Source organism: Lutra lutra, chromosome 12, assembly GCF_902655055.1.
Source record: "Lutra lutra chromosome 12, mLutLut1.2, whole genome shotgun sequence".
Classification (NCBI taxonomy): domain Eukaryota; kingdom Metazoa; phylum Chordata; class Mammalia; order Carnivora; family Mustelidae; genus Lutra; species Lutra lutra.
Window position 1 is genome coordinate 95,292,845 of NC_062289.1, and position 124,027 is coordinate 95,416,871.

At 45.0% G+C, this 124,027-nt stretch overlaps 2 protein-coding genes and 1 long non-coding RNA gene across 6 annotated transcripts; 2 read left to right on the forward strand and 1 right to left on the reverse strand.

Moving 5' to 3' along the window:
• Positions 1 to 12,277: 12,277 nt before the first annotated feature.
• Positions 12,278 to 31,064, forward strand: DAO (D-amino acid oxidase). 3 transcript variants are annotated; one of them, XM_047697819.1, is made up of 12 exons: positions 12,278 to 12,413; positions 15,992 to 16,263; positions 16,893 to 17,095; positions 20,329 to 20,443; positions 21,667 to 21,743; positions 22,400 to 22,465; positions 23,893 to 23,947; positions 25,206 to 25,310; positions 26,207 to 26,289; positions 27,756 to 27,873; positions 28,515 to 28,613; positions 29,824 to 31,064. In XM_047697819.1, the coding sequence occupies exons 3-12, from the start codon at positions 16,902 to 16,904 to the stop codon at positions 29,953 to 29,955; spliced, it is 1,044 nt and encodes a 347-aa protein (XP_047553775.1). In that variant the 5' UTR covers positions 12,278 to 12,413; positions 15,992 to 16,263; positions 16,893 to 16,901; the 3' UTR covers positions 29,956 to 31,064. The 3 variants fall into 3 exon arrangements, with proteins under 3 accessions (XP_047553775.1, XP_047553776.1, XP_047553774.1); XM_047697820.1 differs by having other exon boundaries at positions 15,995 to 16,263; XM_047697818.1 differs by lacking the exon at positions 15,992 to 16,263 and having other exon boundaries at positions 12,279 to 12,413.
• Positions 31,065 to 34,463: 3,399 nt separating this feature from the next.
• Positions 34,464 to 109,324, reverse strand: SVOP (SV2 related protein). The gene is made up of 16 exons (XM_047697816.1): positions 109,034 to 109,324; positions 86,033 to 86,193; positions 82,956 to 83,041; positions 81,593 to 81,691; positions 77,666 to 77,737; positions 68,350 to 68,474; positions 56,262 to 56,325; positions 54,253 to 54,378; positions 53,806 to 53,934; positions 52,093 to 52,166; positions 49,025 to 49,101; positions 45,937 to 46,044; positions 42,779 to 42,890; positions 41,800 to 41,881; positions 38,389 to 38,478; positions 34,464 to 37,034 (listed from the first exon to the last, which is right to left on the reverse strand). Exons 1-16 carry the CDS (start codon positions 109,066 to 109,068, stop codon positions 36,828 to 36,830), a joined length of 1,647 nt encoding a protein of 548 aa, XP_047553772.1. The 5' UTR covers positions 109,069 to 109,324; the 3' UTR covers positions 34,464 to 36,827.
• Positions 43,450 to 61,985, forward strand: LOC125082331 (uncharacterized). Of its 2 annotated transcripts, none has more exons than XR_007121948.1 (3): positions 43,450 to 43,551; positions 61,568 to 61,710; positions 61,825 to 61,985. It is a non-coding gene; the product is annotated as an uncharacterized LOC125082331 (long non-coding RNA). The 2 variants fall into 2 exon arrangements; XR_007121949.1 differs by lacking the exon at positions 43,450 to 43,551 and adding an exon at positions 54,369 to 54,468.
• Positions 109,325 to 124,027: the final 14,703 nt, after the last annotated feature.

Below are 124,027 nucleotides of genomic sequence, written 5' to 3' on the forward strand. Positions count from 1 at the left end.
CGGCTCAGCAACATTCATATTAATTAATTAATATTCATATTCAGCCCCTAAGAAAATTCTTCTTCTTCTTTTTTTAATCGTAGGGGTATTTTTGGTTGTCTTGCTGATGGGGACTGGAAGGCCACAGACATTTAGAGGGCGGGAGGCAGGAATACTAAATGTCCTGCAATGCACTGGAGAGTACACCCAGATAATTGCTCCATTCCCACCGACCTTGACCTTGTGTCGGTGAGAAACCCATTCACAATTCTGTGGAGCTAGAACCTAACTCCTTTAGATACCAACACAAAGTCTCTTTCATTGAATTTTCAGAAATGCAACTATGTTTAAATAGAGGGGAAAGTATACTTGGAGAGCTTTGTCTGGAGTTTTTTACCATCTGGGAAAAATTTATGGATGCCAGCACTACTCCCAATATTAGAGTAGTTGACCCAGCATGTTTGATTTTGTCGCTGTGATCTTGGCTGACCAATGGTCATACTTTTTAGGGTTTATTATAAAATATCAATTATAACACAAAGTTAGGGACAAAAGTCAGTTGAATGATGAATATCTTACTTCCCAATCCAAACATATTCATTAAAAACAGATGCACATGGCAGTGCCTGGGTGGCTCAGTGGGTTAAAGCCCCTGCCTTTGGCTCAGGTTGTGATCCTGGGGTCCTGGGATCGAACCCTGCATCCAGCTCTCTTTTCAGCGGGGAACCTGCTTCCTCCTCTCTCTCTCTCTCTGCCTGCCTCTCTGCCTACTTGTGATCTCTGTTTGTCAAATAAATAAATAAAATCTTAAAAAAAAAAAAAAAAGATGCAAGCTTCTGAGACTTTCCTGTGTTCTGGGAAGTTGTGCCCAAGTATTTACATACCAAAATATGAGTTTTGCTATGATTTTTCTTTTATGTCAACATTACAGTTGGTGGATTATGGATTTGGGGGGGTATTTTTTTATTTTTATTTTATTTATTTGAGAGAGAGACAGAGACAGCACAAGCCTGAGAGGGAGACGCAGACTCCCCGCTGAGCAGAGAGCCCAATACAAGACTAGACCCCAGGACCCTGGGATCATGACCTGAGCCAAAATCAAAAGCGATGTGGGGCATTAGGGTTCAGAGACTTTTGCCAACGTGTCGTGTTTTTTTGTTTTGTTTTGTTTCATTTTGTTTTTAAGATTTTACTTATTTACTTGACATAGAGAGAGAGATCTCAAGTAGGCAGAGAGGCAGGCAGGGGTGGGAGGGAAGAGCAGACTCCCCACCGAGCAGAGAGCCCCAGGAGCCTGAGATCAGGACCTACCTGACCCAGCAGCCTGAGATCACGACCTGAGCCAAAGGCAGAAGCTTAACCCACTGAGCCACCCAGGCGCCCCAACACTAGCATTTTTTTAAAGTCAAGTGTTTGAAAATTCCCTGGAGAAAACACAGACCCCCCCCCCCCCCAGGCCCCAACCTCTAGAGTTTCTGGTGCACTGTTTTCATGGGAGGCTGGAAATCTTGCATTTTTAAACAATTCCCTGAGGAAGCTAAAGATCCCGGTCTGGGGATTGCAGTTTGAGAACCACTACCTACACAAAGGTCAAGTCATCCCTCCGCTCTTCCTTCTACTCTCTTCCACCCAGTCTATCAAGACAGCCTCTGGTGCAGGTTCAGGGTCCCTTCCAGGATCCCATAACCCCATTCTATCCCTGAAGACAGAGCAAGTGCCACTGGGCATTGTCATAAGTACCCCTGTCTTGTCACATGGTCCCTAAAAAATACCTCAGGGGCAGGGCTGGGACCAAGGTGAGGGCACAAAATTTAAGGGGGCACCAAAAAACAAACAAACAAAAACCCACCTCAGTAAGTAACCTGAAAAATATTTTCATGCAACATATTTGGGAATCAAACTTGATGCCAAAATCCATGATGAACAAAATATCAACATTTTAAATAAAGACAGGGTCAGTACTGTATTACTGATTTTTCCTTTTGCCTCCAGACCCCAGTAAGGCACAGAGAGACACTTTTATGCTTTCTTTTTTTTTTTAAAGACTTTTATTTATTGGACACACAGAGAGAGAGAGCCTGCTTTGATTCTGTCTTGATTTCAAATTCTGGTCACTCTAACCTCCTGTGCAAACGGTCTGGGGGCTTGACTCAAGCTTGGCGCTAAGAGGGGTGATAGGGGAAAGAGGAAGTGAAAGCTATTTTCCGCTATTAAAAACAATACTTGTTGAGTTATTTGCTGTCTGCTAGGTGCTATGCAAAATGCTTTGTGTGTGTGCTGGGGACACAGTTTATTTACACGTGACTGCCCCCACTCAGGCTGCAGGCTCACGTCCTCCAGGAAGCCTTCCCAGAAGGAGGCTGGATTAGGTGCCCCTTCTTTGTGCTGCTATGGCCTCAGTATTCTTTCTGGGTTGGGCTGCTTTCTTTATTTCTTGCCACTCCTGTTGTGATCCTTATTTCATGGCTGAGGAAATTGATGCACAGAGTTGTCAAGTCACACACCCAAGGTCACATAGCTAGGGAGCCGTGAAGCTGGTATCCAAGATCATGTTTTCTGCTTTCGAGTTCAAGACAGAGGTCTTTCCAGAACTCTATGGACCATTCCCTTTTTAGTTTATAATTATTATTTTTATTTTTAATGATTTTATTTATTTATTTGCTAGAGGGAGAGAATGAGAGAACACAAGCTTGGGGGGTGGGGAAGGAGCAGAGGGAGAAGGAGAAGCAGCCTCCCTTGCTGAGCAGGAAGCCGGGCAGTGGTGGAGGGGCTCCATCCCAGGATCTTGAGATCATGACCTGAGCCAAAGGCCAAAGCTTACCCGACTGATCCTTCCAGGTGCCCCTTAGGGCAAACTAATTTGCAATTCCTCTTTAACTATTCGGAATTGAAATTCAGAGGTAATGAAGCTTTGGTAGGCTAAATAATGACCCTTCAAAAAAAAAAAATGTCTGTATCCCAATCCTTGGAACTTGTGGATATGTTACCTGACCCTGGTAAGAGGGAATATTGTAGGTGCGATTAAATTAAGGCTGTTGAGATGGGGAGAGTATCCTGGCTTATCCAAGTGGCCCTGATATAATCCCAAAGGTCTTTATAAGAAGGAGGTAGCATGGGGGGGGGGGGCGCCTGGGTGGCTCAGTGGGTTAAGCCGCTGCCTTTGGCTCAGGTCATGATCTCGGGGTCCTGGATCGAGCCCCGCATGGGGTTCTTTGCTCAGCAGGGAGCCTGCTTCCCCCACCCCCTCTCTGCCTGCCTCTCCATCTACTTGTGATCTCTGTCTGTCAAATAAATTAAAAAAAAAAAAAAGAAGGAGGTAGCAGGGGGCTCCTGGGTGGTTCAGTGGTTTAAAGCCTCTGCCTTCGGCTCAGGTCATGACCCCAGGGTCTTGGGATCAAGCCCTGCATCCGGGCTCTCTGCTCTGCGGGGAGCCTGCTTCCTTCTTTCTCTCTCTCTCTGACTGCCTCTCTGCCTACTTGTGATCTCTGTCTGTCAAAATAAATAAAAAATCTTTAAAACAAACAAACAAACAAAAGAGGTAGCAGGATCAGAGTGAGCTGAAAGAGACCTAACAACAAAAGGAAGAGGTTGGAGGGATGTAAGTAAGACCCTGAGCCAAGGCCTCTAGAAGCAGAAAAAGGCAAGCAAATGGATTCTTCACTCACTGTCTCCGGAAGAACTCAGCCCTACCTGATTTCAGAATTCTAGCCTCTGGAACTACAAGAGAAAAAAAACTCCTGTAGTTTTAAGCCACTATGTTTCTGGTAATCGGGGATAGCAGTCATAGACAATGAATATGAAAACCTACCTGCATATATACTGTAAGAAAAAAAAAATCATTATAATGTCATAATGCAGTATATACCAGACACTTTCTGGATATTGTATCACTTTCTCATTTACTCAGCTCATTCAACAGGTGTGTATGGAGTGTCTCTGCTGTCCATAGGAATTTGGGGTCCACAAGTGAATGGAACAGTCACTGTGTGTTGAGGGCGTTCAGTCAAGCTGGGGAGGGGGATAGAGCCAAACAACATATAAACAAATATATTTGCTATAATACATGGGAAATATCTCTTGCTTAAATAAGTATCGGCAAATTTCTTAGCCTAAGGTAGGTACAGATAAAGGTCAGATAAATGAAATAGGATGTCAAGTAGTGAAAAGGGTTTGAGAGAAAAAGAAAGCAGACCAAGGGGAGAAGGGTGATGAGGATGGTTGTTTAGGCGAGTGATCAGGGAAAGCTCTGGACAAGGTGACATTTGGGCAGAAGGAACACATGACAAGCCCACCGGGGAGGTATAGAGACGTTGGGATCTGCTGGGTTCAACCCAGCGTCCTGACTTAGGAGCTACAGATCTCCCGATCAGACGCGTCCATCATCGGAGGCTCACCCTCTTCCTCTGTAACATGGGGATAAGAATGACAGCACTCATTTATTTCACGGGTTGGTTGTGAGGACTGAACCCCACCAGGTGCGTCAAAGGAATAGGCAGCTGTTCCGTTTGTTCATGTTACCTCGTGTAGCGGGTTGAACTCTGTCCTCTCCAGGGAGACATCGAGGTCCTCCCCGTCAGGACCTGCGTAGGTGGCCTGATTTGGAAACAGGGTCTCTGCTGATGATCGAATGATGATGAGGTCCTTGGGGTGAGCCCTCATCCGATGTGACTGTGTCCTTATGGAAATGGGAAATCCGGACACAGACGGAGACACACAGGGAAATTGCCATGTTGGAGGTACGCTGCCACAAGCCAGGGAAACTCTGAGGTCCCCAGCAAACCACCAGAAACTAGGAAAGGAGCATAGAACAGATTCCCACGGTCCTGAGAGGGAGCCAAGCCTGGCAACAGCCTGATTGCAGACTTCTGGCAGCCAAAGCCACGAGGCAACAGATTTCTGTTACCTAAACCACGTGGCCTGTGGTTCTTTGTGGCAGCAGCTCGAGGAAATGAATACACCTAATATTGTCATTTCCCTGGTGCAGAAACTGAAACTCCAAGCAGAGCTGGTCTTCGAACCCAGGCCAACCAACCCCCAGGGGCCACGTACAGGTTGTCAGCCCTTTTAGCCCAAGAGGTAATGGTTTGGATGTGCTCCCCTGTGCAGGGAATGGTGTTCTGAGACCCAAAGCCTCAGTCACGGGGTGTGGTGTCCAGGGATGGATCTGGCAATGGGTGGTATCCAGCACTTCTGGTCAAGGTGTCTCGCTGGGCGGGTTGATGGGCACCGGCAGCCAGGCAGCCTCAGAGTCCAGTGCTCCTGGATGTTGGCTAGAGGCTCCCTTCCTCTACCTACTTCCTGCTTCAACCTATGGGTTTTCTCTGCTTGGTGGGGAGGCCCTGCCTGCCTCCAGGCATCCCTAAGGCTCCTCAGTGTGTCATTCACAGGCAGCACCCTCTATATCCACGCTGACCCTTCCTGGGCCTTGGAACCTCAGCTTGTGAGACAGAGGGAATAAATGTTCTCAGGAGGGGAATGCTCCCAATGGGGATATCTGCATATGACGGCCCTCCTAGAACTAGGCCCTCCATATCCCCATCTCCTGGTACCCCCCCTCTGTGGAACATTGTCCATAATGAATAGGGCTGACCTGTGTCATCACAGCTGTGACAGTGCGTGATTTCTGAGGCGAGGTCATACAAAATACCATGGCTTTCATCTAGCTGTCCCTTGGATCACTCCCTCTCAGGGAAGCCAGCTGCCACGTCATGAGGACACACTCCAGCAGCCCTATGGAGAGAGGTCCTCCAGGGCAGGGAACTGAGGTCAACGACCAACACCAACCTACCACCCACATGACCGAACCATCTTGAAAGTGGCCCCTCAGGCCCCATTCAAGCCCTCAGTGAGACTAGAGCCGTGGCCAACATCCCGGATGGGACTTGAGAGAGAGACGCAGCCAGAACCATCTGGCAGAACTGCTCCCAGATTCCAGACCCACCGAAAAGGTATGATAATACATGTTTATTGTTTTAAGCTGCTAAATTACAAGGTCATTTGTTATACAGCCACAGAAAATGAATATAGCAGCCATAGAAAAATACGTCATGGGGCACCTGGGTGGCTCAGTGGGTTAAGCTGCTGCCTTCTGCTCAGGTCGTGATCCCAGGGTCCTGGGATTGAGTCCTGCATCAGGCTCTCTGCTCAGCGGGGAGCCTGCTTCCTCCTCTCTCTCTCTCTGCCTGCCTCTTTGCCTACTTGTCATCTCTATCGGTCAAATAAATAAATAAATAAATCTTAAAAAAAAGAGAAAAATATGTCATAAAACAATGCACTACTGCAGAAAGATTTTCATAAAATATGAAGTCGGCAGTGGGGGAGAGGAAGTAGGTCACCGTATAGTATAAGACAGAATCCCAGTTTTGGAAGAAAAGTATGAGCAGTTAGAAAGCTACCAAAGAACAAAAAAGGAGACATACATGGAGAGATGGAAACATTTTCTTTAAAAAAAATAACTTTTAAAAAAGATTTTATTTACTTATTTGACAGAGGGAGAGAGATCACAAGTAGGCAGAGAGGCAGGCAGAGAGAAGGGGGAAGCAGGCTCCCTGCAGAGCAGAGAGCCCGACGCGGGACTCGATCCCAAGACCCTGAGATCATGACCTGAGCCGAAGGCAGAGGCTTAACCCACTGAGCCACCCAGGTGCCCCCCAAAATAATAATTTTTAAGTAATCTCTATGCCAGTGTGGGGCTTGAACACACAACCCCGAGATTAGGAGTCACGTGCTCCACTGACTGAGCCAGCCAGGCGCCCTGGAAAAAGTTGCCTGTTTTTGTTGAAAAGACTTATTATAGTAAGATTATCTGTCTCTCTCTCTCTATTAAATCAAATGCAATTCCAGTAAAAATCTCAGCCTGATTTTTTGGGGGTGGAAGGGGTCCTGACGAGAGAGAACAGAACAATCGAATGTTTGTTGGACACATACTGTGCACTGCGTCCTCTGACAATCACTATTTCATCTTAATTCCACAGTAGGAGAAAGGCCCTAGTTATGTAATTTTTCCAATAATAAGGAGCAGTTCCCAGGCCCCTCCCCTATTCCACACGAAACATGGCGGGGGAGGGGGGCACTGGCTGGAGATCGGGAGGACCATGAGGTGTGGAGCTGGGGGTTGACATGTCTGATATCGAAGCGTGTGCTCTTGGACCTCCTGCCATGTGCCTCCCAATTGTGCTCTGATTTCCTTTTTGCCTTCTTTTGAATAATTTCGTAGTTGGCATTTATGATGATGATTTTTTTTTTTTTTAAAGGAAGCTCTAGGCCCAACGTGGGGCTTGAACTCATGGCCCTAAGATTGAGAGTCCCATGCTCTATGGTGCTCTGGTTTCCTTAAACATCAGTGCAAGACCACACAGGTAAAGAGGGCAAAGCTGGGCTGCCAATTGAGTCTGCTTGTTCAATCCAGAGTCCATGACCTTAACCCCTCCCCGCACCTCCCCCCTCCCCGGAAAGGTAACTGTGGGAGAAGAGGGAGGGATAAACTCTGAGAAGGAAAAGTAAAGAGAAGGGGTCTGTTCTACCAGATATTAAAACACATGATGGGGCGCCTGGGTGGCTCAGTGGGTTAAGCTGCTGCCTTCGGCTCGGGTCATGATCTCAGGGTCCTGGGATCGAGTCCCGCATCGGGCTCTCTGCTCAGCAGGGAGCCTGCTTCCCTCCCTCTCTCTCTGCCTGCCTCTCTACTTGTGATCTCTGTCAAATAAATAAAAAAAAAATCTTAAAAAAAAAACACACATGATGAATCTGCAGAAATTGAAACAGAATGGACACTGGGTTAGAAAGCCACAGATAGCTCGATGGAGAGTTCAGGAATAGACCCAGCCATATGAGGAGTTTAGTGAATGATAAAATCAGGTAGGTATCCGTAGAGAAAATCTAAGTGACTTACCCAATGGTTTTTGTGCCATTAGCTAGCCAGTACAGCAAGATCCATACCCTGCTTCTAGTCTCCAAAATTAATTTCAAATAAATCAAATATCTAAGTGTAAAAAAACCAAAAAGGGCACCTGCGTGGCTCAGTTGGTTAAGTGCCTGCCTCTGCCAGAGGTCATGATCCCAGGGTCCTAGAATTGAGCCCCACATCAGGCTCCCTGCTCAGTGGGGAGCCTGCTTCTCCCTCTCACTCTCCCACTGCCATTCTCTCTCTCTCTCTCAAATAAATAAATAAAATCTTTAAAAGTAAATAAATAAATGTGAAAAAAAAGCCCTCAGAGGTTCTTAAAAGTCTGTGCAAGTAATTTTTTTAAAAGATTTTATTTATTTATTTGACAGACGGAGATCACAAGTAGGCAGAGAGGCAGGCAGAGAGAGAGAGGAGGAAGCAGGCTCCCTGCTGAGCAGAGAGCCCGATACAGGGCTCAATCCCAGGACCCTGAGATCATGACCTGAGCCGAAAGCAGAGGCTTTAACCCACTGAGCTACCCAGGCGCCCCTGGAGCAACATTCTAAACATGCAAACTCTTTGGCACAATGATTTCATTTTTAGGAATTGAGTCTAAGGAAATAATTAGACGAGTGTGCCAAGAAACATGTTCAGGATATTTCTTTGTAACATAAAAAAAAAAAAAAAGTATAGGGATAGCCCCCCATAGGGACTGACTTGAAAAACTGTTACATCCGTAGACACTTGTACCCTATGCAAGATGGATGCTGTTGTTCCCTAGTTGCTCAGAAGATATATTCCAGGACCTACCACACTGATAAGTAAACAGAACAGGAGACACGGCAACATATAACACAATCCCATTTTTTCACTCAGATGTTCATCCAACATTTTTTTTTAAAGATTTTATTTATTTATTTGACAGAGAGAGACATGGGGAAAGGGAGAGGGATAGGGAGAAGCAGGCTTTCCGACTGAGTGGGGGACCCAAAGTGGGGTTTGATCCCAGGACCCTGGGATCATGACCTGAGTAAGGCAGATGCTTAATGACTGAGCCACGCAAGTGCCCTTATTTTTTTTTAAAGATTTTATTTATTAATTTGACAGAGATCACAAATAGGCAGAGAGGTAGGCAGAGAGAGAGGAGGAAGCAGGCTCCCCACTGAGAAGAGAGCGCTATGCGGGGCTTGATCCCAGGACCCCAGGGTTATGACCTGAGTGGAAGGCAGAGGCTTTAACCCACTGAGCCACCCAGGCACCCTTATTCATCAGACATTAACAGCCCCTATTTACTAGTGGTGGGATTGGTGGCAGGTGATAAGCCCTTTCTTCTTTACCCCTCCAGTGTCATACACGTTTACAGAGGTTCTGATGATCTTCATACTTAGAAAAGTTAAAGTAAAACTTCAGTTTCTCTGAGGGAGAGCAGCTATGCGCTAACTTGTTCTACAGCTTCACCTGCCCCACCTCAAATTCCCTGTGGGATGCAGAATTCTGCCTCCCGCAGGGGATTCTCTTGGTGAATGATTCTTTCGCCTTAACCAAGAGTGGTTCAGAGCTGCTCCGAGGTCACGCTGTTTGTCAACCAGCCACTGGAACAGAAGGATCTTTGACTCCCAGAGCTCCACCCAAATGTACAGAAATTGCCTCCAGAGGTCCTTTTGGGGGCCTCTTTGGGAAGCTTCTACCAGCACAAGCAGCGAGCTTTGGGGATTTAGAGTAGATTCTTAAGGGCCTTAATGATCACTGAGATCACGTGAGCCCTATACCCAGTCTGTGGGACTTCTTTCCTTCTTTCTTTCACTCTCTCCCTCCCCGCCACTTCTAAAGATTTTATTTATTTATTTGTCAGAGAGAGAGAGAGCACAAGCAGGCAGAGTGTCAGGCAGAGGCAGAGAGAGAAGCAGGCTCCCTGCTGAGCAAGGAGCCCAATGCGGGACTCGATCCCAGGACCCTGGGACTATGACCGGAGCCAAAGACAGCGGACCAACCCACTGAGCCACCCAGATGTCCCACCCCCCTCTTCTAATTGATCTTAATTTTAAATGTGCAACCGTATGAATTTTTATGTATACATATTCCTGTAACCACCAACTTATTAAGGAGCACATTTCCAGCCTCTCAGAAGATGTCTTTGTGCCCCGTTCTCCTCAGTGCCTCCCCCAGAGGCAATCGATCTTCCTATATCCTCTATGACCATTAATTTGTTTTGCCTTTTTCTTGTATTTCACAAATACGGAAGCATGCTGTATGGGTTTCCTCCACTGTATGGCTTCTTCCACTCAACAGAGCAACTATGGCATTCCTCTGGGCTGTTGCATGTGGCAACATTTGACTTTTTTTTTTTTTTTAAGATTTTATTTATTTATTTGACAGAGAGAAATCACAAGTAGGCAGAGAGGCAGGCAGAGAGAGAGGAGGAAGCAGGCTCCCTGCTGAGCAGAAAGCCCGATGTGGGGCTCAAACCCAGGACCTGGGATCATGACCTGAGCTGAAGGCAGCGGCTTAACCCACTGAGCCACCCAGGCGCCCCAACATTTGACTTTTTCATCGCTGTGTAATATTCCATGGTGGGAATTGTGCGAAAACTCCACCACTGGTTTCATTCATTCTCCAGCTGATAGATAATTTGAGTTGTTTTCACTTTTGGGCTGTGAATGTTCTTGTACAAGCTTTTTGGTTGAGGCATGTTTTAATTTCTCTTAGGGATGTGTGTAAGACTCGGGGTTCCTGGGTATGGGGATAATTGTGTATCTAGCATGAGTGGACATGGGGAACAAGTTTTTTAACTGAAGGGAGGGCTGATCATAATAACCCCTAGTGTATAGGGCTGTTGTGAGATTAAATGAGATAATCCAGAACACCTGGGATGGCTCAGTCCATTAAGTGTTTGCTTTTGGCTTGGGTCATGGTCCTGGGGTCCTGGGATCGAGCCCAGTATCATGCTCCCTACTCAGTGAGGAGTCTGCCTCTCTGTCTTCCTCTTCCTCTGCTCCCGACCCCCAGCTCGTGCTCTTGCTTGTGAACACTCTCCTCAAATAAAAACATAAATAAACTTTTTTTTAATGAGATAATCCAGGCAAAGTATTTAAAACTGTCACATCATGGTGTTCCTGGCCGGCTCAGTTGGCGGAGAACAGGACTCTAGATCTCAGGGTTAGGAGTTCGAGCCCTGTGTAGAGATAACTTAAAAAGAAACCCTTTAAAAAAAATAATACATAAAACTGGCATACTGAAATTTATAAGATATACATCGTTGCTGGGTTAAGAGTTGGGGGGCACATGAAGCTATCTGATGAATTTCTGTTAACTTTAAATTAACTGTTAATTTTAAATATTCCCATGATGAACTAGGGGCACAAGGAATTAGGGACACAAGGTCATGTGATATGAAAGTGATACATGACTATTATTTTAAAAATTCAAATGAAATAGAAATATGTAGAGTAAAATGTAAAGTTCACTCCATCTTTTAAAAAATTATTATTAAAAAAGGGACACCTGGGTGGCTCCGTTGGTTGGGTGTCTGCCTTTGGCTCAGGTCATGGTCTTGGGGTCCTGGGATGGAGCCCCGCATCAGACTCCCTACTCAGTGGGGAGCCTGCTTCTCCCTCCCCTGCTCCCGCTGCTTGTGCTTGCTCTTTCTCTATCTCTGTCAAATAAAGAAAAAATCTAAAATTTAAAAATTAAAGTTATTATTGAAAAATACCATGCACTAAGTTTTTTCTATGCGTTTTCTTATTTTATCCTCACTTGTTTATTTGATGATGCTAAAGACAGGGAAGTGGAGGCTGGATCTTCAAAGCTGACCCAAAGGATGCCTGACTTGGGGCTGGTTAGTCTCTGTCTCCGGGCCTCAGTCTCCCCATCCACACAGTAGGCGCCTGGTAATCCTTTGGCTCCAATAATCACAACTCCACGTCTAGCCCTGGCAGAGGAGGGACCTGGAGTTCTGCCGCCCGTGTCTCTGGGATACGGCAGCAAAGAGCCACGCATCCTTATGGCCCAAACAGGCGTTGCCTTGAGTCTCTCCTTGGCCTCAGGCATCCAGCATCCAAGAATGGCATTAGGCTGGCTGCTGGAGGCCCTGTCCTGTATCTGTGGCCTCCCCACAGGGCTGCCAGGCTGCCAGGCCCATAGTGGCCCAGAGAACAACCCTCCCTTCCCCCAGGGTGGCAGCAGGAAGAGGGAAGAAAAGATCGTCTCCAGCTGGCTCGAGAGACAGACCTCCTTGTCCCCATCAGCCCTCTCGCCCTCCTTCCCCCGAGGGCTGTCCCCAGGGGCTTGGGATCAGCCAGAAAAGTCAGGCAACTTTTCAGGGACCAGAAGGAAGGGGGGGGAGGGGAGGTCTCCCAGCCTGTGAGCAGCACAGTGCCAAGCCCCGCCCCTTGCTGTGCCCTGTCCGTAACTCCAGATTTTGACCCTGAGCTCCAGTCCCAGTTGGCGGGCAGAGGGCTGAGGACAGGACGCCCCAGAATCAGGAGGCTCCCCTCAGGAGATAAGATCCTGCGTCTACAGCAGCTGTCTCTTCAGAAGTCTGGAAGTCCAGGTGAGTGGGGGTGGCGGTGCCCCGGGACTCAAAGTCCTCCCAGCGCCAAGGAGAAGGCTCCATGTCAGAGCCTAAGGCAGGCGACAGCTCTGTGGCTAGGCAGGTGCCTTCACCTCTCCAGATCTCCTTCTCCTCTGGAAGACAAGGATCATAATCACCTCTTATAGGGCTAGTCTGAATATCAAAAGAGGTGATGAACAGAAAGAGCTTAGCACAGAACTGGGCATGTAGCAAGTACTCAGTAAATGGTCATTATTATTTGGGGACAGGGGACCGGTAGCCTGCTTGTCAAGCATTTATTGAATCTGTTCCTTTTAAAGGTAAATTGTGAAAATATCAGCGGCAGAAGAAGTAGCCGTATGGGACAACCTGATTTAGTTCAGTCAAATATCTCGCCCGATTTTTTGGTAACAAGTCTCCTTTTTTTTTTTTTTTTTTTTTTTTTTTGCTATACGCAAATAGCAATCAAAGGCACAAGCTGCCCTAAATTCTTTTTGAGGGACAAGGGAGGTTATAAGCAAACAAATGCGAGACTAAAAAGCAAGCAGAAAGCGTCAGGTGCCCACTTACTGCCTGTTGGCTAATAGTTACCTAGCACGGTGTGGAAAGCCCAGAGCAGGGTCCAGGTCCCAGTGCTGTCCCGCACTGGCTGTGTGACTTTGGCAGAGTGACTTCCTCTCCCCGAATCTCAGCCCCACGTCTGTAAAACCTCCCAGAGCAGTTGAGAGGAGGAAGCAAGAGGACCATCTGTACTGAACCTACATGTGCGTGGTGAGGGGCAGACACCCAAAATTCCCCTCCCGCCCCACGCTGACGGAGACATTATAATGACACACACATGCAGATAAATGTGGGAACCTCGGCATCTTCCTGGACGTACCCCTTCCCCACCCTGAGCATGCTTGATTGAAGTAATGGCATAAGACACAGGAGAAGCCACACTAACAGGAACGCCAGCAACAGCGAGAAATGGCGGACCTAGCAGTCGAGCCGTGGGCATGCCAGTCCCCAAGTTCATGATCCACATGCATGAATGATTTTAACCGGAGGCTGGATCTGTCCGATCCTACAGCTCGGCTTCTGCTTCGTGGAAGAACGTCACGCGTTTATAGTGTGCTTTAATGCATACGCACAATTTGCTCTAATCAGCATCAGATTAGATTCGCGCAGCTGAAGATGATTGGCTTTTGGAAACACATTCCTCCTTCTCGAGTCTGTGCCTACTAGCAACACACTAAGAATTCGCACGCACGTTGTATGGTATGGGTTCTTTCAACGCAGGACCCTGAAATACTGTCTTTTTATGTTCACCTGCTTAGCTCTCGGATGTTTTTTCAAATAGTGTGATTTGCCAGCTTCTCTTGGTGGTGTTTAGGGACACGGGCTCTGCTGCTCGCGGGTGTCTGAGCCTCACTTGCTTCATCTGGAAAATGGGCATAATGATAACCCCGAGGTCTGTCAGAGGATGAAAGCAGATAAAAGCACGTAAAGTTCTTAGTGCAGTGACTGGAACGTGTTAGCAGGCTTACTGCCGTCTCTGTATGGCCCCTTCTTTTCCTGATTCAACCTATGGAGACTTTTTCATCCCAAGACTACACAAACCCTTTTATCACAAATGCATAATTTTGGTTGAGTCCCTCCGCTTTTCCGGACCTCAGTTTCACAGTCTGCATGACAATGTCTAACTCATCTTTAGAACTTTATGTGCTGGAGAAACTGAGTCCCACGCTGTGACTTGTCCCTGTTCGTATTGGCCATTTGGTTCCAGATGTTGTTCTGGGCGTCCCCCAAGCTCTTCTCTTCCGCACGTGCTCCTGCTCCTAACCAGAGGCTTTGACACACCTGACCAGCCTGGTTATTGAAAGACAGGCGGTGTGCCTGCTTTGCTTCGGTCCGAGGCCTCTTTCTCCCTGCCCAGAAACCTCTGGAGGGTTTTCACGCTTTCTTCATCCCTCACAACCTCCCCTATAGAAGCAGCTTCTTTTTCTCCATCCTTTGCTGGTTTTCTAGTGGCATGAGAATGGAAAACAACAACAACAACAACAACAAAAACTCGGGCCCTGGAAAAGGCAGAGTGGGGTTCACACCCCACTTTTCCTCCAACCCTTGTTATGACCTCAAATAACTTAGCTTTCTCTCTCTGCCCTTGGCTCCCTCACCTGTGAACTGGGATGGTGAAAATCAAGCGTGGTAATTTATGAGCTTCCCAGTGCTTAACCAGTATTTTCTCTTTTGAGCCTCATAAAACCTTGAATCATTCATTCATTCATTCATTCATCCCTGCTACAGGCAGGACACTATTCTAGGCCCTGGGGATAGGGCAGTACATAAAAAACCCCGCTCAGGGTCCAGTTGGTTAAGCGTCTGACTCTTGGTTTCAGCTCAGATCATGACCTCATGGGTTGTGAGATCGAGCCCCGTGTCAGGCCCTGGGCTCAGCAGGGCATCTGCTTGAGCTTCTCTCCCTCGGTACTCCCCCCGCCCCCACGAACTTGTGCACTCTCTCTCTCTCTCTCTCAAATAAATAAATAAACCTTAAAAAAGAAATGCCCTGTCCTCCTGGAGCTGATACTCTGGTAGGGAGACAATGGGCAGGAAGCTTTGTTAACCCTTAAAAGTCCTCAGTGAGGATGACCAACTCAGCCCTGTTTGCCCCAGGACTCCCCTGGTTTTCTCTCTCAGAGTTCACGTCCTGGGAACATCCTCAGTCCTGAGACATGGAGGAGATTGGTCACCCTCACTCAGTTGAGTTAAGTGACTTGCCCAGGGACACACAGCTGGTGTGGACCAGATGCCAGGCTATGAACCTGCGTATGTCTGACCCCCAGCCTGGGCTGTTACTACCGCCTCCGGGATTCATTCGGGGTATTTGGAAATTACAGGAAAGCCCTCTATTCTTGCCTTCTTACTGTTAATGCACAAAAGTGGTCAACTCTCCGGAGTTTCATAGAGAGAATCAGAAGGCCCAGAGAGGGGAAGTAACTTGGTCAAGGCCGCACAGAGAGTAAGAAGTGAAGCCGGTTTGATTCTCCCTTCTTCCTCTTCTCCTTCCCTCGGTGTTCTTTCCCTTGTTATCTTCAAGAGGCCGTGGGACAGAAGGAGGCCACTACATACTGAGGGCCTACTCTGTGCCAAGGGCCACACCAGAAACTTCCGCCAGGCTGGTGGATTCATTTTCAGGGTGACCCTGTGAGGTCAAGGTCACTCTTAGTTTACAGAAGAGGATATTGAATCTCTTAAGTCAAAGTAGTGGGGAGGAGGGATGGGAGGAGCCTAGGGGTCCTTGAGAGGGTCTGCCCCTGCAACCAAGCGTCGCAGCTGGAAGGACAATGAGCAATCCCTTTCCGTTTCCTGGTTTTATCTCCAACTTGGCTGCTGAAACCCCAACGGAGTCCAGTTCTTGTGGGCTGGAGCCGTTTTCCCCTTTTATAAAACTAGGCCATATTGAGAATGTCCTGCCGTTCAGGGCCACTGGGTTGCCAGGAGGCTCGGTCTGTGGGAAGAGGGCTGTGAGTGTAGAGGAGGGAAAGTTGAATTTGGCCCTTCCGGGCATAAAAAGTCCTCTTGTTCTGCCTCAGCAGGAGCCCACAGGGTATTTCCCTGCCGTGCAGGGCCCAAGCAGCTTCAAGGTCAAAAGCTGCTAGGCCTTTTCAACTTCTGAGGACCCAGCCAGCCCAGCCACCGAGGCGTTCCCTGAGTGGGTGTGCTGGAAGACCTGAGTTCTATAAGTCAGACCTGCACCCAATTGCTCCAAGCTTGGCACATAGTAGGTGTGCCCTACGTGGACATTGAGTTTTCTTGAATTGAAATGAAATCCCAGCAGCATCTCTTACTGGCTGTGTGACCTCAGGTAACTTACTTCACCTCTCTGAGCCTCTTTTTCCTCATCTGAACAATGGGGCCAATAACACCAGCCCCAGCCTCCTAAGGACGTGGGGAGAAGCACTCAGCACTGGGGTTGCACGCAGTAGGTGCTCCACAAATGTCAGTAAACATCTTCTTTTGCACTTGACACTATGTTGAGGTTTTCACACTGGCCATCTAGTTAAAAGTCCCATCTCTTCTCCAAGGCATGAGTCCTTTTTCCCACCGTTTCCCACAAGGTGAAGGCTCATGAGCATCCTGCCCAAAGCCAATGGCCAGTAGGTGGCAGAGTTGAGGCAGCGTTGAAGCTGGAGCTCATGGTCCTCGCTGCTACCCCTCAGTGGGCAGCTGGTCAGAAAACTCTCTCCGGTCCTAGTTACATTCCTGGCTTGGGGCAAGGTCTTTGGGCAAGGCTCCCCAACCACAGCTGCTTCACTTACCCACTGTGTGACCTTGGGCAAGTTGCTTTGCCTCTCTGTGATTCCATTTTTCTGTTTCTGAGGGTCAGTAGGAGGATCAGGTGTAGAAGCGCTTGGCGGTGTCTAGCACTTTCTAAGCTTTCAGGGGATGGCCGCGATGGTGGTGATGGCACACTGCAAACTTTCCTCCCTGCAGGCTGGCACGATGCGCGTGGTGGTGATTGGAGCAGGTGTCGTTGGGCTCTCCACTGCCCTGTGCATCCACGAGCATTACCATTCGGTCCTGCCGTCGCTGGATGTGAGGGTCTATGCGGACCGCTTCACCCCATTCACCAACAGCGACGTGGCTGCTGGCCTCTGTCAGGCCTACCTCTCAGACCCCAGCAACCCACAGGAAGTGTGAGTGAGGGTCCCAGAGGGCGGCCCGGGGAAGTGGAGGGGCTGAATTCGAAGAGGGGACGCTCCCTCTCAGGGTTCCCATCAGCAAGAACAAGCTCCTTGTTGGGAATGCAAGTTGGTGCAGCCACTTTGGAAAACAGTGTGGACATTCCTTGAGAAATTAAAAATAGAGCTTCCCCAAGGGGCGCCTGGGTGGCTCAGTGGGTTAAGCCGCTGCCTTCGGCTCAGGTCATGATCTCGGAGTCCTGGGATCGAGTCCCGCCTTGGGCTCTCTGCTCAGCAGGGAGCCTGCTTCCTCCTCTCTCTCTGCCTGCCTCTCTGCCTACTTGTGATTTCTCTCTGTCAAATAAATAAATAAAATCTTTAAAAAAAAATAAAAAAATAAAAATAAAAATAGAGCTTCCCTATGACCCTGCCATTGCGCTACTGGGTATTTAGATACAAAGATACAGATGTAGTGAAAAGAAGGGCCATCTGTACCCCAATATGCATAGCAGCAATGGCCACAGTCGCCAAACTGTGGAAAGAGCCAAGATGCCCTTCAACGGATGAATGGATAAGGAAGATGTGGTCCATATACACTATGGAGTATTATGGCTCCATCAGAAAGGATGAATACCCAACGTTTTTTTCAACGTGGACCGGACTGGAGGAGATTCTGCTGAGTGAAATAAGTCAAGCAGAGAGCGTCAATTATCATATGGTTTTGTTTATTTGTAGAGCATAAGGAATAACACAGAGAACATTGGGTGAAGGAGAGGAGAAGTGATTTGGGAGAAATCGGAGGGGGAGATGAACCAAGAAAGACAGTGGACTTCGAGAAATAAACTGAGGGTTTTGGAGGAAAGGTGGGTGGAAGGTTGGGTGAGCCTGGTGGTGGGTATTAAGGAGGGCACGTATTGCATGGAGTACTCGGTGTGGTGCATAAACAATGAATCTTGGAACACTGAAAAAAATAACATAAAAAAAAAAAAAGAAAAAGTGCCTTGTCAAGGCTTAGAAGAAAATACTACTAAATAGTAAGCCCTACTATGTGCTAGATGAATGGAGGCTTTCCTCCATGCCTCCCATAAACTGGGTGGCTGTGGATGCCATGTGCATGGATGGGTCAGGAATACTGGGATATTTTTTCCTAGTTTACTTATTTAAAGGTCATTTTCATCTGATTTCCCCAGGGGATAATAGGAAACAGAGCCCTTTGGGGGCACATGGGTGGCTCAGTCATTTAGGAAGCTGCCTTCAGCTCAGGGTCCTGGGCTCTCTGCTCAGTGGGGGGTCTGCTTCTCCCTCTCCCTCTGCCGCTGCCCCTCCTTGTTCTCTCTCTCATTTCTCTCTCAAATTAAAAAAAAAAATCTAAAAAAAAGAAAAAAAGGAGACAGAGCCCTTCGAATCCCAGCAATAATTACAAAGAAGGACAAAATGCACTAAAGTCCTTGATACTGGGTACAGTAGGGGGCAATTTTGCCCTTGGAGATGTATTTTTTTTCCATATATGAATTCGTAAAAAGATCTTTCGGTTTATTTGAACTCATTCCAATTGCCATTTCTAATAGTCTCTCGGCTGTATTTAACAGCTTAGAAATGTATCTCCCCTGAATTTGCCCATTGCGACAATCATTTTTTTTTTAAGATTTTTTATTTCTTTATTTAACAGAGAGAGAGATCACAAGTAGGCAGAGAGGCAGGCAGAGGGGAAGGGGGAAGCAGGCTCCCTGCTGAGCAGAGAGCCCGATGTGGGGCTTGATCCCAGGACTCTGAGATCATGACCTGAGCTGGAGGCAGAGGCTTAACCTACTAAGCCACCCAGACGCCTGTGACAATTTTTATTTAACAATTTTTAAATGTGTTTACTTTAGTTCCAGTTAGGTAACATACAGTGTTACATTAGTTTCAGGTGTGCACTACATGGATTGAATGCCTGGTGCTTGCCACGAGTGTTTTCCTTCATCCCCATCACCTATTTCCCTGCACCCCCCACCCACCTCCTCTCTGGGAACCATCACTTTGTTCTCTACAGTTGAGAGTCTCTCTTTTTCTCTTTTCCCCTTTGCTCAGTTGTTTTGTTTCTTTAATTCCACAGAGGAGTGAGATCATAGGGCATTTGTCTTTCCCTTATTTCACTTAGCATTGTCCTCTCTAGCTCTGTCCATGTCGTTGCACATGGCAAGATTTCATTCTCTTTTATGGCTGAGCAGTAGTCCATTGTATATATAGACCACATCTTTATCCATTCATCAATTGACGGATGCTTGGGCTGCTTCCGTATCTTGGCTATTGCCAATAATGCTGCTATGAACGGGATGCATGTATCCGTTTGAATTAGTGTTTTTGTATTCTTTAGGTAAATACCCAGTAGTGTGATTGCCGGATCATAGGGTAATGCTAGTTTTAACTTTCTGAGGATCCTCCAGGTGGATGTTTGGGTTGGTGGATGACCAGGTGTAGCAAAGGTTATTTTGTCTGTTTAGAAACTGCAAACTGCTGACTGCTTCAGGAAAGAATCCCCAAGTGTGTAAAGACTCAAACAGAAGTTACATTCTCCCATAAATTCTAGAACTGACGTTCCTGACCAGTGGGTGGCAATTCAGGGGCCCTGGTTCCTTGCATCTCACAGCTCTGCTGTCCTCCTCTGTGGCTTCTCATGTGGCCACAGTACCTGTGTCATCATACCTTCTGATGTCACTAGGCTTTGGTTTTGGAAGGAATACAGCATGAAGATGACGTGTGCAGTCTTAGGGTCCATTGGGTGGAGTGCAGTCACGTGACCACACCCGGCTGCCTGGGAGCCGAGGAGACGTAGCCAGGTTCTGTGCCCAGGAAGAGGAGGAGGAAAGTGTTCAGGAGCAGCAAGCTAAGGTCTCCTGCTGGCATTTATATGGAGAGGGGAGTGCTTGGAGTGAGCCTGAATTATGGGACAGATCTCAAAGCGGGCCCAAGCCATCATTTAAACTTGCAGCTACATAATCCCAAGGCTGAGGTGGGCTCCAAATGGTTGTGCTGGACCATCCCTTGCTTCCTACCTTCTCTTTCCTATCAATGGGGAAAACTACTAGAAAGTCTGGGGATAGGGAAGACCCTAAGCATTTGAGATATTGCAGAAGGGAACGTGGTGGGTTTCTGAATTTTGACCTATCCCCACCAGCCTGGTCACAATCCCAATGCAAGCCAACCCTAAGAGATTTCTCATCCAGCTCGGGGTATTAGGTGACCGAGAATCTGCGGGATCCTTCCAGGCATTGGAACCGGCAAACATTCGACTATCTCCTGAGCCACATCCATTCTCCCAACGCTGCAAACATGGGCCTGGCCCTAATCTCAGGCTACAACCTCTTCCGTGAAGCTTTTCCGGTGAGTGAGGCATCCTTGATCACAGACCAGAGCTGGAAGCCCAACTCTAGGGAGTACTTTGAGTCTTGTAGATGACAGCCTCTTACATTCAAATCAGTTTTCCTTTAAATTCTATTTCTGCTTTAAAATTATTTTTGGTTCTGATTTTGTCCTTAAATTGGCAGAGACCAAAGAATTTTCTGATGAACCAGGGGAACTAGCCTTTGGTTGAGGCAAATCCAGACACGTCGTATACTGGTGGTGATTTCATGCTGAAGTCACAAGGTTGCCTGGGCCCCTGGAGATGCCAGGACTTTCCACCAAAAGAGAATAAAACACTCATCATGGCACAGGAGCCTTACTTTGTACCAGGCCCTGTGCTAACTACTTTTCAACTAGTAACTTGTTTAATTCTCATAATTAATCAAAAGTGTTATCATTAGCCTCTTTGTACAATGAGGAAACAGAAGCTCAGAGAAATGGAGTAACTTCCTCAAGTCACGAATCTCTTACATGATCGACCTGGGATTTGAACCCAGGTTGTCTGGGACCCCATGGTGCCCAATGAGCTAAGAAGGACACAGCCTTGGGGGATGTTCTCAAGTTGCTTGGAGGAGATGGTTTTGGCTGGGCGTCCAGAAACCCAGGCCAGCTCTCTAAGGCTGAGTCAATGTTTAGCACTGGGCGACGGGCATCACCCATATTATCTGTTCTCTTCCGTGGGACCAAGAGTGATTATTAACTCCATGATACAGACAAGAAAAATGGAAGTCTCAGAGAATTCAAGGTGGTCTGTGGGGAGGCCCAAAACTCCACCAGGTTGTCTGATTCTATGCTCTGCTGCCTCCCACCCTCACCCTTGGTATAACCCTCACTGTCAGTGGTTTCTGTCCTATTTCTGACTCTTACCCTATCACTTGCCCTCAGCCTTATTCTCACCTTACCCTTCCTTCATATAGGATCATGGTTAAGACCATGGACTCTGAAGCCAGACTGTGTTGGTTCAGCTCCATTTTTTATTAACGGTGTGACTTTAGACAAGTTGCTTAACCTCTTTAAGTCTCAGCTGGCCCATCTGTGAAAATGGAGATAAGAATAGTATATATCTCAATGAATTGGTGGGGATATTAAATGGATAGGTATAAGTAACATACTTGGAAAGGCACCTTACACATGGTACACATTGGACAACTTTCAATTCACTCCCACTCATCTCTGTGCCTCCCCCTCTCTTCCCTTGGCAGGATCCTTCCTGGAAGGACACAGTTCTGGGATTTCGGAAGCTGACCGGCAGAGAGTTAGACATGTTCCCTGATTATAGGTGAGGTTGTTGTCAGGGGCAAAGGGGCTGTGGTCCCATGATTCAGACAGATCTGCCCAGAAAGCAGCAGAAGATGGAGGCACCAAGTTTTCTGTCCCATCCGAAGCCAAAAGCCACTGGTATATTGGACTCCTGCTGCTCTGTCCAGCTCCTTTGGAGAAGCTACCCACCCAACAGGGCCTGGGCTAAGATGGTGGGGGATATGGAGTCACAGATCTGAAGCCCAGAAGCTCCATGTCACTACCCTCTTTTGTAGATGAAGAAACTGAGCTACAGAGAAGCTGACATCCCAAGGTCACACAACCAAGCAACCAAAATGGGATTCCAACCCAGTCTGTGTGACTCCAGACACCTCTATTCTTTCTCTTGCAGCCTGATGTCTCTTTGGCCCTCCCCTCACCCCACCCCATACCTGAATCCCCTCTAAGAATGCATATCCAGTCTCCATGTGCACACCCCAATGTCAGAGATGGGTTTTCTGATAAAAAAAATTTTCTTTGCACTGAAAACCAGTCCTCATTTGAACTTCACTCAGTGGTCCTGGCTCTACACTTGGGGGTCCCCCAAAGTGAGACTCCTCCCACCTCCCTTTGAAAGTCTGAATATTGTTCTGATTCTGATTCTTTATCACCTCTCTTGCCTGGTTTTGACTCTAGCTATGGCTGGTTCAACACAAGCTTGATTGTGGAGGGGAGGAGGTATCTACCATGGCTGACTGAAAGGTGAGAATTTCAACTTTGGTTTAAGGAAAGCACCTCCCAAGGACCAGGGTGTCTACGGACAATTGTTCATGGGATTTGTTTTTGTTCTTATATTTACAAACCCCAAATGTTAAAGGAAAGCTCAGTCTTGGTGGGAGCTATCATTGATTCTGATCACCTCTGTGTACTAAACCATGGTTTCCATATCTGATTGGGCATCAGAACCACCTGGGCAGCTCTTGACGTGTAATATTTATTATTGACCTCACCAAAATCCATAGTGTTTGTGTAATTGTTTTAAATGGATTCTCTTAAGTTTTCCAGACATATTTAAATCATTTGCAAAACATAAGTTATCTTTTATTTTTTATACCTCTTTTTTTTTTTCTTATCTAACTGCTGTGGCCACTACCTCCAGAAAAATGTTAACTAATACAGGGGATAGTGGTTGTCTCTGTCTGGTTCATGATGTTAATAGAAATCCTGCAGTGTTCTAAATTAGCAAACACTATCTTGAGAGACATATTTATATTTACATTAGTATTAAGGAAGATTCCATATATTTCCTATGTTTTACTATTTTATTAAGATTTAAAAAAAAATCTAGAGTGGATTGCAGCTTTTGTCAAATGACCTGAGGAGAGTTTTAGAAATGCAGATTTCAGGACCCCACTTTATATCTATTGAATCAGATCCTCTGGGGTGGGGCTTAGAAAATTGTGTTTTAAGAAGTTCCCTTAGTGATTCTAATTATCAGCCAGGTTTGGGAATCATTGCACTAAATCATAGTTATTTCTCCTAACATTAGGGTACTTGTGACTCCTATCTAGCCTCTAACTAAACTAAAAACCTCACTTTTTCTATCTTTAGGAAATAGTCCTGGAGTTATGCTTCACCTTTCATAGGATTTACTTCCTGTTCTTTTCATGTTTCTCCTACATTTCTAAAAATGACAGTTATTTTTCCTCTGGGACATTTTGAGGGAGGGGTGGATGTCCCCAGCCCACCTTCCTCCTCATTCCTTGCTTCTGACAAAAGGGTTTTTAGCATTGGTCCAACTCTGCCCCTCCTCCACCCTGCATCTCATTCTCTTTGATGGTACAAAGAAGCAATGTGGTGGTAGTGAGAAGAGTTTTGAACTAAGCGGTCTGGGTCTAAGTCCCAATCCCACCATTAACTCACTGTACGACCTTCACCAAAGCTCTTCTCCCATCTCCATCTGCTTGACGAGGGTCTTGGGCCATCTCAGGGACATTTCATGGACCACTAGTCCATCAAGGTGCTTATGAATTGATCTGATCTGACTACACAGCCATTTTCTCAAGGAGTATCCTGTGGGACTAACATCCACAGAAGGTTCTTTGAGGGAACACCCACCATGCCATCTTCTTGGAGAGATGGGACAAAGAACTGAATACTGGGCTTTTTGATGTGTCTGATCCCCCCAGGTTAACTGAGAGGGGAGTGAAATTCTTCCACCGGAAGGTAGAGTCTTTTGAGGAGGTGAGTTGAAGGGCTGGAAGGGGCTGGATGTGGGAGAAAGGTGAAGAGGGGAGGCCTCTGCTTCCTGTTGCTGGGTTGGGGGCCCCCTGGTCAGACTCCCAGGGTCCCCTTGAGGCCTGTTCTTGTCTCCAGGCCTTTCTTCAACTCACAGAGACTCAAGCATTCTGTCTTGATGTTGGTGGCTAGAACAAAGGGATGGTAAGATAGTGGTGGACATTAGGGGCTAATCTACCTCTGAGCCTCCATGGGTTTTTGTGCTAGAGAGCTAGCTGCCTCTTACCAGTATCAGCTGCACTCCACTCTTGAGTTCCAGATACTTGGTTGCCTCCTACATAAATCAGAGTTAATGTTTCTGCAAAGTCAAGGCTCTTAGATGACTTGGTTCCAGAGTGACACCATCATCAATAACAATGATAGTAGCAGCTATCACCATCAGGCACTGGCTCAACACCAGGAGCTTTGTTGCAAGACTTCACTCAATCCTAGCACCTAGAATGTGCTTGGCATGTGAAGGTGTTGGTAAATACAGCTACTAGCATTATATATGACTATGTACTCCAGGTTGAGTCCTAATGGGCACTTGGGATACATGGTTGACTAAGACACAGCCCTTATTCCCAAGAAGCTCATAGTCCATTGTAGCAACTACTGTCTCTTGAATGACAATAGTGCCTTGTAATGTGTATGTCCCATGACTGCCCTGTGAGGGGAGTCCCTGGCACTGGTCTGGGGGGTTGGGTGCCCATCATGCTATATACCCTTGAACTGTCAAGTATCCTACACCTGCACAGAGCCTGGGGTTACCACATGCCTTCTGAAAATGCCTCAGCAGAGCAGAAGGCAAGAGAATGAAATAAAAAGGAGTCAGAAGGAGGAAGAGAACTATCTCTGCATCTGACTTCTTCTGGGAAGTCCCAAGAAGCTTTCCCCCACTCCACAGTCCTCCTTCCTGAACACTTTCACATCCAGGGTCACACTGGATCCTCACACAGCCTAAGAACAGATATTACCAGCCCTACTTAATAGGGAAGGCAGATGAGCCTTGAGGAGGTGATGGGACATTTCTGAGGTCACAGAGCAGGTAAGTGGGTGGAGTGGAGATCTGGAGTCTGTTCCTTATATTCCTCATTGAGTCCCCTCCCTGCTGTTCCATAGGGGGCAGAGAGCTGCAGGGTGAAGGGTGGAGGGAAGGAGGGGGCAGGGGATACCAGGGCCCTCCCCCCCCTCCCATGCCACCTGCTCTGTTCATTGCTGCCAGGTAGCAAGAGACGGTGCTGATGTGATTGTCAACTGTACCGGGGTGTGTGCTGGGGCATTGCAGCCAGACCCTCTACTGAAGCCAGGCCGGGGACAAATTATTAAGGTGAGTGTGAAGATGAGGGATGGAACCTGCTGATTTTCTTGACAGAAAGATTGTAGCTGCCTGTTTATTTCCTCTCTGAAAATAGAGGATGTGTTGGGGACATCTGTTAGAGGAGCCTCACAGATTTAGGGCAATTGACATATTAAAGAAATAAGAAGGACCAACATAACCCCTCCAAACATTCTCTTTTGGGTTTTTTTTTCTTCATAATATAGCAAAGCATGCATGTATGTGTTTGTATCTATGTAGGAGTTGCATATTCCTGTATTACAATAAAAAGAGCAAACAATTTTGGAGTGTTTATTAAGTGCCAGGTACAGGTGTGAGCACTTTATTGTGTTATTAATTTCATCCTTACCAGAACCCTTTGAGATGAGGTCTATCATATAGCCATTGCTATTTTACAGATGGGAAAACTGAGGTACAGAGGAATTAAGTAACATGCACAAGTTCTCATGGCAGTGGGTTGTGGAATTGGGGTTGATACCCTGGCAACCTGGTTTAAGAGCCTGTGTCTTATAAACATCATCCCACATTGCCCTTCACTGTGTATGTGTGCCTGTGTGTGAAGGATGCCCATTTGTGGACATGTGTGTATATGTGTGCCTGTGTGAGTGTTGGTGTGTTCCTGATGTGGGCTGATGTGTATGCATATTGTTCATGTGTGCTGGGCTTTTCTGTGGTTATGTAAGTGAGAATGTGTGATATTTCAGGGACCAGGGATGGCTCTTCCTGCAAGGGCAAGCAGTCAGTGCAGACTTGGAGCACAGGGGTCAGTGGAGTGCTGAGGAATGGGTTTTGCCACACTTGTCAGAACATCTAGGCAGACGGGAGCAGGGCAGGGAAGCCCAGTGATCCAACTCCTCTAATGTGACTTGTCTGCCCTCAATCAACAGGTGGATGCCCCTTGGATGAAGCACTTTATTCTCACCCATGACCCAGAGAAAGGCATCTACCAGTCCCCATACATCATCCCAGGGTAAGAATCTGACATCTTAGGGCAGAAGAAGGGACACCTTCATGCCCTCTCCATGCTGCCCACCCTAGGCCCTTTGCTTAGTCCCTTCAGGTTTTTTTCTTCCAATGTTTTCTAAGTGAGGTTGAGCCATTAAATCCCTGGAAAGGCAGGACTCAGCCTTAACTGGACTCCATCTTGAATACGCTTTTGGACAACAGGAGTGGTGATCCTGGAGACAATGGTAGTGGGTGTGAGGGCAATGACATTGGAAGATGTGAACAGAAATAACAGGAGTGTGGTGGGAATAGGGATCTGGGTTGTTGGTGATGATGGTATTAATGGGAGAGGGGATGTTAGTGAAGATGATGGCCATGTTGATGGGATGACAATGTCATCGAGATAGTGGTGATAGTGGAGATAGTACTGTCATTGTTGGGAAAGTTCACAGGGGTGGTGATTGGGACAAGGATGGTAGAATGCTAACATTAATGGGGTGGCGTGGTGTTGTTGAGGAGGTCGATGATGATGGCAGTGATTGGGAGTGGAGACAGTATCTGGTGCTGACTGAGAAGATGCCATCAATGATGATGTATAGTGGAGATGACAAACTCAAAGGCGATGTTAATTCATGTTGACTGGGACATTAATGTTAAGTGGGGCTGTGCTATCTTCATGGGAATGTTAGTGGTGTTGCAGAGGTGACATTATCAATGGCAACATGAATGCTGGTGGTGGAAATGGTGAATGGGGTTGATGGTGATGACATATTCATGGTAGCAAAGAAGGCAGTTGTGAAGATGATGTTGTTGACATAGATGACATTTTTTCCAGTTTCAGTAAGATATAATTGACAAATGGTGAACATTTACAACGTACGTGACAATTTGATATATGTATATATTGTGGGATGATTACCACAATAAGATTAGCTAAGACATCTATCATGTCACGTAATTATGATTTCCCTGTGTGCAGTGAGAACATTTGAGATTCACTCTCTTGGGGCGCTTGGGTGGCTCAGTGGGTTAAAGCCTCTGCCTTCTGCTCAGGTCATGGTCCGGGGTCCTGGAATCAAGACCTGCATCAGGTTCTCTGCTCAGCGGGGATCCTGAATCCCCCCCACCTCTGACTGCCTCTCTGCCTACTTATGATCTCTGTCAAGTAAATAATAAAATCTTAAAAAAAAATTCACTCTCTTAGCAATTTTCAAGTATGTAATACAGTATTGTTAACTATAGTCACCATGCTGTGCATTGGAAGAGATGATGAGGTTGACAGTGATATTAATGGTGACAGTGGAGATGGTGGCGGGTGCTGATGACAGTGGCAATTGCAATGGTGTTGATGGTGGTGTTAGCAAGGATGACAATGCAGATGGTCATGGGGATTTAGGTAGAGATGGCTGGAAGGGTGAACATAGCAATGGCCCCCATTCACCTCAAAGGCTACATGTCCCTTCGTCATTGACCCTCGTCACTTTTACCTAGGATGCAGGCAGTGACCCTGGGAGGCATCTTCCAGCTGGGGAATTGGAGTGAGGTAAACAACATCCAGGACCACAATACCATCTGGGAAGGCTGCTGCAGACTGGAGCCCACACTGAAGGTAAGGCGGGGAGGGGTATCAGTACCCTAGACCAGGGTCTTGGCAGCTTGATCATGAGGCCCCTTGAGGATGGGAAGACACTGCCCCTGGGATAACTGGGCAGATTTATTCCAGCAAGGGACTGTGAAATTTACTAGAATTTGATAATGCACAAGGAAGTCCTACTGTGAGCTGGTGACCCCTATCGATCCTTGACTAAGAGTTGCTGTCTTTTGAGGTGACATCCCTAAAAACACTTTTAGTTTGTCTGCACAAGGAGCAGATACATTTGTCCTAGAAATCTCAGTGTTTGCTATTAGTGTGTTTTGAAATCTCAGTTTTTTCCTTTGCCTGTTGGTGACAATGACCATGGTGGTTTTGATGGTGATGAACATGCTCATTCAGGCAGGACTGTTGACATCATGGTGGTGGCTAGTATTGGTGGTTGATGGAGATGGGGTCATTGATAGAACTGGTAGTGGTGTGGTAAGAGTGACAATAATGATGTTGGTGGCTGATAAAGGTGGTAATGGTAGTGATGGTTAATGAAAGTGATGGTGATGATAATGAGACTCCAAAGCTAACTCTATCACCCAAAAATGGCAGCAGCAAAAAAAAAAAAAAAAAATCCAGAGATGAATTCTTAACACCTTTTTTTCCAGGATGCCAAAATTGTTGCTGAATTTACTGGCCTCCGGCCAGTACGCCCCCAAATTCGGCTAGAAAGAGAACGGCTTCACTTTGGATCTTTAAACACAGAGGTATGCTCTCTTGGCAAGGAAAGCAAAGTCCTTTCCTACCCCTGATAGTCTCTGGCATTTCCAGTCTTGCCTGACATCCAGCTTCACATAGCCTACTGGCAGACCAGGAGAATGCTGGCTAACCTCCCCTCCTCTGTAAAGAAACTGAGGTTCAGTGATGGTAAGGGACTTGTTCAAGGTTACAGAGAGGACAGTGCACCTCGGTTTGTCAAAGCCTGTGGTCCAACGACCTCACTGAATCTTTCCTCCAGCTCTTTGGGGCAAGGACTGCTTCCCCACGCTTCAGGTGAGGATAATGGGATCTAAGACCCAAAATCATTTGGCTGAATCAGACAACTGGTGAAGGGCATGGCTGGGAGGTGGTTTGAACTTGACTCTAGAGCCATTTTGCAGATGTCCATTTTGTGGCTGCTCCATCAGCTCTCTGGAGTTCCTCTTTCATGTTCCTTCTTCTGGGGTAAGAAGGGGGCTTAATGAGATGGCAGAGGATGCCCTGGCTTAAGGAACTGACCTGACCAGGTGGTAGCTGGGGTTGCCACAAGAATGCCATCCTCCTTGTGTAGGTCCTCCTTCCTCCCTTATGCCGGGCATGTGGTGTGTGTGTGTGTGTCTGTGTGTGTAGGACAATTTTGTGTATGTGATATGTGTATATGGGATGTGTATGTGCTTGCATGCCTGTGTACACACATACAGAGCAAAGGGTCACATATGGACTCAGACTCCCTGCTGATGGTTTTAGCTTTAAAAAAGGCCCCAGGGGTCTTGCCTCTGTCCCTGGGACAAATTTGCATGCTAGCCAGAGTACCCACTGTAGGATGCCCTGGCTTTTCTTTCCTCCCGAGGTGGGTAGAAGAGTCTATCTATTAACACAAGAGGTTTGGCATTCCCGAGCAGGATGAAAACAAGAAAGGTGATTTAGGGAACTTCAAACAATTTGATTAGGGGAGGGAATCCCTGACCTCAAGTTCTAGGTGACTGTACTTTTCCCATGCTGAGTGTATAAAGCAGGTCCATCTTCTAAGCAAAAGAAAGCCTAGGGTGTTGATCTCTAGCTCCCCAAACAGTCCCCTTACTGGAGTTCTTGGGGCCCCACCATCCTGCCAGGGAACTCAAATGCCCTCTGGTGCCCTCTGGCTTTCCTCAGAACTCTTCAGGGAGCTCCTGAGTCTTCCAGGGCCCTCCTGGCTACCTTCTCTCTTGCCTTTCCCAGATCATCCACAACTATGGTCATGGAGGCTACGGGCTCACCATCCACTGGGGCTGTGCCATGGAGGCCACCAAGCTCTTTGGGAAGATCCTAGAAGAAAGGAAGTTGCTCAGGATGCCACCACCACACCTCTGAAAACACTGCCGCCCCAAGGAACCCCCTTCCCCTCAGCCAACCAATCAATGTTACCCCCCTCCCCAGCTGTCACTTACCCTCCACTTCTACCCTGGTTCCTTTCTGCAAGAAATAAGATGAGACGGAGGCAAGTTGGGCCCTACTTGGGACTCACTCTGATCACTGGGGTCTCTACCCACTCTGGGCTGCACAGAATAAAGAACAGCTGGGGGCTGTTACATTCTAAGTCCTCAGAAGAAAGGAAAGCTCAGAAAATCAAAGGGGCCAGCAGAAAATTGAGGACAGTTGAGGTTAGGTAACTTGAGGACAAATTACATTAACATATCAAAAAAGTTCTGAAAAGTCCTGCAACAAAGACATCTAACTGATGTTCTTTCATCCGGACCTAAACATTTAGCTATGGAACCCTTTTTGCCCAGAGCACTGATGCCACAGAGTGCACTTGAGGGAAGGCTGTGATAGATCTCATTGTAGGAAGTCACATGCAGAGCTGGAGTGCAGGGAGGCAGAAGAGGGAAGGAGTTGAACTAACAACATGATACCCATTTGACATCCGGGATTCCCAACAGCATCAGCGATCTGCTGAATGGTCCCATGGTAACCCCTAAGGAGGGGCCTCCAGAGGTTTCATCCCACAAGGAACTGAACTCACCAAGCATAATCCTTGTTTGGGGGCAGATTTAATGTCTCTCTTCTGTTCTGACTGGTACCCTCTGAGATGATAAACAGACTTCCAGATGTTTCTGAAAGCTTTAAGTGAACCTAGAGGGCACCTTAGCATCTTTATCTCTAATTAGCTGTATCAGGCTCTGGGGTGGAATTTGCATCTTTCTGGGTTTTTGAGAAAGACCAGAACCTGGAGGAAGCCTTCAAGCACCTGGGACCCGTGGCACCCTATGTGCTGTGACGAGGTCTTGATTGGCCCATGTCATGCCGTCTACATCCACGCCATCACTATCTGCTGCTTCCCACACTGTGTCACCTGGTGGGGTCTCCATGAAGCATCTGCCATGATTTTGACTGACGCTGAGCTAAGTAGAGTGAGGGAACCGAGATCTGTTAGAGTTCCCATCCTAATCATAAGAATAAGAATAAATTATTAATTATTATTATTATTATTATTATACCTAAAACATATTGCCTTCTCACTGGGCATCAGTACTCAACTCTTGCACACATTACTCGTGTAATGTGCAGTCACACACACACCCGCCCACAAAGTAGCTCCCATTCCCATTTCACTGGTGAACAAGGTACAGAGAGGCAGTTCTGGCCAACGGCTAGGAAGGAGTAGGAAGGAGATTGAGAGCCAGGCGTTGGGTGATTCAAGTGCCCCACTTCCAACCAGTGCACAACACTGAATCCCGGGCTGGGACGTGAAGATCCAGCTATGGAGGAAGCTGCTGAGTATTCCCTTGACTCCTTTAGAAGGAACTAGCTCCCTCCTCCTCAGAGCCTCATTGGGTCAAGTCTAAGGACTCGCCCAAGATTGGTTGGGGGCATCTCCCGGTGTCTGGAGTGGAACACAGCATTCAGTATCTGGCCAAAATGATGACTTTCCCCAATCTAAAATTCCCAAGGGAGAGAAACCCCTACTGGTCAAGGCTAGGTGGTCAAGCAGGAACCCCATCGAACTTAGAAGACAGAGAACCGACAAAAAAAATACAGGGGCCCGGAAGTCCACCCTACACCCTTCCTGTTTTCTTTGTAAATGGTTAAGAACCTCTTTGCAATGTGGTTTCCACTCCATTCTGCCTGAAATTCAGAGCAGAAGGAGCATGGGGAACATCCCCCAACCCACGTGACATTGGAGGAGGTTTAGCAAGGCTTGATTTCTCCACCTTCCCTTCACCTGCCATTCCTGCTCTCTCCCTGAAGGTGATCTATGACCATATTTTTCGATGAATTCTTGGCAGCTTGATGAATTTAGGGAGTATTATCGTTCCTTGTGGAAATGTCTCAGCGCTTTTGTCAAGAATCAATTGACCATAACTATATGGGTGTATTTTTTGGAATTTCAATTCTATTCCATTGATCTATGTCTATCCTTGCGCTAGTACCACACTATCTTGATTACTGTAGCTTTGTAAAAAGTCTTACAATTAGGAAGTGTGAGTCTTCCACGTTTATTCCTCTTTCTCAAGTGGGCTTTTTTTTTTTTTTTTGACTCTTCTGCATCCTTTGTAGCTCCGTATGAATTCTAGATCAATTTGGGGGGGGTGTATTGATGGACACCTCAACAATAGTAAGTCTTCTGATCCATGAACATGGACTATTTCTCCATTTATTCAAATCTTCAATTCCTTTAAGCGATGTTTCGCAGCTTATAAAAGGCTTGCCCTCCTTTTGTTAAACTTATCCCTAAGAATTTTACTCTTTCGGACAGTATTGTGAGTGGAATTGTTTTCTGATGAATTTAGAAAGTGTTCTGTTCTCTGGCATGGTGGGGGGAGGGGGATTTGAAGTGGTTCATCATCGAGTATTCTTGATTAATCGTGAGTATGTGACATGTCTGTATGTTTAAATGTCACGGAAGCAGAATACGACATCGTACCACCAATGACTAAAGTCTGATTGAAACCACTGAATCTTTGAAGAGTGAGAAAGGGCTTTCAAATTGGCATTCTGTACGCCTCCCACAACTCTGTGCATACTTCTGTTAGGGCTCACATTGTCCTGTATCGCAGTGATCTGTTTATACCTGTTCTCCCCACTGTACCATGAGTGCATGAAGATAAGGACCACGCCTTCTTTTTCTGGATTCTCAGGATTGAGTAGCATGCCTGATACACATGTGGTAGGTGCTCCATGCACACTGACCACATGCATGACCACATGCCCTGGTCCATGATGGAGTTATAATGAACAGACACAAGAGTTGACGTACATGTTGCTGTGGGTTCCAGAAAGGGCCGGCCAAAGCCACTTCTTTTTTATTTTTTATTTTTTTTATTTTTTTTTTAAGATTTTATTTATTTATTTGACAGAGAGAGATCACAAGTAGGCAGAGAGGCAGGCAGAGAGAGAGGAAGGGAAGCAGGCTCCCTGCTGAGCAGAGAGCCCGACGTGGGACTCGATCTCAGGACCCTGAGATCATGACCTGAGCCGAAGGCAGCGGCTTAACCCACTGAGCCACCCACGTGCCCCCAAAGCCACTTCTTGAATCCAACCCTTCCTGACTCAACTTCGTTGGACCAAGACTGGAACCAACATTCATCTGGTCCCATTAGCCGCCTCTCTTGCGAATTTGGAAGTGGTGCCCTGAACAACTGAGTCGGATATGTTTGCAGAGCTGAGTCAGGGTGAAGGGAAACCATACGCATGATTACGCATGTACAGTAGCCATGAGGAGGCAGAAGGAAGCCAGTCTGTAGAGGAGGGTGGAACCAGGCCACAGCTCCAGAGAAGGGGCTTCCTTGGGCTCTGGTGGTTCCCTGGTTCTGGTTTCATTTGTGAAGCCAGGCTGCACTTTATTTCTGAGATTTTTCTAATCTCTCAGAGGTGCAAACTGGCAACCCATCAGTGAAACTTGGCCTGCAGGTGAATTGTATGGGCTTACACGTCACATAAATGTTTTTGATCCAACATACTAAAATTGAGAGAGTTCATGTAAAAAGCCAGATTCCAGTCTTGAAAATTGGGAGCTCCCACCATGCAACAAAATCAGGTAGAGGTGAGCAATAGATGTCCCCTTTGGAGGGGGTCTGTGCTTCTCACTCTGCCACAATTCTTCCCTCTCCCTGTTGTTCCTTACACCTGTTCCACTCACTTATGTTCCCTGGCTGTCCCCTGGAGGAAATTCACTATTGATCCCAGCCTTATAATAAAGCTGTACTTCTTCATTTGAATGAACACGAGTCCAATTTTGATTCCTTGCAATTAAAGCAGCCTTGATGAGAGCTCTGTAGCAAGGCTCCTCTTGACCATGCCCTATCACAATCCTTCTTTCTTCATGCTAACAGAATCCCAATTTCGTGGTCAAGAAGTTGTGGGTATCCCTTGATCCTGTGGGAAGGAGGTCCTTCCTTCTCCAGCTCTGGGGGAAGACTCATGCTTTTAGACTCAGATCTTTTAGCAAGAAAACTTTTTGTGACTGTTCCTTTCCCTTTCTGCCTCCTTTGAAAAAATCGGATACCTGGTACCTTGGCAGCCATCTTGGAGTCATGAGGTTTCCTGCATAGGGTCAAATGGCCAACAGGCAGAGGAGGGCGGAGAAGAAAAACAAAAAGAAGCTGGGTTCCTGATGACATTCTTGAGCTGCTGAACCTTCCTTAGAACGGTCTTACCCAGTGCTTGTTGTTAAATGAGAAATTAATATTCAAATGGGTAAACTATTATTATCGACTGCTTTTATTGTCGTTTGCATCTCCCTGTTATCCCAAACTAATTTACTAGTAGCAACCAAGGGAGACTCTCGATCTCACCCTTCAAGGCTCTCTGTTACTTAACATTTGCCCAAAGTAATGAATATCTATATTCATTTCAAAGTCCGTACCAAGGTACTCTAATGTCATTGCCAACACATCTCACTTCTGTGTTGTAAGAATACTCGCAATAAGGGAAAGAAAGAAACCACATAGTCTTAGCTACATTGACCATCTTTTACATTTTCTGAAATCTTTCCTAACACTGAGAGAAACCGCTGACATTTCCATTAATGGAAACAGAAGCTTTTGTAAAGTTCGAAATTAGATACGAATGTCTTCAGCTAAAGACCTTGTGTAATTCAGAGCTTGGACAGTTTTGGTGGCAGCTTTTGTATCATTCAATAATACTAATTTTTTTCTAAGGGTAGGCAATCTAGAGGGCAAAGAGATTTAAACTTTCATTTTCTCAAGAAGAGAAAGCCCTCAACTGCAAGTCTCTTTACCCTGGGGCCTGGAAAACATTCCTTCCCATCAAGCATTTCTGTTCCACTCCAGCCCCCAGCTCTGCCAGGTTATTTGAGGGGGATGGGAGTGGACATACTCATCCAGCGTTGTCTGACTAGCTAGAATGTGAAAGAAGGAAGGAAGGAAGGCAAGCTAAGTTTCTATTACCCAGAAGAGCTCAACAGGCCAGAAAGAATTAGAGCTATAGCCACCATGGCTCAAGGAAATGGGGATGTTGGGGAGAGGTAGATCTGCTAAGCTGCTTCCTCTCTGGCTGCCTGGGCTGAGGGGGCTATAGTCTATATTTTGGGAATGTGGGATTGTTTGCCATTGACTTAAGACCTGAACCTGCAATAGTTACCCACCCACGCCATTGGAAGAAAGTATCTCCGACAGGTTCAAGGTCACAACATTGACAGCCAATGGTGCGACTTGCCCACCTTATTGGAAAGAATATCATATTAAGGCATTGAGATTACCTTGAATAGACAAAGTTGGCAAGTTGAACCGTCACTAAGACATCATGACACATGGACAAACTACAAACCTTACAATGTCCATCACCAACATGTTTTAATAAGAGATGAACGTACACGTTTGGCTTTCTCAAAATGTTGACTTCAAGCAGGCGTCTCCACGCAGAAGGTCAGTCTTCTCTGGCCTTTGATGGGATCCAGCAGCTTCCACCCTCCTGTTCTAGGTTCCCTGCCTTCAGGATGGGGAAAGGGCTCATGGAAACCAGATCCTGGAGGTGCATGTTGTCTGCTGAGACAATGGCATCAGCCCTTCCTCCCGAGGCCAACCCAAAACCCAACTAACTGCCCTCTCTTCCTTTGCAAATGTACACATGTCACACATGTGGGCCCTCCCGGTCCTCCCCACTGATGGCAGAGAACTATTGCTGGACCCCCAGGAGCTGCCTCTATGCAAAGACCAAGCCGGCCCTTGACAGCAAGGGGAAACAAGAAACCAAGGGGCGGGCAAGGATTCCTGGTTCCCTGACCCTGACGGGAGGGGGTGGTTGGTGTAGAATCTTTTCCATTTCTCTGCCCGAGTAGCCAGTTACCCACCCCCAACAACCACAGCACTGAAACCTGAGTTAACTATTTTCTTTCTCCAAGAGTCACCAACCAGCCTGACCAACGAGGGGGTCAGAAAAGAAGCCCCTGGCATTGGCCTTCTTTGTTTCCAAATGGGAGGCCCCAGCTTTGGCTTTGGACTTTATCCTCACCTCCTCTGGCCTCAGTCCCCAATTCCTGGGGGAGGGGGAGGATGACAGCTCTCTGAGGTGGTCATCTGGTAGAAGCCCAGCCGTCCCAGACCCGTAGATCTGCTGGATCCAGAGAGAGCAACTCCAGAGGGGACCAGGAGGGGACACGTGGCTCAAGTTCAAACACATGTCCATATGCCAGAGTCTCCACTAGTCAGGCCCTGGGGAGGCAGACCAAGGGACCCCTTCGGAGATAGCATCTTTCAGACCCAGGAAGAAGCTGTCCAGGCCACAGCCGGGTCACCTGCAATTTCAAAGAAGAAGACTCCGGGGCCGGGAATGGAGAAGAAACCTCCTGAACAGGTCCCGGTGGCAGGTGTTGAGTCCCTGGAGGCGGGTCTCTACCAGGCCCTGGGCCTGGACTGTATCTACAGAGATGTATGGGGGGGTTGTTCACCAAGGGTGTGACTGGCTGACTCTGGGCGGCATCTGGTTGGCGACCGGTGACACCGGCCACTCCTAATGTGGCAGTTTTCCCCATGCAGGTCCACAGGTTATTAACAAACCTCCCCCCACACCTCCAGAGAACCCCCCGGAGCAAATGCCTCCCCAGCCCCAGGGGGATCTCAGTGAATATGAGCAAACAGAGTCAAGACACAAAACCCTGTTGGTCCAGGTTGTCCTTCGGGGTGAGTTCTTGACGTGGGCTGTGAGGGTCGGAGCCCCAGCTGGGCTTCACCAGCTCCCTGCGTTCTACGGCCTCAAAGACCAGCTCAGCCCCACATTGGTCACTACTCCTGAGAGCCAGAGTTCGACCTGGTGACGCCTGTGCCATGCGTCCCTCGGCCGACCATCTCCTGGCCCCACTCCCGGTGGCTGGACTCCTGCAGTCCGCGGCCTTTGGTCTCAATGGGCAAGAAGCAGGAGGCCAGGGCAGCCAGGAGGCAGCAGCCGCTGTACACCGCCAGGGTCAGGTACACGGAAGATTCCAGCATGACCTGGGGGAGGGAGACATGGGCCCGTGAGAGGGGATATTCAGGAAGTATGGATAATGCCAGGCCGTCTTGTAAGCCCTCTGTGGGATTATCCCATTCAGTTCCTTCCCATCGACTAAGAGCAAGGGAATTGTCCCCATTTTCCAGACAGAAAAACTGAGCCTCAGAGAGAGCCAAGTAGCATACTCCAGCTCACACAGACACAAAGGATGGGCCTGGGGTTAGAGCTCACACCCCATCAGGCTCAAGGGTCTGTATTCCTTCAACTACACTCTCTCAGAGCAGTACCTCTGTTTACTTTCTAGCTTAACAGCAGAGCTAAACCCTGTTTTCTCACCTGCCAAATGGGTAGGGCAGTATCTACCTCCTGAGGATAGGATACCCGAGAGGACTTGGCACCATGCAGGCATGTGGCCGGCCCTCTGCAGGGGGTAATAGTGTCTCACAACGGCCATACACAGCGGCCCAGAACAGAGACACTTGGCTAAAACTTGTGGCGGAATTCTGTTTATGTGAAATACCCAGAACAAGTAAATTCATGCAAACGGAATGCACAGGGGGCGCCCACCTGGCTTGGTCAGTATGGCACAGGACTCTGGATCTCAGAGTTGTGAGTTCAAGCCCCACGTTGGGTGTACAGCTTATTTTTAAAAAAAACTCACATTGGTGGGCTGGGGGAGAGGAGACACGGGGAGTGGCTGCCTCATGGACGTGAAGTTTTATTTGATGGGAATGTTTGGAAACTAGACTATGAAACGTGCTAAACGCCACTGGATTGTTCACTTTAACATGGTTAATTTTACATTCTGTGACTTTTACCTTGGTAAAAAAAAAAAAATGATAAAGACAGGAAAAAAAATGAATTGGCTATCAAAAAAGCAAAATGACTTCAAAATAAGGTCCCTGGAAGTAGAGAGAAATGTTCCAAGACCTACCAGGGGCTACAAAATTCTGCAAATACACCTAATCATGCAACTTAGAAACCAGGGCCTGAGACATGTTTTCCATCAAATCATGTTGTTTTCAACAGTTTGTTTTCATCTTACTTGTTCTCATCCAATTAGTTTTTGGCCAAATCATATGGCACCCCCAGGGTCTTCTGGGGTCTTGGGTCTAAGTCCCAGCTTCTCTGCTTCCCAGCTGTGTGACCTTGGATGAGTCTCTTTACCTTTTTGAGCCTGTTTTCTCATTTGCAAGCGATATGACTCCTTTCATAGGATGGTTGTTAGGATAAGAAAAGGTGATGCACACCACCGCGGGCTCTGCAGAAGGCTCAGCATGGAGGAGGTGCTCGCCATGCTTTGGCTTTTGTCATGCCCCCCCTCACCCCCCCCCGGTATTTGAGGGTGACACCCACCTGAGCAATGAATGGAGTAATGAGAGCACCCACTCTTGCCATGCCGCTGCAGGTGCCCAGGCCCAGCGCTCGAGTCGCCGTGGGATAGACCTGAAACACAGGCATTCGTGTAGGGCTGAGAAAATGTAGGATCCTCCCTCCTCTCTAGCTCAGGAGTGATGGGACTGCCACCCGTGGGCAGGCCTGAGGTTAGCGTGAATCACACAGGTGTTGGTAACCACTTCAAGGGGTGGGAGACCAGGAGGGGAGTCTCATCTCAAGGGGGATAGGAAGTTCAACTGAGAAAGAAGGCAAGAGACCACGCTGTGGGTGGGAACCCAGTGAGGGGGTCCTCCCTGCCCTGGGAGGTCCCCCAAAGCTCCACCAGAACTGGTGCACATTCAGAATCCAGACCCTACCCCACCTGCCTCTTTTCATTCATTCACCTTGAAGGGTTGTGACCTGCATTTCATAAAGACAGATGTAGAAATGTTTACACGGTGTCTCAGTTTGTAACCGAGGGGGCCCCATGCCTAGCTCTCCCTTGGGCAAAGTGAGATGTCACTGCACATCTTCCAGGCCAAGAGAATTAAAAAGTAGGCACGTCTTCTCTACTCCCTTTCCCAGTCTGCTAGCTTGAAAGAGGACTCAAGGCCTCCAAGGCCCTGTGGCAAGATTTCTCAACCTTAGCACAAGGGACATTTGGGGATGGGTCCTTCTTCATGGTGGGGGCTGTCCTGTGCATTGTAGGATGTTTGGCAATAGCCCTGACCTCTACCCACTAGATGCCTGTAGCACCTTCTGCACTGCTCTCCCGAGTTGTGACAACCCAAAATACCCACAGGCATTGTAAATGTCCCCTGGGGGGGGGGCAAAATCACCCTTGATTAACAATTACTGGATGAGGAATTGGCAAGATGCAAAGAGCTTGGGTCCCTGAGTCACACTGCGGAAGTGAAAGCAGATCCATATTGGCCTGTTTCATTAGTGAGAAACTTCGCTGTGTCAATACATTGCACTTGGGGAATCTTCTGTTACAGCAGCTAGCATACCTCTAACAAGTACAGTGCTCGGTGTTGAAGCTCAGGAAGAATGAATATACAGGGAAAAGCAAAGCTCGTGCAGGATCCCAACACTCAGAAGTAACCATTGTCACATTTGCTTGTATATCCTTCTAGATTTTTCTATGACTGTATATACATTGACATTCATTCATTTATTTATTCACTCAACAAATACTTTTGAGTGCATACCATATGATATTTTAATTCACCCAATGATACAGCAATATATAAATAAATTCTCCTTAACAGAAATCAAGACACCTGAACTCCCTTTGACCCAGAACCTGTCCCAGGTTTTCCTATATTCCTCAGAGGTCCTGACTGTCATGAAGTTTGGAAGGTATCCATCCAGATGCATTAAACATATGTGTATACAAAATATAGCATTATTTTCAAAATATAAATGGTGTCATATCATACTCACCAGTCCAACTTGCTTTATCCATTCAGCATTATGTCTTAAAATCCTATGGACAGCAGTTTATAGACATTTACCTCATTCTCTTTCACTGCTGCAATTGTATTCCGTGATGGATATTCCACAGTTTACAGTTTAATACAGATTGATAGGCGTTGGATTAAATGAGGGACACAGGCACTGACCAGCAAAAGCAAGTCAGGGGAGAGGGAGATCTGGGAGGCCTCCTTAGAGGAGGCAGGATTGGTGATAGGCCTGAGGTGGGGTGGAGGGAGCAGGGTTCAGGATGATGACTCAGTGAGGGCTCTGGAGTGTTGTGGGAATGAGGGATAGACACCCTCCTTCCCCTGGCACAGCATCTGTTACATAATATTCTCCTCCTTCTTTTGCTCCTATCTAAAATAAGGTGAAATAAAATATAATAAGTATAAAACATTAACCCATAATCCCTGACTGTGGGAAATTAGAACTGCTCAGGCTCTGCTGTGTGGAGTGTAAATTCGTGCCACATTTTAGGGGGTGAGCTTTCAATTCCACTCAATGTTTATAGGCTTTAAACTCAGCAACTCCACATCTTGACATTTATTCTAAGGGAAGCACACACACGCACATGACTATATAAAGCTGTTCACCTTGGTATTGTTTGTGATAGTGAAAATTTGTAAAAAATCCAAATATCTGTTAGTAGGAGAATTATTATAAAATTATGATTTGCCCACACTATACTATATAGTATAGTAAAAAATATAATATATATGCATATATGTGCCATATAGTATAATATAGTATACAATATAAAGTATATATACTGTTTAGTGAAGTACATATACATAATACATATAAAGTATATACCCATAGTATATACTATGAGTATATACTATGTGTAACATATATACATATATACACATATATAGTGAAGTGTATAAACATAGTATATATAAAATATAGCATAATAAAATAGAGTATATAATATACACTTATATATTATATAGGAGTAAAGGGATAGCATAAAATATATAATATATATATATATACTATATAGTGTACTGTATAGTATGTAGTATACATTAGTATATTATATGTAGGATATACTATATATAGTATATACTGTTTACTACATAGCATAGTAGAGCAAGGGTTGGAAACAACAAAGTAGATCCACGTGTCTTGTACTCACTGTCTTCAATCTTCTCCTCCAAAATTCCCCACCTCGTTCCCTGCCCTGGGCCTGGCCTATGTGGACCATTAAGGGCTCCTGGCCCTCTGGCTTCTGGTTGGGAAGATGGGAGCCCCAGTGGGAGATGGGAAGGAGGTAGAAGAGAGAGAGGTCTGGGTATTTATTCTCCTACTCCTTCCCTTCCGGGTTGCCTCAGGCCACATGTGTCCCTCAACTAAGGGCCACAACTTCTCTCTACATCTCTCTCCTGGGACTCTGGAACACTCCCCTCTCCTCATCCCACTGGCCTCAGGTGACAGCTGTGTTCCCAGCCACCTCCACCCCCATTGCAAACTCTGGGGCACTGCTTTATTGTTTTCTTGTTTCCCTAAGTCTTGTCCCACACAATTATAATTAGTTTCTTTATTGAGAAATAGCTGTTCACTTCCCCAGTTCGGTACCTGCACTAACATAAATCAGTAGGTGCCTAGAAAACACTATTCAGAAAAGTGATGTCTAGGAAGGGGGACCGTGGGGCCCTTTAATTTTTGGTTTCATGCAGTTCGATACCATTTGGAACTTTTACGCTGAACATCAGCTTTTATAAGAAGCAAAAAAATGAAAAAAACAAAAAACAAAACAATTGGAAGATAGCCTACAGGAATGAAGAACTTCACAGTCACTACTCAGACAGGCCCCTGGACAAATCCCATTCTGAGGAGCCCAGGCTGGGTGTTTCTGGAGGCAGAGCTCACTCCTTCCCCTTCCCAGCTGTTCCCAGGCACCCCTCTTACCTCAGGTGTGTAAACATAGGCTGCCTGGAAACCTCCAGAAATAAACGCTCTTGCAATGAAGAGTAACAGAGTGAGCATGTTTCTAGAGAGAAATAAAAAAAGAAGATGAGCACTTTTTTTTTTTTTTTTTCTGTCAGCTTGTTCCAGCAAAGTCCTATCTGCCCAGGCAGAATTTAGAACCTAGAAATTGGCACAGCCCGCCCCCACCCAACACATCCACACAGGCACACAATCCTGGTGCTTTCTCCAAAGGCCTGCCTTTATAAGTTTATTGTTCTCCAAAGTTCTGGGCTAAGAGCTGCAAACATCTGTGGTGCCCAGGTTGGTCGCAAGGTCAGAGAGAAGTGATACAAATCATTGAAAACCCAGACGGGACCTGATAGAGTCAGGAGCCAGCTGAGCCAGGGACAGTAAACTTCTATGCAGTATTTTTAGGATAATCCTGTCCCCAACCCCCTGTTCCATGGTTCCCCAAAATGCCTAAGAACACCAACACGTCAGGGTCTAAGCTACCTCTCCAGACCTTCCACACAGTCCTCATCAGCTTTGGTCTGGGGCTTCTCCGAGGTCAAGAGAGACATAAGCCCTTTCCATATTTTGAGGTCCTTGATAGATGGAAAAATGGAGAAATGCCAGAAAAGGGATTATACAATAGGACCTTAAAGTATTTCCATTGAACAGAGGAATGCTTTTAAACCATACATGAACAGTTGCACGCATGATTTCACTGGAAGACAATGTCAACAGTCTAAATGTGACAGTGTTGGAGCAAAACCTCCCAGCCCTACCCCCTTCAGAGGCCCCAAATTGAGTCCGATCTTGTGGTCAAGAGTCTCAGTCCCAGTGAGGGGCTGGGGCAGGCGGTGAGCTCTCAGATCACCGACAAGAGTGCAGCCCACAGCTTACAGGCCCAAAGAGCCACCGACCGTGACCTGAGACGTGAGCCTGCTGGTCGGAGAGAGCTGGTCTCTTGACCCACCTTCCAACACAGATGAACAGCAGGAGGCTGCAGAGGGAGAAGATGACGAAGCACAGGGCCATGGTCTTCTTGCGGCCCAGGCGATCAATGATCCACAGAGTCACAAGGACACCTGGGAGAGAGCAGGGACACCATAGCAGGCAGCTTCCAATATGGCTCCCAGCACCCCCCACCTCCTGGTATTCACACCCCATAGAATTCCCTTCCCCTGGGGTTCCTGGCTGGCTCAGTGTTGGTGAAGCCTCTGCCTTCGGCTCAGGTCATGGTCTCAGGGTCCTGGGATCGAGCCCTGCATGGGGCTCTCTGCTCAGCAGGGAGCCTGCTTCCCCCTGCCCCGCCGCCTGCCTCTCTGCCTACTTGTGATCTCTCTCCGTAAAATAAATAAATAAAATCCTAAAAAAAAAAAAAAAGAATTCCCTGCCCCTGAGAGCAGGCTGGACCTAGGGAGTCTCTTCTAAAGACTAGAATACAGAAAAACACTAGAGGTCACTTCTGAGATGAAGTTATAAAAGAATGTGGCTTCTGTTTTCCTAGCATTCTCTGTCCCCCTGACTCTTCTTAGGCAGTGGCCTATAAGTGGCCTCTGGCCAACAGCCAGTGAGGAACTGAGGTCCTCAGGCCAACAGCCCTTGGAGGCATTGAATCTTGCCAGCAAGCACGTGAGCGAGCGTGGAAACAGACCCTGCTCCTGCTGAACTTCCAGATGTGACTACGGATGTTGGGCCAACACCGCCATTGTCATCTTGTCGGTTACGCCAAAGCAGAGGACCCAGGTAGGCCACGCCCAGCTTCCTGACCCACAGAAACTGTGAGTAATAAATATGTTATTTGAAGCCACTAAAATATGGGATAATTTGTTGCATGGCAATGGATAACGAAATAGGCACCAAGGGATGTGGGGTTCACTGGATCCAGGCAATGGACACCAGGGATGGGAGTCAGACCTGTCTCTGACTTGTCCTGTGTTCTTGGGTTTGTCCCTTGCCTTTTCAGAGCCTTAGTTACTTCACTGGTAAAATGGGGCTCAATAAAATAAGACTCCCTACTTCAGTAGAGGCAGTATAGCATGGTGGTTTTTATTAATAATAAACTCTGGGCTCAACACTTTTGCATCTATTATCTTGCTTAATCAACAAAAACAACCCCCTAAAATAAATGCTGTCAATTTCCCACACTTCTTCAGTCAAAAAATTAAGTGGAACTAATTTTTAAATTAAATTAAACTTTTTAATAAATTAAAAAGGAACTATTCTAGGAGCCTCGGCGTCCCGAGGCTGTCAGGGAACAGACACAACAAATCATAAATGTAATAAATAAGAATTATCTGAGTTTCAGAAAGACAACATCATGGAGATTGTTGGAAAATCATGGTGAGTGCCCAAAGTCATGGAAATGGTTATTGGCGACGTGATGTCTAATTCCATGTCCCTAGTCTTACCCACTGAGCCATATAGGGGAAGGGTTTTAAGAAAAAGATAGACAGGATCATACAGGAATGAAGACTGTGGGCTCTGGGGTGGGACCCCAACTCTTAGCTCTGCCAGGTGTAGGACACTGAGTGTTTTAGCTGAGCTCTCCCAGAAGCAGGCCCTGGGACAAGGGTCCAAGTACAAGTGTTTACTTGAGAGGTAACCCAAAGAAGCGCCAGTGGGAGGGTGGGAAAGCAAGATAGGGAAGGGAAGGCAAGAGAGCCTGTCAAGACAGTTACCACTGTGGGCAGTTACTCTCAGATTCCGCTGGGGAGTTCTGGGAGCCAGTGTGGAGAATGCATCTTAGCATTCTGCTGCCTAAGGAGTGAGGAAGCTGGGGTATTTGTACACCACCAACTCCTGCATTTATCGTTCAAAGGCAGCTCCCAGGTTTTAACTCCTTGGCACTCTCAGCTCCCTGGGGTGCTTTTAGATCCTGAGGATTTCCATTCCTCTTGAGTTAGCCCTCAGGCACAAAGATACAGAGACTGGCACCTGAAAGTTTAGGAACAGTTTTTGCTACCCCTTTCTATGCCTTAGTTTTTTCAGTTGTAAAATGGGGGATAATTATGTACTTCACAAGACGAAATGAGATATATCTATAAAACACTGAGCATAGAACCAAATATACACTCATTGTATACAGCATAAAATCAAATATGTACTCATTTATTGAGTAAGCACTCAATAAATACTAAATACTACTATTGTTATAATAATTATTCAGTTTTTTAAAGGAAAAAGATAGATCACCTTCACTCTATGTGCAACTTTGGATTTTTTTGATGCCCCACTGATCCTTCCAGTGTGAGTGCTGATGGGGGACAATTCTCCATGGGTCTCTTGTATTTCTTGCATGCAGAAGCAATTTGTTCCAGGAAGCCTTTGTTCCAGGCTGTCCTTTCACTTGGATACTCAACAACCTTGGAAGAGAGAGATACTGTCTCCTTCCAGAGCAAGGGCAGGTATATTATATCAATATAATATAATATAATTATATCAATATAATAAAGATGATGTCTCTCTCTGGACAAAAGCTGGGCAGATTTCTGGGAACCCACTACAGAAGATTTGATCTCCCTAAGCCTGGGATTCCTCAGGGAAGCAAAGGGATTGAGGAAGATATTGGGAAGGCAAGGAAAACTGGAATACAGGGTCAAGAATATAGGGCATAATAGATCAACTGGGTACCTGGAAGGGAACACTCAGGTAATTCCTCAGGGAGCGACCATCATCCATTATCAGCATTTGCATGCATTTGGGTGAGCTAGTTCTTGTCATAGGACAAGAGTTAGAGCCCAACAGTTGTACCCACTACATCATTGCATATGCAGCATCCACCTGGACCCTTCGTCATCATCCCTGTGAGATTTGGGAGCAAGGGGAGCTGACACTAATATACTATTCCTATTGCTTTCTGTGCCATGCATAGTAGTCTTTGTTTGTGACCCAGGAGTCTCATGTCTTCTGCCAGTGAATGTGACAAGGGACGGCTTAATTTGCTAGCCTTCAAGGAGAGGAGGCTTCACAGTTCTTGTCAACTTGCAGCTAAGGGTTGAAAAAAAAGAATCTCCAGCTTCCTTGGAAAGGGGATTTGCTTCCAAACAGCACCAGCTGGAACCACCACAGGACCAGCTGCCACGTTCACAGGCTTGGCTGCCCCGGCCCCACCTCACACAGGTTCCTCACCTGGAAACTCAGAGAGGGTCGTCCACAGCAGGTCCATGTAATCCTCCTCACTCAGGTACTCACAGGCCAGGCTGCATTTTGCTTCCACTGCCTTCTTCTGGCTGGAGACTGGGAGGTGGGAGATGGGAGAAAGAAGAGCCATGTACAGAACCTTGAATCATACCCTCCTGCTCCTACACCTCCTTCCCTGGGTATGTTTCAGCTGGGATACCGTGGAAAGATCCCAGGCTCTGAAGTCAGACAGATTCAGGTCCGAACCCCAAACAGCAGAGCTCAGCTTTTTTTTTTTTTTTTTTAATTTATTTATTTGAGAGAGAGACAGTGAGAGAGAGAGAGAGCATGAGAAGGGAGAAGGTTGGAGGGAGAAGCAGACTCCCCATGGAGCTGGGAGCCTGATGTGGGACTCGATCCTGGAAGTCCGGGATCATGACCTGAGCCGAAGGCAGTCGCTCAACCAACTGAGCCACCCAGGTGTCCCAGAGCTCAGATTTAATCTCTCTGAGTCTCAGTTTCTTCATAAACCTGGAGCTAATAAAACCACTGGGCAAGGTAGTTGGGAGCCTGAACTCAGCCTGTGCATATGAATGTACTTAGCCCAGAATTGGCACATACCAGGTGTTTTTGTGGCAGACAGACTCTAGGTGGCAGACAAACTCCAGGGAGGCCTCTATGATCCCTACCTATATTATCTGGCCATTCCTTGATCCCACCTTCCATCTCTCTCCTTTGCTCTGCTCTCTCCATCTCTCTCCCTTGACCAGCTACACTGGTCTTATTGCTGTTCCTGAACTATCTTTTCAAGGATCTTGGTTCAACCAACAACTTTGACAGGAAGTGTCTACCTTTGGAGCAAGGGGTAGGTTTGCTTATAGCCTTCGATGACATAGTGTCTTCCCGCAGGGCAAGAGCAGGCTTTACCTGCTTTAAACCTTTACCATCCAGTAGAAGAGAGCGATGTGCCCTAAGGTCTGAGATGCTCTCTTGTAACATAACTCACAACTTCTGCAGCTGTGGTCTCCCCTCTTCACATCACCCTGTGGGAACGGGAGCTCCTTGCTGGTGTAAGGAAGTACTGACACTTCAGCCACTGCTATTATTATGAGTAACAAAGTCCTTTGTCTCTAACCCAGGAGTGTTGTGTCTTTTGCAGGCATCTGTGGAAGCTATGGAAGGCTAACTTGTTAGCTTATAAAGAGATATATCCTCGGACTTTTCACAGTTCTTAACTGGTTCATTCAGTAACTGAGGAGTTAAATAAAATAAAATCTTTGACATCTGTTCATTGCATATTTGAAGGAGAGGCAGGAGTTTACCTTTTCTTAATTTTTTTCTTTGAGGCAACTATCACCTTCCAACACACTACGTTATTTACTTATTATGTTACTTTCCCTCTTTTTCTGTCTCCCCACCAAAACATGAGCTTACACGGTAGGGATATGTGTCCTTTGTGTTCACTGATACAGCCTAACACCTAGATCAGTATCTGGCATATAGAAAATATCAAATGAATGACTTGTCCAATGACTTGACCTTGGACAAGTCTCACAACTAGTCTCACAACTAGTTGGTGCTAGAACCTATGCTTTCTGATTTTCAGCTACGAGCTCATTCATTTTCTCACTCAGGTATAAGAGAGAGCTTTAAACAGGAGTTGGTAAACTATCACCTGCAGATTTGACATCTAGTCTCCTGCCTGTTTCTTCCTGGCCTGCATGCTAAGAATGGGTTTTATATTCTAAAATGATTTTTCAAAATCAAAGAGGAGGGGCACCTGGGTGGCTCAGCCATTAAGTGTCTGCCTTCGGCTCAGGTCAAGATCCCAGGGTCCTGGGATCGAGCCCTGCTTCAGGCTGGCTGCTCAGCAGATAGCCTGCTTCTCCCCCTCCCACTCTCCCTGCTTGTCTTCTTGTGTTCCCTCTCTTGCTGTGTCTTTCTGTCAAATAAATTTAAAAAACTAAAAAAAATCAAAGAGGAAATAGCACTTCATGACATGGAAATGATATGACATCCAAATTTGTATTCACAAAAAAGGTTTTGTCAGAACACTAGCAATGTTTGTTCACTAACCTGCTATCCACAGCTACTTTCCTGCTCCAACGGCAGAGGTGTATGGCTCCCAAAGCCTAAAATATTAACTATCCGGCCCTTTATAGAAAAAGTTTGCCAATCCCTGCTTTGTAACATTCTCCTGGATCCTCTGCTTTGCTTCAGTGGGTCCCCTGTTAGGGACATGCGATTTATACTCTCTCAATACCAAACCCCAAATCTGCAACCGAGTCACCAGCTCATTAAATCTTTATACCAATAAACCAAACTATTAACTAAGATTACAGAGGCTTATGAAAAAGATAACTGGGCAAATCCCGCACACAAGTAGGAACTTGATCCCTTTATCCTCCACCCCAGGTTCAATGCTAAAAACCTGTTCTTGGAGATAGAATGTTTTGAAAGCCCAGACATCCACATAGAGACTTTGCTTTCTGTTTTGTTCCTTTTGTCCAGCGGTTCCCACCTCTAGCTGTACAAGAGAATCTGCCTTCAGCTCAGGTCATGATCCCGGATTCCTGGGATTTAGCCCCGAATGGGGTTCCCTGCTCAGCAGGGAGTCTGCTTCTTCCTCGCTCTCTGCCTCCCTCTTCCCTTGCTCATGTGCTCCCTCACATGCATGCTCATGCTCTCAAATAAATAAATAAAATCTTTAAAAAATAAAAAAATAATAGCTCCTCCAGGTGATCCTGTTGTGCAGCTAGGGTTGAGATCCAATCTGGTTTTCAGACTTCATATGCATGTGAGAACAGCTGCATAGGGTCATGGCCATCAAACACAGTGCTGTACTTCACCGCACCCTTTAGGTGACATAAGATTTGACTCTGCTGCAATGTCACTTCAGGATTATTTTGTTTTCCACAGAGTTTCTTGGGGACCACAGTCCAGGTCTTCTATGCTCAGATTGGCAGAGAATTTCTCCAGGGAGTCAGCAGGGTAAAGTCCCGGGCATCTGTGCATGGCCAAGCTCAGGAGTGGTGGAATATGGGGTGGGCATGCGTATCTGACTGTGTAGGGGGGAGGAGGGTGGTCTGATACTCACTGCTGCAGACATCTCCTGCCTGAAAGAGCTCAGTGGTGAGCAGAACTAATCCGTAGTAAGAAAACGCATTGGAAAACCTGCCAGGAAGGAAGCAAGAAGATATCAAGAAATGATGGGAGACATGCAAGTCCCCTTTCCCCAACCCCTCAGGAAGGACTTGCTTCTATAGCAGTGAGGACCAGTCTTTGGGCATGGGTGACAGTGGACCTTTGGGGGCTTTCTTGGGACCCTTGAGAAGGAAAATGGCAGGTACAAAGCATAGCGATGTGATGAAGGGACATGGTCTTGTGTCCTTTGAAAGACTAAAAACTGTATTGTATCACAGAAAACACCCAAGGCTGTTTATTCAACTGGCAATAGGGAGAACAACTTTGGGGTACCAATATTTGGAAGAACACAGTCATGAATGACATCAATCAGGACTTCTGGGCCAATTTGGTCAACATGAAGAGAGAAGAGGGGAAAGCTTTGATAATAACAAGAAGTGGGCTCCAGCTCTTCCCTTGAACTCCTGAGAGCTGAATCAACTCACCAAGCATTTATTAAACACCTGCTGTTGTGGCCCGTACAAGTGCAAATTCTGCAGACTTCCCTAAAATTTCAGATCAGAATGAAACAGTTGATTAATTCCCAATTGTCCTAGGAACTAGAACACTCAAGTGTGTAGGACCAGAACATTCTTATCCTGTAGTACAGTTACGTGGGAACTGTCATAACCAGACAGCAGCAATTAATTTCCTTGCATTGCAATATGTGCTAGCAAGTTTAGCAATTTCTATAGTGTGCAAAAATTGGTCTCCACAATTAATCACTTCAGTATTTGGGTAGTGTTGGCCCAACTGAATCACCTGCCTGCAAAGACAGAGACTCTCAACTCTCATCTCCACTATCTTTTAAAAAAAACCCTATAGACTCTATGCTTGTGTTGGGCACACAGCAGGTGTTTAATAAGTGCCTGGTTCAGCTCTTAGGAATGCAGGAACAGAGCTAAAGCCCAGTTCTAGCTATTTTCAAAGCTTTCCCTTCCACTTCCTACAACTGACCACTTTTCAGGACAATCCCCTGCTAATTAGCCCTTCTACTCAAAGGTGCATGGGAAAAGTTAGCACTGGTTAAACCAGAATGCAGAGTGTTAGCCAGGCTCCTTCTGCACACTGTTCATGGTGTGTACATGATTTGATAGAAAAAGGTTCAAAGAATAGCTGAGATTTAACTAGTTGTGGATTTTCAGGGGGTTACTCAGTACAAATCCTTCCCTTCCATCCTGCCCACATCCACACATCGCCAATGGCTGTTATTTAAGGAAGACGGACCAGGATCAGGACTGAAAGTTCTAAGGATGCCTGTGTTGACCAAATTAATGGTTCCCCAAATATGGCAGGCCCCATGCCACTGCTGATATCCAAGGCAATATGGCAATATTAAATCTCAATTATGACAAAAATCCCATTTTACATTTCCTTTCAATCACAGTCAACTCTGGGACAGCATGGGTTTGAACCACACAGTCCACTTATAAAGGGATTTTTTCCAACAAATACAGTACACCACTGCAAGTGCATTTTCTCTTCCAGGTGATTTTAATAACATTTTTTTTTCTCTAGCCTACTTTAAGATATAATATATAATACATATAGCATACAAAATATGTGTTCGTTGACTGTTTATGTTGCCAGCAAGGCTTCTAGTCAATAGGAGGTTATTAGTTAAGTTTTGGGGGAGTCAAAGATTTTCGACTGCTCAGGGGTCTATGCCTTTAACCCCCTTTCTGCACTGTTCAAGGTCAACTGTATTTTGATGGTTTCCTCTCACTTACTTGCTAATGAATGTGTCCTTGACACCTACCCTCTCTCTGCATCTCTCTATTAAATATAGCAGCTCAGTGCCTTGGCAGATCATCAATCTATAATTCTAATCTCAGACTGATTTCATGGGTGATCAGAGTTCTTTGGTAGGTAATCAGCTCACTTTAGGGGACAGGTTGAAACAGCGCCTCCTACTTCTCTGCCATCTTGTCTCCTCCCTCGGCAGATCATCAATCTAGCTACGTTTTACTGTATATCTCTTAAAAATATATGGCCTGAGGTTAAGGTTTTTTCCCTTTAAAGCTGACATATAAAATTGCCTCTTGAAAGATATTTATCTGAAGCCTTGTGCACTAATGGTGGGAATGCAGATTGGTACAGCCACTCTGGAAAACAGTATGGAGGGTCCTCAAAAAATTAAAAATACAACTACCCTATGATCCAGTAAGTGCATTACTGGGTATTTACCCAAAGGGTACAAAAACACTAATTCAAAAGGATATATGTGCCCCTGTGTTTATTAAAGCATTATTTATAATAGCCAAGTTATGGAAGTAGCCCATGTCCATTGATAGATGAATGGAAAAGAAGATGTGATACATACACACATTTATATACACACATAGACACACAATGGAATATTATTCTGCCATAAAAAGAATGAAATCTTGCCATTTGTAATGATGTGGATGGAGCTAGAGTATATTATGCTAAGTGAAATAAGTCAGTCAGAGAAAGACAAATACCATATGATTTCACTCATATGTGGAATTTAAGGAACAAAACAAAGGGAAAGAAAAAGGGACAAACCAAAAAACAGGCCCTTAACTATTAGAACAAACTGATGGTTACCAGAGGGGAGCTGGGGGGGGGGGGACGGATTAAACAGGTGATGGGGATTAAGGATACACTGATCATGATGAGCACCGAGTAACGTATAAACTTGCTGAATCACTGTATTGTATACCTGAAACTAACATAACATTGTATGTGATCTATATTGGAAATAAAATTAATAACTTAATTAAAAATAAGACAGTTATCTGAGTTGGAAGTGAGTCCAATTAAAGAAAAAGACTAAGAAAATAATAGTACAGGTTATACCTGGATAAGGCAGAGATCAGGAAAGTGATGTTCAAACCACCAAATTTGGTAAATGTTGCCTAAGTTCAAAGATTCTCCGTGCATTACATAAAAACAGAACCCAAAACAGGGCCTGGTGAAGGGGATCAAAGTGTCAAGAGGTCAAGAAGCAGCTCTTACCATATAAACCACAGCAACAAGGTTGTCCATCTAAAATGGGGCGTGAAAAGGTCCCTCATTCTGCCTCGGTCTTCCTGTTTCAAGACAAGGACATGCTGTTTGCTCTTGTCTCCTCCAACAGCGCTGACCTTGGCCTGGGACTGGTGAACACCCACGGCTGGGAGGGAGGCTGCTGGTGGGCTGCACGCTCACGATCCGAGAGCCCAGCACTCAATCCCATAGCACAAAGTCCCCCAGCCCGGTGAGGCCTTCTAGCCAGGACCCAGCAACGTCTGCAGGCTTGATTCCCCAAGGATGGAGACATCCTGCAACCCCCAACCCCAGCCTGAAATCCTGGAGCCAGGAAGCAGACTCCCTGCCCTGAGGACTCTCAGGTAGTCCCATGGACCTGGGGAGCAGACAGTCTGTCCAAGCTGTGTCTAACCATTTCATGCCCTGCCGAAGTCAGCTCTAGGTTAAGATTGCAAACACTCATGTATTGAAAATCAATTCACCAGAAGCCAATGTGCCGAAAGATTGATTAGTTGAATGACCCACTTGCCAATTTCATATAATTTGCTAATTTATCAAATTTTTGCTCTATAATTTTTTTAAAGATTTTATTTATTTGTTTGAGAGACAGAGAGAGAGCCTGAACAGGGGGAGGGACAATGGGAGAGAGGAAGAGGGCGAGGTAGGCTCCCCACTGAGTTGAGCTGAAGGCAGACACTTAACAGACTGAGCTATGCTACAATATTCTTTTTAAGAGTATATTCTATGGGGGATGCCACATAGAGCCTGGGTGGCTTATTGGTTAAGCATCTGCCTTTGGCTCCAGTCATAATCCCAGGGTTCTGGAATTGAGTCCCACTTCGGTTTCCTGCTCAGCGGGGAGCCTGCTTCTCCCTCTGCCTGCTGCTCCCCCTGCTCTCTCTCTCTCTCTCTCTCTCTCTCTCTCTGACAAATAAATAAATAAATAAAATCTTAAAAAAGTATTTCCTTTTTTTTTTTATGAGAGTTTTTTTTAAAATTTTGTTTATTTATTTGACACAGAGAGAGATCACAAGTAGGCAGAGAGGCAGGCAGAGAGATCCCAGGACCCTGGGACCATGACCTGAGCCGAAGGCAGAGGCTTTAACCCACTGAGCCACCCAGGCGCCCTAGTATTTTCTTTTTTTTAAGTGTATTCTTTGACTGTGATTATATTCTCCTTAGATATATTTAACAAATATATTTTTCTTAGTTTGAGAAATGCTTGCTTATTTAAACATATAAAAACAGATTATGGACTATAGGTGGTTTAATCTACCTGTGAATATTGCTTTCATGAATAAAAGTGTATTTTTTAGTATATTCTTGAATGAAAAGATAACACTCTTCAAATGTTAATTGAATATATTTGAAAATGTTTGTTTTTGTTGAATATATTTTAAAATAGGCTCATCAATATATTTAGAAAGAGAACATATTGAGGAAATAAATATATTAATATATATTAGGAAAAATACATTTCTATTTACTACATATATTCAAAAAGAAGGATCCCTGAAACATGTTTTTGGTAAAAAGATACATTCCCAAGTAAATTCAGGAAAATTGGCTTTTGGAGAATTGGTCTGCTTTCTGCTTCTGCTCTTTTTGTGTGTCTCAGGATTTACCCCACTCCACCCACGTACACACTCCAAATGCAGGTGCACAAACACACACGCCACAGACAGTGGGCCAGTCACGGACCTGTCTGGAGATGATCAGTTTCCCCAGTGGCATGGGGGCTCCATTTTCAGTTGCTATCCTCTTTAAGGTGGCGATGGCCTTTTCCTGATTCCCGGACAACACATCGTACCTTGCGCTCTCTGGCAGCCACTGTGGGGACAGGAGTGACAGGTTAGGGTGGCACAGAACACTGGGTCCCAGCCACATACTCTCATCTAGATGTGGAATCTTTAAGGGTGGGGTCTCTGGACCCAGAGGAATGGAACGGGATGGGTTCTTGTAGTTATGATTGCTGCTGTTGTTATAATTATTATTAATTGGTGTTTCTGTCAAAGTCCCCCCCCCCAAAAAAAATCTTAAAAATACTCCTTACAGGACGGTGTCCTCCTCCACCCCCTCCCCACCGAAATACAGTGAACAGCAGGAGGCCAAGAGGGCAAAGGTTGAGATGTCTTAAAGGATACCTACAAAACACAAGACTGCAAAGAGGAGCAGCGGGACAGCCGAGAGGATGAGTAGCCAGCGCCAGCCCAGGCTGGGCATCACAAACACAGCCAGGATGACCTCGAACACTGTCCCGATGGCCCAGAAGACCTGGGATGGGAAAACAGGATCAGTGATGGGAGCAGCATGGTCAACGCATGAGCAATGTCAGCATCATGACAGACGACACTCTCAATATGGGTAAGAGGTCCTTGGGGTCTGCAAAGTTGGAATGACCACCACTTTTCTGTGGTCCATATGGTTGGGCCAGGTCCACTATGTTGTCCATCTCCCGATGGTGCCATGCACATGGTCTAATATTGGTGTGGTACCCACTGGAGTGTACAGTGTGGCAGCTCCAGTTAAGGAGACCAATACCACCTTGTGTGAGGTCAATATGGTAATGGACACATTGGTTTTTATCTACTGACATCCACCTCTCTTGCCCACAAGGGCCCTAGTATTCTTGTCACAATTGCTTCTTCCCTGCAGAGCTGAGTATCTTCTGTGCCTCTCCCAGTCACTCCCCATCTTTCCCCACCTTGCTCTTTGTCATGTCAGCTGCCATAGGCTCTCTGTCTTCTGGCTTCCCATTGGGCACAGCCAATGGGGAGCCCTACAGGAAAGGGGAGGGAGGAAGGTGAGAGAGATGGGACTCTGGCTCCCTCTCTGCAGGATGCTCATGGGCTTGCTGCATCTCTCAGCAGAAGGGCACAGCTCCTGTCCAACAGCCCTTGACATATAACTCTTTCTCTGAACTGCTAACTACTTCCTGCCTTTGCCTGGCAACTGGAACTTCTAGCCTGGGGCTACTTAGAAGTAGTCCCTTTACCAAACCCTCTTCAGATTACTCTAATTTGAGTATGCTGGTTCCTGCTGGGAACCTACAACCATTGACCATGGACAAACCTGGTCCTTCAACTTGCCCATCAGTTCTGGGAGCCTGTAAGAGCCTTCCTAAATCCCCTTTTGCTTAAATTAACCACAGTCTATTTCTGTTGCTTACAACCAGGGATGATGGCTAAGATGTCTAACAAACTGATACAGTACAGACCAACCAGAATGGATACCAGACACTGGTCATACACACCCTGCTCCCAACACACACACACACACACACACACACACACACACACACACACACACTCCATGACTGTGCCAGGAGTTAACTCTTTAGTTGCTATATCGTGGGAAGTTCTAGGGGGTCCTCTGAGAGGAGAGGGTGTGTCAGGTGATGAGGGGTAATCAGTGACCAGATACACAGATATAATCTCAATATTTAAACAGTTGGTTCATCCATGACAGTGTGGACCAGCTGACTACCATCCTTACTGGTCAAGGGAGATGCAATCAGGGTGGTAAATTGGGCTGTGGGGTTAATATAATGAATATTGTCAGTGTGGTCATGGTGACTAGAGAGTGGCATCATAGTCATCACTGTGGACACTGGTGTCCGGAAAGGACAAATAAACACTACTGCTACTGCATGGTGTCATGGGGGCAGTTACATAGTTGCCCCGTGAGATTCCAAGATCATGATTGGAAAATGGGTCATAAGACACTGGCAGAAAGAGGGCTTGAGCGGGGCTAGGTGGACCAAGGGTCTTTTAAGGCAGCTACAGAGGTGACCATTCACACAAGACACAGGTGAGTCCAGATACACATAGGGGTGGAAGGGGATGCTATGGACAAGAAGCAGGAGTTTTGGTCCCCTAGTCTCTGTTGTTTGGCTGCAACTCTCAGATAAAAGCCATGTCCAGTCCAAGAATGACATACCACCTGCCTGCCACCAGTTTAAGAGACTGGATTTTTTTGGTCAGTTGAAGAATTTATCCATATAGCAAATAAAACCCCCAAACCCAAAACAACAACAACAAAGTTCAAATTAACAAACCCGACAAAATCCCATTTCCTTATCCTGAGGTTCAGGATGCCTGAGGATCTCTTGCTCAGAGACTGAGCTTTCTTGGGGGAACCCAGACCACCTTCCTTACCTCAATCAGCAAAATGCACTTAGCTCTGGCCTTCATGGGAAGGAACTCAGCGTATAGTGTCACCCTGGGAAAGCAGAGAGATAGGAAAGGAGTTAAGGTCAGGACTGAGAAGATTGCCTCAGCTTTCTGACTTCCTTTTCTTTTTCTTTTTTTAAAGATTTCATTTATTTATTTATTTGAGAGAGAGTGAGGACATGTGAGTGCATAGGGAGAGAGAGACAAGCAGACTCCACACTGAGCATGAAGCCTGGACATGGGGCTCAATCTTACAACTTTGAGATCACGACTGGAGCTGAAATCAAGAGTCTAATGCTTAACCAACTGAGACACCCAGGCACCCCACTTTCTGAATTTCTAGGTCAACATTCTTCTGAGGATGGTCTGTGGAACACTTAACTTCAGAATTTCTTGGGACAATGGCTGAGTGCTTAGATCCTCAGACCCTATCCCAGACCTCTGTCTGTCTGTCTTTCAATCTATCTAACTATTCATTCATTTAATCATTATGGACCTGTGAATTCCTATTTCATTCAGTGGGTTGTAAGCCACTACTACCATTATTCTTTCAATGCTCAGACTGTCCCAGTCTGGCCATTGGAAGATCTTTCAATCTAGTCCCTGTGTCTTTTTTTATATGCCTCCATCGTTCTTTACATTCTGGCACACCAATATGTCCGGGCTCATGGTGTACTTTTCTGGTCCCAACAATGAAGTCAGGCATTTGTCTAAGAGGTCCTGGTTCCTTGTGGTACTTGGTATTTAGAAACCAAGATCTGAGCACTCAGTGTGCTCATTACTACTGGTCTGCCATTGCTTCTAGGCCTTCTCAGAGGACACAGCTAAGAGATCTAGCTATCTATCTATCTTGGTCTGTCCCTTTCTTTCTTTCTCTCCACATGCACACCATACATTTATGTCTGTTTCTATATCTATCTGCGTATATGTATTTAAAAAAACATTGAGTTCACACTGATACTTTCAATTCTAGTACAACCAGAATGTTAGGGCCCTTTCTTTCTTTCTAAGTAATCTCTATACTCAATGTGGGCTTAAACACACAACCCTGAGATCAAGAGTTGCATGCTCCACTGACCGAGCCAGCCAGGCACTCCAAGTTTAGGGTTCTTTCTAACCTGCCCCAGTTTCCATGATTGTAATTCCCTTCTCCAACATTGAGACACCCAGGCCTCATTATTCTCTGTATATTTCTTATTTGCCTAATCCATTTATTAGCTTGCTGAATGTAACCAATGCTCTGACTACCTAACTATACTGGCTGCCTCTTCCATCTACTACATTCATGCCCCCCTCCCCTATCTTTCACTTCCTCAGCCACTGGCCATGCCAGAAAGTGAAGGAAACCTCTAAACTTCTTCTCCATGCTGCTTCCCATTTTGCTAGGAAGAGGGCTTCTTTTTTCTCACATCTCCCACCTAAGTCAAGCATCTGAGCAACTAGATGGCTTCATGTTACTCTCCTGGCTCCTCATAAGGGAGACGGGGTAGAGAGAGGTTCATTTTCATTGGCCATTTTGAGGCAGATGTTGCTGATGACCTATCAAGATCTCCTGGGATCATTTTACTAGTTCAGTGTGCCTGATTTCCAGCTGCTGCTACTAATGGCTCATACCCACAACCTTCTCCTAGCATTGCTTTTGAACAATTGGAGCTGCCTCACCAGAAAGATGTCTTTCCCTGCATAACATCTAACATTTGAAAAGTTGGTCTTAGTAATACCACTGAGATTTAGGAAGCGTTCTATCTCCAGTAGAAGTCCTTCTTAGGGTTATGATAAAAGATATCTCTGTCCAAAGAAGGAAGACTTCTTAGGAGCCTCAGTGAAAAGGCCAGGACTTTAGTAGTTCAGATATATTCTATTTAGAGAAAAACATGAACAGAAAGTCGATATCACCTAGTTTAATTAATGGGATAAGTATTTTAATATATTCTCTCTTCCTGTCTTGATCTTTTGTCTTTATCTCTCCCCCATTCTCTTTCTCAATCTCTCTCTGTAGCTGAGCTCATACTTAAGAATTTTGAACCCTACTTTTTGATTTATAAATAGCATTTCCATGCCATTTAAAATCCTCTTACACACATATATTCTTTTTTTCCCCACACATATATTCTATCCTATGAATGAACCATACTTTTCTTAATAATAGATACTTTTAATTGAGGACCTACTATGTGCCAAACATTCTTTGAGATGTTTTACATGGATAATCTCACTCAAACATTTCTTTTTTAAAAAAATATTTGATTTATTCATTTGACAGACAGAGATCACAAGTAGTCAGAGAGGTAAACAGGCAGAGAGGGGGAAGCAGGCTTCCCACTGAACAGAGAGCCCTATGCGGGGCTCGATCCCAGGACCCTGAGATCATGACCTGAGCTAAAGGCAAAGGCTTAACCCACTGAGCCACCCAGGTTTCCCTCACTCAAACATTTCAAATCAAGGGGAGTAGATACTTATTTATAATCCTCTGTGTGTGTGCATGTGTGTGTGTTTGATTCTCATTTTCATCTCTAGATCTATGTCAGATAAATTGTTAGTTGACCAGGAACCTTCAGCTAGTAAGTTAGAATCAGAAGAGCCAAAATTCTAACCCAGATCTGTCTACATTTTGTAGACCACCAACCACTTCCCTATTTGGATGGTTTCACAATTATAAATAGATATTTATATCTATTATATTGTAAATAAATATTTATTTATTTATAAATAAATAAACATCTTTAGGCTGAAGACATTTTTGCTTCATGTGGTTTCCTGTTAAGTAGAATTTGTATCAAAGAGCATGCACAGTTTTAAGGCTTTTGATATATAATACCATAGTTGTTCCCAAAAATCTTGTTCTAGTTCATATGCCTACAAGTAGCTCTCTCAACAAAAACCATTAGGAATGTCACTAACTTGGCTCTGAGAAGGAGCATCAAGATTATAGTGGTTACAGAGATTACAGCAATTACCATGGAGGACTTCTTTGACATTGTTATGCTATTCTCCAAATGGTGTGCTTATATTATTTAAAAAATCAATAATAATAATAATGATGATGATGATGATAAAATGAGAAGCATGTTTACCTTTCCTCCACCAAATTAAACTACTAACCATGCAAAAACATGCAACAGCATATTCTAAGGACAAAGTTATGCCTGTCCTTAGACAGCAAGGATTTCTTTTTATAACGAAGCTATAACATGCAGTCTTCTTTTCTTTTTTCTTTTTTAGTTACAGAAGTAGTACCTGAATACATTTGCACTGTAAAACAATTAAGCAGTATACAAGTATACAGAGTATCTGATCATTCTTCCTCTTCTCCATTGCCCCTACCTCCATTCCACTCCCCCAAAGCCATAACAATCAGGAATTTGCTTTGCAAACTTCCAGGCCTTTCTCTATATAAATAAATAAATTTAAGCAACATATCTTTCTTTTTTATTCCCTTCCCTTTCCCTTTCTCTTGTTCCTTTCATCTTTCCCTCCTGTCCTCCCTCTTTCCCTCCCTCCCACCCTTCCCTCTTGCCTCCCTCCCCTCTTTCCTTCCTCCTTCCTTCCCTCTTCCTTCCTTCCTTCCTCCCTAGTCCCTCCTTCCCTCCCTTCCTCCCTCCCTCCCTCCCTTCCTTTCCTCCTTGCTAACACATGCAGCACACTGTTCATTTTCTACCCATACAAATGCCCCAATTCTTGCCACTTCCATGCATGCCTGTCCAGTTTCCAATTGTCAGTACCTGCAACTCTCCCCTGAATGCATTCTCTGGTTATTAAAGATTACTCTGCCAACCTCTGTGGCAGACCAGGAGTGCCAAGGAATTTAAACTTTCCAGGAGCAGCTTTCTACAAATGACATTTCCCTCATCCCTTGAACAGGACAATCTGGAGATGCGAGCTACAGGATCTCCCAGACTAAACTACTTGCACTAGCATCTCTGTGTCAGGATCTGCTTTCAGTAAGGCAGTTTGGAGATCTTTCCATATTAACATATGTAAGCCAGTGGCATTATTTTAAAACTGCCACCACCCGATTGATTAATACTCAGATTGTTGGGGCGCCTGGGTGGCTCAGTGGGTTGGGCCGCTGCCTTCGGGTCGGGTCATGATCTCAGGGTCCTGGGATCGAGTCCCGCATCGGGCTCTCTGCTCAGCGGGGAGCCTGCTTCCCTCTCTCTCTCTGCCTGCCTCTCTGCCTACTTGTGATCTCTGTCTGTCAAATAAATAAATAAAATCTTTAAAAAAAAATACTCAGATTGTTTTCAATTTCTTACTTTTGCCACCTCTGCCACAAGAAAACTTTCCTTGTTGCTGTTGTTGTGCCCCCCACTTGGCCATCATTTATAGCAGTTCATTATGAAAACGAGCTGTTTGATTTTCATCCAAAGTATGGTGATTATGACAATCACACTGAAGAATAAAAGAATGAGCACTGAAAGTAGCAATGCCAGGAAGCCATTGATACTGGCATCAATAAGTTCCCGCTGAAGATAATCACATTTACAGCACTTGGCAGTTAGAGATTTGCCATCTGGATCACATGCTTGGAAAGAAGTGACCTGTGATCTCCATTTGGCACGTCTGCTTGGTCTGGAGGGGAAAGAGCAGTGCCAAGGGTGGGTCTGTGAGCAAGATCCACCTAGACGCCAATCAGGAGAATCTTCTGAGGAGGTTTCAAGGGGGAACAGGTGGGCAGCTACCTGGAGTCTTAGTCTTGAAGCATGGCTAGCACACAGGCAGGGTGCCAGTTAAGGTGGGGTTCCAGCTCATCCCTTAGCCAGGGGGCATTTTTGCTGAAATACGCAGTACCCTCTATTGGGAACAATAAACAAAATGCCTTGGTGCCACCATGTCTCTTTACACGTATTTTGTGTCTATTTTGCAACTAGAGGCAATGATCATTTTGTGATGCTTATCTGCATTTTCTATATTTTCTTTCTTTTTAAAAAAGATTTTATTTATTTATCTGACACACAGAGAGAGAGATCACAAGTAGGCAGAGAGACAGGCAGAGAGAGAGGAGGAAACAGGCTCCCTGCTGAGCAGAGAGCCCAATGAGGAGCTCGATCCCAGGACCCTGAGATCATGACCTGAGCCGAAGGCAGAGACTTCACCCATTGAGCCACCCAGGCACCCCTCTACATTTTCTAAAACAAAAATGTATTACTTATAATGATAAAAATTAAATTACTTCCAATTTTTTTTGCTTGAGTTAAAGTCTCTTCCCTCTTGACGCTCCTTCATAGACAGAAAAAGTAATTATTTGGCATCCTAAATAAACGAGCTTCTCTTTCCTGTCTTAATTAAAGGGAATAGAAACCACTCAGAACCTCCAGTTCTACATCTCCAGAGTCATCTTCCAATCAGTACCAGGGACCCAGTGGACATTACCAATTTACTAGGACTTTCTGACTACATAAGCTCAGAATCTTTTCATGACATCTGTTCAAATGTAAGAGCTTTGGCATTAGATGGGTGTGGATTTGAATCTGGTTTCTCCACGTGGTAGGTGGTTTGCACTAAGTGCCCCACCTATTTTCCCTCCCTGTGTCTTGCTTCCTTGCAGGTCACTCCAGGCAAAGTCTATGAACGTATCCCTTGAATCTGGGCCTTGCGACTTGCCCTTGTTCAACAGAATGTTGCAGACATGATATCGTGCCCGTTCCAAGCTTGGGTCTCAAGATGTTCTTGGCTTTTGCTTGCTCACTTGGACCCTCTGCCCAGGTGACCAGGCTAGGCAGCTGGAGTTTGAAAGGCTTATGGAGCATAGATGAGTCAGCTGTGGCCATGCTAGCCCAGCCAGCCCCCATCCAATTCGCCAGTTGACTGGAGACACACAACCAAGCCCTGCTGAGCCCAGAACAACAAAACTGCCCAACTGCAGAATCAGGAGTTCAATAAATTGTTGTTAAGCCATAAATGTCGGGATGGTTTGTTACAAAGCAAGAGGTAATATCATGCTCCATTTTATAACCATCTGGCCTTAAGCAAGCCATTTAACAATCGTTGAGCCTCACTTTTCTCTTCTGTAAATTGGGGATGATAGGGTTGTCAGTGAACAAGATGAGGTAGTGGGAAGAGAGCACTTAGCATAGTGCCTGCCACTTGGTAAGCACTCCATGGACATGATTATCATCACTATTAATGTTACAGTCGTTATCACCAAGGACCAATATAAACACCCACTTCAGGGGAAGAAATAATGACTCCCACAAGAAGAAAAAGAGGAATGGGGCATCTGACTGGCTCAGTCAGTAGAGTACACGACTCTTGATCTCGGAGTTGTGAGTTCAAGCCCCCTATTGGGTGTAGAGATGACTTACAGGAAAATCTTCTTAAAAATTACAAAAAGAGAGATAGAAGGAAGCACATAGAAAAGCACAGATCAGGGCTGATGGATGGGCTCTTTATTAATCATATAGTTTATAGACAAGATGATGTGCATTAACTAAACTTATTGAGCTGATCATTTTGCAGGATAGGTAAGTCAAGTCATTATGCTCGATACCTTGAGTTCTGGATGTCAGTTACACATGGATAAAACTGGAATAAAAACAGTTTTTAATTTAATTTTAACAATTTTCAATTTTAAGTAACATAATTTGTATTTATACTAAAAACTCATCATAAGAACTTGCTTGTTTCATTTTTAAAAATTACACAGCAAAGTCTCACTCATTTGGTTTTATGAGGGGGTGCAAAGCCCTAATGAATGGAAACTCTCGGTTACATTTAATTACATAAAAATATCTTCAACTAAAAAAAAAAATCTTCAACTCAATGTTTCCAAATAATGAACTTAAGGGAGCCGTTTTTATAACTAGTTAAGAACATTGCATAACTAAACCACGATCATTTTTACATTAATGGCTGGAGTGGAAGTTCTGGGAAGCCAATGGCTCTCTTGGGTGGCTGAATATCTCTTCTGTAATTTTGTTTGTTTTTACTTGCTCTCTTCATGGACAAAAGAGCTATAGAGTGGAGTATTCAAGAGAAAATGTTTGTAGGATCAAGTAATGTTTGAAACTTAGCTCTGCCCTTTGTTAGCTGTGCGGACTTGGGCATGTTACATAATCTTCAAAACCCCCAGTTTTCTTATCTGTAAAATGGCGATGATAATACCTGTGTCTTGAGGTTTGGAGAGTTTTAAAATGGTCATGTGGACAATAGCTCCATAAACAAGCAGAAGGGCCGGGTTAGGGTTAAGTGAAGGAACAGCTAAGTGGGGAGGCATGGTGTTTGGGAGGTGGGGGTAGGGAGCAGGCAGGCAAGCTGAGGACCCTCATGACAGATGAGTAAGGGGCAAAGACCCTCCCAGCTGCTCTGTGTTCTTAATTTTATTCCCCTGGTGTCCTGTCCTCTCTCCCCGATGATCTCTCCCTTTTGCAGGTTTAGGGGGTGGGTGTTCTCTCTTCCGGTTACTCTGCCTTTGGAATCCCATCTGCCTACAATCTTCCAGAGGCTACTCAAAATTTCTGGTTGGCTGATGGCGCCGTTTTCTTGTTTCCCAGCACTGTCATAGATATATTCTATTTCTTAGACCTTTGATGACATTTTCAGACACTGTGGAGAAGAAGAAATGGAAAGCAGCTCTTCTCATTCCCCCCATTTCAGACAAGAATCGCTGGACATTCTGGATATGTAGTTCCTTTCCCTTCCCTTTTGTGGGAGGAAAATCCAGGTAGCTCTTTGGAGGCTGGTTCTGCTGTCATTTCCCTGGGAAAGGAATTTAATGGGTACTTCTGTGAGTGCCTTCCTTCCAGCCCCTAGAGGAAAACTGTTCTCTAGTCAATGAGTGGCCCATGAATGGGACAGTGGCTGTGTCCGCAGGAATTCCTGGAGTTGGTCCAGACGTGGAGGCCATTGGCCCCGAGCTCCTGCCAGCCCAGATTTATGGGCTTGGCTTAATGGCTTCTGCCTCAAGCTCCAGTGGTTTTTAAGCCCATCCTAGGTCCAGGAGTGTATGTCAGATGTCTACTCCACAGAGCCCTGGAGGGATCAATAATGAATAGGAGAGGAAGGACTGGGGAGAACTGAGAGCCACTCAGTGCCCTTCCAGCCTCTAAGTGGCAGAAAGAGTCTGGGGATTTCTTCCTGTGTTCACTCCATGTGGTTACATCTCCCGTTCCCATTTACTCTTTCCATAATTACCCACGGAGTCCAACATCCATCACACTGACACCTGAGTTTCACGGCCTTCGGCAGACCCGACACGTGCTAACATTCCCTGAGCACTCTGCCGGGCAGTGTCGTGGGCACTTCACATGTGTTGTCATGTAATATCCTAAGTGACCCTATGACGCAGGTATGCTATTATCCCCATTTTAGAGATGAAGAAACTGAGGCACAGAAAGGTTTAGGGACTCCCCTAAGGGCATACAGCTGTTATGTGACAGAGTCAGGATTTGAATCTGGTAGTCATGACCAAGTCACATTACTTCAGTGTTAGCCTTACCCTTCTAGATGCCCTTTCCTGGTCTTCCCCACCCATGACACTCAACAGGCTCAAGAAGCCAGCCAGTGAACTGTTAACCCTCGAGAGGCAATTGGGCCAGATCCTCATACACCAAAGCCCATCTTCCACCGACAGAGGCCAACGCAGACCCCCCAGGATGGAGCCATCCCATGTCACGTGGTGGCGAATCATTTATACTGAACATCTTTCCATTGTGGAAGGAATAGTGATTCATCTCGAAGGAACTGGCACATATCCTGGGTATTGGTTTGCCTTTCCTGCCCCTGGGGGCCCCATCCAGCACCACTATCTGAGGGCTTTTCGGTGTTTGACTCACTGACACAGAATCCCACATTTCAGTGCTTGGGACCAAGGGAGCTGATACATAACAAAGGAGATGCAGCAGTGGGTATAGGACCATGGAATCCACTGGTCCTATCATATCTTATGGTACCTTGCAGCTGCTGGCTGGACAGGGGAATGGAACAGACTCTTGGAGGTGGTACGGAGGCATCAGCTTGGAGATGATGCTCTGTGAGGATGAGATACTGTCTTCCAGGACATAACACACCCTTAAATCAATGCCTATCATATTGCGCAATGTAGAAGGAATACATAGTTCAGAAGTCAAAGGGTTGAAGGAGGAATTTGTACTTCTACCACCTGTGGACTTAGAGGTCCCGGTTCCCAGAGAGGGCATTCTTCCCTCAGGGGATGCTTCCCTTGCAAGAATCCCATTAGACCGGGTGCTTGGGTGGCTCAGTGGGTTAAAGCCTCTGCCTTCGGCTCAGGTCATGATCCCAGGTTCCTGGGATTGAGTCCCACATCGGGCTCTCTGCTCAGCAGGGAGTCTGCTTCCTCCTCTCTCTCTGCCTGTCTCTCTGCCTACTTGTGATCTATGTCTGTCAAATAAATAAATAAAATCTAAAAAAAAAAAAAAAGAATCCCATTAGACTTTAGGCAAAGTTTCCCACTTAGTAACTTTGGGTTCCTCTCAAGAAAGAGAGTCAGCATTCTGTCTGAAGAGTTGACCTTGAGCATCAGGAAGCAGTGGGGCTGCTGTATCTAATGGGACACCCAGGTGATGCAATGGACATCTCTCAGTAACCCCCTGCCCAATTTTAGTGTTAAAATGGACAAGCAGCAGCTACAGCCTGGGAAGGACACAGTGACTCAGGCATGGGGTCTGGATCATCCCACCAGGTAAACCATCTCAATTGCAGAAGTGCTGGCCAGAGGTCATGGGAACGTAGAATGAGTAGCAAGGGTGGGAGATACTGGGGCCAGCAGCAATAATAGGGACTTTAGTTTATTCCACTAGCCATCCTCTTTTAAATCTTTTCAGGGAAAAGATCAAGGGGAATCCTGGAGAAACTGTTCCCAGATGGGATGGATTTATTACATGAAGAAAGGGGATGAAGAGGTGCAGAGGGTAGACTGTGAAGGGTCCTTTGATATACCACCTGGACTCACCCTTCAAGACTGAAGCACACAGTCCCTCTGGAATGACCAGGAATGTTATCTGCTAAGAACTCAGAATTGGGTTCCTGGCCTTGACCAAAAGCAGCTGCCTTGCTCAAGGTCATGCTCGCTCTTAAAGGGCAGCCCATGTCTAATGGAGTTGATGTGAAGGTACAAAAGTCCAGCCCCCATGGCTCATTTTGGAACAACTCTAAAAAGCCATCCTAGCTCTGGAACTCCTACAGAGTCGGCTGTGCTCAACACCTCCCTCTGCCCATTCCAGCTTTACTCACTCCCTTGCCAGTGCTGATCTCAATAACCACTTGCACACTCATCTCCAACTCACATTCTGTTTTGCGAGGTCCCCATCTATAACAGGGACCATGTCTGTCTTGCTCACTGCTTGTTATATCCCCAGCATCTAGTACTAGGCCAGTGCCATAGTAGGCACTCAAGAAATATTGGCTGAATAAATGAATAAACTAGTCCTTATGGGAAATTTCCCTAAATTATTGCAAGAGGAATTATTATTCCTTATCTTCAACCCATCCTACCCACCATTGCCGGATGACTACTTCTAAAGTACTTCCCTTGCTCAAGAACTCTCAGTGGCTCCCCAGTGCCTGTGGACAATCCCTTTGGCCTGGCATTCAAGACTTCTAGGAAGCTTGCCCTGGTCTACCTGTCCAACCTCAGCTTTCAGTTCTCACATATCTCACCCCAACAAACTAACCAGAATGGACCCTTAGCCTTCCTTGGACTCAGCTATAGATCCCTCTTTTCATTCAGATCACTTCCTATGAAATATCCTACATCATTCCCAATCTGCCTTTGACTCTTTCCCAATCCTTAATAGAAAGGCAGTACATTGCAATGGTTAGAGCCTAGGCTCTGGAGTTAGAAGGTCTGAATTCAGATTCTGACTCTGCCTCTTCCTGGCAGTGTCACCTGGGCCAAGTCACTTTACCTTTCTGTGCTTCAGTTTCTGTATCTGTGAAATGGGATGAACAATGGAATTTACCTGGGAAATTTTGGGGGGATTAAAGGAAAGAGTCTGGTAAACTGTTTAGAAAAGTACCTGCTTCTTAGTAAACACTAAATATTGGCCATCATCATCCTCTAGGTTGGGGTCAATGCACCCTTTCTACAAGGGGCTGGATAGTAAATATTGTCTCTGTTGAGACTATTCAACTCTGTTGCTGTACATGATAATGAGCATAGTTCACATGATAATGAAGGATATGGCTATGTACCAATAAAACTTTGTAAAATGACTCAGCAGGTTGGATACAGCCCACATGACATTGTCTGCCAATCTCCCAGGACAGGGTAACTTCTTCCTGCAACAGTGACTTCTCTCAGTACCTTAAGAACAGCACCAACAAACTAACACTCAGTTTGCATATGGTTAGGCCCACCCCACCTTGAGCTTGGGTTAAAGGGCGGGGGGAAGGTGCCTTGTGCCCCTCATGATGGTTAAGAGCGTGGATGCTGTAGGCAGACAGACTCGGGTTCTTAGTTCCATTACGCACCCCACTGCGTTTTGATTTCAACTATAAAATGGAGATTGCGATCACTTGATAAACATGTACCTCCCAGAGCTGCTGCGATGTGTCCCAGAGAAATGCCTAGTCAATGCTAAATCTATCATTTTTACATTTATGGCCTTCCAGCTATTACTCTGCATTTTTTAAGATTTTTTTTAAAGATTTATGTATATATTTGAGGGGGGATGGAGAGAGAGAGCATGAGCAGGAGGAACAGAATGAGAAAGAATCCCAACAGAATCTATACCGAACGTGGAGCCCAATACGGGGCTCGATTCCAGGCCCCTGAGATCACAACCCTAGCCAAAACCAAGAGTCAGATGCCTAACAGACTGAGCCACCCAGGTCCCTCTTAGGATTTTATGTTTAAGTAATCTCTACACCCAACATGGGCTCAAACTTACAACCCCGAGATGGAGAGTCCCACGCTCCACTGACTGAGCCAGCCACATGTCCCTACTGTGTGGCTTTTGCATCAACAATCATTACAATACTGATAATGGTACTCCTCTCTGGCTACCTCCTTGACCCCAGAAGCCCTAGTGCACCATCTCTGCATCTGGTCCAAGGTCATGAACATAGCTGACTGGCTGTCTTGCTGGATGGCCAGAGCTGGGCATTTACTTACGACTGGGGAACCCCGCCGATCCCGAAGCCCACCAAGCCTCGGAGCACCAGGATCCAGCTGTACACAGGCGCAAAAGCACTGAGGATGCCATAGTACAGAGTCCAGAGCACGCTGATCTTCAGCCCCTGCAGAGGAGGAAGACACCGAGTCACAGGGCTTCTCAGCACCTCCAGACCACATGGCTCTGAACCTGTTGAAAACCTATCAATGGGGTCATGCTCAATAGCAGTCTACACAGCCAAGGGAATACCAGGGATTCTCTATGTGATGGTACCAACCCCTGGGGCTGGTGGTGTGGGAGAATTATGGGACATTCTTGGTTGTCCCCAATGACCAGCATTTAGTACCTAGGGCCCTGAGATGTTAGTTGCCCAACAGGGCACGAGACTCAACAAAGACTTGTCTTGCATCCTGTACCATCTCAAATGGAACATTCTACTTGACTGTCATGCAGGTGAAAACCAGGATTATCTGCACCTTGACCTTCACTCTGTTTTATACAGAAATAAGATTTGGAGGAGGGACATAGTTTGAATATGCACTTAATTTTGCAGGGGTGCAACTTGTAGGTAAATCAAAGGAAGTCCGTTGTGGTTTTACCTGGAACTTCACAAAATTGTTCATTATTCCAGAAATCCATACTATGAAATTCAACACTACATGTGGTATTTGAGTCACAGAGTATCTGTATACAGTCACTGGGTTTCCATGTGTTATCTATGAACTGACTGAACTAATCCTATTTCAAAATGTCAAATATAAAGAAAAAAATCAATAAAATTCAGTTAAATACAAGCTTATTTATAATCAGGGACAAACATTAACCACTTCCTTTGATTATCTAGGCAATTGTGCATGCACATTTGCATATTGAAAATAACCCTTATTTAATTAATTGCCTCCTTTAAAAAAAATCTTTCATCATATCATACTTGGGGCATTCTACCTGATTTATTTTATAATTTTTTTAATACCTGGATTCCTTTGGAGATTATGTGAGTGGCTACTTCAGTTTAGTTTTGAAATTACTCCTGGATAATTAAGGGGCATTATTAAGAGTTTTCATTACAATTTCTAAGTAAAAGGAACATTGCATTTGATGGGTTGAGAACCACCAGGGACATAATGCTGTAAGACAAAACACGCATATTCCTGCAGTGTTCATTAGAGACTGAGAAAAAATTAAGGGTGAATGCAATTTAAAATGTAATTTTGGGGGGTGCCTGGGTGGCTCAGTGGGTTAAGCCGCTGCCTTCGGTTCAGGTCATGATCTCAGGGTCCTGGGATCGAGTCCCACATCGGGCTCTCTGCTCAGCAAGAAGCCTGCTTCCCTCTCTCTCTCTCTCTGCCTTCCTCTCCGTCTACTTGTGATCTCTCTCTGTCAAATAAATAAATAAAATCTTTAAAAAAATGTAATTTTTGTATCAAAACCAACACCAAACATATTATGGAGTAGAACACAAACATTCATGGATTTTAGACCAGCAACATGGTGTCTGGGCAGATCTCTTTCTGCAGTAATTTTCCCAGATCCAACCTTGAGTTCACTCTCCTGTCCCCCTGGGGACAATTCAGAAGGAAAGTGTGAAGCACCCTGATTTTAGCTTTAAAATTAAAATGAACTGGGGCACCTGGCTGGCTCAGTTGGAAGAGCATGCAACTCTTCATCTCAGGGTTATGAGTTCAAGCCCCATGCTGGGTGTAGAGATTACTTAAGAAAGCTTTTAAAAAAATTTAAAATGAATTAAAAGGGACTAGAGAGGAAATGTGGAGGTCCCCAGTCTTCTGGAAAATGTTTTTTAAGTGGGAGAGGGAATATTTTAAATAACTTGCATTAGCTTGCAAGAAAGTGATTTCTTTTTTATTTCAATCATTATTCTAATTATCTCCAAGAAAGTATCCATGAGGAGCTAGTCTGTCTTTAACACCTTTTTAAACACCCACTGATCTTTCTTTTTAACAAACAGGGCAGGGGAGCAACCGTGACCTACTAGAATTAGTAACATTGTCTTATTTTCATTGTGTTTATTTTTGCAGATATTTTCTAATTAGGGCAATTGCTACTGATTTCCTGTTTAAAGCTCTATAAAGTTTCCTTTTTCAAAAACAAGCATTTGAGGTCTCTCTCTCTTTTTCTTTTTTTTTTTTAAGATTTTATTTATTTATTTGACAGAGAGAGATCACAAGTAGACAGAGAGGCAGGCAGAGAGAGAGAGGGAAGCAGGCTTCCCGCTGAGCAGAGAGCCCGATGCGGGACTCGATCCCAGGACCCTGAGATCATGACCCGAGCCGAAGGCAGCGGCTTAACCCACTGAGCCACCCAGGCGCCCCATCTCTTTTTCTTTTTTAAAGATTCTATTTATTTATTTCAGAGAGAGGGCTTGGGGGAGTGGGGGAAGGGGCAGAGGGAGAGGAAGAGAGAGGATCTCAAGCACACTCCACTTGTCAGTCGTGGGGCTTGATCTCAGGACTCTGAGATCATGACCTGAGCTGAAATCAAGATTTGGCTACTCAACCAACTGAGCCCCCCAGGTTCTCTGTGTTTGTTTTTTTTTTTTTTTAATGAAATGGGTATAAAGATAGATATTAAGTACATAACAAAACAGGTAGGATAGGAATTATTAAAGGCTAGGTAGCTCTGGATCTATTGCAACAATAATAAAGCAACATTTCTGCAACCCTAAAACACACAACTATGAAATTAGTAACTTGCCACACATATACTTACTTCTCTTCTTTTGGCTTAAGCTAACTTAGAGGAGTTTGCTTCCTTGGAAGGAGCCTTGAATCAGAAATAGGATATCATTGGGGTGGCACCTGGGGGGCTCAGTCAGTTAAGTATCTGCCTTTGGCTCCCGTCATGATCCTGGCGTCCCAGTATGGAGCCCCAGGTCAGGCTCTCTGCTCAGTGGGGAGTCTGCTTTTCCCTCTGGCCCTCCCACTGCTCCTTCTCTCTCTTGATCACTCTCTCTCTCAAAGAAATAAACACAATCTTAAAAAAAAAAAAGACATCATTAGCAGTAGAGAAAATGAAGAGAGGGAAAACAGAGCAGGAGAGGAGAGGCTAGAGAAGACGGCCCCCAGACCAGTGCCTGAGAGCTAAGCCTCCCTCCAGGGACTGCCTGGGAGCTGCGGTATCCCATTGGGGTTCTCACATGACCCTATGCCAGGCAGCAAAGACCTGCTTGTCACCTGTTCTGTAGGGTCACTGCAGGCTGCAGCTGGCTCTCCATTTGTCTGCTGATGCTGGGGCTTTCCCGTTGGCCAGGAAATGTGGACTCAGCAACCACTGGTGAGTATCATCATGGCTACTGCAAAGGCATGGGTACTACAGCAAGCCCCATCCAAGCACTGCTGGGGACTCTGCAGAAATGTCTCCTGGGTTTTTGAGCTTTTCATTAACCACCCTTGTCATTCTGCCTAACATCAGTCCTGCCTTTCAGACTGTTGGTCCCTTCTCCCTCCTACCTTTTCTTCCTTTCTCCTTTTCTTCCTTCCGTATTCATTTACTGAGCATTCCCTGTATGCCAGGCTCTAGACATTATGCACTCATTAAAAATTGCTCACTCAATTATTCATTTAATAGTAAACATATATCAAGTCCCTGCTGTATGTCAGACACTGGAAATAATATTATGTATTATTCATTCATTCAATATGCATGTATCAGACACCTGCTTAAACAAATGATAGGCATCACTCATTCAATCATTTGTTCAATATGCATGTATTGAGCACCTGTCACATGCCTGGCAGTCAAGATGCTATTATTCATTCATTCATCCCTTGGACATGCATACATTGAGTGCCTGCTGTTTGCTAAACACTGCACTTTGTCTTGGGCTATAGTAGGGAAGATGACAGTCATAGTCTCTGACTTCAGGAACCTTTCATTCCTGTTTTATAAATCACTGCCCCATCATTATACTGGGTTGTCACAGCCTCCTGTGGAAAGAAGCTTCTATTTCCATTCCTACTTCACAAATCAGCACAGTGAAGGTCAAAAGAGTTGAGTGATTTGTTTAGGATCAGCAGAGTCAAACCAGGAGTCAGAACTTCCAACCCTGAATGCCGTACTCTGAATGAGGCACTCCCCTCCTCCTAGGGCTTTGATGGCTCCAGTTGCCTCTGACAGAGAACATACATGACAGTGTCGTGCAGCAAGGACAGGTGGGCACAGGTGACTGCAAGAGAACTCGGCCTGTCTTGTCAGTCTCTACTCAGCTCTAGCCAAAAGTTGCCATCACAGAATGTGGACCACAGGTTGCCAGGTAGCCGAATTAAAAAAAAAAAAAAGCCACAAATGTTTATTTTTATGCAAAATGCATTTCTGAAGCAGAGGCAACTGATTCAAAATCCTGTACAACATAGCATGGGTTAAATAAAACACATCTGTAGACCATGTTCAGTTCATGGCTCACTGGTTCACAACCTGTAGGCTGGAAAGCCTTCAAGCTTCTGCTCCAAGAAGCTGAGGGTCTTGCCACCACTTGGGTACCAGGTCTGCAGCCTCCGAAAGGAGCTGATGATGTCATCATCATAAGCATCGCTCAGTTCTGGAAGGCTGAAGACTCATGCCTGGTGTCCTCCAGGCATGCCCAGGAAAAGGAAAACAGTCATGGGACAAGGAGGTCTGGGGATCTTCAAAATATTGAGAGGAAAGGCCTGTTGACTGCCAGCCACCCCCTTTTCCCTGGCAAAAGATAACAGGGACCTATAGCCTTTGGACTAGCTAGTGACTTGATCATATTCTGAAATGTTTCTTCTTTGAGTCGCAGCCAATAATAGTTACCATTGATCACGGGCTAACCACGCATCAGTAAATACTGCTCTAAGCACATTACCTCCATTTCTCATATAACCCTCCCTGCAACCCTCTGAACTATTATTGCTCTTGTCAACCCAATTTTACAGATGGAGAAACTGAGGCTCAGAGCAGTGAAACAACTTGCTTAAGTTTCCCTCGCTCAACATAGGGGATGGAGAATTTTCATCCCAGCAAGGCCACACACCCACAGTTGCCCTTCCTTTGTGAGGCTGCCATAGCCTTCAGGGTGCAGGAACTTCTGTAGGAATCAAAGTGACCCACAGCGTTCTAACCTCTTAGGTGAGTCCCTTGCAAAGTCATGCAGCGGACGCCCTCCCAGAAGCCTCCCAGCTGGGTGGAGGCAGATCAAGGAGCTAGGAGGAGATTCTTGGCACTTGCTAAAGCTCGCCAGCTGCCCGGCTCACCCTCTGTTTCTGGAGGAGTTCTACAGAAGCCATATAATTAGAACCGGATCCATCCTCCCTGCGGTTGGGCCAGAATTCCGTGCTGGGAGGAGGGGGCCCTGCAGTCTGGGGGCGCTTTCTCCTCTCTCCCGTCGGGAGAGCTAGAGGATCACTCTAGAGGCATCCTCTCAGGCTTCCTCTGTTGGGAATGGATGAATGTCGAACTGCTCAGCTGAGTTCTGGGGGACAATTCAGTTACATCTCTCAACAGCCACGGGAGCAGACGCGGTAGTCAGACACACCTGCATTTCAACACTGGCATTTCCAATTATTGTCATGAGCTTGGCAAATGATAGAAACAATGAGCATTTATGAATCGCTTCCTCTGGGCCAAGAGCTTTCTGTGCAAAGGCCCATTGACTCCAGAACACCCCTGTGGAAGGGAGAATATTATTATCCTACTGACAGATGAGGGAACTGAGGGACAGGGAGGTCGAGTAACTTGTTCAGGGTCATGCAGCCTGTCTGCGGAGGAACCTCAGCAGTCTGACCCCAGAGCTCATGCTTTCACAGGGATGGCATGTTAGTATTTGTCCAGATGAGCACCGGACGTAAATAGGGAATCAGGGTGGAGTGGTCCCAGGTGACACAATCAGATGCTACAGAATGCACTCTCCAAATAGTGCAAATTGGCATCACCTGTGCCTTCACTCTGCAGCCTGGTTTCTCAACCCTGGTGCCCTTCACAGTTTGGACAGTCCTGTGGACTTTTTGGAAGTTGAGCAGAAGCTGACTCACTAGATGCCAGGAGCACACCTCCCCTCCATTGTGACAACCAAAAAAAACATCTCCAGACATTGCTGAGTGTCCCCTTGGAGGAATGGGGAGACAAAAATCTGCCCACTCCCTCCTCCGGTGAGAATTACTGTTCTAGAAGTTGCCAAAATGTGTTCAGAACTCACAAGACTCAGTAAATGGCATTACTGAAAACCCGTCTAGGAATCTTTTTAGAAATCTGAGCTATAGTTTTCTCCTCCTCATCATAAAATGAAGACATCTACATTCTATAGGGCTCCCTGAGAACAGGGTAGGCATGACTGACCTTAGTGACAGAATGAGCACACTATTCTGAGGGATGTCAGAATCATAAGCTAGCTACCTTTGGGGGCTTCTCGGCAAACAGAAAACACTCAGCAGTAAAGTCCCTTGCTGGTCTGGAGAGGATGAGAGAGTAGCAGAAAGTGGCAACAAGGAGGTCTGATTTTCATCTATTGAGCTCAGCCACTCGAGAGGTATTTTTAGAGTGTCTGCTATAAGGTAGGTCCTCTGCCAGGAGTCCAGGGTCATCTCAGGGAGCAAAACAGGCACAGCCACCTTCCCTATGGGGTTTACGGCACTCACCTGGCCGCCCTCCTGCCCCTGGCACCATCCCACTGAGCCTTCCCACTCCTCCAATCCATGTGTCTGGCATCCCCTATGGAATGATTAGAACGACACAACGGACGACAAACCCATTTGCCCTTTAGTTTCAGGAACTCCATAAATGGTAGCTGTTACTATCAGCTATTACTAATCCAATCTCCCCCGACATAACTGAGGCCCCAAGAGGGGAGAGTAACTTGCTTTACTCACCCAGTGGCAGACCCAGGCTCCAAATGCAGGTGTTTTCACTGAATCCCCCCTGTATTCCTCACGGCTTCGTGATTCGGCAATGGGGTAAGAGGATTTGGGGCACAGTAAAGTTCCTTGTTACGGGCTCCTGCATATTTTGTGTGTGCAGATGGATGTTTGCCTCAAGAACAAGTAAATAAAAATTGTTTTTAGCCAGAGACGGAGGGACAAGTCGTCCACCCCGTGCCCAGTCTGAACAGGAAGAGACCACGTGAAGACTTCAGAAGAGTTTTCTCTTTCGATTATTTTAAAACTGCGAAGGCTAATGTTAGTTCCAGCCTCAGCCACATATTTACAGTTTTCAATGCTCAAGTCACCCAAGAATCGCTCTGCTTCATTTTAAGAGGGGTTTCCCCTCTCTCCCTCCCTCCCTTCCTTCCTCCCTCCCTCCCTTCTATCCATCCTTTCTTCTATCCCTCCCTCCCTTCCTTCCTCCCTCCCATCTTTCCTTCTTTCCTTCCTTTCTGTCTTCTTCCTTTCCTTCTATCCTCCCTCCCTATATCCTTCCCTCCCTTCCTCCCTCCCTCCAGCCTTGGCTCTGCTCTATCTTCCAGCCAGAAAATGGCTGAAGCAATGACTTACACCCTCCAGAAAAAGGAAGTGGGTGGGAGGAGGTGTATGGGCAGAGTTTAGAGAGCTACGGCCTGAAAACCAGAGTCATCCAGGTTCTAGTCTCCTTGGGAGGCCTGGAGAGGTCTTCCCAACTGACCTCCCCAGCCTCTAAAACCAACCGAGAGCCCCTGTGCTACAATGGTTGTAGCTGGTTTTCCAGCCTGGTCACCTCTGATCCTTGCCCCAGCCACTTCTGGGTGGTTTTGTAAGACAATGTCTCCCAGGTGCCTGCTGGCCCATGTGTTTCCTGTCCAGCCACAGTGGGAGGGGCTGCAGCAGGACTGCACTGTTCAACCATCCATCCATCCATCCATCCATTGAACCAACATACATTGGTTGAGCATCTATGGATTCAAGCCATTAGCATCATGGTTAAGGCAAGAGTTTAGACTTAGAAGGAGTGAGACCTGGCTCTGTGACATAAAAACGTGTGGCTTGGGCAAGGTGCCCACACCCTGTGCCTCAGTTTCCCCTTCTGTAGAACCAAATTGACAACAGTACCAGGGTTTGGGTGAGCTAATGCATGTATCACACTTGGTACAGGGCCTGCCATACAAGTCACTGTGTTATTATCAGTCCATGGCATGCTGGTTACAGTGGGCCCCACCTGTACCTGTTACCGCCTCAGCATCCATACCTTCTTTCTTCCTTCCTAACAAAATTCTAAGTTTCTTTAGATCTCTACACTAGACTAAGTCAGTTCTCAAAGTATGGCCCCAGACCAACAGCATCAGCATTCCCTGGGAACTTGTCAGAAATGCTATCATTGCAATGCCAGCTCACATGTGTCCTGTGTCTACACTGTGCCTGGCATTGTGCAAAGCCGTTCACACCTAGGCTCTCAATGAACCCTCCACTGTAGACTCTCTTATTTTTTTCTTTATACAGAAGAGGAAACTGATGCTCAGAGAGGTCAATTCACTTGCCCGAGGTCACACAGCCAGAGGTGGCAGGGTCGCAACTGTACCCAGACCCACCTGATTCCAGAGCCCCAGCATGTAAACAGCTACACCATCCTGCCTCAGAGAAACTACAGACAGAGGAGGGGAGTCCAGAAAAGAGAATAATAAAGCGGTCAGGGCATGTGATCACTCAGAATTGCACAATTAGTCCTGAGCAGGGTACTTAACCAAGTAGACCTTGCCTAGATCTCCAGAGATCTTTTTCCCATAAGGTCCAAGTTTATAGTTTGGAGGAGTGTAGCTTCACCAGCTGAAGCATTCAAAGAACCCAGGGGCAGCCTAGCAAAGCAAGAGCAGCGTAAAATACAAAGGGGACCACAAAGTTGCAAAGAAAACAGTAAGAGCTCAATGCGATGCCAGACCTGAAAGTTTCCCTCCTTCTTCCTGCTTTATGAATCCATTTCGTGTTGTCTCTGAGGCTGGGCTTCCCACAAAGCAGACCCTGACACAGGAACTCTAGTACAAACAGTTTATTTAGGTGGTGATCCCAGGAGGGGTGGGGAAGGCAGACAGGTTCCCACAGTGGGCCCTGAAGCTCAATGCTGCTGGGATTGAGAAATGATTCATTTAGGGCAAGAAAGTTGACATCTTTACCTACCAGCTCCTGACTGCCCCCAGTCTCCTGTAAGGGAATGTTGAGTGCCAAGGGGACTAGGAAGGGCCGATAGAATCTTCTGCATTCTGAAACATACATGCTTGGGCCCCACTAGGCACGTGTGATTTCAAGAGTCCACAGCCTCAGAGCAATGTCTTCTCATTGCATTTCGACAGAGCTAATCGGGGCTCCCAAATGCTAAGCAGCACCATTTTGCTGCATGAAGAGAACCCAGAGGACATGCACTTAGGTGAGATCGCCTTACCGTTTTCCTGCCATACTGGTCTGAGATGTTTCCCCAGAGCGTGGAGCTGGACATCATGCCGACAAAGACTACCTGTGGATGGAAAGACAGGGTGTGTTAGACAGTGACACGGAGCATCGCAGAAAAAAGGAACAATGACGTGAAACTGTGCTATCACAGCCCAGGAACACCTCAGAGCTGACACTGGCTGGGATCCCGTGAAGGCGCAAATGCTGTTCTGTGTGCTTCATGCTATTGGGTAAGCCTCACGATGATCCTGTAGGGGTGGGTGATATCATTATGCCCAGGGGACAGACAAGGAAATGGAGACTCACAGAGGGGACGTCCCTTGGCCAGGGTCACGCAGGTGTAAACGGTACAACCTGGGCTGGGATCGGGCAGGATAACCATAGAACTAGACTCTTACCAATTTCTCGTCATACCAAAGAAAGGTCTTGCCCTGTTGCTAAGACAAGATCAAAGGTAGAGTTTGGAGGGTGCGAGAAACAGAAGACAGAAAGGTTGGGATGAGAACCGTAAGTTATTTCTAAGAGGAAATACTCATGGTATGCCCCGCAATTCACTGTCACCTTCTTAATTATTAAACAGAGTCGATGAGGTTTGAATTATCATACCCATTTTATAGATGGGGAGCCTGAGGCTCAGAAGATTAAGAAATCTGCTCAGTACCCCAGGGGGGTGAGGGAAGAGCCAGGTCTAAATCCCAGGAAGGCTGAATGGAGCTTTCATCCCTGTGTCCTCTTCTTGTCCTCTCCAAGTGCAGGACAGTGCGCTAAATGATTTGTAATCATATCTTACCTAATGTTCACGGTGGCCCTATGAGGTAAGTGCCATTATCATCCCCATTTTGCAGATAAGGCAACTGAGGCCCAAAGAGGTGAAGGCACTGCCTGGTGCTGTCTGACCCCCCAAATCACAGGCACGTCGTGGGGCAGCTGGCTGCAAATGGGGGTGACACAGAGGCAGGTGCTCCAACCAGACATGGCTAATTTTAAAGGAATTAATTTCCAAGTCCTCAACTTCCATATAAACTCTTTCCTGAGGACAAGCTAGAGGTCTTGCCTATTTCCTGCCCTCTTCCTTTCTCAATCATCCCCTCCTGCTTCTCAGTGCCTCCACCTCCCAGGGCAATGCTTCGAGGTTAAACCTTCTAGGACACCTCCAAAGGGACACCAATGACAAGTTACAAATCATTGTGCGAGTCATCATGCTTCCAATTCCTTTTTAGTATTTTTAACTGAATTGAAAGAGAGCCTAATCAAGCTGTCAGCAAATTAGATCCCTAAAAATAATCTTTCATAAGCAGTTGCTGTGTGCTCTTCAGCATATAACTTGGAAGTTGGTGAAAAAAAAATTATAAGTGGCACTAGTTTTTTGAGTTATTACAAAACTCCTTCAGTTCCCCCTCATTTTTTACATGAAACGAAGTAAAAATGAGAAATAGGAAGGAATTGCTGCTAAGCTCTATCTCACTTTAATAGAAAGTCCTCATCCAAGAATATGGGATGTAATTGGGAGATGCTGCACGCCACTCATTACAAGGTAGGTTCCTGATAAAAATTCACTTGTGTTTAACCATTATCTATCAAAAGTACTTCTTTCTCATTTTGATCTATTGCATATTACTAAAAACTATCATGATAACTCAGTGCAAGAGAAAAATGTCAACATTTCTGAGCCTTATGAGCTCAGAAAATTAAAAGCAATAATTTAAAATTTATGTATTCTGTCCCGGAAAATTCTGACAGGTGATAAATTGGCGTGCTTTCGAGTAGAGTAAAACATTGCTATGATGAAACGTAGAGATGTGGAATGGAAATGCCAGTCCAAGAAGAAAACAAGACAAGGCAAAACTTCCAAATACTTCTGAAGACCTTATTCATGTTATTTTAAAATGAGACAGTGGGTATCAGATAAATATTTCAATTCCATTTGGTACATTTTAAAAAGTGACATGAAATTTTACTCAATTTTTAAAATATGTCAATATGCCAGAAATCTTTGAATCTGCAACATACAATTTAAAAACATTTAACATTAGGGCACCCAGCTGGCTCAGTCAGAGGAGTGTGTGACTCTTGATCTCGGGATTGTGAGTTTGAGTCCCACTTTGGGTGTTGAGATGACTTAAATAAATAAAACTTTAAAAAAATAAAATAATAAGAAAAATTAATGTCAAAAAAGTTATAAAAATAAAATAAAGACATTTAATGTCAATTTTGAATTCTATGAGAGTCCTGGCACCTGCATAGTTTTCATAAAATTCTTTTCTAGATAACTTAGAACAAAAATGTTTGAAGGCTGGTGTCTTTGGGTGCAGTTTTGACTTAATCATGTACTAAGGGATATCCCTGTACCCTGGAAGAATTAAGCATTCCCTGTAAGCACGCAGTCCCATTTTCCCTCCCTGGAGGGAGAGATTTAGGCACAGCAGAACACTAGTTTATACCACAGTCATTACGGTAATCGTGCACCGTATTTCCTATGACAATAGTGTTGGTCTCTCTTATCCTCTTTATGTACCTTATACAGGTAAAGCAACTCCTGCCGTGCTCTAACTTTTCCATAGAAGCTTGGCCATGAAACTTCATAACTTTACCCAGCCCATGAGTCCAAATTTTATGCCATAAAGAAGTAGTCCAGGGCAGTGGCTTGGAATGGGGACTCTGAGTCTTACAGACTTGGATTTCAATTCTGCCTCTGCCTCTTATGGGCTGTGTGAGCTTGGGCAAGTCATCACACCTCTCTGAAAATGGGAGTGATAAGAGCACCTCCTTCACAGGGTTGAGAAGGCTAAAAAGATATGTATGCCAAACCCTTAGCACAGAGTCTGGAACATAGTAAGTGCTCAGTAAATGGTTTGTTTGTTACAAACAAAATGGTTGTCAGAGCCAAGAAAGGTTCCACATTGCAAAAACATAGCCCTGTGGGTATACTTCGGGGGTATCAGTGAGAATCAGGAACACAGAGAGAAGTATCAAGCACACAACCCTACCACATGCTAGGCACTGTATATTTTCATAGCTCATTTGCAGAGAAACAGGTGTCATCACACCCATTTTGCAGGAGATGAAATAGAGACGTAAATCACCTTGCTCAAGGTCACACACACATCCAGGTGACTAAACCACAAAAGGCAGGACTATATGTTTGTAAAACTCCTCCCATGGGGCTGCACAGCTTTACTGCTAATACCAGGCCTGGTTGCTGAAGGCCATTCCAGAACAGTTACAGCATTCTGGGAGGAGCTCCTGGCTAGCAATTACTGTACTGTGCCAGTAGCTAGGCTGTGTGACCTTCGTGAGTGACTTAACCTCTCTGTGCCTCATTTTCCTCATTTAATAATAGTACCTACCTCCTAGGGTTGTAAGGATTAAAGAGCACAAGATATATTATACATAGATTGCATGCAATATATGTAAAGCCCTTTGCACAGAAAGAGCTCAAGAAATATTAGCTTTTGTACCATTATTATTACCCTCTTCTCCAGCCTGGCCATTCCTCTCCCTTTTAGAGGGTTGCCGCTGGACTTCCCTAACAAATATTGAGGGTTCTTCGTCACTCTCCATCGAGTCTTCATTCAGGGAGAAGCGCTCCCCACCATTTATTAAACATCTACTATGGGTCAGGAATGGAGTGGTTTCAATCCTCAGATCACGCTGGTGCTGGCGTCTCCATTTTGCTGTCAAGTGAGGTTATGAGATTTATGAGCAGGTGGATTCCAACTTCCCAGCAACTGCACAGAAGGTCTGGACCCCAGGTTGTGGGGCCCCACGGGGTGGGGGGTGCATGATTTCCAACCAGGGCTTCATTCTTTCCTGCTGAGCCCTTGGCAGCAGAAAGAGAGGGAGATACCCCCACAGAACGCCCCGGGGGAGGGCCTGACTGTGTGCGCGCACGCCAGGAGAGAGCTGCAGGGCTGCCTACCGAGGTCAGCAACGCCACCTGCCAACTGGGGAGTCTCCACTCGCAGTGCAGCTGCGGGGCAAGGATGCTGAGGATCATCATTTCCATGGCGTCGGCCATCTGCAGGGAGGAAGCAAACATCGTGAGGCCAGTATCTGCCCAGGGCTGGGGCAGGCTGCAACCAAGTCCATAACCCCTGAGAGGGCAAACAGAACCCTCCTCTTCTACTGGCTGCTGAGCGCCCTGCTGCACATCAAAACACTGAAAAGTTCAAACAGTATGAGTACCATGCGGGAACAGACAGATAGGCAATTAATATTCTGTGTGTGTCTCTGCATTTCAAACCATAGGGGCAGGGACGCCTGGGTGGCTCAGTGAGTTAAGCATCTGCCTTCAGCTCAGGTCATGATCCCAAAGGTCCTGGGATGGAGCCCTGAGTTGGGCTCCTTGCTCAGCAAGGAGTCTTCCTCCCAGTTCATGATCACACACACACACACTCTCTCTCTCTCAAATAAATAAATAAAATAAATAAACTTAAAAAAAAAAAAAGCAATAGGGGCATTCCCCAAATGAAGTGGGGGAGACATTCTATTTCTAAAATCTGAGAAAAACTTTTTGTAGAGGTAGAGAGAAAATGGTCTTTTCTCTTTAACTCAATGGAAGACAGGTTTATTTTTGGTTTATAAACCTCAGGCAGAACTGTCAGTGTATTTAATAAGTACAACCTTTTACTATATTAACACATGCCAGGAAGTCCCAGTAATTACACATCATGGTATCTTTATGAGACGAGACAGAAATGAGAGACCAGAAGCAGACCCACACGGCTGTGGGAATGTGATGGATAATGCTGGTGGTTTCTTAAATTAGGGGGGTGCTCAATGACGTGGGGAAACTGGAGATCCACTTGAAAAAAAGTGGGTCATCTGGTCACTGTCTTGCAGCTTTCATAAAAGTCAGTTTCAGTTGTATTAAAGGTCTAGCTGTGTTCCTTGCTAGAGGTAGATTAGGGGATTTTTAACAAGACATCATGAACCTCTTGAAGCAGGAGACACATTTTTATTGGCGCATGTTTATTGAGGGGGAGCTCCAAAAACGACATCATCATCCTATGGCAACCCTGAGTCCCAAATGGCTGAGAACTCCTTAATTAAGCCAGAAGCTTCAAATCCACCTTGAGGGCAATCGCCAATTACCCACAAACTCCCACCAAGGGCAGATCTTCATTGTCGCCAAGGATCATTCAACATAAACTTTTGTTGATTCAAGCAAAGGCTCCATGTGGAGGGAACTATGTCCTTCCTTGTGGCCCCCAGAAGCTAGTCAAGCAGCACGAGGTTTCCCGGGGACCGAATATGAGGTCACCGTTCCTGGGAATACTTGCCCAAGCTAAGCCGGTGAGAACAGACAGCTTCCATTGAAATTTTCCAAACCCAATGGCTTCCACCGCATCTTCCACCATGAAAGTATCTGGAAAGGAGAGAGGGAGAGCAGAGGAAGGAATGAGGGCATCCCCCAGCTATCTTCATGTGAGGGGGTCGGGGGGGGGCGTCTATAGCTAAGCTTAGTAAAGGCATCACACACTACTTCTAGAAATGTCATCCTAAAGAAACATTCCCGCAAATGCGAAGAGATGTCTTGCTTACAAAGTCCACGGCAACATTGTTTATAAAAAGGAAAACAGGAAAACCCCGAATGTCTGTCAACAGGGGTTGGTTAGATAAATTATTATATGTCTCATCATCATATATACACATGTATATATGCACATTATGAAATATGACCTGCCTGTTAAAAGGAATGTGCAGATATAGGAAGATGTACCCAACATATTGTTAATTAATTTTTTAAAATGAAGCAATCTGTGCAGCCTGTATGGTATGACTCTCTTCTCAGAAATGTACACGCCTATGTGTACGTGTATGCATATGGATGTATGTATGTGCTGATGCATGGAATGTATACCAAACTTCACCTTACGGTTTCATTTTTGTTGTCTTTGGAGAGAGGAAGGGAGAGCTCCTGTGAGATTTCAACTCTCTTCAACAATGTATTGCTTCCTTAGGAAAGAAAGAGACTTTTTAAAAGCTAAATGCCCCTGCACTCAGATGGAAAGCTGTCCATGTCATATTGTGAAGTCGAAAGGTAACTGGGGAGAGGTAGGCATCATTAAGAACGGTCTTCGTGATAAAAAGATGTGTGTGCATGTGTGCCATGCAGGGGAAGTAAGATTGAATGTCCACAAACTGTTAACAGAGTCATCTTTGAGGCTGGCACTCACTTTCTCACTGGGTAACTTTCTCTTGTGTTGAAATGCTTTCCAAAGGAACATTTGTTATTTGTGTGTTCAGAAAAAGTAGGATATAATTAATACACAAAGTGTTTTGGGAAAATATGGAAAGACCGAACACAATCTAGTAGGCTGGATGGTGTCCGGCAACAGCGCTGCTGGAAAAAACTGGCGAAGTCTGAATGAAGTCTGGGGTTTAGTCAACAGCATGGTACCAGTGTTCTTTCCTCCGTTTCGACAAACGCACGGTGGCCGAGTGAGGGGTACCAGCAGGGAAAGCTGCATGGAGGGTGTGCGGGAGCTATGTCTGCAACCTTTCTGAAATCTACAAGGGCTTCCAAAAAAACTTAATTACAAAATAAAAATACTAAAAGAGCACGCTGGGTGGCCCTTCTGTGGGCTGCTTCTGAGGCTCTCATCAGCCCCTGCTGGGAGCTGTCATCTTTGCAGAATTTCAATCATGGGCCTCTCCCATCAATCATCATTTTCTCCCGAAGTGTGAGCTAGTGTTTATCATATCAGCAGGGGCTGGTTTCCTCCAGCAAAAAAATACTGAGGAGAAAGCAGAGTGAGTCCTGGAGAGTCATCAGTAATAAGAAGGGGAATATGTAAACTAATGGTGTGTGTCTGATTGCTGACCATGGGCCAGGCACTGCACAAAAACCTTGATGTACCCTGTCCCATTTAGTCCCTGTCTCAGCTATTACTTCAGGACCAGTCCCAGCTTTGGGTTGCAGAGGAGGACATGGACTTGCCCAGTGTCACCCAGAGGCCACACTGTAGCTCTGGGAGCTAAGTCCAGATAAGCCTGAGAGTAAAGCTGCTGCTCCCACCCACTGTCTGCCCCCTCCCTGGCCACTGCCTCCTTAGAACTCCCTCCCACCCCAACCAGGCTTTGGGTTGAAGACATTAACCCTTTCTCATGGTGGGAATCTGGAACCTTTTGGAAATGCATGGAAAGTTTCCATCCACCAGCAGCATGTGTGAGGGTAGACCAGGTCCGATGGCCCCACCTCCGGCCTCTTGTTTGACTAGTTCTACTCGGAGGAACCCAAGGTCATGGGTTAGCATACGTGCTTGGAGGTCGGATGGCCTGGCTGGAGACTCAGCTTCGCTCATTTTTAGCTGTGTATCCCTGGGCAAGATGCTGAATCTTTCTGGGCTTTAGTTTGCTCTTCTGCAAAATGGGGAAGATGAGCGTACTTATTCCAACTGGAACCGGTGTGAAGATTAAATGGGTCCTATGTGTAAAGTGCTTCACACAGTACCTAGCCCAGGGTAAATCCTCAGCCAACGTCAGCTGTTCCTGTCACCATGGTCATCATCACTGTCATCACCACCATTATCATTACACTATCATCACCACCACCAGAGTTGTCATCAGCCTTGCCATCATCAGCATCGTCACCACTACCATCATCATCCTCACTATCATCCTCCTCCTCCTCATCATCATCACCACCACCACCACCATCAGCAGCAGCATCATCAACATTATCATCATCATCACCGTCATCACCACCACCACCATCATCACCATCACCACCATCCTCATCATCATCACTGTCATCACCACCACCACTACCACCAGCACCACCATCAGCACCATCACACCAACATTATCATCATCATCACTGTCATCACACCACCATTACCACCATCATTACCACCATCATCACCATCAGCACCACCATCACCATCACCACCACCATCATCACCATCACCACCATCCTCATCATCATCACCATCATCACCACCACCACTACCACCACCATCAGCACCATCACCATCAACATTATCATCATCATCACTGTCATCATACCACCACTACCACCATCATTACCATCATCATCACCGTCATCACCATCACCAACATCATCAATATTATCACCATCATCACCATCACCACCATCACCATCATTGTTGCTGTGGTCCTCAGCTGTGTGTTATGCAATGAAGCTGACTGGTGGGGATTGTGATGTAACCTTATCTGCTGGAGGAAGCCATGTAGGGCCAGCCCACACTTCCAGCATCACCTCTGGGCCCTCTGGGCCCTCCTACCTGTCCCTTCCCTAGATGCCTCTGAGAGCACAATCTGGGGAGGTAACCCTGGCACCTCAGAGCCCCTGACGGTGGTCCAGGCTGATGTCCCAATTGCAGAGCCCTCTCACCGTCGGTGGGATTGGCAAACTCTTTGGGCACAGCTGCCCCATCGTCCAGCTCGACAGCCTCTAGGCCTGTGCGGACCCCTTCAATCTGGACCTCATGCTCTCCCGAAGCTGCGTCATCCTCTGACCTTGCACTCTCGCCCGTGCGACGGAATTTCACCACCCTAGAGGACAGAGAAAATCTGGTCATGATAGCTAGAACTTCCCTTTGATGGCCCTGCTGCACAGCTCTTGGGCCCAAGACAGGTGAAAGGCTTTTCCTCATGGTCCAGAGAATAGAGTGGACGTGGGGCAAGATGTGTTGGCATTTCTATTGAGTTGGACTGGTGGGGGGTGTGACAGCTTCCAGAGTTACATATCAGGGCTGCCACATACATTTGCATAGGTTGGGCACTGCACAACTCCAGGGGGACCCTACTTACATGTTAGGCAATATGAAAGAGGACATCATTGTTCTAGATGTAAATACTGTTTGGAATCACATTTTCAGAATTTAGATTTGTCTCTCTGTATGGAACAAAGGTAAAAATTTGGTCACCTAGGGGTTACATTATGCCCACAAAAAATTGCCCACACAGTTGGTTTTGTTTTTTTTTAACTTAATGTGGATGCCCATGTTTTTAAATTGGGAAAACTAATGTAAAAAGCCAGATTCCTCATATCTCTTTAAAAAGTAGAGTATCAAAAAGAAAGAAAGGATGAATCCCCAAGTTTTGTAGCAACATGGACGGGACTGGAAGAGATTATGCTGAGTGAAATAAGTCAAGCAGAGAGAGTCAATTATCATATGGTTTCACTTATTTGTGGAGCATAACAAATAGCATGGAGGACAAGGGGAGATGGAGAGGAGAAGGGAGTTGAGGGAAATTGGAAGGGGAGGTGAACCATGAGAGACTATGGACTCTGAAAAACGATCTGAGAATTTTGAAGGGGTGGGGGGTGGGAGGTTGGGGGCACCAGGTGGTGGGTATTGTAGAGGGCACGGATTGCATGGAGCACTGGGTGTGGTGCAAAAATAATGAATACTGTTATGCTGAAAAAAAATAAAAAAATTAAAAAAAAAAAAAGTAGAGTATCTGGAACACCAGGCTGGCTCAGTTGGTAGAGCATGTGACTCTTGATCTCGAGGTTGTGAGTTCAAATCCCACATTGTGTGGAGAGATAACTTAAAAAAAAAAAAAAGAGTAGAGTATCTGGTCATCTGGGGCCCACATTCCTGTAATGGAGCCATGTGGCTAGATCTGTCCTCCCTATAGACAGGACGTACCATGGTTGATCAGTCTCTTCCTCTCCAAATTACCTCTAGCCCTGAGGGTCTCTTGCCACTTAGCCTGATGTGCGCTCCTTGTTCCTCTTACTTGGCACTTAGCCATTTGTCTGACCTTGTAGGCTTTTGAGTTTGAGACCCACAGACTCCACTTTGCAATACAAATTATGCTGTTTCTTGTTACTCTGGACAAACCTTGGTTTCTCTGAGCAGCAATCTCTTCATCTAGGGCTCAACAGTGAAAGTACCTGTGTCCTTCCAACTCCCTCACTGCCAAAGACAGAACTCCTGCTGCCTGCCAGCCCTGTGCTGGGTTTTGGGGTTAAAGCAGAGACAAGATAGACCTGTTCCTACCATCACAGGAGAGAGTGATATTTTTTAAAAATACATTTTATTTATTTACTTGAGAGAGAGCAAGTGCTAGAGAGAGAGCAAGAGAGCACACACACAGAAGGAGAGGGAGAAGCAGGCTCCGGACTGAGCCAGGAGCCCCATGCCAGGCTTGATCCCAGGACCCTGAGATCACCACCTGAGCCAAAGGCAGACACTTAACTGACTGAGCCACTAAGCACCTCCAGAGAGTGATATCAAATGAGTAATGCCCATTCCTATCAAGGCTTTGACGAAAGAAATCTGGGAGGTCACAGGCATGAATGGCTAGGAGGCAAATTTGGCAATGTTTTAACAAGGTGAGAGAATGGGAGGGGCAAGATGGTGGAGGAGTAGGTGACCTGGGTATTGTTGGGTCCCAGGAGTTCAGCTAGACAGTTATCAAACCATTCTGAGCACCTACAAACTCAACAGGAGCTCGAAGAGAAGAAGAGCAGCAATTCTAGGAGCAGAAAAGCAACTGCTTTCTGGAAGGTAGGACGTGCGGAGAAGTGAGGCCATACACGGGAAGATAGACAGCGGGGGGAGGGGCCAGCTCCCGGGGCAAGCAGCGGAGCAGCTGACCACAAAACTGGAACTTCTAGAAGTCTGCTCCCCTGAGGAACGTCACTCCAGAGGCTAAGCGGGGGGTGGAGGGGTGCGGGGGTGGAGCCCTTGCGGGGACAATGTGGTATCAGGATTTGTGGGGTCACAGAAAGACCAGGGGTGCCTGAGTGTGGCAGAGCCCCCAGGTATCGGAGCGGGGTAGCTGGCTGCAGAGATGGAGCTGAGGAGGGGCTCTCAGATCGGGATTAACTTAAACCATGACCCAAGGCACAGTCGGGCAGCTGCTCTTTGAGCAGTGACCCCACAAAAGGCAGATCTGGGGAGACTCACCTTCCTTCTCTGGGAGGAGCGGTGTGGGAGTGCATGGCAGGAATCTGCTGGGTTTGGAGACTCTAAACAGGGCCGTGGGTGATAGAAAAGCTCAGTCACAGGCCAGGTGAGCTCGGAGTGTGGCTGGAATCCAGGGAGATGGGAAGGATTGACGGCTTTTCTCTGAGGCTGCACTGAGAAGTGGCACCCTGAGCTCTCCGCTGCTCCAGGCCTGATATTGGGAGGCCGCCATTTTCATTCCCAACCTCCAAAGCCATACCAAAAGCGTTCAGGGAACAAAAGCTCCCGAGAGAGTGAACACCATTGCTTAGCCTGGCCCCTGGCAAGGGCGGTACAATTCACTTGAGAATTCCTGCAACAGACCCTTCCCCCAGAAGATCAGCAAGAACATCCAACCAAGACCAAGTTCACGGATCAAGGAGAACTGCGGAAATCCAGAGTTAGGGGAAAGCAACATATAGAATTCATGGCTTTTCCTCCCATGATCATTTAGTTTTTCAAAATTAAGTTTTTTAAATTTTATTTTTTTCTTGGGGCACCTGGGTGGGCTCAGCGGGTTAAAACCTCTGCCTTCAGCTCAGGTCATGATCCCAGGGTCCTGGGATCGAGCCCCACATCGGGCTCTCTGGTCGGCAGGGAGCTTGCATCCCCCCCCCCCCCCCCCGCCTCTGTGCCTACTTGTGATTTCTGTCTGTCAAATAAACAAAAAAAATCTTTAAAAATTAAAAAAAAGTTTTTTCTTATTCTATTTTTAAAATTTTTCCTCTTTCCTATTTTAACCTTTTTAAAGTATTTTATCTTATCGATACCTTTAAAAAAAAATCTTTCACCAAAATTCTCATTGTTATAGTTATATTCTATCTTTTCATTATATTTAACCTTGTTTTTTGTATACATGTAGGTTTTTCTTTCTTTAAAATTTTGGGAGGCAGTTTCTTCTAACAGACCAGAATACACCCAGAATCAAGTCTATAGCTCTGTTTTATTCACCAGTCTAATATATATACATATGTATATATGTGTATCTTTCTTTCTTTCTTTCTTTCTTTCTTTCTTTCCTTCCTTCCTTCTCTTTTCCTCTCCCCCTGGTTTCATAGCTCTTCCAATTTGGTTAGTGTATATTTTTCTGGGGTCGTTGCTACCTTTTTAGTATTTTGTTCTCTTATTCATCTATTCTTAGCTGGATAAAACGACAAGGTGGAAAAACTCACCTCAAAAAAAAAAAAAAAAAAGAACAAGAGGCAGTACTGATGGCTAGGGACCTAATCAATATGGACATTGCTAATATGTCAGAACCAGAGTTCAGAATGACGATTATCAAGGTGCTAGCTGGGCTCAAAAAAAGCATGGAAGATACTAGAGAATCCCTTTCTGGAAAAATAAAAGAACTAAAATCCAACCAAGTGAAATTAAAAAACCTATTAATAAGGTGCAATAAAAAATGGAGGCTCCTACTGCTAGGATAAATGAGGCAGAAGAAAGAATTAGTGATATAGAAGACCAAATGATGGAAAATAAAGAAGCTGAGAATAAGACAGACAAACAACTACTGGACCATGAGGGGAGAATTTGAGAGATAAGTGATACCATAAGATGAAACAATATTAGAATAATTGGGATCCCAGAAGAAGAAAGAGAGGAGCAGAAGACAGCAAAAAAAGGCAAAAATGAACTATTGGGACTTCATCAAGATCAAAAACTTCTGCACAGCAAAGCAAACAGTCAACAGAACCAAAGACAACCGACAGAATGGGAGAAGATATTTGCAAATGACATAGTATCCAAAATCTATAAAGAACTTATCAAACTCAACACCCAAAGAACAAATAATCCAATCAAGAAATGGGCAGAAGACATGAACACACATTTCTGCAAAGAAGACATCCAAATGGCCAACAGACACGTGAAAAAGTGCTCCACAACACTCAGCATCAGGGATATACAGACCAAAACCACAGTGAGATACCACCTCACACCAGTCAGAATGGCCAAAATTAACAAGTCAGGCAATGACAGATGTTGGCGAGGATGCAGAAAAAGGGGAACCCTCCTGCATTGTTGGTGGGAATGCAAGCTGATGCAGTCATTCTCGAAAACAGTATGGAGGGTCCTCAAAAAGTTGAGAATAGAGCTACCCTATGACCCAGCAAACACACTACTGGGTATTTACCCTAAAGATACAAATGTACTGATCCGAAGGGACACGTGGACCCGAATGTTTATAGTAGCAATGTCCACAATAGCCAAACTATGGAAAGAACCTAGATGTCCATCAACAGATGAATGGGTAAAGAAGATGTGGTATATATATACACAATGGAATACTATGCAGCCATCAAAAACCCGAAATCTTGCCATTTGCAATGATGTGGGTAGGACTAAAGGGTATTATGCTAAGCAAAAAAAGTCGGTCAGAGAAAGAGAACTATCATATGATATCTCCAATAATGAGGGATTTGAGAGGCAGGGCGGGCTATAGTTGGGGGAAGGGAGGGAAAAAAATGAAACAAGATGGGACTGGGGAGGGAGACAAACCATAAGAGACTTTTAATCTCAGGAAACAAACTGAGGGTTGCTGGGAGGAGGGGGGTGAGGGATAGAGTGTTTGGATGATGGACATTGGGGAGAGTATGTGCTATGGTGAGTGCTGTGAATTGTGTAAGACTGATGATTCACAGACCTGTAGCCCTGAAGCAAATAATACATTATATGTTAATAAAAAAACAAGGTAAAAGAGGAGAAATATCTAAGTAAAACATAGTGCTATTATTATTTTTTATTTTTAAATTAATTTATTTTTTCAATTGTGTTATGTTAGTCACCATACAATACGTCATTAGTTTTTGATGTAGTGTTCCAAGACTCATTGTTTATGTATAACACCCAGTGCTCCATGAAATATGTGTCCTTAATACCCATCACCAGGCTCACCCATCCCCCCCACCCCCATCCCCTCTAAAATCCTCAGTTTGTTTCTCGGAGTCCGAGAAACAAGCTTCTCGTGGTTTGTCTCCCCGTCCGACTCCCCCCCCGCTGCCTTCTCTTTTCCTTTTCTTCTCCTAATGTCCTCCACGTTATTCCTTAATTCCACAAGTAAGCAAAACCATATGGAAATTGACTTTCTCTGCTTGACTTATTTCACTCAGCATAATCTCCTTCAGTCCCACCCATGTTGATGCAAAAGTTGGGTATTCATCCTTTCTGATGGCTGAGTAATATTCCATTATATATATGGACCACATCTTCTTTATCCATTTATCTGTTGAAGTATTATTATTATTATTATTATTATTATTAGTTAACTTGCATTCTTCCATATATTTCACCAAAGAATAACTGGGGTTCTGACATAGAAAGAGTAAACCAAATTGCAGAAGCATGGGAAACATAGCCTGCTGGTGCACTTGGAGAGGAGAAAAACAGAAGAAATCACAGCAATTTTGTAAATACCTGTACCCCCACTCACTAACAAGCCTGGGTCTGGAAAACTGGAGCCATCAAGCTCACCTTGGCTAGAATGATAGCATGGAGCACAGAGCCGGGAGTTTGTAGGTGGTGGGGTCCCACTGAATCCTGGAGCTAACATTCATCCCCTCGAGCATCAGCAACACAGTCCAGCAGCATCGAGCTCATGTTCCAGCTCTGTGTTAGCTGCTGTTTTCCATGCACTTGATTTGCTGAGGTTGGGATTATGACCACCCCTTTCCAGACAAGAAAACTGAGGCTCTAGACTCACCCTAGACATGGAACCAGGGTTCCACCTGATGCCTGTCAGATCAAACCCTTATATTCCCAGCCAAAGTCAGGATACTCCCCCTCCAAACCCTTCTGTTGCTCCCTACCTACTCCAATTTTTATTCCATAAAAATATCTTATTTTGTCAATCAGAGAAATACAATTATCATACGATCTCACCAATTTGAGGAATTCTAGAAACGAGACAGAGGATCATAGGGGAAGGGAGGGAAAAATGAAACGAGATGAAAACAGAAAGGGAGACAAACCATAAGAGACTCTTAATCTCAGGAAGCAAACTGAGGGTTTCTGGAGCGGAGGGAGGTGGGAAGGATGGGGTGGCTGGGTTATGGACATTGGGGAGGGTATGTGCTATGGTGAGTTTTGTGTATTGTGTAAGACAGATGATTCACAAACCTGTACCCCTGAAACAAATACTACATTATATGTTAATTTTAAAAAATGGCAAAAATGGAAAAAAAAAGAAATGTTTTATTTTGAGATATTTAAGGCATTGTCCCTAGCTGAAACCCTACCCACCCAGCACTAACTCCCCATTCCCCTTTCCCTCCAAGCCCTGCTAACCACCATTCGACTTTCTGTTTATGATTTTGCCTATTCTGGGTTCCTCAACGTAAGTGGAATCATACAGTACTGGTGCTTTTGTGACTGGTTTCTTTCACTTAGAAAAATGTCCTCAAGGCTCATTCATGTTGTACCAAGCGTCAGAATGCGCTTCCCTTTTCGAGATTAAATAATATTCCATTGTGTGGATATGCCATAATTTTTAAACCATTTATGCACCGGTGGACACCTGGGATGCTTCTGCCTTTTGGCTGTTGTGAATAATGTTATGAGCGTGGGTGTGCAAGTATCTATTGAGTCCCTGCTTCCACTTCTTCTGGTTCTATACCCAGAGTTGGAATTGCTGGATCATGTGATAATTCTGTGTTTAATTTTTTGAGGAGCCTGCATATTCTTGTCCTAGGCATCTGCACCAGTTTACATTTCCATCACCAGTGAAGGAAGGTCCCAATGCTTCTACATCCTTGCCGATATTACCATGTTTCATTTTTTTGATAAAATCCACTCTAATGGGTGTGGAAAAGGATCTCATTGTGGTATTGATTTGAATTTCCCTAAAACTGAGCATCTTTTCATGTGTTTACTGGCCATTTGTATATCTTCTTTGAACTAAATGTCTGTTCTCATATCCATTTTTATTTTTTTAATTTTTTTAAAAAGATTTTATTTAGTTATTTATTTGACAGACAGAGATCACAAGTAGGCAGAGAGGCAGACAGAGAGAGAGAGAGGAGGAAGCAGGCTCCCCGCTGAGCAGAGAGCCCGATGTGGGGCTCGATCCCAGGACCCTGGAATCATGACCTGAGCTGAAGGCAGAGGCTTTAACCCACTGAGCCACCCAGGCGCCCCTCATATCCATTTTTAAATCAGGATGTTTGGGGGTTTCCGTTGTCGGTTTATTCTGGATATTAATCCCTTGTCTGAGAATTGATTTGCAAATATTTTCTTCCATTCTGCCGGTGGCCTTTTAACCCTGTTGACTGTGTCCTTTGATGCACACAAGTTTTTGACTGTGATGTAATCCAGACAACTCCAATACCATGAGTCTTCTTCCTTGTATTTTCTTCTAAGAGCTTTTCATAGGGTTAGGTCTTTCTATTTTGAGTTGACTTTTGTATATGGTATAAGGTGAGGGTCCAACTTCATTATTTTGCAGGTGGATATTCCAGATTTCCCAGCACCAGTTGTCGAAAAGACTGTCCTTCACCCCCATCGAATGGTCTTGGCACGCTTGTCAGAAATCACTTCGCAGCATATGTGAGGATTTACTTCTGAGCTCACCATTCTCTCCATTGGTCTCTGTCTTTCTTGTGGCCACTGTAGTCAGTTGTAGTCAGGTTTGAAGTCACAAAGTGTGAGGCCTCTAGTTTTGTTCTTCTTTCTCAAGATTGCTTTGGCTATTCTGGGTCCCTTGAGATTCCAAATGAATTTTAGGATAAAGTCTTCCCTTTTGGCAAAAATGGGTTGGGCATTCTTGTGCAATGATTCGTTAAGGAGGTACTTCCCTTGGGAAGTGAGGGTGGCTGGACCAGGCGGGGACAAGGTGTAGGGGGGCAAGCTTAATAGGGAGATGGTTTCTGGGGGAATCTGATCCGATGTGGAGCTCTGAAATGTGAGTTATGCCACTGAGATGGTCCTACCCAGAGGTCTGGGGTCTGGGCTCCCATGGGTCAGGCCTTGGTATGTCCGCCCAGGGGTGGAGGGCATAACCTCCCAGGTTGTCCCCAGGTAAGGCAGTTCCTCTGGGCTAAGGACAATTTTCTAAAGCCAATGGCAGCTGTGAGCTATTAGCAGCCAACTCTGGAGGCACCTGGGAGATGCACCAGCCCAGTAAAGGGGATCTGGAACAGACACCAATGGCATCTGCTACAAACCAGCCCCTCCAGAGTGATTATGCAGACAAATCTTAAGCAGCATACAAACATTGAATTCCCCTTCCTCAAAGTCCTAAGTTAATAGCTCTCAAGCCATATCAATTTTTATTGAGCACTTGTTATATGCACAGAGCTATGCTATAAGCCTTTCACTTTCTCTCCTGTTACCCGGACAAGTCACCTATGAACTAGATACTGTTATTTGTCCTCATTTTGTAGATGAGGAAACAAGTGCTTAGAGAGGTTAAGGCACTCATCCAAGGTCACACAGCTTGAAGAGACTGAGGACCAATCTTGTTGGCTTTCCTATTAGAGCCCTGGTCCTAATCACCGGGCATCACTTTCTCTCCCCAGAATTCACCTGTGTCTGGGGAATGACTGTGAGGCCTGAACTGAGCTGGCCGAGGTAGGAGACTTTGCCAGACAGTGGGAAATGGTGTGTTCTGGAGCAGGAATCAAAAGGCACAGCTTCATCCCAGCCTGGCTGACAGCTCTGCAGGTCATCACACTGGTGCAGGGGCTTTGATCTGGATGCAGCCTTAGAACCCCCACAAGGCTGGTCACAGCACCGGTGTCTGGGCCCCACTCCCAGAAGGTCTGATTCAGAAGGTCCTAGCCAGGAACTGAGATTTTGCATTTCTGACACATTCCCAGGTGGTGCCACTCTTGCTCACCTGGGGACTGATTTAGGGCATGTCGATCATGAAGCTGTCATGCTGAGCAACGGAGGCCCTACTCTGTTGGCAGAGGTGGGTGCCAGCAGCTCATTTGCTTCATTTGACAGGCCCAGAACCCCTGTGATAGAGACCCAGACAAATGTCCCGGCCATCTGGAGTTGGGTCTCCCTGAGACCCTGGCAGCAGGTGTCACCTGGGAGCAAAGGTTAGAAGCTGGGGTCTTGGGCTTCACTTAAGCAGCACTTGCCAACAAGAACACGGTTTTATTCTGAGTATGTACTTATCCGAGGCAGCTTTAGGGGGCCTGCTGATGGAGATAATGGGCGTGTTCTCAAGCCAGTGGCATGCCTATAAATGGAATCTCAGTGAAAACCCCCCAAAACCATGAAGGTGTGTAACATAGGACAATATCCAGAGTGTATATGTGACCAATTTCAACCTGCCAGTGGTTAAATAATGGGCTCCAAAAATTCCAAACATTTAACAATCAATCAATCTGCTCTTAGAGCTGGTATGAATGGTCTGGAGCACACCACTGTACAGGAGTCCTCTAGCCGCTGACACCTGCTACAACACAGAGGGGTCTTGATATTGAGTGAAAGAAGCCAGACACAAAAGGTTGCATATTGTAGGATTCCATTTAGGTGGAATTTCCAGAACAGGCAAATGCACCGAGACAAGACAGGAAGCAGAGTTGTGGTTGCCAGGGCCTGGGAGAGTGGGGGTATGGAAAGTGTCTCCCTAATGGTGCAGGGTTTCCTTTAGGAGTGATGAAAATTCTCTGGAACCAGAGAGAGGTGATGGTCACACACCCTTGTGAATGTACGCCCCTGTTCACTGCAGTGTTACTCATGATAGCCCCAAAGATGGGAGCAATCCAGGGGGTTATCAGTAGCTGAATGGAAAGATAATCAAAATGTGGTCCATCCACACGAGGGGATACTCTTCTGTCTTAGACAGGAAGGAAGTAACGATGTGAGCTACAACAGGGACGAACCTTGAAAACGTCATGCTAAGTGAAATATGCCAGTCACAGAATGACAAATACTGTATGATTTCGTGTTTGAGATGCTCGGAGCTGTCAATTTCACAGGCACAAAATAGAACAGTGGGTGGCCAGGGGCTGGGGAAGGAGGAACAGGGGATTAGGGTTTAATGGGGCCAGGGCTTCAGTGTGAGAAGATGAAACGGTCCTGGAGAAGGATGGTGGTGCTGGTTCGCAACTGTGAACGTATTTCATGCAACAGAATTGCATGCTTGCAAATGATTAGGATGATAAATTTATGTTAGGTGTATTCACCATCCCCCCCCAAAAAAAATTCTCCACCCTTAATACTGCCACCGATGTTACTGGAACCCTCTGGTTCATTTATTCAACGAATACATATTGAGCTCCTGCCTCGCATAGCAAGTCCAAGGTACTGCTGGGATTTCCAAGGTGAGCCAAGCAGACTTAGGCTCCTTCCTGTGGTGCTCATAGTCTGCTGGAAAGTGGGGGGGGCAGTGTCAGACATACATTTATTTATTTATTTATTTATTTATTTATTTATTTGACAGAGAGAGAGAGAGAGAGATCACAAGTAGGCAGAGAGGCAGGCAGAGAGAGAGTGGGGGAAGCAGGCTCCCTGCTGAGCAGAGAGCCGGATGGGGGGCTGGATCCCAGGACCCTGAGATCATGACCTGAGCCGAAGGCAGAGGCTTAACCCACTGAGACACCCAGGTGCCCCAGGGGGGCAGACATTTAAAAAGGCGTGCGCACACAGATGTGTGTGTGTGTGTGTATGTGTGTGTGTATAACATAGCTGTCTTGCACATTGTGAGAAATGCTACAAATAACAAATGTCATGAAAGGCTAGCTGGGGGTGGGGGGTGACATGTCCACTCCGCTGCCCACTGAGTAAGGGGTGGTATTCAATGAGAAGGAATTGCAAATAAGTGGGACTCTCTATCCTCAAGAACCAACCCCCCAATCAGAAACATGAATAGCCCCCAAGGTATTCGTGGGAGATGGAAATACAGAGAAGTATCAGAGGAGGGAGGGAAAGGGACATTTACGTGCATTATCTTCCCACTTTCAGGGATGAGGGAAGGTCGATGGATCACCCTCGACTCTGAGGGGAACCTCACGGAAGAAAATGACTCTGCGGCCTGATAATCTTCCCTGAATCCTGTTTGCATCACATCCTCTCCTCAAGGACCATCCGGAGCTCCACACATCTTCCCCGTGACGGAATAGTGACCGCTGCGACTTTGGAGAAGGTACTCTGTGATAGCTTTCAAAATGTTAAGTCCTCTGTGCTCTCACTCAGAATTGTGCAGCTGGCAATTCATTGCAGGGACAGACATGAGTAGGCAATGACTTACCATTTGAACAATGGCTGATAGGCATTGTTAGCTGGCCGTGTGCCAAGTGCCATGTTTGTGCTCTGCATTGATTACCTTATATCATCTTTGCTGTGGCTAACCCCATTTTACAGATGAGGACAGTCACACCCAGAGTGGCCCAAGGTCACACAGCATGTGTCTAACCCAGATGCTGGCAAAACCACCTGCCTGCTGAGTCTCCACACCCAGCCATTTTGCTATAGTCCCTTCTGGTGCTGTTTGCAGCAAAACCAGAAACAATCATCAGAAGAGGAATGAGTATATAGATTGTGACACATCCACGTAGGAAAATGTGGGGAAAAAAATTTTGTCTGTTGATCCGTGTCACAGTATCACAACAGCCCGTGTCCATCGATGGATGAATGGATAAAGTGCGGTGTGTACATACAATGGAATATTAAGCAGCCTTGAAAAAAGAGGAGAGTCTCACACATGCCACAACGTGATGAATTTTGAAGATATTCTGCTTAACGAAATAAGCAGAATGAAAGCAGGTCTTTTCTGACCTGAAAAGACAAATACAGTGTGAGTCCACCTAGGTGAGGGGGACTAAAATAGTCACATTCACAGGGATAGAAAGAAGAAGGGCAAGTTGTCAGGGGCTCGGGAAAGGGAGAGTTGGTGTTTAATGGGGACAGAGATTCAGTTGGGGAAGACGAAAAGTTTTGGGGATGGATTGTGGTGCTGGTTGCACAAGAATGCGGACAGTGTGAATGTACTTAGAGAAAATTTATCATTTCGACAATTATGCTTAGAATTGTTGAAATAGCAAATTTTCTCATGTATATTTTACCACAATAAACACAGACACAGGCACACGCACACACTCCCTCTCTCACACACACACACACACACACACACACGATCTGATCTGTAAGAGCCAAAAGGAAAAGATTGTTGGGCTTATTATTTTATTTTTTTAGAGAGAGAGAGAGAGAGTGCAAGCGGGGACGTGAGGAGGGGCCGAGGGAGAAGAAGAGAATTCTAAGCAGGCTTCACGCTCAGCACAGAGCCTGATGTGGGGATCGATCTCATGACCCTGAGATCTTGACCAGAGCTGAAATCAAGAGTCAGATGCTTAACCAACTGAGCCACCCAGGTGTCCTGGGGTTTGTCATTAAATATGCTAGAATATGGTCCCATGATCTAAGTTCTTTGTTACTAAGATTTAAGTGTGGTCTTGAATCAGGTGCCCCAGCATCCCCCACAGGCCTGTTAGAAATTCAGAGTCCCAGACCTTGACCCAGACCTTCAGAGACAGCATCTGCATTTTAACACGGCCCCTAGACAATCTGTGTGCGTGTTCAAGTCTGAGAAGCACGGCTGCCGAGTACTTATGTTTCCACAGTCCTGGGCGTTCTGGAAGGATCCCTATGAAACCAAAGACTAGTTCCTTCTGGGGAGGAGAAGGACTGCATTGGGAATGGGGACTTTTTGCATGGGTAGGAAATTTTTTTTTTTTTTTTTTTTTTGCTTTTCATTTTGGACCTTTCTGCCATGTTTGCGATTTTTTAAAATTTTTTTAAAGATTTTATTTATTTATTTGACAGAGATCACAAGTAGGCAGAGAGGCAGGCAGAGAGAGAGGAAGGGAAGCAAGCTCCCTGCCGAGCAGAGAGCCCGATGTGGGGCTCGATCCCAGAACCCTGGGATCATGCACTGAGCTGAAGGCAGTGGTTTAACCCACTGAGCCACCCAGGTGCCCCTGTTTGTGATTTTTAACCTGCGCATCTATTCCTTTAGTAACCCATATAAATAATAATAACAACTATTTACAGAGCTCTTGTTGATCATGTGGCATCTGCTAAGCATGCTGGGGATGCTTTCATCTGTGGAATGGGAATGACAGTGGGATTGCAAGACTGCTATGAAGGTTAAAGGGAAGATGGTGGGCGTTCAGCTTCCCTTGACCTGGCCCAACTCAAGTCACCTTCCTGCCTGAGCTGGGAGTATACACGTTTGCACAATGTGACTCCGAGAAGGCAGCTTACCTCCCTGCAGTTGTAAACCAGGATCTGTTCATATTCCTTCCTACTCTGGTATATCACTAGAAGCCAGGGCACCTGTATTTAGGAAAACTTGTTTTGAGACAGAGGTACAGGGGCGCCTGCGTGGCTCAGTGGGTTAAAGCCTCTGCCTTCGGCTCAGGTCATGATCCCGGGGTTCTGGGATCGGGCCCCGCATCGGGCTCTCTGCTCGCTGGGGGGTCTGCTTCCTCCTCTCTCTCTGCCTGACTCTCTGCCTGCTTGTGATCTCTGTCAAAAAAAAAAAAGACAGAGGTACAAAGAGACCTTTGACACTAACTTATACTCGGAAATTGGCCAGACTACATTTTGATTCGGTCGGGTTCCTGAACGTATCTATCAACCACCAGAGCCAAGGTTTCCCAAGGTGGGGGATGGGGAATGTGATACAAAAGACAAAAATCGAAGGGACATCCGTTAAGTGTATGAGAGCTCTGAAACAAGTTGGCTCACAATTTCTTGGCATTTGTTGTGTATATACAGCATGTAATTTACCAAAATAGCAGAGAACATTTATTTCACATAATTTTGCTATTTAAAGAAGGGAAGAGCTTGAGGAGATGGCTGTCAACTTAAAGGTCTTATTTGTACCATCATGTAATTCTCTCCAGTACCTTAAATTAGGGTCTGAGGCTCGGTTAGGGTATTTTAGATAAGGAAGCTTCTTCTCTTTTCATCTGAGCTTCTGGACTTCGATCCTCTGAGTTGATGAATCTACCAGACAGAAAAGGAAGCTTACTCCTAACTGATTTTCACAGGGTGGTGTTTAGTGTCCTATCATGAAGGGAGGTGGTCTGTCCTAGGGGAGAAGAGGGTCCAGCTTTGACAAATGGACTGATTGGGGTTTGGATCCCTTCTCATGCCCCTCCATTGCTGTGTGACCCTGGGTGGGTTACTTTACTTCTCTGAGGCTTCATTTCCTCCCTGATTGGATGGAGATGATAATGCCCACCTCACAGGTTTGCCGTGGAGACAAAAGGAGTCGATATTGACAAATTGTCTCCAGAGCCTGGCATAATCGTTCAGTATTTCAGTGTTTACTGAGTGAGTGCTGACTATGTGCTGACTATGTGCTGACTGCTGGGATAGATACCAAAGGAGACAAAAATAATAGATGTGGTCCCTGCCCTCTTGGGGCCGGTGCTCTAGTTGGGGAGATGGTAAATGAAGAAATTATAATAGATTTGCACACGCTTTGATTTTGAGAAGGAAAAAAAGGGGTGCCAAGATAAAGAACAATTGGAGGAAGGAGTCGTCAGCGTAGACCTCCCTACAGAGGCTGAGATAAAGATGGCAAGGCCAGGAGGGTGGTGACAGATGGTGGGGAGACAGCTGGGAAAATGGCCGGTGCAAAGGCTCGGAGGCAGGACCAAGATGTGGAGGTCGGAGAGACAGGCCGGATCACACAGAGCTCTGGACACCACAGTGAGGGTTTTCCATATTCTCCTGAGACCAGGGAGATGCCACTGAAAGTTTTCAAGTAGGCGAGAGAGGATGGAAGATGATCAGAGTTGAGTTTGAGAAGATCACTCACCAGACACATGTGTCCACAAGAGGAGGAACTAGATAGTAGAGAGTGTTTTAAAATGCAGGTTTTAGGCGCACCTGAATGAGTCATTAAGTGTCTGCCTTCTGCTCGGGTCATGATCCCAAAGTCCTGGGATTGAGCCCCGCCTCAGGATTCCTGCTCAGCAGGAAGCCTGCTTCTCCCTCTCCTACTCCCCCTGCTTGTGCTCCCTCTCTCTCTCTCTGTCTCTCTCTGTCAAATAAATAAATAAAATCTTAATAAAATAAAATAAAATAAAATACAGGTTTTATTATTATTTGGGTAGAGTGAGGCCAACAGAATAGGAGATGACTGCCAGGGGGAAAAATATACCCTGTAATACTCCTAGATCACAAGTGCAAAAGCCTGTCACACCTCAGACACCCTATGGGGAAGCACCTGAGTTGGTAAAAAGGCAGAGGGAGTGGAGGGGGAAAGGCAGGTAAGAGCCCTTATCCTGGTTTCCACAGGAAGAGTCGAGGCAGGGTAACCAGGCTGGGGAACTGGCCAGTTTGAATAATGTCAGTGGGTTCTGGGGCATAGGGGCTGTCTGGTACTTGGCCCTGGGGTGTTGAGAACAGGTGGAGAGTGGCTCTGGATTGGTTACTTTGTGCACGGACACTGGCAGGTGAATCATTACAGTTATCTCGGGGAGGGTCAATCCCTTCAGGGTCAGCAAAGCCCCAAGGTGTCAAAACACTAGAGGATAGGAAATAAAAGGCATGCTTAACACAGAAGGATGGCAAGAAAGGAAGCAGGGAGACTAGGGAGGAGGCTGTGTGGTCAGCTGTGTGAGAGGGGACAGTGGCTTGGTAGAGCGACTAGAGTGAGGGAAGGATGGAGGGAGCTGAAGCTTTTGTCATTCGACCTCCCTCCCCACTGGCCCCCATTAGTGGCAGAAGACACCTTTCCTGGGAGACCCTTCTGCAGGGCATGACAAGTACCCACTTATCTGGGGAACACAGTCGGCAATGCTGATGACCAGCACCCCTCTGTTTTGTCCCAGGAGCTCAGCTGTCACACAGGGGCTTCTTTGGAATCTGAGGCCTATTGACAAATGGGATTAAAGGCTGTGGACCCGAAGCAGTGGAAATTGCCAAGGTCCCTTAAAATAGGACTTGCTTTTTGTCACCTTCAAGACAAGACGTGGGCACTCCCTGATCTGTGTGATTTGGGAAGTGCCTTTTCAGGGGCTGGACCTCTGTCCTCAAGTATTTGAGGTCTGGGCCAGTGAAGGATGGTGCTTGTTCAACTTGGACCCCGAGACCAGAGCTTGAGCTTCTGGGTTTAGAGAAGAGGGGAGCAGATTTCAACACAGTCGGGAGAGCCTTCTTGGGCAGAGAAGTCCAGAGGTGGAAAAGGCTGCTTTCAGAGGCAGAGAGCTCCCCTTCGTGAGAGATGGTCTAGGAGAGGAGGGTATCCATCTGAATGGACCCGGGGGTGAGGATATTTAACATGTAGCACTTCGATATGCCTACATGCTATATTTACTTACTCTCTTATATAATCTCTTCAACCCTGAGAGAGATGTGTTATTAAAATCCCCAAATTATAAACAAGTAAATGGAAGCTCAGATATTACACCAATTGGCCCGGGTTCCCCAGATTGTAAATAGGGTACTACAGTCACTGGCCTGGGTGGTCCCACAGCCTGTGGTCTCAGCCAATTAGCTGATGCTTCTCTGAGGCCAAGAATACCCCTAGGGAACTGATTAAAATGCCAATTCCTGGGTCATTGCCCTGACCTAATGCTAGTGCATCTCTGAAGAGTAGAGCCCAGGGATCTGAATTTTAATAAGCTATTAATGGTGGCCTCAGATGTTTGACAGGCACTCCTTGATGCCCTCCTGCTCTGGATTTGGGGAGATAAGGTGTGAGGGTTTGGATACAGTGACTTTAAGGTCCCTTCCATTCCTGAATGTCTAGAAGGCCAACATTAAAGGGGATTTTAATTTTCTGTGGATTTTATTTGTTTGTACTTTCCTGCCACCCCCATCGACTTGAATAGCATCGATCTTGTTCCCTGGGTAGTGGACCACTAGTTTATATTCTGGACAAAAGGTAACAATCACAAGTAAATAATAGTTAACATTTATTAAGCCCTTACCATGTGCTGCTAGCTCCACTAAGCACTTGAACCTGAGGCCTGGAGAAGAAAAGATTACCTTCCAATTTATCAGGAAAGGCAGGATTTGAATCCAGGTCTGCCTGAGTAGAGAGGCCTCTACACTTGATCATTCTATGCCATGGCTTCAGTGGAGAGAGGGATGGGGGACAGAGGTCTGTGTGACAAGTTTCTGGGTAGTTTGTAACTTATTCATTCAATAAGCATGCCATGAGGACCTTCTGTGTGTGAGACTGAGCTCTTGTCCTCATGGATCTTACAATCTTTTGCCAAAGGTATACGGAGGATGGAGGGAGGTGCACAAATTGCTGGTTAGAACACATACTAGGGTCCTGACATGACTAAGGTCAGAGAAATGAGGTTGAAAGAGAGACCCAAGGATGCTCTAGAAATAGAGAGACTGAATAATTCATTGCCTCCACTAAAATACTTTAAAGTTGTGGTTCCCAATGGGGTGTGATTTTTGTCTCCTAGGGAACATTGGCAATGTCAGGAGACATTTTTGATTGTCACAACTTGGGGGGACGGCTGTGATATCTAGTGGGTAAAGCATCCAGGGACGGTGCTAGACATCCCATAAAGCACAGCACAGCCCCCACCACTAAGTATTATCTGGTCTACAATGTGAAGAGGGTCAAAGTCGAGAAACCAGGTACTACAAGGTAAAAGAGATGTAATTAATAATTAGAGCAGGAAAATTTCCCTGAACCAGGATGGTACCAGGCACACCCATCTAGAGAGCTTAGAATCATAAAGTTAAAAATGCCCTTAAAGTTGGCCCAGGCACCCCTTAGGTCTCAGGAAAGCAAATACATTGCCTAAGATCACACAGTGACTTGCATGCAGATCTGCATAATTCTTTTAGACAGCCAGAGAGGAGTTTGACTGGGGCGGTAAAGCTACTCTCTGGGCCAGCAGACCCTTGGACGATCCTCCCTGAAACCTAAAATCACCCAAGCAATGGCTTCTTTGCAAGGGAGCTTCTTTATTTGGACTCCAGATTGATTGTTCCCCTTAAGTCACTAAAACACATACCCCTAGAGGTGAGGCTGGGTGGCATGTGTTGGAAATGATGGGGTATGAACAGCTTTGAACTTGAAGTTTTAAAAGGTTCTGGTGGGTTGACCTTGAGGATCCGGACCTAAGCTACTGAAATAACTCTTCTTTTCTTTTCGTTTCGTTTCTTTTCTTTTCTCTGCTCTTCTCTTCTTTTCTTTTCTTTTCTTTTTTGTCTGTGAAGTGAGTGATACTGAAACCCCTTCTCCTCCTTGGCCAGGAATCTCCCCCTTTGGGGAACATTTTCTTAGTGTTTGGAGAAGGAGGCCATGGCTTCTAGGTAATGTTGGAGGTTAAGGGAAACTAAGCTAGTGTGGAGGTACTGTGCTAAGAACTTCCCAATGATGACTATCTTGATCTTCACAACAGACCTGTCATGCAGAGACTGCCATCATCTTGACTTTAAGGAGGAACACACAGCCTTCAGGAGGTGAAGTCACTAGCCCAAGGCCACCCAGATGTTCGAACCCAGGTCTGCCTGCCTCGGAGGCCACAGTTTTATCCCGGCTGTTGATTAAGCCCAGGAGAAGTCAGTGAGAGATTCACTGAGACAATGGGCTTAAGTTTAATCTTGAAGACAAAGTTTGTAAGAAAGGAGGGAGAGAGAAAATTGGGCAAACAGAGGATAAAGTTCCAGCCCACTGTCACAGACTACAGGGTCTTGTATGGCCTGGTCTAGGTCGTCCTCTGCAGCCTCCCTTAAGTCCCTAGTTTTGTATGTTCCCTCCACTGGCCTGATTTTGAGATGCAACACTTTTTTCCTACTTCAGTGCTTTTATCTACACAGTTCCCTTTGTCCATAATACTCCTCATCCCATCTCTTTCCTTGGATGACTCCTACACATCTCTGGGGGCTCAACAGCAATGTCACTTCCTCAAGGAGACCTCCACTGATCCTCCCCTCCTTCCCCACCTAGTACTAGTCTCACCGTACCCTGCACATGTCCTTTGCAGCCCTTAAAACAATCTTCATAATTATTGGGCAATGATATGTGTTTGATGTCTGCCTCTCCCAGCATCAGTTCAGCGCTGTCCAATAGAATTTTCTGCCCTTGTGGAAATGTTTTAGGCCTGTGTGGTCCAATATGGTAGCCAGTAACCACATGTGGCTATTGAGCACCTGAAATGTAGTTAGTGCAATTGAGAAAGATGATTTTTTAAAATTTCACATATTTTATTTATAAATTACATTTTATGTTGTATATTATACTATAGAAATGATTTCATATCCAAATTATATAATTTAAGTTTAAATTTAAATAACCAGGGGCGCCTGGGTGGCTCAGTGGGTTAAAGCCTCTGCCTTTGGCTCAGGGTCCTGGGATTGAGCCCCGTGTCGGGCTCTCTGCTCAACAGGGAGCCTGCTTCCTCCTCTCTCTCTCTGCCTGCATCTCTGCCTACTTGTGATCTCTGTCTGTCAAATAAATAAATAAAATCTTAAAAAAAATAAATTTAAATAACCACATATGGCTAGTGACGACCATATTGGATATTGCAGCTCCCGACTGTGACTACCTTGAGGGCAAGGACCGTGTCTATATTATTCAGTTGCAGAATCCCTTGTACCATGTGCCCAAATGAATATAATGAATGAATCAATCAACCAATTAACCAATGCAGTCTGCAAAAGTTGCTTTCAAGAAATCATCCTAGGGGTGCCTGGGTGGCTCAGTGGGTTAAGCCTCTGCCTTCAGCTCAGGTCATGATCTCAGCGTCCTGGGATGGAGCCCACATCGGGCTCTCTGCTCAGCAGGGAGCCTGCTTCCCTCTCTCTCTGCCTGCCTCTCTGCCTACTTGTGATCTCCATCTGTCAAATAAATAAATAAAATCTTAAAAAAAAAAAAAAGAAATCATCCTAGAAAAGAAAGACCCAGAGAAGTCTGCCTTGTACAAGGTCACACAAAGGGCAGAACTAGGTACAAAATCTTAGCCTCTGAAGTCTCCTGTACATGGTACCGTGCCTGAAAGGACAACAGGTGAAAGACAGAGGTTGTTTGGGGCTTAAAATGAACCATCCTAGAGCTGTGTGAAGGAACTTCCAAGTGCAAGGAGGGACTGTTTTCTTAGGTACCTTCAACTCCTTTTCCCCTCCCCAAACCCTGTAAACTACTTAGCAGCTTATAATCTATTAACACTTGGATTCCCACAGGACTGAGGCTGTTCCAAAGTCCACTCTTGCCAACCCTCTCCAAGGCATTCTGATTTTTTTTTAAAAAACCATATTGCTCTCAGGAAATCTGTTGCCTGCAGTCTGTGCACAGTATACAGAGGGTGTGGTTTAAAAAAACATCTAAGTCGTGATTTGTAACCCACTCAGATTCACGTGGCTGTTCCTTTTACTTCACTCCCTTTTTATAAATAGATGTCAACACGTTTCAGGGCTAATTTTGACTTCATTCAAATTGCAGATTACAGTTTTGAAGACTCCAACATAGGGAGTCTATATCTATTTTCCTAAATGATTTTTAAAGATTTTTATAAATGATTTTTAAAGATAATAATAATATTAGTTAATATATGTTGAATGCTTTATGTCTACCAGGCATTCAGCAAACATTTTCTCACTTGGTCATTACAATAACTCTGTGAATCAAGGACGATTGTGAGGCCCATTTTATGGCGAGGGAAACTCAATCTCAGAAAGGTTAAATCACTTGCTCAAAGTCAAATAGCCAGAAAGTGGCAAAGCCAGGATCTGAACTCAAGTCTGTCTTACTCAAGAGCTAATGCTCTTAGCCAATACACAATTTGGCCTCGCTAATAGATATTACATGTATTTATGCATTAAAGTATCAATGAAAATAACCAAGAAACTTAACCTGTGGTTTGGTAAGAGAGAGACTAGTTTTTATTCTTGTATTTTTGAACTTTATTTACTCTATTCAGAGATTATATTAGCACATTATATTATATACATTAGTATAAAAAAACTAAATGATTTTTAAAATTTAAGTTAATAAAAGCCTCATCATTTTTACTTTCTTTTTAATTAAGGAAGGACTTGTCACAATAGTGTCATGTCTATAGCTGAATAGATTAAATATACATGGGCCCTGAGTAATCTGCAAAGTTCACATGCTCTGACATTATTTGAAAATTCATCTCAGTAGCGGTAGTTCCAATATGTATTGTATTCTTCTTCTGAGTACGAGATTTCATATTTCAGTTTCTGAATTATTTTTTTATTTTGAGATAATAGGCTGTTTTTTTTAACATGATATTATTTTCATTGAAAGTGGTATGTTTTCCTCGAGAGATTTACACTCAGATATGTGTATTTTTATTTATTCATACATCGACCTCTGGATATTATAACTGAGCATCTTTTGGCATTTGTGAAATAATGCTGATTACATAAGATATGCTATCTGTGGATCAATTAATAAAAACTTGAGAGTAAAATTTAATTAAAATTTTAAAATGAAAATTAATTTTTACACCAATTGAGAAGTAAACATTTACAATACCCTTCAGTATTCAGAGCCTCAGAGAGCTGTATCAATCACACTAAAAGTCTCTTGGGAGAATTCCTCTGTGGCTTAGAGAGGGGGAAAAAATTTTAAGTCAAGAAAATACACACACTAACAATGATGTATCTTTTACAACAACTCCAAACAGTGTCTACTTTTACCATCCAAATGGCTAGTGCGTCTGAAAATTAAAACAAAAATCCGCATTAATGCCCCATCTCATAGTCTTGGGATTTGCTTAACAAATTACCACTGGCTTGTAGTAGGAGAAATCTGTAAACCCCTTCACAAGGCCCCTGTCCTTTCCATTGCTTGGTTGTATTTCTCCAAGATTCTCAGAGCAAATCTGACATCCCCTAAAAATTCCTATCCTCTAGCTTTGAATTCCTGATGTTCTCAAGGATAGCCATAGACAGAGTCTCACTCTAGCCAGCTCTTACAAAAACCTTTCATTCAGAAGAAGGCAAGAGGTTTCAGCCCTCTCATTCATACACTTCATAAACAAGACTTTGTCCAAGCCTCCCCTCTAGGAAGGCATTCCAGCTTTTTAGAAACCACTTCGCAACAGCAGTACCATTCCCTTCCAAAAGACCTTGCAGAAAAATTGGGAATTTCACGGCATAGGAGAAAAGGCTGGGAAAAACCGATGTCATTGCATGGACTCATCAATTCAGTCCACATTTCAAAACAGCAGCTAATGCTTTCTTAAAACACAGACCTCAAAAATCCCTTTAGGACTGAGAGAAATTACAAGCGAAAACATAACACCCCTAGCTCCCCATAAGATTCTGACGGATCTGAAAAATAGAACTGAGTCAGAGATACAGAGGCTGGACTGCTGGAATAGGAAAATGGCTTGTCTCCTCGGGGCCTAATTCTTTCCTCTCCAACAGTTCCTTGTACATTCAAGAAACCATGCAGAGATGCCCCCCTGCAGGTTTTCATTTTTTAAAGGAAAGCCTGCCTTCCTCTCCCTCGCCCCCATGATACTCACGGCAGCTGCCTCAGCTGAAATAAGTCCTCCTCCATGTCCGCGCTGAGCCAGGACGAGCCCTTTTCATGGCCCTTACATGGTGTTGGTGGATGACGGGCGGTCGGGGTTTCAGCACCAGGGTGCTGGATAGCTCCCGCGCCGCTTCCTCCCTCGGCAGCAGCTGTTCGGGGGAGGGAGCCGCCAGGGACCAGCCCACGAGACAAAGCCGCCGCCGCCAGGAGAGTGGGCGGAGAGGAGGAGGCGGAGGGCAGAGCAAGCGGCGCGGGGAGAGGGGGTGGGGAAGAGCCCTTCTGGTTAGAGGAATTTACAGGCTCTCTGTGATTGGCGATGTTTTACTGGGTGCCTATAGGGCACAACAGCCTGTGAAATGGCTGTCGAGGTACCAATGAGCACTCTTTGGTTGACAACGCCTCTCTAAATGTTTATTTGTGGGGATTCATTAATGTTGTTACCGGTGTAATATTCTTGAAACCCAGGCTGGTATAGCAAATGAAGGGAATGAAAAATTCAAAGATGTGGGCATGCATTAAAACACCGTTTATTGAGCACCTACTGTATGCCAGGCACTGTAATAGGCACCAGGCATATGCAAGACAAGTTAGACATGTCATTGTCATCATGGAGCTGTCTAGTGAAATGAATCAAGGAAAAAATAAGATATAAATTAAGTATGAGAAAGCCAAAGGTCATTCATTCATTCATTCATTCCACAAACAAGCATTATTGAGTGATTTCTATAGCCACCCTGGGGAATCAAAGATTAATAAAACCAAATGCCCACCTTCAAAATCCTCCCTATCTGTTTTCCCCATCCTCCTAGAATGTCTAGAATGTCTGCCGTCTTAGAACTGAAGCTTGGTACCCCAAGGGCCTAGAACAATAAAACTTTATTTATGGACACTGAAATTGGAATTTAATATTCCCCACTAAACTCAACCCTAGGGCTTTGCATTGTGTACACTCAATACATGCTTGTTAAACTGAAAGCAAACTGATCTTTCATTCCAGGTGAGTAGGGATTCAGTATCTATTATAAGCTATGGAGAGGAAGGGTAATGATTTCTATTAGAGCTGGCAGGTTGGAGGTCTATCGGTAGTGTGTCCAATTCATCCTGGTTTGCCAAGGAACTTGAGTCTTTGCTCTGAAAGTTCCACGTCCTGGAAGCCCTGAGTTCCAGGCAAGCCTGACAGTTGGTTATTCGACAGTCATAAGTCAGATCCACAGAGAGATGTGTTTTGAGTAGCCTGAAGGGTTAACAAGAATACTTTTAAGTGTAAAGATTCAAAACTATGAAACTCTTAGAAGAAACCATAGGAATAGATCCTCATGACCTTAAATTAGGCAGTGGTTTCTTAGACACGACATCAAAAACACAAGTGACAAGAGAAAAAATTAGGTACATTGGGCTGGATCAAAGTTAAAAGCTTTTCTGTCTCAAAGGATACCATCAAGAAAGTGAAAAGACAACCCACAGCATGGGAGACAATATTTGCAAATTATATACCTGATAAGAGACTTACTTCAAACAATTTAAAGCACTCTTACAACTCAATAATAAAAAGACAGTGTAATTTAAAAATGGAAAAATAGGGGAGCCTGGGTGGCTCAGTTATTTAAGCAACTGCCTTCAGCTCAGGTCATGATCCCAGGGTCTTGGGACCCAGCCCCACATAGGGCTTCCGGCTCAACGGGGAGCCTGCTTCTCCCTCTCCCACTCTCTGCTTGTGTTCCCTCTCTCGCTCTGTCTCTCTCTCTCTGTGTGTCAAATAAATAAATAAAATCTTTAAAAAAAATAAAAATGGAAAAATAATATGAATAGATATTTCTGCAAAGAAGATGTGTGACCAGATGTGGCACCTGGATGGCTCAGTTGGTTAAGCGTCTGACTCTTGATTTCGTCTCAGGTCCTGATCTCAGGGTTGTGAGGTCCAGCCCCACGTAGGGCTCTGCGCTCAGCAGGAAGTGTGTTTGAGATTCTCTCCCTCTCCCTCTGCCCCTCCCCGCCCACTCGCACACATGCTCCGTCTCAAATAAATCAATACGTATTTTTAAAAAATGTGTGACTAGCCAATAAGCACTTGAAAAAAATTGCTTAACATCATTAGCCGTTAGGGAGATGCAAATCAAAATGACAACGAGATACCACTTCATACCCACTGGAATGGCTAGAATTAAAAAGACAGACAATAACTAGTGTTGCGAGGATATAGGTGGGACATTCCCCTCATTCACAGCTGCTGGGAATATAAAATGGTGCACCTGCTATAGAAAACAGCTGGATAGTTTCTCAAAAATTTAAACACAGAGTTACCTCATGACCCTGTAATACCACTTGTATTGCAGGTAAATACCCAAAAGAAATGAAAACACAGTGTGCACAAAGCTTGTACACAAATGTTTATATTATTCATAACATCAAAAAGTGGAAACACCCAAAAGTTCATCAGGTGGTCATCAAATTTTACACTTAAAAGGAGTGAATTGGGGACGTCTGGGTGGCTCAGTCAGCTGAACGTCCAACTCTTGTTTTTGGCTCAGGTCATGATCCCAGAGCTATGAGATTGATCTCCAGGTGAGGCTCTAAGCTCAGCACTGAGTCTACTTGAGATTCTCCCTCCCTTTCCCTCTGCTCCTCCCTCTGCTCATGCTCTCTCTTTCTGTCTCTCCCTCTCTCTCTCTCTCAAATAAATAAATAAATAAAATCTTTTAAAAAACCCAAAACAAACAAAAAGAGTGAATTGTGTGGCGTGTAATTAAACTTTAATAGAACCGTTTTTTAAAAAATGACTTTCAATAATTTTTAATAATAAATAATAAAATTGACTTCCGGTTTTGTCAACATTTAAACAGAGATTTCACGTAACAGGATCACCAGCTTTTTGGGGAAGAGGGAAGCAGTGTTCTTTCACCGGGTCTGCCTTTCTGTCTGGCCACTAGGAAGTGATGCTTCCAAGCAGCCTGCCGGGCTTTATCAAGGCTTCACACATTTAGCTTCCCTCACTGCCCTTTGGAGACTTGAGGCACTCACTGCTGAAAACTGGGGGAACAGTACTTAGTATGTAATAGGTATTTTAAAAATCCTAAAGAATTAATGTTTTTTCTTCTTTCTTAGAAATATGGTTACACTTTTCTAAAGCAGTGGTTTCCGCCTTTGAGTGTGAGTGAGCATCCGCCGGAGGGCTTGTGGCATGCATATGGTTGTGCACCACCCCCGGAGTTTCTGATTCAGCAGGTCTGGGGTGAGGCCTGAGAGCTTCCATTTCTAATGGGTTCTCAAATGATACTGATTCTGTTGGTCTGGGGACCACACTGAGAACCCCTGTTCTAAAGTTATGTCTGAATGAGATTATCAGCCAAGAAAAATATGACCCATGTTTGTTTATACCTCTGGTCTTTGAGACATCCTTGAATAGATATGAATATTATAAAGGCAGTTACTTCCAGCTAACCACATTATCCATCTGCCCGGGAGATGGGGACATGCCAAAAGCCAGATGGGTTTTATTTCACATCAGAGTGATGCATCATGATCTCTCCTCTCAGATTCTTAAAACAAAACCTATAGGGGCTGGAATAAAGACTGACAAGCCGTCCTGTAGCCTGAAATACTGAATATACAATTACATGCTATGAACAAGTAATTCTCCTATCGACTGTGTTCTGAATCCTATTGTTTATTATTGAGATTTTTTTTTCTTTAGAACTGAAATTGGATTTAAAAAAAAAACACAAAAGGGGCAAATAAGGCTTTGATGGTAGATCCCTGCTCTGCTAGCCATTGCTGGTAGGATGGCATTTCCACCTGGAGTCATTCCCAGGTCCCTGGCATTGTGCTGGGAGCTGTTAATTACTTACGGACTTTACCCAGGAGCCAGTAGAAAGGGGATGCTTGGCCAGGAGGGTAAGCCCTTGCTAAAAAATGTAAAGCATACAACTTCAAAGAGTCCCTTGCTCATATGTCTTATTCTTCAATGAAACACAAGATGTGTTCTCATCTACAATGAGAGAGGACTGGAGAGGGCAAAGAGAACTATTTTCCCCTTCAATTCTGTCCTCTTTTTCTTCCTGTATTTTGGGGCAGCTGGCTCAAAAAACAAACTCTAAAGTTCTCCTAATAAAACCGTGATCTCTTAGACATTGTATTTTCAGAAGGACATAAAATAAGGAAGAGATAAATGTGAATCAGAGGCCAGAACATCTATCCAGACCAAGGGAAGAGGTTATCAAGCAGAAGAAGTTCAAGATATCTGAGTCAACACTGAAGAAGCGATGTTCTTTTCTTTGCAGTCTTGTGACTTGTACTTTCAATTTCTTTACTTCAAAGTGTTTCTTAATTTCCCTTCTCATTTCCTTGTTTACCTGTTTATTATTTAGAAATGTGTTGTCTAATTTCCATGTATTTATTAGTTTCCCAAATTTCCTTCCATTACTGATTTCTAATTTCATTGCATTGTGGTTGGAGAGCATACTTTGTACGGTTGGTCTTAAAATCCATTGAGACTTGTTTTATGGTCTATCTTGGAGAATGCTCCATGTAAATTTGAGAAGAAAGTGTATTCTGGGAGCAACCTGGGTGGCTCAGTAGTTTAAGCCTCTGCTTTCGGCTCAGGTCATTATCTCATGGTCCTGGGATCGAGCCCCGCATCGGGCTCTCTGCTCAGTGGGGAGCCCGCTTCCCCCTCTCTCTCTGCCTGCTGCTCTGTCTGCTTGTGATCTCTCTCTCTGTCAAATAAATGAATAAAATCTTAAAAAAAAAAGAAAGTGTATTCTGCTATTGTGGGAAATGTTTTGTAGATGTCTGTTAGATCTAGTTGGTTTATCATGTTGCTCAAACTTCTCTTTCTTTGCTGATCTTCTGTCTGGTTGTTCTATCCATTATTGAAAGTGGGGTATTGGGGCACCTGGGTGGCTCAGTGGGTTAAGCCTCTGCCTTCAGCTCAGATCATTATCTCAGGGTCCTGGGATCGATCCCCACATTGGGCTCGATGCTCAGCAGAGAGCCTGCTTCCCCCCGCCCCACCTACTTGTAATCTCTCTCTGTCAAATAAGTAAATAAAATCTTTAAGAAAAAAAGAGAAAGTGGGGTATTGAAATCTCCAACTGTTATTCTTGAATTGTCTATATTCCCCTTAAATTCTGTCTTCTTTTACTTTATGTATTTTGGGTCTGTGTTGTTAAGTGCATGCATGCTTACAGTTGTTATCTCTTCGTGATGAATTGACCCTTTTATCGTCATAAAATGTCTTTCATTGTCTCTAGTAACATTTTTCTTGTCTTAAAGCCTATTTTGTCTCATATTTCATAATCACCTCATTCTCTTTTGGTTACCATTTTCATGGCAAGACTTCTTCCATTCTTTTACTTTCAACCTATTTATGCCTTTGAATCTAAAATGAATAAAAACTCTTGTAGACACCATATAGTTGGATCATGTTGTCTCATCCATTCTGCCAATCCCTGGATTTTAGAGAGTTTAATCCATTTAAATTTAATGTGATCATGGATCATGTAGAAAACAAATTATGTTTTATGTCTATTTTGTTCCTCCATTCTTCCATCCCTACCTTGTTTTGTGATAAATATGTTTTTTCTAGTGTACCACTTTAATTCCCTTGTCATTTCTTTTATTATATATATTTTTAGTTATTTTCTTAGTGGTTGCTCTGAGGATTACCATTAACTTCCCAATTTATAACAATCGAGTTTGGATTAATACCAATTTAATCTCATTATTCTGCAAAAACTTTGCTTCTGCATATCTTCATTTCTGCCACCTTTTAAATTGTTATGATTGGGGGTGCCTGGGTGGCTCAGTGGGTTGGAGCCTCTGCCTTCGGCTCAGGTCATGATCCTGGGGTCCTGGGAAAGAGCAGTGCATCGGGCTCACTGCTCAGTGGGGAGCCTGCTTCCTCCTCTCTGCCTGCCTCTCTGCCTACTTGTGATCTCTGTCTGCCAAATAAATAAATAAAATCTTTTAAAAAATTGTTATGATTGTAAGTTACATCTTTATGCACTGTAAATAAAGACAAAAATGAGTTATAAACAAAAACCACACTTCCCATTTTTTATATTTACCTTTATAATATCTTTCCTGGTGATCTTTATTTCTTCAGGTGGATTTGAATTACTAACTAGTGTCTTCACATTTTAGTCTAAAAAATTCATTTTAGTATTTGTTGCAGGGGAAGACTGCTGAAAACAAATCTCAGTTTTTGCTTATCTGGAATGTCTCAATTTCTCCTTCATTTTTTAAAAAATATTTTATTTATTTATTTGAGAGAGAGACAGAGAGAGAGCATGAGTGAGGAAAAGGTCAGAGGGAGAAGCAGACTTCCCATGGAGCTGGGAGCCCGATGCGGGACTCGATCCTGGGACTCTGATATCATGACCTGAGCCAAAGGCAGTCGTCCAACCAACTGAGCCACCCAGGCATCCCTCTCCTTCATTTTTGAAGAGTCATTTTGCCAGATATAGGATTCTTGACTGACAATCCTTTTTTTTTTTTTTAAAGAACATTGAATATATCATCCTACTGCCTTCTGCACCCTATAGTTTCTGATGAGAAATCAGTTGTTAATCCTACTGAGAGCCTTTTGTGTGAGGGTCACCTCTTTTTCTGCTTTCAAAATTCTCTTTTTTTTTGTCTGTTTTTATGAGTCTAAGTGTGAATCTCTTTGAATTTATCCTGGAGTTCACTGAGCTTCTTGGATGAGTAGATTATTGTTTCCCATCAAATTTTGGAAGTTTTTAGTCACTATTTGTCAACTATTTTTTCTGTCTCTTTCTTTCTCCTCTTTTCTGGGATTTCCACTGTGCATCTGTTATATGCCTGATGGTGTTCCACAGGTCTCTATACTCTGATTGATGTTCTTCTTTTTTTATGATTTTATTTATTTCTTTGACAGAGAGAGATACAGTGGGAGAAAGAACATAAGCAGGGGGAGTGGGAGAGGGAGAAGTAGGCTTCCCGACAAGTAGGGAGCCAGATGTGGAGCTTGATCCCAGGACCCTGGGATCATGATCTGAGCTGAAGGCAGAAGCTTAACGACTGAGCCACCCAGGCGCCACTGATCAGTGTTCTTTATTTACTTTTCTTTCTGTTTCTAAAATGAATAATCTCAATAGATCTACCTTTGTGTTCACTGATTCTTTCTTCTGCCTGCTCAGATCTGTTGTGGAGTCCCTCTAGTGAATTTTTCATTTCAGTTTCAAGTCCAGAATTTCTACTTGATTTCTTTTTATAACTTCTATCTCTTTATTAACATCTTCTATTTTTAAAAAAAGATTCTATTTATTTATTTCACAAAGAGAGACACAGTGAGAGAGGGAACCCAAGCAGAGAGAGAGGGAAGGGAGAAGCAGTCCTCCCGCCAAGCAGAGAGCCCGACTCGGGGCTTGATCCCAGGACCCTGGGATCACGACCTGAGCTAAAGGCAGACACGTAACGACTGAGACACCCAGATGCCCCATCATCCTCTATTTGATGAAATATTTTTCTCACTTTTTCCTTAGTTCTTCATACCTGTATATAGGGAAAACCTGCTCAGTTTTCCTTAGTAGGGAAAAAACCCCAGCTCCTTACTGTGTTTCTCTTTCACTTTTCAAACTACTACCACACTCACCATGCTTCTGTCACCAGATTTCTCATACCATGATTTCTCACACCAAGCAATTGTCTGTAACACCAGGTGGAGTCTTACAATTTAACTCAACCTTGACACTATTTACCTGAAGATAATGTCAGATCCCATAGGTTAAGGGCTCAATCCCATGAGAAGACCATGAGACTTCTAACCTACTACAGATAACAATCACAATTAGGTTACCCACAACTTCTGTCCAATTTAGTACAATTTGGAGGTTCCCATGACCCCCTCCTCAGGTTCAATTAATTTGCTGGAGTGGTTCACAGGACTCAGGGAAACAATTCCTCACATTCATCAGATTATTAAAGGATATGATAAAGGATACAGATGAACAGCCAGATGAATAAATACATAAGGTGAGGACTGGGAGGGTCCCAAATGTGCATGAGTGTCTGTTCCCATGGAGTTGGGGTGCATTTGTCAACCTGGAAGCTCTCCAAACCCCTACTACTGGGATTGTATGGAGTTTTCCTCATGCAGGCATGATCAATTATTAACTCCCCTTCTAACCCCTCTCCCCTCTCTGGAGGATGGGAGGTAGAGCTGAACATTCCAACTTTCTAATCATGGCTTGGGCTTTCTGGTAGCCAGCTCCCATTCAGAGCCCACTCAGAGTCACCTCAATACAATGAAAGATGCTCCTAGTACTCTTAACACTTAGGAAATCACAGAGGTTTCAGAAACCTTGTGCCAGAAACTGGGGGGCAGACACAAACACTTTGGAAAACTATTTGGCAGTTTCTTAAAGCAATGTGCTAAGATCTTACAGGACTACTGTTTGAACAGGAGTGAGCGACTTTCAATGTCATTCTTACTGGGGGAAAACAAAGAAAAGAATCCAGTCACGATTTGACAAGACATAAATTAACATCAAATAGGAAGAAGTGTACACGATTAACCATATTCAAGTTCTAAAAAGCTTAAAGGGGCTTGCTAGTTTAAGAAAGTGAATATACAGGGCACCTGTGTGGCTCAGTCGGTTAAGCCTCTGCCTTCGGCTCAGGTCATGATCCCAGGGTCCTGGGATTGAGCACCGAATCGGGCTCTCTGCTCAGCAGGAAGCCTGCTTCCCCACTTCTCTCTGCCTGCCTCTCTGCCTACTTGTGATCTCTCTCTCTCTCTGTCAGATAAATAAATAAATATTTTTTTAAAAAGAAAGTGAATATACAAAATGTATGAACTGATCAGTCATATAAATTAGGTAATGACTACTGCAATTGCTTATTGCAAAGTATTTTTATAAAGGACTTACACTGAAGAGCTACCTAGAAAGGGTTAAATGTGGGCTTAATATTATTAAGAAGAGCTTAAATCTGAGTTTTAGGATTCCTCTGGAGACTGGACATCAATCAGGATATGAATAACAAAAGTTGCAATAATTCAGAGCTATTGCTTAAAGAAAGACAAAATCATACATATAGACCTCTCTTAAAAATTGGTTTTCTATATAAGAGACTCTTAATCTCACAAAACAAACTGAAGGTTGCCGGGGGTGGGTGGAGAGGGTGGTTGGGTTATGGACACTGGGGAAGGGATGTGCTATGGTAAGTACTGTGAAGTGTGTAAACCTGATGATTCACAGACCTGTACCCCTGGGGCTAATAATACATTATATGTTAATAAAAAAAATTTTTTTTAATTGGTTTTCTAGGGGTGCCTGGGTGGCTCAGTCAGTTAAGCATCTGCCTTTGGCTCAGGTCATGACCCCAGGGTCCTGAGATCAACTGCACTGGGGTCCCTGCTCAGTGGGAGTCTGCTTCTCTCTCTCCTGCTGTCTCTCTCTCTCAAGTAAATAAATAAAATATTTTTAAAAAATTGTTTTTCTAATTGTAAAAGAAATAAATGATCATTATAGAAATTCAGGTAGCATGCAAAAGAACTCAGAAGAAAATAAAAATTATTACTATATACCACAAAGAGATAACGAGAGTTATCACTTTGGGAATATACCCTTCTGGTCATTTTTTATGCTGGGACACCCATACATAAATATCTTTTTATAAATTTGAGATCTTATTTATCCAATGGAGGCTTGCTTTTTTCACTTTTCACAAGCTTCTAACGAATATTTCTGACCAAAAGGAATGTCTATTTTGATACTGTTTCCCCTGTTTTTCAGGTTTTAAATTTTTAATTATTTTTTTAATAAATAATGCATGCCTATGGTACAAAATTCACAAAGGACAAAAGGATGTCTTTCCCTGTTCTCAGTAACATAGCTTCCTTACAAGAGGCAAACAGTATTCCCAGTTTCTTGATTCTCTCTATATCTATAAACACTTCATTTTTATTCTCTCCCACAAACAACAACATTCCATTTCATTGTCCCACGCCTTACTGTTTTCTCTCAACGTCCTGGAATCTTAGAGTCTTCCTTGTAAGTCCACAAAGAGGTGGCTCATTATTTTCATAGTACACAGTACTATGCTGTGTGGGGTTGCCATAATTTTCCTGAGTATTTAGGTTGCTTCCATACTTTTTAGTATTAAAAACAAGACTGCAATAAATATCTTTATTCTTATGTGTGTATGATAAATACTTAGATCACAGAATATGCAGATTTTTAGTTTCTCTAAGTAGTACAAATTGCCTTGGATGGAGATATTCATTTATGCTCCCACAGGGAATCCCAAGAGTGCCTGTTTCCTCATATAGTCGACACCACTGTGTGTTATCATAGTTTTCATGCTTTCAACCTGATATATATTCAATCAGAGAAAGAGAGACAGAAACTGAGAGATCATTTTTAAGGTAATGGCTCACATGACTGTGGAAGTTATCAAGTCCAAAATATCCAGGATGGGCCAGCAAGGCAGAGACCTAGAGAAGAGTCAATATTGAAGTTCAAGTCTAAAGGCCATCTGCCAGAAGAATTCTTGCCTGCTTGGGGGACATCAGTCTCTTTGTTCTATTCAGATCTTCAACTGATTGGATGAGCCCCACCCACATTAGGGAGGGCAGTTTATTTTACTCAGAGTCTACAGATTTAAATATTAATCTCACCCAAACATCCAGAATAATGTTTGACCAAATATCTGGGCACCGTGACCCCACCAAGTTAACATATAAAATAAACCATCACACCCAGGGGAGATGAATTGCTGAAGTTCACATGGCCAGCCAGATTAAAGTTTTGGTCTATATCTAGAACCAAGGATCTCTTTATCTAAGCCCAGTTCAGACCTGTAGTTTTAATACTAGTAACACTTACATTTGACTTCCCAGAGAGTCCAGTTTAAGCAGAGAAACCCTTTTCAACTCTGCTAAACATTTAGAAATCTGAGATAGTGCTTATCCTTTACCCCGTCCCCTCTGGCCCCGGGGATCAGCTCATAAACTCATCTGGGGAGGAGGAAGGACCAGCCTCAAGAATGTGTTGCTGGGATGCCTGCGTGGCTCAGTCTTAAGGTCTGCCTTCAGCTCAGGTCATGATCCCAGGGTCCTGGTATGGAGCCACGCATTGGGCTCCCTGCTCTGCAGGAAGCTGCCTCTCCCTCTTCCACTCCCCCTGCTTGTGTTCCCTCTCTCTCTCGCTCTCTATTAAATAAAAAAAATAAAATAAAATCTTTAAAGGAAAAAGAAAAAGAACGTGTTGCCGACATCATGAGGGCCAACTGTGTGGTCAGAAGACTTCTGGGAAAAACATAACAGAAGAATGCAGGAGAGTCCTGGAGTGCTGTTTAAGGCAGAATTTACCCATTTTTGAGCCATTTTGTTGTTGTTACGTGTTTTTTGTTTTTTGGGGGTTTTGAGGGGGAGGTGTCTACGGAACAACCATGTAAGATAAACAACAACAAAATTCTGCTAATGCTTGTATCTTTCTGTTTTTATTTTCTCTGCCTGGAAATAAAAGCAAGTGTTCCAGGGCGCCTGGGTGGCTCAGTGGGTTAAAGCCTCTGCCTTCAGCTTGGGTCAGGATCTCAGGGTCCTGGGATCGAGTCCCGCATTGGGCTTTCTGCTCAGCGGGGAGCCTGCTTCCCCCCCTCTCTCTGCCTGCCTCTCTGCCTACTGTGATCTCTCTCTCTGTGTCAAATAAATAAAATAAAATAAATTTTTTAAAAAAGCAAGTGTTCCATTCATGTGAAAGGATCTTATCTTCTTGTCTTTCCAGAAGAGACATATAGGCCCAAATCTGAGGAAAAAAGACACCAAGTGCTACATAGTCTAAGCTGAGAGAGTTGCCAGCCAGAGCCAGTCACTGGGGCCAGTCCTGCCCTCAGGGTTTCCTAAGAGGGGTTGGGTTGATGTGGCTTTTGATAGCGAAGGTCTCTATTAATCAGAGTGTCCCAAGGAAAATTCTATGTCAAATCCTGCAGCAAGTTCTAAAAACTGGAAAGGAATTCAATACTCTTTTTCATAGTTTACCTATCTGGTAGGAAAATACAGCACAATGATAACTTTTAAAAATATTAAAAAGACTCTCGATTGGATTCTAGATCTTTCTTGTGGCTTTGTGTGACAATATGATTAGTTTCTGAGTTCTGTCTTCTGAGTTTCTGAGTTCTGTCTAGCTCCCCTGCTAGGAGAGGGGGTGAGAAAGGTATTCAGAACAGGACTTCTCCTCTTTCTCCACATCACTCACTCCTCTGGAGTCTGGGAGAAGACTTCAGAATCATGTTTGAGTTTTACTTATTTATTTATTTATTTAATTTTTAAAAGATTTTATTTATTTGACACAGAGAGAGATCACAAGTAGGCAGAGAGGCAGGCAGAGAGAGGGGGGGAAGCAGGCTCCCTGCTGAGCAGAGAGCCTGATGTGGGGCTCCATCCCAGAACCCTGAGATCATGACCTGAGCCGAAGGCAGAGGCTTTAACCCACTGAGCCACTCAAGCGCCCCTTTTATTTTTATTTTGTTTAATATTTTATTTATTTGATAGAGAGAGACTATTGAAATGAGACGGATCTCTGAAAGTGTCTACCTAGTTGCATTATTTAGGGACCTACTCCATGGTATGAAAGGAGGAAGTCTGACTTAGTATAGGTGCGGGCAGTTGGAAAAATACCACTTCCGGTTTTTACCCCATGGAATTTAGATCTCAAATAAACCATTTATCTACAAAATAATCCCAACAGTTGAGAGATGCCAAAGGCTCTGAAAGATGACCTTGTGATCTCCCAGGATGCTGCAAATCCTTGACCCGCCCAATGGATGTTAGAGCAGACACCGCCTTGTTCCTGGCAGCAGTCATCATCATAAATTGGTAATACATCCTTATTTTTAAGAACTTCTGTTAGTCAGTGACAGCCACACCCCTACTGGTTAGAGGAGCAACAAGGACCAGGCTGCAGACATTGTTAACCTCATGGTATGTGGAGTACAGATCTTCTTTGACTTGTATGGGGCTACATTCCCATAAACCCAACATAGATTAAAATTTACTAAGTCAAAAATGCATTTAATACACCTACCCTATTGAACATTCCAGCTTAGCTTGGTCTTCCTTAAATGGACTCAGAACACTTACATTGGCCTACAGTTGGGAAAAATCATCTAACAAAAAGCCTATTTTAGAATGAAATGTTGACTATCTCTTATAATTCATTGACTACTGAAAGTGAGAAACAGGATGGTTGTACGGGTGCAAAGCAGCTGTAAGTGTATTGGTTGTTTACCCCCTGGTTGCCAGGCTGACTGGGAGCTGTGGCTGGCTGCCATTACACAGCATCAGGAGACAGCGTTGAACTGCATATGGCCAGCCCAGGAAAAGATCAAAATCCAAAATTTGAAGTAATGTTTTGAATGAATGCATGTAGTTTTCAAACTATTGTAATGTCAAAATATCTCAAGTCAGGTCATCATAAGTTGGGAGATAGTCTGTACTCTTATTCCTCAAGGGATCATTGCAAGCATTAAATTGAAGTTAGGCATATAAAATGGTCAAAATTTTGTGAATTGATTGACTATACTCCGTAAGTGCCAATTATTTAAAAGAGTCTGGTACATAGACTTGAGAGCATACTTGTAGGTTGGGATAGCAGAATTTTCAGTAGGCAGGCTACCATGGCTATTCTCAAAATACTGTAGCAGGACCCCATTTGGAGGACCTTTTCAGGGGTTTATTGAGGTAAAAACTATTTTCATAATATCACTAAGACATTTTTAAATTTTCCTTTCCCACTGTCACTCACTCATGAGTGTACCTTGGAGTTTCCAGAGGTACACAACAGGTGATGAGGTCATAGCTTCAATGTCTAATGGAATGTATGCTTTGGTATTGTTGGATTTTAAAACTTTTCTCAGTCTTGATCAGTAGTTACCAAGGACTGGAGGTGGGTGGAGGAGTGGACTACAAACGGGTAGGCAGTAATTTTTTTGAGGTGAGGGGTGAAGTTTCTATATCTTGTTTGTGGTCGTTACATGACTATGCATTTGCTAAAATTCACAGAACCAAATAGGTGAATCTTATTCCATAAATGGTACTTCAGTTTAAAAAAAAAAAAACCCAAAATTATTTTTTAAGATTTATTTATTTATTTATTTATTTATTTATTTATTTGACACACAGAGAGAGATCACAAGTAGGCTGAGAGGCAGGCGGGTCGGGGGGGGCGGTAAGCAGACTCCCCGCTGAGCAGAGAGCCAGATGCAGGGCTCTATCCCAAGACCCTGGGATCATGACCTGAGCCAAAGGCAGAGGCTTAACCCATTGAGCCACCCAGGCGCCTCAAAATTATTTCTTGATTTCAATTTCTAACAGCCTAAGTATACTTAGTTATAACCCACCTAAACAAAAGCTCTCAGTAATTTTTAAGCATACCAGAGGGTCCTGAGGCCTAAAAATTTGAGAACGAACCACTGAGCTAAAACATTGATTTCTTTCCTAAAGCAGGTGCAATCACTTGCTCCAGAGTTGGGGAGAATGATTAAAAGGGAGTGCAAATCTCTCTGGCTCTAAGATTCTAGAAGCTGTGTTGTCCAAAGTGGTAGCCACTGCCCACGTGCAGTTACTGAATGCATGAGAAGCACCTGGTTCAAATCGAGATGTACTTTGCACAAAAAAAAGAATGTAAATGATCTCTTTTTTTTTAAGTTTTTATAAAAACCTTTATAAAGAAATGACAATATTTTGGACATAGCGGGTCAAGTAAAAGGTATTGTTAATATTAATTTCATCTTTTTTTTTTTTAACGTGGCTATTAGAAAATGTAAAATGTGGCCTCCGTTATATTTCTACGGGACAGCGCTATTCTGGAGACAGACTTGGCTGCCAATCTTGTTTCCACCACTTATCAGCTACTTCCTATCTCCTGTAAAGTATGGGTCCCGTTAGGGCTGGTGTGAAGGTTGAATGGGACGAATGCATGTGACGTACTTAGCAATGCATGTAAGTAAACGGTAAGCTCGG

Bases quoted from the DNA above. Each gene is read 5' to 3' on its own strand.
- SVOP (XM_047697816.1), bottom strand. From the start codon at position 109,068: ATGGAGGAGGACTTATTTCAGCTGAGGCAGCTGCC. The intron at 83,042-86,032 runs GTGAGAGGGCTC...TCTCCTTTCCAG, and splicing joins GTTTGCCAATCCCACCGACG to ATACTTTCATGGTGGAAGAT. The intron at 68,475-77,665 runs GTAAGGCGATCT...CCTCCTCTGCAG, and splicing joins ACCAGTATGGCAGGAAAACG to GGGCTGAAGATCAGCGTGCT.
- DAO (XM_047697819.1), top strand. From the start codon at position 16,902: ATGCGCGTGGTGGTGATTGGAGCAGGTGTCGTTGGGCTCTCCACTGCC. The intron at 22,466-23,892 runs GTGAGAATTTCA...TGATCCCCCCAG, and splicing joins CTACCATGGCTGACTGAAAG to GTTAACTGAGAGGGGAGTGA. The intron at 28,614-29,823 runs GTATGCTCTCTT...TGCCTTTCCCAG, and splicing joins TTGGATCTTTAAACACAGAG to ATCATCCACAACTATGGTCA.